Source organism: Larimichthys crocea, chromosome XVIII (assembly GCF_000972845.2).
Source record: "Larimichthys crocea isolate SSNF chromosome XVIII, L_crocea_2.0, whole genome shotgun sequence".
NCBI classification, from domain to species: Eukaryota; Metazoa; Chordata; class Actinopteri; family Sciaenidae; genus Larimichthys; species Larimichthys crocea.
In genome coordinates, this window is record NC_040028.1 from 67,006 (window position 1) to 198,799 (window position 131,794).

At 40.2% G+C, this 131,794-nt stretch overlaps 8 protein-coding genes and 1 long non-coding RNA gene across 25 annotated transcripts in view; 5 read left to right on the forward strand and 4 right to left on the reverse strand.

Annotated features, from left to right (window-relative positions):
• LOC104932497 (interferon alpha/beta receptor 1a) overlaps positions 1 to 3,033 on the forward strand; it is a 6,878-nt gene extending 3,845 nt beyond the window's left edge. For 4 of the 6 annotated variants that reach the window (XM_010747728.3, XM_019257554.2, XM_010747729.3 and 1 more), the window contains 3 exons: positions 391 to 550; positions 1,325 to 1,452; positions 1,689 to 3,033. In XM_010747728.3, coding sequence (XP_010746030.3) covers positions 391 to 550; positions 1,325 to 1,452; positions 1,689 to 2,489 — 1,089 coding nt within the window. In that variant the 3' untranslated portion in view covers positions 2,490 to 3,033. The remainder of the gene's footprint in view (positions 1 to 390; positions 551 to 1,324; positions 1,453 to 1,688) is intronic. The other 2 variants (XM_027290751.1, XM_027290752.1) reach the window with 2 other exon arrangements.
• Positions 3,034 to 5,407: 2,374 nt separating this feature from the next.
• On the forward strand, positions 5,408 to 20,479 carry LOC104932498 (uncharacterized). The gene is made up of 8 exons (XM_027290754.1): positions 5,408 to 5,541; positions 5,882 to 6,031; positions 7,042 to 7,171; positions 7,556 to 7,728; positions 8,311 to 8,462; positions 10,324 to 10,474; positions 12,958 to 13,076; positions 18,715 to 20,479. The coding sequence occupies exons 2-8, from the start codon at positions 5,983 to 5,985 to the stop codon at positions 19,456 to 19,458; spliced, it is 1,518 nt and encodes a 505-aa protein (XP_027146555.1). The 5' UTR covers positions 5,408 to 5,541; positions 5,882 to 5,982; the 3' UTR covers positions 19,459 to 20,479.
• LOC113748119 (uncharacterized) lies at positions 19,604 to 22,970 on the reverse strand. Its single transcript, XR_003464136.1, has 2 exons — positions 20,589 to 22,970; positions 19,604 to 20,546 (listed from the first exon to the last, which is right to left on the reverse strand). It is a non-coding gene; the product is annotated as an uncharacterized LOC113748119 (long non-coding RNA).
• A 138-nt stretch (positions 22,971 to 23,108) lies between these two features.
• On the forward strand, positions 23,109 to 35,929 carry LOC104932499 (interferon alpha/beta receptor 2). Of its 4 annotated transcripts, XM_027290758.1 has the most exons (8): positions 23,109 to 23,353; positions 23,664 to 23,796; positions 25,359 to 25,537; positions 25,960 to 26,099; positions 29,307 to 29,472; positions 31,857 to 31,979; positions 32,486 to 32,537; positions 35,485 to 35,564. In XM_027290758.1, exons 1-7 carry the CDS (start codon positions 23,194 to 23,196, stop codon positions 32,512 to 32,514), a joined length of 930 nt encoding a protein of 309 aa, XP_027146559.1. In that variant the 5' UTR covers positions 23,109 to 23,193; the 3' UTR covers positions 32,515 to 32,537; positions 35,485 to 35,564. The 4 variants fall into 4 exon arrangements, with proteins under 4 accessions (XP_027146559.1, XP_027146556.1, XP_027146558.1 ...); XM_027290755.1 differs by lacking the exon at positions 32,486 to 32,537 and having other exon boundaries at positions 23,117 to 23,353; positions 31,857 to 31,978; positions 35,485 to 35,929; XM_027290757.1 differs by lacking the exon at positions 32,486 to 32,537 and having other exon boundaries at positions 23,121 to 23,305; positions 31,857 to 31,978; positions 35,485 to 35,929.
• A 4,322-nt stretch (positions 35,930 to 40,251) lies between these two features.
• On the forward strand, positions 40,252 to 46,216 carry crfb4 (cytokine receptor family member b4). Its single transcript, XM_027291281.1, has 7 exons — positions 40,252 to 40,654; positions 40,955 to 41,078; positions 42,492 to 42,670; positions 44,071 to 44,225; positions 44,365 to 44,512; positions 44,902 to 45,035; positions 45,471 to 46,216. Exons 1-7 carry the CDS (start codon positions 40,597 to 40,599, stop codon positions 45,645 to 45,647), a joined length of 975 nt encoding a protein of 324 aa, XP_027147082.1. The 5' UTR covers positions 40,252 to 40,596; the 3' UTR covers positions 45,648 to 46,216.
• A 3,492-nt stretch (positions 46,217 to 49,708) lies between these two features.
• Positions 49,709 to 58,809, forward strand: si:ch211-67e16.4 (hypothetical protein). 3 transcript variants are annotated; one of them, XM_010747738.3, is made up of 11 exons: positions 49,709 to 49,773; positions 49,939 to 50,001; positions 53,351 to 53,834; positions 53,916 to 54,065; positions 54,201 to 54,442; positions 55,303 to 55,425; positions 55,526 to 55,613; positions 55,798 to 56,003; positions 56,124 to 56,210; positions 56,635 to 56,713; positions 57,629 to 58,809. In XM_010747738.3, exons 3-11 carry the CDS (start codon positions 53,396 to 53,398, stop codon positions 57,901 to 57,903), a joined length of 1,689 nt encoding a protein of 562 aa, XP_010746040.3. In that variant the 5' UTR covers positions 49,709 to 49,773; positions 49,939 to 50,001; positions 53,351 to 53,395; the 3' UTR covers positions 57,904 to 58,809. The 3 variants fall into 3 exon arrangements, with proteins under 3 accessions (XP_010746040.3, XP_019113111.2, XP_027146907.1); XM_019257566.2 differs by having other exon boundaries at positions 55,306 to 55,425; XM_027291106.1 differs by lacking the exon at positions 49,709 to 49,773 and having other exon boundaries at positions 49,819 to 50,001.
• Positions 58,810 to 58,932: 123 nt separating this feature from the next.
• fer1l6 (fer-1 like family member 6) lies at positions 58,933 to 85,880 on the reverse strand. Of its 3 annotated transcripts, none has more exons than XM_019257564.2 (46): positions 85,766 to 85,880; positions 81,668 to 81,753; positions 80,876 to 80,987; positions 79,899 to 79,953; positions 79,334 to 79,465; positions 79,140 to 79,202; positions 78,815 to 78,893; positions 78,491 to 78,647; positions 77,675 to 77,861; positions 77,293 to 77,394; positions 77,078 to 77,168; positions 76,740 to 76,857; positions 76,416 to 76,641; positions 75,507 to 75,612; positions 74,915 to 75,155; positions 74,181 to 74,301; positions 73,738 to 73,838; positions 72,491 to 72,593; positions 71,849 to 71,968; positions 71,603 to 71,755; positions 71,337 to 71,511; positions 70,418 to 70,542; positions 69,407 to 69,541; positions 69,127 to 69,276; positions 68,937 to 69,044; positions 68,616 to 68,678; positions 67,964 to 68,062; positions 67,175 to 67,400; positions 66,889 to 67,019; positions 66,564 to 66,698; positions 66,438 to 66,483; positions 65,535 to 65,579; positions 64,880 to 64,974; positions 64,146 to 64,274; positions 63,914 to 64,042; positions 63,051 to 63,178; positions 62,782 to 62,952; positions 62,439 to 62,593; positions 61,341 to 61,483; positions 61,058 to 61,146; positions 60,848 to 60,946; positions 60,604 to 60,724; positions 60,388 to 60,508; positions 60,146 to 60,303; positions 59,961 to 60,061; positions 58,933 to 59,689 (listed from the first exon to the last, which is right to left on the reverse strand). In XM_019257564.2, the coding sequence occupies exons 1-46, from the start codon at positions 85,780 to 85,782 to the stop codon at positions 59,509 to 59,511; spliced, it is 5,628 nt and encodes a 1,875-aa protein (XP_019113109.2). In that variant the 5' UTR covers positions 85,783 to 85,880; the 3' UTR covers positions 58,933 to 59,508. The 3 variants fall into 3 exon arrangements, with proteins under 3 accessions (XP_019113109.2, XP_019113107.2, XP_019113110.2); XM_019257562.2 differs by lacking the exon at positions 85,766 to 85,880 and adding an exon at positions 82,974 to 83,258; XM_019257565.2 differs by lacking the exons at positions 65,535 to 65,579; positions 85,766 to 85,880 and adding an exon at positions 82,974 to 83,258.
• A 1,288-nt stretch (positions 85,881 to 87,168) lies between these two features.
• On the reverse strand, positions 87,169 to 99,033 carry prkag3b (protein kinase, AMP-activated, gamma 3b non-catalytic subunit). 4 transcript variants are annotated; one of them, XR_002041841.2, is made up of 14 exons: positions 98,199 to 99,031; positions 94,744 to 94,810; positions 94,417 to 94,565; positions 94,231 to 94,312; positions 93,618 to 93,676; positions 92,872 to 92,917; positions 92,694 to 92,748; positions 91,870 to 91,996; positions 91,449 to 91,614; positions 91,229 to 91,266; positions 90,738 to 90,884; positions 89,976 to 90,069; positions 89,401 to 89,865; positions 87,173 to 87,709 (listed from the first exon to the last, which is right to left on the reverse strand). XR_002041841.2 is itself a non-coding variant. In XM_010747743.3 (13 exons), exons 1-13 carry the CDS (start codon positions 98,214 to 98,216, stop codon positions 87,678 to 87,680), a joined length of 1,080 nt encoding a protein of 359 aa, XP_010746045.2. In that variant the 5' UTR covers positions 98,217 to 99,033; the 3' UTR covers positions 87,169 to 87,677. The 4 variants fall into 4 exon arrangements, 1 of the variants encoding a protein (XP_010746045.2); XM_010747743.3 differs by lacking the exon at positions 89,401 to 89,865 and having other exon boundaries at positions 87,169 to 87,709; positions 98,199 to 99,033; XR_003464131.1 differs by lacking the exons at positions 94,231 to 94,312; positions 94,744 to 94,810; positions 98,199 to 99,031 and having other exon boundaries at positions 94,417 to 94,451.
• Positions 99,034 to 102,338: 3,305 nt separating this feature from the next.
• On the reverse strand, positions 102,339 to 117,801 carry ttll4 (tubulin tyrosine ligase-like family, member 4). Of its 2 annotated transcripts, none has more exons than XM_019257560.2 (21): positions 117,654 to 117,801; positions 114,989 to 116,237; positions 114,402 to 114,870; positions 113,829 to 113,994; positions 113,660 to 113,736; positions 113,495 to 113,546; positions 110,406 to 110,524; positions 109,719 to 109,829; positions 109,380 to 109,456; positions 109,047 to 109,241; positions 108,611 to 108,693; positions 108,349 to 108,477; positions 108,042 to 108,164; positions 106,614 to 106,712; positions 105,763 to 105,897; positions 105,547 to 105,684; positions 105,289 to 105,385; positions 104,926 to 105,136; positions 104,639 to 104,706; positions 104,443 to 104,513; positions 102,339 to 104,291 (listed from the first exon to the last, which is right to left on the reverse strand). In XM_019257560.2, the coding sequence occupies exons 2-21, from the start codon at positions 115,580 to 115,582 to the stop codon at positions 104,108 to 104,110; spliced, it is 3,198 nt and encodes a 1,065-aa protein (XP_019113105.2). In that variant the 5' UTR covers positions 115,583 to 116,237; positions 117,654 to 117,801; the 3' UTR covers positions 102,339 to 104,107. The 2 variants fall into 2 exon arrangements, with proteins under 2 accessions (XP_019113105.2, XP_019113106.2); XM_019257561.2 differs by lacking the exon at positions 117,654 to 117,801 and adding an exon at positions 117,494 to 117,633.
• Positions 117,802 to 131,794: the final 13,993 nt, after the last annotated feature.

A 131,794-nucleotide genomic window follows, 5' to 3' on the forward strand; every position in this document is an offset into this window, starting at 1 on the left:
TGATCTGTGATTAATTGTGCTTTGCCTGCTCAGACAGGCCAAAATGTCTTCCATTAAAGGGTCCATTAACTGTATTGCTTCTCTCTCTAACCTTTTGGATTCATCACAACACAGTGATCAATTCCAAGAGTTGAAATAGTGGCATCAGCTCTCTGTATGTTACTCGGTGATCCAGTCACATAGTTTTCCATGCAGACCTTAAGGGACTAATTATTATTTCAGCTATTAGCAGGTGATATCTTTAAAGGTATTTTCTGTGTGTTGTACAGGTTATTGTTGGCAACCTGACTAGCTTAGTTTCTTGAAGACGTTTTCACCTCTTCAGTTGAAGATGAAGTGTGCTGGGTCCAGTGGAACTAATCAAGTTATTTCTCTATATTTGACCTGCAGGAGGGAGCATACCTCACTGAAGACAAGAGGTTTACTCTTCCCAGCTTACAGAATGGCACAGAGTACTGCATACAGGTTAACACAATCACTCGTCAGAACAAAAACACTGAGCCGTCTGCCTGGGTGTGCACCTACACGAGCACTGCAGAACCAAACAGAGGTGAGCTGACCTTTTGGAGCTGATGTTTATGCTTATTAGGATGTTGAGCTGAAATCAGAAGATTACGGGCTTGATTTCAAATATGAATACAGCAGCTTAAATATGTTGCATGAGCGATGGCAATCCAATAGTCACTGTGTTTCATGTTGCGTAATATGGTGTAGTTTAATTTGGCAGGACAGTGAGCCATACAATAGCCATCTGGAAGTCAGTTCCACCCTAATGTAGGTAAAAATCTGTAATATTCCTATAGTTTATTAGACAGTTGGCTCCAGGATACTATCTAGCTTGCAGTTTGCAAATCACCCCATCAACCAATGCCTCAGAGCAATCATTGCCAGTCCCATGACACACAGCCAAGCCACTGCTTAGCTTTAGTTACAGTTAGCTGTAACTGCCTTGCATCACTCTTGGTAACCGGCACGTGCAGGGGGCTATGGGTAGGGGATAGGAGTGGGTATTTTCTAGGTTACATCACGACCCGTTCACAAATTGGCTGTAAAAAGTGCTACAATTTATATGTAAATGCTTCAGAGTCTCACCGTAACTTCAGTTTAACAAAATAAATAAATAAAGCTTGCATTATGTCACATCAGGTGATACTCTGGCCAGACTTGTTAAAAGACTCCCATAAGATGTTCAACTCACAGTTTACCAGTTCATGAAAATAAAGGCCTATATCTATAACTTTTTATTACATGGTCCAGAGAAATAGGCAGAGCAAGACACTAGCACGTTCAGACATAAAGTATTTATCACTGTGTGTTTCTTCAGTCCCTGTTATTCTAGGTACAGTTGTTGCTCTTCTGATTCTCGCTTTCGGTGGCCTGATGACCTTCGTGCTTTGCCTCCACTACACTGGATTCATCTGTAAACTGAAGGCAACTCTTCCCAGAGCGCTTGTACGAAACTTCTTTATTTCTCTGTGTGTCTGTCTGTGTTTTTACATTCTGTTATTTTGTATAGATTTCGGGAATGATGTAACACATTTCTCAGTTTTAGAGATGCTGGTACTGTAGCTAGAATTTGTTACCTATAGACAGAGCAGACTAGTTTTTTTTGGTTGTTTTTTTTTTTGTTTAGTTTTTTTTTTGTAAAAAAATCTATCTATCTCATTTCCACCTCGTTGTCACTCTAGGCGGCTCTGAGCCAAGGCTACACCCTGACACCAGAGAGGACAATCCCTGACCAGATCTCCATTAGCCCTGAGATGGAGAAACCGAGGAGGCACAACAATCCTACAATGCAACACAGGGCAGTTAACTCTGAGGACGAGGACGAAGAGGATGAAGAGGAAGGGATGAACATATACATGGAAAGAGATGCAGAGCTTTCATGTAGTGAGAGTTCCTGCCAGAACTCTGGTAATGTGACGGGTAACAGAACGCTAGCTGCGTCAGGGGACTCTGGGACAGTCGAGGTGGAAGAACCAGAGTTTGAGGTTTTAGATGAGGAGCTCGGTCAAGACGAGGGTAAAGCTGATGTAGCAGAGCTTTCTTTCATCTCTGGTGGGGGTCAAACTGGAGTCCAGGGACATGTCACAGGTGTGGGTGAGGAGGAGGAAGAGGAGGAGGTGTTTGACAGCTCAGGCAATGTTGATCTGTTTTCAGTCAAACTGGCATCACTGCCTGTATGTGAGGAGGAGGAGGCGCAGAAGACAAGAGACTCTCTCACAGACTTATTAAAGCTGTCCGATCTGGAGCCTTTGCTGCTCACAGTCTCACAACCTGAGTCAGATGATCAGACAGCTGCGGCACTGATGCTGCCTACACAAGAAGACTGCGCTGGCAGACGTGCAGACACTTTGTCGGTCTACCTCAAAACCTGTGATGATGAGACACAGCATGAAAAGACACAAGAGGAGGAGGAGGAGGACGAGGAAGAGGAGGAGGAGGAGGAGGAGGAGGAAGAATTCTCCGGATATATGAAGCACACATGATATTTTGCTGTCAAGTGTGTATCATTAATTAATTTCTTCCCAGCAGGTGCATTCCTTTTTATTAAAAGAAAAGACCAACTCAGATATTTACATGTAGTTAGGCGGGTTGATTTAATCTATTTTCCTGTTCTAAAGGAAACACAAGGACCCAACATGGCAATACATTTCACCTGCAATTCCAACACCTTTGTAGCCAGCGTATCATTTTCGAGTGACCAAACATTCCAGTTCGGAGCCAGATAAATTAAGAAAAGCTAAATGTTTTATCAGAAACAACTTATTTTTGATACACATTTTTAAGTAAACTGAAATTTTTTTTCAAATGCGTAAAAATATATGCTGAGATTCCTCAATATTAATCTGAGGTAGTTTTTTACTTAAATGTACGTCCTTCTTGAGCCCTAATTTCTTGTGACTCTTGACTCTTCTTGTTGTTTTGTTTACTTCTTTGTTGTCCTGGCTCACAGCACGCTATATTTGCACGTCTGTATATCTAATGCAAATTAAAACTGGTGCTCACACACCACATTTGTGTTATATCAGAGCTGTTTGAGTTAGCCTGTTTCTGACATTGTTTGATTGATTGATTGATTGATTGATTGATTGATTGATTGATTGTTCATGTTAACATCCAAGTCATAACTGAGACTTTTGAAAGAAATTTTAGGATGGCCTATTGGCAGAAATTGAAGATAATATGCAGAACTAGGTCTTCAGCCCATAATAGATAAAGGGCTCTACAGACCATGTTTTGCCACTGTGTTGCCAAAGTAGTAGAAGACATAGACATAGAAGAAGAAGAATTGTTTACTCTTACATCACTAATATTAAGTTTGCATGCAGAACAGCTAGCTGAAGTCAACAAATACACCAAAACAATGCAGAACAAGTTACAATGACATTTGCTATGGCCTATAGCTTTACAGAATATAAAAATACAATCTCTAAATATATGTATCGAAAGGACCCTCAATAGCCTCCCCGAGCGACTCTTACAGTTGTGAAGATGACCTTTTTTGGTACGTGAAGGCCACTGTAGATTCCCCTAAACACTTGGAAAGGGAGCGGTAAGCAGGCAATGATTAAGTTGACTACAATCTGAAATCCCACCTCTAGATGCCAATTAATCTGTACCTTTAATTATGTGGAACAAAGAAGCCAAACCAATAAAGATACCTCATGTTAAGTCTTAAGTTGCTGTTCGGCGTAATGACACCCAAATTTAACAGATCTAATTATTTTTTTAACAGCAGATATTTTGACTTGTGAGAGTAGGAAAAGCACTGGTGTCATTACAGTGGCTCTTCTTCTGTCAGTGTGACAGTGAGGCAGCATGCACAAAACAAGAACCTGGAAATTGAAGCAGCTAAATAGAATTCAGTCAACGGTTTTATTAATTACAACTATGCACTTTTGTTAAATCCCTCATTAAAACTCAACTTTGCAATCATACAAGTATCTTATTGAATCCTATAAATGGGAATATTTTATTTTCCATTTCCATCACAACATTCCTTAAAGTGTAATGTGGATGTACACCAGTGGTTCTCTCTCTTTCTTTTCTTTTTTTTTGTCTCGCACCCTTTCAGAAGGTGAAAAAAGTTCATACCTCCCCTCTCCACACAGATTATCATTATCACGATGGTGTCATTTTCACTTTGTTATAGTGACAGTGCATGCTGCCTGCCCCCCAAAACGTTGTATAAGTTCACATTAATAAAGATAAAATATTCATTTTAATGCATTGATTCAACATCCCATGTGTATGTAAGCGGTGTGAACAGAAATGTGACAAGAAGCAGAAGTCCTGGTTGAGTGACCGCTTCACTGGGTCATGTTCAGAGTGACTCATTGAGGTCCTCGTTTGAGGCAATAATTCCTGCTCATTCATTGGTTATTGGTATAGAACTAGACACATGAGCCCAGATGTCTCAATTTATAATGGAAAATTGGAAACAAGGCTGAACAGCGACGCCATATCCAAATTCTACAATACGTCCATGATCAGGCAGCATGAGCAGAACTTTTATGGAAGCTGCTCAGTGGTGCGTGAAGCCAAACAAGTTGGTTTAGCCCTCGAGTTACTCTGAGGGTGAAGTGAGTCATTTTGCAGGGATTGTGACACTCAAAAATATGTATCCACCATTTTACAGCCACTTGTTGTTCAGTGTAAACTCATGAGCCAGTGTGCATCTCATGACAGACATCATTACAGTCATCACACAGTGGCTGCTGTGTTAAATTGACTTGAAAGCTTGACACTGTTCCTGGGGGCTTCCCAGTACCCTGTGATAACAACAGTATGAGTAGTGAGCACTCACTAACCCAAAGTTGAAGTATGCACATACTGCATGTCCTGTTATATAGTATATAACGTTAGTGTTTCTATATGTAGGCTATAGTATACAGTGTATACAGAACTATTTTATGTGTTGACAGTGAGAGGAGGTCCAATAATAACAGGTCTCTGCTGTGACGTCACGTGAAGAAACGGGTGCAACCCCAGCTGAAGAACTTTACAGTACGTGGTCACGTGATTTCCTATCAACCGCTCGTGTCGATGCTGCCTTCAGGAACCGCCGGACAAATTTCCCGTTACCTTAGGTTGGAAAGATGATATTTGCAATTGCATTATACAATTGAGTTAGCGTTAAAAAAAAAACGTGAATTTTATTTTATTAGGTGTAAAAGCGGAGTAGTGTTTTCAACACTTGATTTGTGGCGAATGTGTGCTCTTTATTAAATTGTGTATATATTTTTGTATTTGTTTGCACGTGTAACATTACACACTATAACAATAGCTTGCTTTATCACCTGTTTTTTTTTTATATGTACATAATACTGTGTTTATTTTTTACACATCTTTGTCATGTCGCAGCTTTGTTCGCTGTGTGTCTGACGGAAAAATCAAACTCCTTTTAATGTGTGAAAATGTAACTGGAGTTCCGTGAAGGCATCAGGAGCAGTCGCGTTGTGTTCAGTCGCCTCCGGACTGTTGCTGCTGCTGGGACTCCGACCGGGTGAAGAAACATGAACACGCTTCCCAGGACAGGTACCTGAGCTTTAATATCAAACATTTTTTACATCTTTTGACTTCTTATAGAGGTTCTGGCCTGCTGCTTAGCTTACAGTGCTAGCCAGCGGACAGTTAGTGAGCTAACGGTGTGTAGGTTTCCGGTGGGTGGGCGTAAACACAACATTTGTCTGTTACAGACATTTTCTGATTAATTTCTCTTTTAAGCCGGACAAACAGACAAAGTGAAAGTGTGTTGTGGATATTGTAATATAAAAAGCTGATCAGATTTAATAGATTGTTTCAAATAGTCCATATTTAAGAGTGTTATCATAATCACAATGACTGTACTGAATCAGTAAATGTTGTCTAACTGCAGATTTAAACAGTGTCCATATGGAAAGTGAAAGCAGGGTCCAGAGAAGTGTGGTGGCTGCTTGAGGAGGCTGATGGCACAGGAACAGAGATGGTCTGGCTGTCATGACTGCTCTCATCTGGATGCTCGCATGGCTGCTTCAGGTCCTGCCAGGTGAGTCAACGCTGTCAGGTGAGGATGTGTTGTCAGTCTCACCTGAACCACTGCTGACACATGGAGGCGCCTCCCTTGAAGACAACACATGTTGTTGTTTAAAGGAGTTGTCTGGACGTGGAGTCCTGATGACAGTCATGTTAAGTCATCCAGCACTGTGAAAGTGGATTTCAAGACAGTTGACATCATAGCAGGTAGCCCTCGCTCACTGAAAAGTATACACTGTCAACTTTAAATATTTTTATAAAGCACACGGCTCAAACTCTGATCTGTGTGTCAGATCTACGGGGCTCTGTTTACAGAATATGGCAGAAAGAGTGTATAATCACTTAAATAGAGAATAGTCCATCATGTTGAGCCACCATGTTTCTACAGTAGTCCAGAACAGATAAATTAAAAACTGGCTCTAGGTCAGCGATGGCGACCATAGTTTCTCTTTTACACTAGGAAGGAAAGGGTGAGGCAGGAGCGTTTGGGCAGTCAGCGACCGAAACACTAGACTACACTACTGACGACATATTATATTCAGTTTCTGCCATATTCAGTGAAACAGAGCCCCCTAAATCTGAGACACTGGACCTTTTAATACACAATATTTGGGATGAAGACCCATTTGGAGAATCCAAATGTTTTTTTGTGTTTACATAAAATCAAAGAAATCTTAAAAGGATACCGTGCTTATTTAACATTGCACTCCAATAACTGTAGTAGTAATAATAATAATAATAATAATGCACAATGGACAGTTGGTGCAGCAGTACCAGAGAGTCTCTTTTATTCTCATTATTGTTCTTCATAATCAAAACCATGGGGCCTACATTACCCACAATTCAATCTCGCAGATTTATGATGGTGTGTCATGACTGTTTGCTAAACTAATGTAACCTGGAGCCTCTACCATTCTAACTCCATACCGACTTTCTTTATTCATTATTTAAGTCTTTAAAAAATCAGATAGTAATCTACTGCACATACATTTCCATTTAATGTCCTGTTTGTTTGTATTCCAGCTATGAGTGAACTCCCCAAGCCGGTCAACCTATCCCTGACCTCAGTCTATTTTAGTCATATGTTGAAATGGGAACCTGGACCAGGCACACCCACAGGAGTCCACTACGTGGTCACCGTGATAACAGAAAGGTAAGCCTCATCTGCATTTGCATTGTGTGCATGTGTCCTTTTACACAATCAGCCTGTTGTCTGGCACTTTTCTTGTCAGAGTTTGTACAAAGACAAAGTGTACTAAGTTGTGGTATTTAGAACAAATGTTTATTGATGAACCAACGTCTTATGATACAGACTTTATCAAGTGGGTTGGATATTCTGTTTTAAACACTTGTGGTCAGCTAACACTGCCAAAGACGTACTCCTCTGATCTAGCTAAAAAAAATCTATAAAAAAAGACATTTAGTTTAGTTTTTTTTTCACTCAAGTTAATAATAATAATTTATTTACTGATTCACCGAATTGAGAACATTATGCCAGTGCCGTCTGTGTAAAATGTTGTCCTTTCTGGTCCTGAAGGGGAGTGGACTGGGTGCCAGTGGCTGGCTGCGAGCATGTCCAGCATCCACTGGTTTGCAACCTGACAGAAAAGGCCTTCTCCGACCCAGACGACAACTACTTCATCAAGGTTACAGCAATGCTGGAAGGACAGCAATCCTCAGACAGCCTGAGATTTTCTCCCAGAGAAAACAGTAAGTGTCTTTGCGTTGAAACTGTGTCGATGTAGGTGGATTCTTTGTCTCTCACGCCATGCCTCCATGTTATTCATTGTCTCCTTGGTTGTTGATGTCTGTGGATTATCCCTGGCCTGAAAATATTGAATTTCAATTCAGTTCTTAAAAAAAAAAAAAAACTGGTTTAACCATCAACCAGGCGACATCATAGCGTTTGTTGTGAGCTTTAGTTCTCGTCTGTTGAGTTGGAACAAGTTCAAACCTGCTATAGCTCCAGTCACAAAGTGGTCTGAGCGATTTTGACATTGACTTACACAAAGCATAAAAAAAACTCAGTGAGCTCAGTTAGCTCCCACTGAGGTCAAGTGCGGCACACTAATCCTTTGTAATGTAATCCTTTACACCAGCCATGTAAATAATAATGGTCATTAAATTGTAAAATATGGTCACACACAGTTTACAGCTCTGGATTTTTAATTTAAAGTTATTGCGCTGAAGTTATCATGCAAAACCTGAACTTGTTTACTGACAGACTTCTTTTGAACCAGGAAATTGCAGTGCATCAAATGGCCGTTTCTCTCTTGTCCTTGTGTCCTCCAGCTCACCTGGACATGCCGCTGCTCACTGTGACGCCCTGCAACAGAAATCTGTGCGTGCACCTTCAGCCGCCCAGAGAGGACCTTAGGGAGATCTACGAGACTTTCAGTTATAAACTCAGGATCAAGTGCAACAATGCAGACAACATAGAGCAGGTACTGTACAGAGACATTGTGTCATCATGATTAACAAGTTTAACCCTTTGAACTGAAATAGAAATGGCCCGCTAGTACCTTTTAGTATTTGGGCTTATCATCTTGTATTCTGCTATTTGGATATTTGTTTTCTGAGCAGGCATTGGTTTTCAGGCAGTGAATGAACGTGCTAGGATTTTGGTGGAGCATTCATGTTGGGCGCTTAGATTGTTTGTTTTCTGTGCTCTCAGTTTGGATTTGAGTGGATGTGTTTGCTCAAAAGATGTTCTGTGTTCTGTCTCTGTTGAAGTCAGACATACTTAAATCTCTCTGGTCATAACATCCAGTAATGACAGTGCTTCGTGGGTACCTTGGCCACTAACCTAGTGCGGTAAAGCTTGTCACAGAAAGCTACAAACATTTGCTGTTGATTACAACCGAAGCTGGGGAGCCCAAAGAGAGCTGGTATATTTAAATACTACACATCCCAAGAGTCCAAGAACTGTTCATCCCTCCAGTAGAACTCCTGTGCACGTGGTAGCCAAACACCTTTGTAAAACACTATGTTGGTTATTCCTTTAATAGGTCACCCGTGTGTACATCGGTATTTTGGTGATGTCATTTCCCAGATTATCTGAAAATGCTTCATATTACTAAAATCTAAAATCTGTACAATTTTAAGCTCAATGACAATGAATTAAACTGTCTGAAATAATTTTTAAAAATCTGGCATGTTTTTCATATACATTTATATAAATAAACATAGTTATGAATAAAATAATTTCTTGACGCAACTAACATTATTTGCTCAAAATTCCTGACTCAGTCGTCGACTCTCTCAGCCTAAACTGTGAACTCGATCTGCTTCTCTGCTCCTCTGGCACCGCTTCACCATAACATAAAGTAATGACACCACGAACTAACAACACAAATGTACAACTCAAAAAGCAGAAGATTTAAAATTTTTAGATTTAAAAAAATGTTTTTTTTATTTTATTTTAAATCACTTCAAACAAGATTATGCAAACCAGTTTGTTGCCGGTAGGAGGTTGAGTATCATCAGTCTATCAGACACGCAAGTGTTTTGTAAAAATTCTCATGCATATTACTAATTTCTACTAATAACAATATCTTATAGTAAAGATTAAATTGTTGAAATTGTGTATTTAATTATGTTTCTTATGTTAATTAAAATAAAATAAAAAGTAGGATAGTCTTCTGTAAACCCAGAGAAAAAGTCCAGAGATCAGGCCAAGATGCCTCGATGGTGACTCCAGTATTCAAGAGTACTCTTAAAATGGACTAACGGGGCGTTACTCGCTGGAGGTCTACTACCTCACCTGATGAGCTGACCCATTTATTTATGAGGCAAAAGTTGGGTACGTATAAGGAGCGATACTGGAGGACTGAAGAGTAGTAGAGAAAGAGGACAGAAGGGAGAAAGCAGCCGTTTTTCTGGAGCCTGCTCGAGTTTATTGCTGTTATTTGTATGCGCACAATAAACTCTTTCACATCAGATCTGAATCAAGCCTTTCTTAAAAGATTCTCCTGCTTCCTAAGATATGTCCAAATATTCAGACTTTTCTAATTTTTTGATCCAACAAACGGCTAAAAAACAAAACAAAAAAACTCCCCGATTTAACTAAAGTGCCCCAAGTGTCATAAATCAGATGGCTTGAAACTTAACTGTGAACTGTGTTGAGTTATCACCTGTGTTCACTTATTGTCAGATAAAACTGGAATTTAATGCACCCAGACTGCACCTATTGCATTATATTACTATAATAGTCTGGAACATGCTGCAGCTTCCTGTGTTTGTCATGTCTCTCAGTACTAATCTAACGGTTTGTGGTCTCTCTCTCTTTCTGTGTATTTCCTAAAGGACACCAAGTTACTGAGAAGTCAGATTTTGAAGAATATGATCCCCGGCAGACATTGCTGTGTCTCAGTCCGCTTCTCAGTCTCTGTGGTACACAGGATGTCCAACTACAGCCAACCTGTATGTGCTGACACCCCTGGCAACTATACTGCAGGTACAGCTCAAAGCACTTCATCATTTTAAAGACTTTTACATTTACCCCAGCTCACTAGGCCTTTAGTCAAGTGGAGGTTGGTTGGAGCTAATGGAGCTACCTCCACCCTATTCTGCAAATTACAGTTGAGATCACCTACAGTTGAACCGATCATAACCATGATGGTGATTTGTAAAAAGTTTGATTTCATACTATTCATACAACACGCCAAGCAAACAACTTGAAATGCTTGTTATCTCTGTGTAAATATGAATGAATATAATCACTGATCCAGATGGGTTGATGGGGTGAGAGTGAGGACAAATCCACTTTTTAATCCAGTAAGTTTTGAAATATAAATTCTGAGCTCTCCTCCCTCACGTGGGTCAAATGCTTCAGATCAGATCAAAACCTGGCATGACTCTGGGTGTTCCTCCAGCTCTGCCTTCGGGTCTTTCCTCTACAGCTCCCCCGGGCTGCTGAGGCTGAGGTCGGGTATCAGCAGCTCTGTCTCTCCACTCTGCCCAGTTCTGCCCAGCTGCGGCAGATGTTTGCAGTGTTGCATGCCTAGTTCAGCAGATATCTCTGCAACACATACAAAGACATTTCTGTTACCTCTTCACGTTCTGTTGAGGTTTTATCTCTTGAATGTTTAAGCATTCACTCATACATATTGCCATTTAAGCCTGCAGTGATCTCCACACACACCATGTCATGTCACGCTGATTTTTGTAATAATTTCTGTAATTACGTGAATTCAAAAAAGCAGTTTTATCACACATAAGACAAAAGACTAAGAAATAAGGCACAGTCAAAATTTTCAGTGGATTGTCTTTCGTACCCAGCAGTGACATAAAAAAAAAGTTTCCTGGTCTGTCAGTAAGTAGGTTCAGGCGGTACAGCAGGTTTTGCATGGCGATGTACCACAAGTTGGTTTTGAGCCTATGCAGGAAAAAAATGTGGTCCTGCCTCCGCACAAATGTTCTCGTGTTCCAGCTGAACAGAAACTGATATCTGTGAAAACATTTGAGGAGAGTAGAATTGATACTTTATTCATCACTGAAGGGGAAGTTTTTACTTTACATATGGGCCCAAAATACAACCACAGACACACAAAGGGTTCATTGACATAAACATGTGGAGAGTTGGTGGAGTGATGGGAGAGAAATAGGTAATGCAATAACAGAATCTGGTTTCAGCCTGATTTGACAGTTTGATCTGAGTTTGATGAGCCCGGTGTGTTGAGCTGGACGGGCTCGCTGAAAATGACTTGTCAATCACAAGGTAGCCATGCTACTCTAAACTGGACCAGAGTTGATTAAATAAACATCACGCTGTCCGGAAGAAGACTTGGAACTAGAGAATGAGACCATAAACTGTTTACTGAGGTCATAGATCAAGTGAAAGTAGGATCATTTTCACATAAGACTCTACGGTCAGATTTCTTTTTGCAGCCATTAAAACTGCCCCCTGCTGGCTATTAGAAAGAATGCAGGTTTGAGACCCCGAAGCTGTCCACTTATTATTCTGGTGTTAACATTGTGCAGCTATTATTTTTCTGTCCTATGACTTGTGTTGCTGAAAGGTTTTGTCATTTTATTCTTGCAAGAGGAACAGTTCTACAAATGCACAAGCAGACAGTCTGCAGAAAATGTTCAGGGTGGGGGGGGCGGTCGGTAGCGTAGTGGGTTGCGCGGCTGCCCCATGTGTAGAGGCCACAGTCCTCGCCGCAGCTGGCCCCGGCTCGAATCCCGCATCGCACGGCCCCTTGCTGCGTGTCATTCACCCTCTCTCTGCCCCCTGCTTCCTGTCTATCTCCGGCTGTCCTATCATTAAAAAAAAAAAGGCATAAAGGTCAAAAAAATATTTTAAAAAAAGAAAATGTTCAGGGTGGGACAGTCCTACGCTGATTCCTATATACTTCTAAGGACTATTCATCATTATTGTGATTTACTTATCTAACTGTAGCAGGTGGCTACAATAGAACGTGCTCATCACTATCAAACCTCACTAACAAGCTCTGCTGGGCCGTGTGAACCAAGGTCAAGTTTATACATCAAACAACTACTTCTACAAACAACTTTCATAAATGAGAGAAAGATTTCTAAGTGCAAGGTACTGAGGAAAACCAAACAAGACTATAAGGCACACAGTTTTATACTTAAAAACTTTTTTCAATATTACTGAGATCAAACATGGCTATATATGGTTATAAAAGAACACACAATCATGTAATATAAATTTTCCATTACACTTGTGTCCAGCTTTGGTCGGTCTCTGCACAAATCACCTTGTGTGGTGACTTTATTTTGAAAATCTTAGTTTGTTTTTGTTTATTTCTTTAGTTAACTTTCCCCTTAATAACTTCAGGCTTTGAAACTGACAGTGAACCCTAGTTTACTAAATATGAAACATGGAGATTTATCCCTCCATTTGATCCCTCCAGTAATGTTGATGATGAATAAAGTGTGAATATGTCCCATGACCTCCTCTCCTCTCCGCAGACCCGTGGATCTCAGTTGTGCCATGTTTGTTCGTGATATTTTGTTTGGTCACTGGGGCCCTGCTGTTTTCTGCTGGCTTCTTCCGCTGTCTGATCAAGAACCCACTGCCACTGGTGCTGGTAAGTAATATAACTGTAGTGTTGAAGGTAGCCCATGAAGTTGATGAATGAATTGACTTGTGGGTTTTCATTTTTTTCTTAATTGTCTTCTTATGAAAAACAAGCAGTTCGTCAGCAGTCATTACTGGAAAATGATCCGCACCTCAAACATAACAACAAACAGTGCTTTTATTATGAAGATAAAAACAAACTAAAGAAAAGAGTTTCTAAAGATCAGATCACGCACACTGACAACTCTGTTCCTCAGCTGTACACAGATGCAGCGATGTTTCAAACTAAATGTTAATGTTAGTATACTCAAAAGTCAGGGAAACACTAGACAGGGTTTCCACAAGTTCTTAAGAAGTCTTAAAAAGTCTAAAGTCCAATAAATACATGGTCAGTTTTAAGATTTCTGGCTCTTTTTCTTCCATAACATGTTGTCTTTCAGACTAATGGAAAGAAAAGGTCACTTCACTTTGTCTGTGTGTTGTCACCTAAAGTTGCATTTGAATATTCTATTTGAATATTCAAATATATCTCATTTGAATATTTAAACATTACATTTCAGAAAACGCGTGATTCAAAAAATAATTGTCTTAATGTGAGTAATCAACTGAAGACGTGTCATGGTGATATCTATGAGTTCACATTTTTATTATTATTCTCTTATTATTCTTTTTATTATTAGTATTATCTTTAGGTTTAAGTGTTGCTGCTAACAAGCTCATATTGTTTCTGATAAGCGTTCAGCAGGTTCTGGTGTGACAACAACACATTTAGTTTTTGGTTGAAGTCTATTTCACCTTGTGAAGGCAGAGAGTCCAAAAAAACAAAAGCTGCAGCAAACACCTGCCATCACTCAGTATTGTTCTGTATTTAAAAGTCTTAAATTGAGCAAAAACCCTGCTAGAGTTTTTGTAGGATTAATTATCTGAGAATCATTTTTGTCTGTACAAAATATTAAAATATGAAAAGTCTGGTCGTAAAGTAACAGATTGTTCATTCCGAGAAGAGACAAACCTGTGCATCGTCATTATTTATCGATGACTTCACAGCTAGGAGTTCAGTGGTCCTCCACACCCACTGCGTAAAGGCTGTAGTTGGATGACGCTATGCATGAAATTAGGTCAGCAAAATTCCTCCACAAAACAGTGTCAAACACAGACAGACAGCTCACACGGTCCTGAGAAGACATCATATTGGTCAAATAAGTGAAAACTGAACTGAGCTTTGTTTGTTGTGTCTTTGCTGCACAAAAAACTCTTACAATGTTTAAGTAAAATAAATAGGTTTTTCTTATTGGTCTTGCACTGAAATGTCAAGCGTCACTGTTTAAGAAGTTTTTTCACAACCATCTGCTGAATGAGGAAAGTGTCTCTGTGCTCACCGTAAATCTCTGTTTAACACACGGACGTATGAGAATTCTTTGGAAGCCTTTAGTTAAATGAGTCAGTGCTGTGATGTGGAAATTTCCAGGGTGCAGCATGAGAAATGAGCTTTCTAGTGAAGAAGAAGACACATTTTAACTTGAACAACATATATTTTGTTGTAACAAGGCAATTGGAATTTTTTTTGTTTTTAATGAGTTGATCTTTATGAAATAAGTTTAGTGCATCAGTGCTAAACGTGAAGAGGGTTAAACACTATGACCAAGTTTCTGGGGAATAAAAAAAACATTTTGGTAATCCCTGTTAATTTTACCGTCTTGAGAAATTTGGAAGAAATTCTAAAAAAGCGTTCGCGTACTGTCCCCATATTTGTAGTGGTGGTTTTATATCTCCGTCATCTCACATCATCAGATAAGTAACACTTTGAAGTAGAACCATCTGTAGTTTGAAGTGTTGAGTCAAAATGACTAAATCATACAGAACGCCAGACATTAGGTTATAAAATCAAACCATTTAAAGTAGTTCAGCATTAGCCAGCATTGACATTGTTGGTTAATACATGCAAGTGGACTGTTTTTTTGTGGTTCCACAGCAGGCTGCTCACATTTTTCTGAGTAAAGTACAGGAAAGGAACTGCAGGCGGAAAACATAGCTGATGAGACAACACATTACACATACATCTAGTGTGCCGTGGTTGTGGTTGATCTGTGGTGTAAGAAAAAAAAAAAGACAAAGGCACAAAACTGCAGGCAACCTGTTTCTTCTGCTACAGGATGGTTGATACATTAGTTTGTGTTTGTAGATAAGAGCTGATGAGATGATGTGATGAAAAGTTTAGTAAATGTGAGTCAAAAAAATTAGTGAAATTATTTGGTCTGTGGTCTCTCTAGTACAGCGGCCGATATATCACTGTCAATATTTAAAACATTTGTTATCTTCTATAGAAATACTTTTGACAAACTCTCATTGTTCTCAGTTCATACAATCCATCATGACGATCAGTTATTCCCTCACAAATCCAACAAATATCTTTTTTTTTTTTATCCAAGTAAATCAATTCTCTTCACACTAAATTATTCAGATTATTACATTTAAACTTGACACATCTGTACAAGAGCTACACAGTTGTTCTCAGAGAAAGTTCAAAGAAGTGAAAATAAAGAAAGAAAGTGAAATAAAAACCCACATCACATGAGAAATACTCTCATTTTTTTTTTTTACAATTAAACATCCATTCATTTTCTTCCGCTTGGGCTCGCAGTGGCAGCATGTTTAGCAAGCAGTTCCCAACCTCGTTCTCCCCAGCAACACGGTCCAACTCCTCCTAGGGGATCCTGAGGTGTTCCCAGGCCAGATGGGCTATATAGTCCCTCCAGTGTAACTTAAACTTCTATACAGATATTTTTTTCTGAATCAAAATTGTAATCCCCAACAGAAGCTTCAACAACAGCCTCTTATCTCCCTTTAAATTCTTTGTAATCTCTGTATACATTAAAAAGAATATTACTAAACTATGACAAGCCCACACCAGTCATATTTTTCACAAATAGTAATGGAAACCTTTTGGTGCTTAAGGACACAGGTATAAAGTATGAATGGGTATTTTTACACAGGATACTGATGAGACATGTAAAAAAGCTGATGATTTCTGAAATTAAGATGAGTAATGATTAAGATAAATTACTAAACACACAAAACATGCAAACGTGGGGAAAGAAATGGATTTGACATTTTCCAAAGTGAGACCATTACTCAGTTGGTAGTCAGTGGTAGCTTCTGAAACTGTCGGTTCATATCAGCCACTGACTTTTTTATTAGAGCATGCTGGGATAGAAGAAACTGTTTTGCGTGTGGGCGTCGGTTACAGTTAACCTTTTATTATTTGTGGTGTTTGTCTCAGGCGAGGGGGATTTGAAGGCGCTTTTTTTATGAAATAAGATGGAGTTTCGTGTTCAGTTGTCAATTGCCTCAAGTTAACCAGAATGGCAGCGAGATATAGAGGGGGGTTTCCCCTCATACAGGACTTGTATGTGGCCAATAAATTACATGTGAGATTTGGACGGGACTTGAGGCTTTTTTGGTTGCGCACAGTTTTTTTTTTTGTTTTTTTTCTTCCAAGCAGCACTTTGTGGAAACTTGTTTCCTTTCAACGTGATTTGGCAACATTTCCACTGGTGAGAAACATGTTGGTGCTGCATGACACATAGAAGTTTTACAGCTTCATGTGAATAACAGTCCGGTAAGTTAAAGGTCAGCAACTGAAGCGTCTTTGAGCACTAGACTCAGCTGCTGTTCCTGTCGGGATGCATTTTGATCCGATCGAGTGTTTAGCAGGGATTTAAAGCCTGATTCAGACCACTGAGACGAGTCGAAACTGGCATCTACTGGCAATGCGCTGATCTTTAACGTTCTGCAAACCTGCCACTTTACTCCACTTAACTCCACAGCAACGACTCTTTGTACTTCTGTTCTAACTGCAGACTTTTCAGGCTTTTTTTTTTTGTTGCTGGATATAATCTGCGGCGTCTTGACTGAGCATGGCGATGGCGAGTTAGCTGCTTCAGTTGAATTGAGTATTAATTAGCAGAGATGTATTAAGTACTGGAGTAAAGGAGTGGAGTAGAAGTGCTATATCAAAAAACTGACTTGAGTAAAAGTTGAAGTGTTCTTTAAACGCCATACTTAAGTAAAAGTACTAAAGTATTCAAATTTTTTTGTACTTAAGTATTGCAAGGAGAAGTATGTAAAAAATTGCTACTCAAGTACTGAAAGTAAAAGTACAAGTACTGTTGTTTTTAATGTTTCAAATATTTATTAAGGCACAACTTCTAATGTTACAGTGTTACAATGTTCATGGTAGAGTTCTGTGATTTCTCATGGTCTGTGAATGCGTCTGAATGAATGCGAGAGCGAGGGGGCGGGGCAGCAGGTGAGAGAGAGCGCACCTGGGTGTCAGGTGTATGACGTACGGCGCACGAGCGAGGTTGATGTGTGAGACCGGGACTGTTCTGTTGTTTTTTTGGCATGCTTACGGCCGACAGTCACCGAGTCCTGTAACCAAACCGTTCAGCAATAAATGCAGTTTGTTCAATAACGGCTTGTCATTTATCACGTGTCCGGCTGGACGCTACAATAGTAACGAGTAACGATTCAGCACATGAAAGATGTATCGGAGTAAAAGTATCAAATTCATCAAAAATATGTAGTGCAGTAAAAGTAGAAGTTGGGGAAAAAAATAATACAGATACTGCATTTTAGTACTTAAGTACAGTACTTAAGTAGTTCCACTTCGTTACTGTACATCTCTGTTAATTAGTAGTCATTTGAAGTCATATAGACAAATTGTCAACAACAACTACAACCAAGTCCAGGATTCAACCTTTCTCAAAGAAAAACGACCTGGATGACTGGGAACCTCAAGCCAAATAAATAAATAAAAAATATATGGTTACAAGTGTTCTTCAAGAAGGGCATATACGATTCCAGTCTGTCCACAGGCATTTTAAATGATGTCAAAGTTCATAACTTTCTTCCATATACAAACATAAAAGGTGCAGGTAATTTTTTCATGTCAATTTACACTTGTGATCAATAATATCTTTAATGAACTAACATTTATCATTAACAATGACAATTTTTATATTTCACGCAAACACAACAGATGGTGAATTAACAGTGTTTTCAGTCAGTGTTTGATTCAACGTGTATCTGATCCACCAACTGTTAAGCATGAAAAAGTAGTTTCAACAGTTGAGCAGTCCATACTGTTGGTTTAATAATTAATTAATAATTGTGTATTGATTACTGACGGCAGCTGATCAGGTGATCGTATTCAGTTTCTAACAGCAGTATGCAGTGAATGGTTGATCCTTGTGTGTGTTGTAGAAATATGTTCGTCTTCACGGGCAAGGTCTGTTACAATAGATGATGAACATTAACATAACTTAATGGAACATTAATGTAACAGGGTCATTAGAACAGTTGAAAAGTGGAGTGATACGTCACAGTGCTGTCAGCACTCATGGAACGACTCTTGTCCAAGCAAATGACTTGAACTAATTACCGAGTACAAGAACTGTTTTCAGTTTATAGTTGCTGTAAATGTAAAACAGAGGGGAAAAAAAACACCTCACATCCGATGAAATGTTCAGTGGTTTATTTGTTGGAGGACTTAGTCTGATTCTTTTTCTTCTGACTGTTTGTTTTCAGTCTGACTTTAATGTGTTTCTGCCTCTTCTCTGTGTTCCTTTCATGTCCGCTTCTCTCAGACATCCATCCATCATCTAGACGAGGTCCTGATCATCACACCTCGCAGCGCGTCCTTGTCCTCCCTCTTGAATCTTAAACCAACACCGCCCTCTTCAGGTGGAAAGTGGCACAGCCAGACACCGTCAGGCGACAGCAACAGTGAGACAAAGAGGACTGGCGGGAGGAGAGGAGGAGCAGAAGCACATTACAAACTTAGGGTGGGCACAACTCTCCTCTCTTCCTCTTCTTCCTCATCCTCCTCTTTGTCATCGTTGCCAGCTCCTTTATCCCCCGAGCCCGAACCAACGCCGTGCTTCTCCTCAAACCAAGCATCAGACTTTGTCAGTCCTCAGCCTGCAGCCCCAATGGAGACAGAGCAGAGTGCTTCAGATCCTCCTGCAAGCGGTTCGACTGGGGGAAGAGTCGAGCCAAATATAAAGGAGGAGGCGGTGGTGTGTGAAGAGCAGGGCAACTTGGATGTGAACCTCCTCACCTTAACCTTCGGCCCACATAAAGACGATATGGAGGAGGGGGGGAAATCTAATGCCGAGTCTTCCTCTGCTTCAGAGGTGTGCAACACAGCTCTAATTCTGCCTGCACAAACAGGGGACACTGAGGAGGTTGCCTTAGAAACAATTCCCTCCTCTGTCATTGTGGAGGAGGACGAGGATGAGGACGAGGATGAGGACGAGGATGAGGACGAGGATGAGGACTCTGGATATATAGGGCGTCCGAGTGCACAAATCTTACGGAACTTATTATAAAAATTTGGGGGGGGCATAAAGTGCTAAAACAAGGGTTACAAAGAGACTGTGAAGCTGAGGCAGCACTCATTCATTACAGGACAGGCATATCCTACCCACACATACAGTCTGAGGTGGAAATGTTTTATTTCAAATGTCAGCCTTCTTTCTGAACAATGGGCCTCATGAAAGGACAACTCGTCTTTTCGTCTTTGTTTTTTTTTTTTCTCAGACACACAAATTCCAGACATGAACAAATCTTGATGATGGTAGGTGAGGTTAAAGCAACATCACATTGGTTTTGCCGTGTAACCCCAGTGTGTTTAAATATGGACAGCTAAATGTGTATTTGTTATGATTCCATTATTTATGATCAAAAACTAGCGAGTCGACAAGACAAAGATATAGCAGCCAGCTAATATTACTTACTGGTCCTTGTACGACCCTGGCTTTGCTCCCCTTCAGATTTCCCCCACGTCCTGGGCCTGAAAACCCCCTCTCCCCCGTGGTACAAACAACCCCCCGGTACTCTGAGCTCACAGTCCGGGCAGCCCAGCTAACAAATTGAGCTAACATTAGCTAACAGCAGCTACATTTGGCAGCAGTTTACCGTCCATCAGGAAACTCTGTAAATAGAGTTGAGGCGGAGCAGTCGAGCAGGACATTAGAGGGAAAACCATAAAATATGATCCAGTTTCACCAAAATCAGTGAAATAGTAGGCGATGTCTGACTTAGTGCTGTAAAGTGAACATATTTCTACAGACCTAGAGTTACATAGTGTGAAAACAGACATACGAATGACAGAGACACCATTCACCTGATTACAATTCAGTGTAGCATCAACATGATTAAAAACAGTAGTAGTAGTTTATGAGAGAAAAGCTAGTGTTGCTTTATAACCACACCACGAAGATCCAAGTGGGATCAAAATGTCATTATTCAAACCATTTTTTGTGGCATGGAGTAAGTGATCAGTAAGTGTGATATGACCACCATATCCTTTTTGAAGTGCAATTTAGTTAACCTACAGTTGGGAACAAACTGAGCACAAAAAAAAAAGATAAGTCACTAGATGTCAGAGGAGATCCTTACAATGAGAAAAAAAAAACTACTGAGAGAATTCTGTTTTTGAAAGCCCATTTAAAAAAACTACTGAGAGAATTCTGTTTTTGAAAGCCCATTTCGAAATAAAAATCAATATCATCGCGACAGCTCGAATTAGAATACATCCAGAAATAATATTAATAATTCATAAATAAAGAGAAAAAAAATCTTCCAGTAATCCAAAAATTGGAATCCAACACCCCCATAGCAATAAAAACAGGTAAATACAAACACACACTTCATCTTTGGTGTCTCTGTCTCCCCTCCAAAAACTCTTTTTTTAACTAGTTATGAAACAGTCTCAGTTTATTACTGACGCTTCTCGATAAGACACATGAACAAAGTTTTTCAAGGACAATGCCACTACCTGCCACAGGGTCAGATTCAGTGTGATTCCCCTGAGATCAAACAATACGAGGCAGTGGAATCATTTTTAGTCTGCAGAGGGCGCCAGAATCAACACACAAAGAAAGTTCCTGCTTTAAGAAAATCATGATGCTTTTAGTTGAAACTAAATCTAAAATCAACGCAAGTCACTTATTATTAATGCTTTTATTAACATCCTGGCACTTCACAGGCTTACAATTCAGCATTTCTTCCACTGACAGCTTCCTCAGGGTCACTCTTAAACCCTGTAGTGTGACGACTATGTTGTCCAGCCAAACATCTAAGGACCCGTCTTTGATTTGGAAAGACGTTCTTTAGCACCAAACTTCCTGTCATTCACTTGTTATTTCACGCTGACACATCGTCGCCATTGTTTTAAGGTTTCAAATCCTCTAACGCGACCAGCACGTGCAGCTCAGTGAGCGTCTTTGATCGAGCTGAAAAAACAATTCAGTCTGTTCAGCAGTTTTAAAAGAGGTCAAATACAAAGATATGATGTTCTTTCATGAAGCTCATTACATTTTTCCCCACATTGTGAATTATTCTTCAGCATTATATGTCGGTGCTTTCTCTGAGTTAATATTCTGTATATTTGACACCCAAAACAACAGTATCAGTGATTTGCGACCCCCGGATGTCAGATGATTTGTCCTTGCCATAATGTTTAGCACGATGCTAATAGACCTTAATATTAATATTGTTGTTGCTAAGGTCGTTAATCTGTCATAATCACATCAGAGTTCAGAAGGGGCAAAGAAAATGGAAGGTTTTTTTTTATTTTTATGTTTTGTTGCAATTATAACTAAAATATGCTATTTCTAAAAACAATTTATTGTTATTTGATTTCTGAAAATCATCTCATGACCCTCCTTGCTGCCTTGTGAACCCCACTTTGAGAGCCAGTGTACTGGAGGACGTCTGATACTGTAAGGGAACACTTGATGCAGGACCTTGACTCCTGGACTTTAAGGTTATTAGAGAATGTGAATTCTGTTTGGAAATAATATGAAAAATGCAGCTAAACACAGTATGTAGCTGTGTTTGTTGTTTGATTGAGAAACTAACAACATTTGGTTGTTTGTATTGTACTGAATATGTCTTACTGATGATGTTTAAGGGCTTCCTTCACTCACATGCACTGAAAACTGAATTTGTTTCCTTTGGCGGGAAAAGACGTCCACGTAACAAGTACTGTGCTGATTTTTTTGAAAATTATTATTAGAGGATGAACTCTCTCCGGTTCATTCTGCATATGTATTGAGGTAACTAGAACTGAAAGTACATCCAACAGAAATATAGACTTTAGTTTTTGTTCCCATTTTTCATGAGTTAAAGATTTAAGACTTCTTCTTTGCATTTCTTCATTTATTATCACTGTACTGTTACACGCAGAACTACAGATACCAATTTGTTTTGAACAAATTCGTGAACAAAATTAGAGAGAAATAAACCTCTCTGAGAAGAAGTCTTAGATCTTTTGCAGTTTATGTTTTTTGTTGAGTGTGTCAGCTGCTTCATCGATTACTTGATCGACAGCAAATGAATCATTAGCTATTTGAGACATTTTGATTAACTGTTGAATCAATTCTTTGTGAAATTTCAATGCAAGTCAATGCACGTTGCTGCTCTTACATGAAACTAAAATGAATATGTTTTGACATGTTTTATACAGTCAGTTTCACACACACTTAGGTTGTTTTTACTTCATTTAATTCTGCTACAAACCATCATGTGATAATCGTGTCTGAATTGTGACTGCATAAGGAATATTTGTGTATGAGTGTTATCATGTTTTATCGTTATCTGGATAGTATATGATTGTAGTAAATGAAGTCGATAGACTTTATTTAAACATTATAATCAAACAAATTGTGACAATTTTGTATTTTTTTTACTCACTGTGCTCAGTCAGCAGCTAATAAAGTTACATTTTGAACAGTAAGACGTTCTACAGCAGTAAAGTCTCCCATGTGTACAAACTCTTCAAGCTGAACTTCTTTTTTTTTTAAAGCAAAAGCAAACAACAGCAAATAAAACTCACACAGATGAGAAACAAGGGAAAGTCTGACTCCAGCGTGCAACGCTTTCTGTCCAGCCACGGCAATAACTCACACATTTCAACACAGTATCTGAAGGGCAATTTGCACAGGGAGGGACTTCTGGGGAAATAGAAACTCAGCCCTGAACATGATAACAAACGGTGTTCGTCTCCCAACCCCCACACACAAACCCCCAGCTCCCTCCCATCCCTCTCTATACGTTGCATGCTCAGACTCAAAAACAAGAGACTTATCATCAAGATATCTGCGAGCCATAACACAGTCCATGGAGGGAAGATGGGGTTGTGGATGCTTCTTCTCCTGCATTTACACCTTGGTAATGCTCCCTGGATTGAAGGTGGGGAGGAAGTATGGGGTTTAAATGGTGAATATGTGAGATGAATGCATGCTGTGGCTTTGTTCACATTCTTGTGAGGTTTGTGTGTGTTGTTTTTACACCTCTGGACTTTAGATTTGTATTTTTTTTTTTTGTGGTAGTAAAGTAATTCTGTTGAACAGCTGCTTGTTTATGTGAGCTATAAAATATACAGGAAATGTTTGTAAGTTGTACAGACTGTACATTTAGCCTCATGTAGTGATGCAGAGTTATGGAATAAGAAGAAAGTCCAGACAATGTTATTTAAAAGTCAAATCAATTTCAGGGTTCATGTTGTTATTTTGTTCCCCCTCTGCAGTGGTGTGTGTTTCCCTCCCTGCACCCTCAAACGTCTCCATTTCTTCCTTCAACATGGAGCATACTCTCAGCTTCCTGCCTGGCCCAGAGACCCCCACCAGCACCAACTTCACCGTTGAAATCCTCCGCTTAAGGTATTCAGCCGCAGGTTTGGAAAAATTGGAAACAGAACACAGTGAGGCAGACTCAGGACCCCTTTCTACTTAAGAGCAAGGTTTGAAAGAGAAGCACTGATGTTTTTTGGGAAGATGATTAAAAGAAAAACACAAAATGAGACTTAAAATTATTAAAATCTTACACGAACTTTAAACATTTGCAGCCTCACAAAGATTGACTCACTGTGGTTTGGCATCACTCCAGAGAATTTACTTGTAGTGATTTTCGTTTCATGTCTGCTGTGAAACAGATGACTGACATGTGCTGAGCCATCCTGCACCTGACGTAAAACAAATGCACCTCTGGCTGTTTTCTAAACTCAAACCTCAAACTGAACTTTTACTCTACTTTTTTTACTGAGCAACAGTCTACAATTAAAAAAAAAATAACTTCAAAAAATGATTTTTGGCATTTCTGTTAATCATCACGTGTGTCGGTATATCCATAACTAATATGAATCATCCCAGACTATTTATGACTCTGCTTCTAATAAAAGAGGTTTATTTTTTAATAGTTAATTATAGATATTTATTGATATCTGGACTACGAGTGAAATACATGACAACACATAAACACACAGATCAAACAGAATAAACATAAAAGACATAAATCTTAACAAACAGCTGAACGTTCAGGTGTATATATTGATCAAATCTTTTAACTTGTTTTGATATTATAAGCATTTTACCAGGTTTTTCTTTATTTTGTCTTCAAACAAAGACTTACGTTAAAAAGAAAGTGGGCTGTTGTGAGAGCGAGAAAGAAAAGAAACTAAACTAAAACTTAATTTTAGTTCAGAGACCGACACTTGACCACAGGATATTATGTGAATATGCTGTTAGTAGTTCAGGTAGAATTTTTTTTTGAAAAGGGTTAAATCTGGGACAACTATTTATTGGATCTACAACCAAGTCTAGTTGCCCCAGATTGAACGCTTCTCGAATAAAGATGATCCGGATGACTTCACAGACCACATGTATTATGTTAGTTTAGTATGTTTACATGCTGTTATTTGTGAAACTAGTACAGATGCTGATAGAAAAGGTATTTGATCATAAACCTGTTGCTGGTGCTAAAAAAACAAGTAAAACAAGTAATCCTCTGATGACCATGAATGCCTGTACGAAATCGATGTGTGATTGTGATTAGCTCATTTCTGAAGAATACAGTCCGTTTACCATCAATCTACAAACCAGATGTGAACTTAGTTTAAGCTCAAAAGACTAAAAACACTTACAGTTGTATTGTATTTGTGCACTAGTGAACTACCTCTTGTTGCACAGCATGTTGCATGTCATATGTTTCATTTTTGTTTCTGAACCACCTCTAAACCATCTGAGTGAGCACTTTCCTTTTTGAGTAAGTGTGAATTGGATCATAACAGGATGACGCCTACAGCTCATTGAGTTGCCTTTTTATTCAGCTGTGATCGATCAGCATGTTGCTGGTTGCGTTTTCACCTTCCTCCCTCTCTGCTTTGACCTTCACCTCCTGTGATTCTTTGCAGTTCATCAGTCTTTTTCTTTCTTTCTTTCATAAGGAGGAATAGATCGTGGAAACCAGTGGCTGGTTGTTCAGAGCTGACGGCTGGACAGACATGTAATCTAACACAAGCCTTCAAAGACCCGTTCGATCACTATCAAGCTCGTGTCCAGGCCTTTACACCCAACCGGACCTCCAACTGGACGATGTCTGGGTGGTTTCAGCCTCTGACAGACAGTGAGACGCCACAAACACACACACACACACACACACTGTTCATATGGCAGATTTAAAACACTTTCTCAGAGAGGTAGGTAACTCTTCATTCACAACAAATGTGAAATCATCAACATTATAACTCACTTATTCACGTATAAGTGAGTTATACGGTGGGTGGAACCAAAAATCCAGTTTTAATTATATCTGTTATGTTCAACAAATGACAGTACAGATATGATTGGTCCCTATGCAGTGTACTTAATACACATTACTTTTCTATTGGAACATTGGATGTTGGAAATGGAGTGAACATGGATGTGTTACTCATCATCTCCTCAATGATCTCCTCTATGTTTCCTAGGTTTTTCTTTTTTTCTTTTTTAAATTATGAATATTTTGTCTTGCAATGAATCTCTTCTGAAAGAGTGTTTAATTTGTAGCTATGTTGGGACCTCCTGATGTGTCCGTGTCCGGCTGTGGGAACTGTTTGATCCTGAAGGTCAGAGTTCCTCCAACAAGGGGGCTTCAGCTCCATGAAGAACTTGTTTTCCATGTGCAAAGGACCAGGGATGGTGCACAGGTACGTGCTAGGCTTAACGCTGCACTAAACAATGTCTTTATATTTGAAATGGATCTAAAACTGTGTGTAATGTCAGAGAGAGACTTCAGTATTTTTCAACTCGGTTCTCATTTTTCCATGTCGTCACATGTTGAAAGCTACCAGCCCTAAAGAATTAGAACAATAGTTTCAAACACTGTCGCCATCCAATTTCCAATCATTTTGACCCACAGCTAATTATCATCCAACACATACAATGAGCACAAAGCTGCAAACTGTGAAAAGTGAAGTAACTACGTCAAGTAAAAAGTACTGTGAGGAGATCACTTAGGTTGGAGGTGAAGGTTACTGTAGAGTTAACAGGAAGCGGAACACACATGCAGCCCTCCTCGCATTGTGGCTTCTCATGTGGTTGTTTTTGTTTTGGTTCTACTCAGGGATACAAGTTATTTTCCTGAAATATTGTTGTCACAGGAAGTGAACACTTTATTTTGAAGTGGTATCAGGTAGTGAATCATGTGTTCATCTTTGAACAATATTTTATTATTATTATATATATATATGATTTAATATATATATTATATATATATATATATTATATATAATATATATATATATATATATAAATATATATAAGGATTGACAAAAATACTGTTGACATATGAGGTCCTTTATCTTGTGCTTCTCAAGTGATGTGTTGCTAAGGACACATAAGAAATTGTTAAAATGTCCTATATTTTAAGGGAGTTTGGTGTAATATTTGCAACAGACAAATGACAGCATCTCACTGTCTGCGTAGCTTCTGTCATTGTTGTGTTTCAGCAGGAACACACTGCCCTTCAAGCTGTGATTAAAATCTAAAATGTAAACAAATAGGCTAAAAAACACAGCGGTGTAGATAGGGTTAGGTGTAAGTGGGCGCAATGCTTATGCTTAGGGTTAGGATTAGGGTTAATGATCCACTACAGAAGCCTGGTACTGACTTTGTTTTGTCAGCAGCTTCTCATTTTATTCTGAACTTAAACAACTTTATTTTCATCCTCCCACTATACACAAAACTTCTATGTCTTTAAGGTAAATCGTGCAATAAGGGCTCAAACCCTCTCCTGTTCTGTTCATTGAACATGATCCATTTCCATCGTGACACAGCTTTCATTACCTCCACCAGGGCGAATGACGTTTGATTGTTTCTCTGTCAGCAGGATTACAGAAAAACATATTATTTATTTGTTGTTTACTTATTACTGGATTGCCACGTTGCCAAGCAACACACAAACACATCTCCTGCTTGTTGACAAGTGTTATACTTGTCTTGACGCTCTGATGAAATCAAACATGTTTAATGTTATCAGAAGGGCGGCACTCTCTTCAGCACTAAGTAAGAAGCAGGAAAGGGTCGTTCCTCTGGTAATGTTTGAAAAAACTAAAATACCGCCTCACACAACAGACGGTGAATTAACAGTGTTTAGAAAAAGTGTGTTTGATTCAACGTGTATCTGATCCACCAACCAGCTCTTATTTTAGTGAGAGACGTTTCGTCTCATTCCTACAGTCCTCTACCACTAACAATGCTGGGAGTGAGTTCTTGAGTTGCTGAGGTGAAAAAATCCAAAATGTAAAGTTTTTACAGAAACTTATGTATGGATTATATTGATGCTAAATTGACAAGAAAACTGTCGACATATGACGTCCTTTATGTTGTGTTTCTAGGGAGTTTCTTCAAGTTCAAGGGAGTTTGGTGTGATATTTTATACTTTGACGGTGGCTGATCAGGTTTTTTATCAGTTAATCGTCTTCAGTTTCTTACTTACGGAGATCAATATATAATAGAAGATGTTCCATGTATTATTATCATCCCAATATGATTCACTCAGAAGATAAGAGTGAATTCCTGCAGGTTGTCATCTTTCTTTCAGAGTGTTTTATTTGGTTTGCATGTGTTTAGACAACATGAAACTCAGAGCAGTGTGGAATACCGAGAAATCAAAACTGCAAACCCACAAAGCAGCTTTTCTTTATCTCATGAAAGGTTGATCAAAATATCCAGTATGTGTATATCTGTGCTTATCTGTGTTTCACAGAGGCGTCAGGTTCCTTCAGGGCTCAATGTTTTTCAGATTGTGTGGTTTAACCCACGTCTTCCTCTCACCGGCTCATTTCGACTTGGGTTTTGACTGTGACATTCAGGAAACATGGGGAGCCTTTAAAAAAATAGTGTGTGTAAAGCTACACTTCAGTTTTTCGGCCTGTATCTTGACATTTAACACCTAAATATTGTGCTTTGACACAGGAAGTGAAACACATCAGCTTTACTTCAGAAACTGCAACAATTCCTTTAAGATTTGAAGAAACTGGAAGTTACTGTGAGCAGCAACAGCTTAACAGAAAAACCCACATGTTGTTGTTGTTGTTTTTTTCCCAACACATACAGTCAAGTCCAAAAAAACATATTAGTCGAGTCCAGTTGAGACCATGTTGAAAATCTTTAATATTTTCACGTAAACATGGAAAATATTCAGGAGGTGTGAGGTTTCATAAACGAAGTGAAAGTATCAGAAGTTAGATTCTAAGCAAAGAGGGGCTTTCTCATCATCAAATCATAACTAGACTCAAGGTTTCTAAGACCTCTCTTTAGCACTAAACAGAATGTAAAGCTTGTACAGTTTATTTTTTTATGGATAATTATATTGAATTGACAAGAAGTCTGTTGACATACTACTAACAAAGACCAAAGAAAGGTCTAGACTTTCCTCCACAGTCACCTAAAGCTCAACTCCATTTATTGAAACAATTAAATACTGAGAAAGCGCTCTGGGACATTTGTCAAGTCATACTGGGACAACACACATCATCAGGTTTCCATCAGTCCATGCCAGCACAAGTGCATGATGTCATCAGAACAGAAGAGGGGCGAACCAAATTCTGAAACAATCTGAATTCCATCCACATTTTTCCAAAGATTCGACTTGTCACTCAAATGGTGAAGTTGATATGATCATTTGTAATGAAAACAAATGCAAAATCCAAAAACTCAAAGCAGTTAAATTGAAACTTTTTGTTCATTTGTTCATTTCAGTTTGTTTTGTTGTCCATTTAGCAGTTTTTTTTAAACATAGAAACAACTCAGGAAACATCCTCATGGGATCATTTGTTCCGTACCAAGTGGAGAAATGACACACAAAGTGATGAGGTTTGATGTTTAACCCCTGTTTTTCTGTTGTTTTGCAGTTCAAACTGAATCTGCATTACCAGGAGGAGATCACGATCTCGTACCTGCAGCCAGGTGTGGAGTACTGTGTGACCGTCACTGTGAAAGCACGTTTAAACTCCAACGCTGTCCCCAGTAAATCTCACTGTGCCTTCACCAGCCCTCCTCAACCCTCCTCAAGCTCACGTACGTCACTGTTGTTTAACTGTTAATGCTCAGCAAACATAAAAGACATTCCAAGACGTTCCAATATTCAGTTTTAACCAGCATTGTAGTACTCGAGATTGGTCTTGGTCTTTAGACCGTTCCCAAGACCACTTTTTGAAGGTCTCGGTCTTGTCTCAGAATTGACAGCATTTTTACTCTGCCTTATTTTGGTCTCAGGCAAAGAGAACTCAGGACTTTATTTCAAGACCACAGCTGTGAGGATATTTCCATATCATTCACTTAATAATGTCTAGTTTGTCCTGCCACAGTTTCATAATTAACTGAAAATACGTTTACACTTTAAAAAGTTGTTCCACAGTTTGTAGTTAAAGAGCAAAAACCTGCGTGACGCGTGTCCAAAAAGAGGACAGGAGAGGTCAGGTAAAGGTTAAGTTCAAGACCACAAGCCAACAGCTGTACTTAAGTTAAGTACTTAACTCAGTATTTTATGAAGCAGGTCATTTAAAAAAAGAAATGAATATGAACTTCCTGCTTCAAATGACATTAATAACTTGACCCATTTCTCATTTAAAATTCTTGTCACTGGTAATGGCTGTTAGCCTTTGCTGCCCTCCTTCACACTCACTGCTAGAAAGTGATCGTCATCCAAACCTTCTGTAATAAAATTTGACTTCCTACAGGATATCTGCAAAATAACATCCACAGCAGCAGTCTGTAAATCCTGCAATACGCTTACTGAGAAGGCTGTGAGGTATGTGCCTCACCTAAAGAGAGATGGCGAATATTAACCACATGTTAGCTACCTAAGTACACTATACTGTACATGTCTTGGTCTTGGTCTTGACTTGGACTTGACCCCTCAAAGTCTTGGTCTTTTCTCGGTCTTGATACACTCTGGTCTTGGTCTTGACTTGGCCTCAGTTTAGCTGGTCTTGACTACAACACTGGTTTTAACAACAGTCAACAACAACAACAACAGCAAAAAATGCTCTATAACGTAAAATCAAATATATATTTTTTGCCATCGTGGCAGTAATAGAGGTAGTGTGATTAAGTCAGAACTACAGCGGTAACATTTCTCTAACAACCTACTACGGGGAACTAGTGTTAATTAAAGTCGTTAAACAAGGTTCATTATGCCATCCAAGAACTGTCAAAGAACTTCGTCATAATGATCACCTTACGGGTACAAAGAAAATAAAACAAATTGAATCTGCTGACAGGTTTCCATGCTTGCATTGTTTATAGACAGATCAGAGTGACTGATTTTTACGAAACAGTGTATTAAAGGCAATGGAGACTTGTTTACTGCCAGTCTCCTGTTGGCATTGTTACACCTGTTAGGTAACTTTACTGTTTTTCACAGCGCATGGCTTTAGTGACCCTTAGGTAAGAAAACACCTGTGTGGGTGTGCCGGTCCGTTAACAGACAGAATGTCACGTATCTAATGTCTGACAAGGGCTTAAAGGGTTAATTTGATTTTTCATCTCCTCATGTTTTCATGTCAAATTGACTGATGGAACAACAAATATAGCTTGCAGCATGCAGCCATGAAACCGGCAGCACTGTGATATATGTCCACTAATGGGGTTTTTTTTGCCACAGATAGGCTTAGATTGTTATTATAAGATCCTATAGAAACAGACCTCTGCATTAAAATTAAAGAGCAGGATCCCTTTTGTAATATCACTGTGTCAAAGATACCAGTAATATTGTCATTCAAACTCGACAGAAACAAAATAATATTCATCAAAACCTTAAACCAGAATATCTGGAGAGGAGTGGGAGGGAGGTCGAGTATCAGAGAGGCAGCAGGGAGAATTAATTTTGAGTGTTATTTTGTTTGTGTTGAGTTAGGATTAAGTGTTACGATTTTACAAGGTAAAATTACTGCTTTTTTAAATGGAGTCCGGGCTGTGAACAAATCAATGTAACTGCTATTTATAGTTAACGAAAAAGGATCTTACTCTTTAATATAAAGCTCTATCTTTTGTCTAAAATGTTGTCACACACAAACTGACTCTTAGACACAACAACCTGAGAAAAGTTTGTGATCAAAATAAAGTTCCCCTTTATTATCTAAAGCTCCATGCTGCTGCTTCTGTCTCTGTGCAGATTTAAACTCAGCTGCCAGTGAAGTACGCAAACTGAACATGAATTTATTCAAACTGGAAATGTGTTTGTTGCCCCTGGCTTAAAGGCTGAAAGGGGAACTTCATTTGAATTTTAACAGTTCTTCTCAGAGATGTAAATATGAAAGAAACTTGGAATAACACAACACCTGGTGGATAGAAAAGTTCTGAGGCTCTTCGATTTTTCTGTCTTTCCACATGTAAAGGGATATCTGATATAATGAGAGGTTTGTGAATCTGATATTTGTTGCTCTCTTCCTGTTTCACAGTGCACGTAGTCTTCGGCCTGCTGGGTGCGTTCTGTGCACTGGGCTTTCTCCTCATTGGATTGGTTGTCTACGGCAGTCAGCTCAGCTTCAAATTACGACGACGACTCTTCCCCAGAACTCTGGTAACAGATCCAATTGTGTGTGCTGGGACTTAAAGAATCAAATGTTAGCCCTCTCCTTAAATTTTCAGGTGTCCATAAATAAATCAACTTGATTACTTTGTTTAATTAGTTGGTTTCTGGAATTATTAAGATAATAATGATCACACTTTGATTACTATAAAACAGATGAAACATAAACTAAAGATGGAATGATTAGTAGATTATTCAATATGTCAACCAACCAAATATTAATCATTTGTTTTTAATCAATTATTTAAGTCACTGATCATGTAACAAGACTACAGCCATGCAAATGGCTCTGGGAGGCTGTAGGCATAGTGGTGCATTGAGCTAAATACTAACATGTTAAATGCAAAATGAATCTCTGTACAAATATGATGGAGTTCATCCAGTAGTTGAGATTATCACCATAAATTCAATATCTGTTTGTTTTGTACTGTCGGATGAAGAAAACAACCAATAAGTATAAGTCTGATGATATTGTATATTTTTCTACTTTTCCACAAATCCCAAGCGCAGACCCAAACCAACAATGAATGTATCAACTAACAAGTACTGTGTGTGTATCAAGGCCTGATAAATTTTAATTGTCTGTGCCATAGAACTCCATTGTCGTCAACAACTACCAATGGGTCTGCAGAACCCTTCAGGGTACATGGGCCCTGAAAACCAAAACAAATCTTTATGTTCACAGAAACAGGTAGCTTCAGCTACTCAGGATGTCCCCATGCCCACCAGAAACTTAAAGATTTTTCTCAGAGCCCCTTGGTTGTCCAAGAATCAGTTGGTCACAATGACCAAAGTAACATGTTCCTTCATTACCATGAACACACACACACACAGTGATTTATTTTGACTTAATCCTGCGCACACCATCTTGCTGCTACAAGCAATACATGTCGATTAATCCCCTGCTTAGGGATGGGAATTGATTCCCATCCAGATTTTTACGATTCCGATTCCATTATCGATTCTGCTTAACGATTCGATTCTTTAGCGATTCTCTTATCGATTCTTATTTGGGAAAAAAAGGAAAACAGACAGTTTGATCAGCATCATCTAGAGAAGGTAGTGAACTGGAACAAGTACTAGTATAGCTGCCCACCTCTGAGCCAGCCAGACTCTTTCTCTCATCATGGTCATCTTCTAAATGTAATGCAGAAGGCATTCGTTTAATGTTAACTGTTATAGCATGTTTTACAAAGAAGCACATCGCGTTAACATGGTAGGCAGTGTGTTATTTACCTTCCGTACCTTCCATAGTAACCGCAGAGGTGGTCATAGCCTGGCTGCTGCCACTGCTGCTAGGTTCAGATTCATCTCCAGTCTGAAGCGTGTCAAAAACACGACATTCATGTAAAAATATTGCATGTTGTGTGCGCAAATGTTTCTGCATGTTCGTCGTGTTCCCTCCCAACGCTGTTATCTCCACTTTGCAAAGGTTGCAAGTCAAGCTGTTGCCATTTGTTTTGGTAAAATGCAGCCAAACTTTGGGGCGTTTGAACCGAGTGGGTGACATTGTTTACTACTGACTGCACTGCACGTGTGAAACCTGCGTAAGTTACGTGCCGTAATTTGTCGTGCTTGCTGGAATCGAGAGTGCAGAAGTTACGTGACGTAATTCGTGCTTTCTGGAATCGATAAGAGATCGTTAGATAAACTGCCAAACGATTCCATGGAATTGAAATACACAGAACCGGTTCTTGTTGAGAAAATTCCCATCCCTACCCCTGCTACCAAAGAACTGCACTATGTCCTCCTGAGCAGCTGGTATAGGAAATTAAACTATACATTTGTGAAGTTTTTTAATAATTTATGTCTTCATAAGGAACCAATAAGCTTAAGAGCCACAGGCAGTAGGTAAGACATTTGTTGGTTTTGGTCTTTTCATGAGATTTGTTGACAATAAGAAAAATATAAAATAACACCAGAGTTATCCTATAGCCTCTAAATTTCAGTCCTATATCAAAGGTCAGAGAATTTGAAAGAAATTGATTATAATATGCTTCATAAAGGTGAATCTGTCATGTTGAACCACCATGTTTCTACAGTAGCCCAGAACAGACAAACTTAACACTAGCTCTAGATGAGATTTTGCAACCACTGTCGTTTCACTCTACAAAGAAGATGGTTGTAATCAGCAACAACACCCCTAGATGCCACTAAATGCTTCACATTGGTCCTTTAAAGGGGAAATATTATACCCCTTTTCCACATGTTCACACAGTTCCCAGGTCTGTGAAATTCTTTGGTCAAAATTCCTCACAGATCAAGCATACCAGCCTGTACCCTGTCTGTAATGCTCAGTGCTCAGACGGCAGATTTCAGCGTCTGTCGCTTTAAATGCAAATGAACATGTACCGTTGCAACCTTCAATGTCCGAACAAGAGTCAGACCCTTAAAACAAAAAGGCCACAGACAGATATTTAACTAACAAAGTACTGCTGTTATGTTAGTGTGCTTCACACAGCAAATAATGGAATATGTTCATGAGCCTGTTAGTGATGTCACTAGGGGCTCAAAATCTGAACCACATGTTTTAAAGACAAGCCACAAGATACAGTGTGGCTGCAGCAGCTCACGCAAAATGGAGGCAGTTGTTGTTTTTCAAATATTTCCAAAATATTAGTGTAGAAGAGCTGAAAAAGTGATTTTTTTTTCATAATATGTCCCATTTAAACCACACAAACAGATTGTTCTACCCGTGGTAAGGAATATTGTGTTAAATGTGTATTGTAAATCACCCTGACAAGTGGAGTATTATCAGCATGTTGGAGATAGGAAGTCCAGCCGGATCCTAAATCTGGACCTTGTTTCCAACATGTGCCAACAGCAAAGGTGAAGAGCTACAGAAAGGTCCAAAAAATTATTCAAAAAGTTCTCTGAGAGGAGTTCAGGCATTAGAGCTTATATTTTCATAAAAATAAACCCTAGTTGGCCCCAGAGCTGAACTGAAGACAATCTATGACCACTCTGAAAAATAAGGCTCTCAGCACTTTTCACTCTTGGTTTGTCTATTGTTCTTCCATATTTGGATTTTCTGATTGCCCTTTTTGCACATCCTGATGCCATAAAAGTCCATTCCGGCGTTATAATTTAATACCTCAGGCCCAGCCTCCAAACGGGGTAGTTCGATCTGCCACTATGACGTCAACGCCATGGGGCCTGATTCAGAGCTTTCCACAAGCTCTCAGTGCTATGGGACCATGCTTTAAAGCCTGATGCCACTACTTTGGTTCAGAGGACCTTTTTGAGGATTTTCATTCCTCCAGCACAATTATTTAGTTTTCCGAGTACATTTATTGTTCCCCAGTTACATTGCTATAGTAAATGTTTTTTTTTTTTTTTACAACAATACTGATTATATGTAATAATACAATTATTCTAACTAAGGCTAAACATTGCATTTGTGTATGAAATATAAACAAGTTGTTTTTTAATATATTCTAATATTGTCACACTTGATATCCTTTTCCACAACGTTTGACTGTCTCCTTTATCTCCAGTCCTACTTCCTCCTCCAAAGCCACAATCATGGAAATGCATCGCCTGAATGCTCAGGTCACATCTCAGCCATGCAGCTACACAAGGAAGGCTCTGCAGACTCCCTTCTGACTGTCCATAGGCATGTTGAACCACTGAGGAGCAGCTCCGAGGAGGGGGAGGAAAACTTCCTTTAACTCTTCCGACTCTTTCATTACATTCTGTTAAAATAACTTTTATAACCCACAGAATAATGGATAAAATAGGAAATAAATTGACTGAACTAGGTTTCATGCATCAGTCCATGCATAGTTCATGCAATAATTTGAGTATTATAACTGAATATAGTTTGTGTTTTATTACTGTAAGTGTCCATTCTGTTATCTGTTGTGGAGAAATTGCTGAAGTCAAAGGTCAATGGTGAGGTCATGAAGGATGAAAGTGTTCAGGAGCCTCTGATGTCTTATGCTGTAGTATTTATTGACGCTTGGCCAAGGAGAAATGGAGACACTCTCAAAGTACATCAGAAGTGCCTGAGTCGGTCTCACATTCTCCCATCAGACTTTAAACCCCTACAGATAACACCACAAATACTTTACTCCCAGAAATATTCAAAGCGAATGTATTTACCCATGTTTGTGTTACCGTCAGCACATTTTAGTCTGAAGCCACTGTTGTCTATTTATGTTAATGGAACGTCAACGGCAAGCTATCCATCATGTTTAGGAAGACAACATTAGGTTCCTTCGACCCTGACCACAGTGTTGAGATAGGCACTGCCTATGACCTCAAGGCCCACACTTGACCCCGTGTAACCTAAGGATAGAAAATTCCATAACATTATCCAAATGAGCAAAGTGAAGTTTTGCTATGATTATTTACTCTTGTCGTTAAGCTGTGATGTGTGGTTGTCTTGTTCTAATGAGCCTGCTGATGCTTGTTGTGTGATTTATCTCTAACGTGGACTTTTCAGAAAAATGTTGATGTGTTGCTTGGCAACAGTTTCAGTCCCAGTCCAGCTGCAGAACTATTTATGTTGGTGGTGCCAAATAAATGATTAAATAAACAAACAAATCATAATCTGTTATCACTTATGACTGTTACTAAATAATGCTTGTAGAACTGTACTTTATTAATAAAATTATACAAGCTCTTGTACAGAGAAGCCCCTCACTGCAGCATATGTTGCGCAATGTGGATTCCATCCACATTGAGCAACTCTCTGAGGCTTTCCTTCCCAATTTTTTTTTTGGTCCATCTGAGGTTGACAATGAACAAAACAAATGTAAACAGAAGCACATGTTGGATGCAAAGTTATCTAAGTTGTCTTATCTAGTTTCAAAGATCTTAACTAAATACCTGCTTGGTTGACTGTTATCGTGCATAATGTACGTTCTTCAAAAGAGACTGGCGGCTGCAGTTTGGTTATGTTATGTGTTATGTCCAAGTAGGGAGGGCTTTAAGTATCTGCTCATGTAACTTCCATACTTTGTTCTTGAAATTGACAAAATTGTGCAAAACATCAATCAATCAACAAATCTACAACACAAAAACAAAAATACAAACTCAGGTCCAACCTCTGGCTTTTCCTCTAGTGCCATCATCTGGTCAGTATGTCCAACACTAATGACTAACATCCACACCTGCACTTTAGTGTTTAGTGCTAATATGCAAATGCTAGCGTGCTAACATGCTAAATCAGTATCAGCATCAACATCAATGTGTTGGCAATGAGAATGTTAGCATGCTGATGGTTTGAGCATTAAGCTCAAACCACTATTACGACTACAGCCTAGTAGAGATAGGAATTGATAAGATTTTTACGATTCCGATTCCATTATCGATTCTGCTTAACGATTCGATTCTCTTATCGATTCTCATTTGGGAAAAAAAAGGAGAACAAACAGTTTGATCAGCATCATCTAGAGGAAGTAGTGAACTGGAGCGAGTACTAGTACAGCTGCCAGCCTCTGAGCCAGCCAGACTTTCTCTCTCGTCATGGTCATTAGGGCCCGAGCACGCGGTGCGAGGCCCTATTGAATTGCAAGTGTTTATTTTAGGGCCTGTGCACGGCACGCTGGGCGAGGCCCTATTGGATTTCTAACGCTTAACAACGTTTCAGAGTAAATCGCATTTTCGACGGCCTATATGTACTCGAAAACTCACGAAAATTTGCCTATCCCCCCGAAGTCGGGTGTAAAATTACGTATTTTGGGGGTCTCGCACATGGACGTACGCATATGGCTCTACAGCGCCACCTAGATGTGTGTTTTCGGAGGTGCCCCTCGTCACAGTTTCATCCACGTGTACGAAATTTGGAGGGAGTATGTAACGCCGAGATACACAAAAAAGTCTCTTGGTGACATGGGCTACAGTGAAGCGTACGGCGTCCAGTTTTGGTCAAATTTGGACTTTTCGTGTTTTTGGGGTCATTTCCAGCGGTCGCATTTGAACGGACTCCTCCTAGGGATTTTATCCGATGTGTTTGAAACTCGGCGTGTGTGTTCTTAAGGCATCGACAATAAAAAAGTTAGCAAAATCACAACTTTTCATCAGAGGGCGTGGCCATGATGGCACGTCAACGGTACAATGAGACTCCATTGACTTTTTGGCTGATTTTCAGGCAAGTGTTGGGCTATCATATACTTTCTCAGCCGAATTGTAGAACATGGCAAAACCTACAAGACCTAAAAAGTCTCTTGGACCAATGGGCTACAGTGAACAGGAAGCGAGATATTTGAGAATGAAAATCACCATTTTTGCTGTTTCGGCCTGGTTGAGAAGGGGTCATGTTTGAACTCCTCCTCCTAGGGATTTCATCCCATTGCCTTTAAACTTGGTAGGTGTGTTCACATAGACTTCCTGAGTAAAAGTTATCAAAATTCTGAATTTTGGGGAAACTGTGCGGGTGTGGCGATCTATGCACATTTCGACGTGTGCACATTTCGACGTGCGCACATGTGCGAGGGCCCGACCATCGCTGCTTGCAGATTTAATCTTCTAAATGTAATGCAGAAGGCATTCGTTTAATGTTAACTGTTATAGCATGTTTTACAAAGAAGCACATTGCGCTAACATGGTAGGCAGTGTGTTATTTACCTTCCGTACCTTCCGTAGTAAGGCCAGAGGTGGTCATAGCCTGGCTGCTGCTAGGTTCAGATTCATCTCCAGTCCGAAGCGTGTCAAAAACACGACATTCATTTAAAAATATTGCATGTTGTGTGCGCAAATGTTTCTGCATGTTCGACGTGTTCCCTCCCGACGCTGTTATCTCCACTTTGCAAAGGTTGCAAGTCCAGCTGTTGCCATCTGTTTTAGTAAAATGCAGCCAAACTTTGGAGCGTTTGAACCAAGTGGGTGACATTGTTTACTACTGACTGCACTGCACGTGTGAAACCACGTGCCGTAATTTGTCGTGCTCGCTGGAATCGATAAGAGAATCTTTAGATAAACTGCCAAACGATTCCATGGAATTGAAACACGATTCCCATCATACAGCCTAGCATAGCTGTAATCTTGATTCATCATCGGTAGCTTCATTATTAAAACTTGACTGTTATAATCATGTCCAGAGCCCAGAGTTACATAGTGTGAGAACAGCCGGAAGAGTGACAGACAAGACAATTCACCTGATTACAAGTCAGTCAAGCATCAGCATGATATAAAATCTGTTAGTTTGTGGTAAAGGCATCACTATTTTGTCCCCGGGCTCCCCTTTTTGGTGCGCAACAACAAAAACTTGACATACTGGAGTCAACATAACCGAGCAGCACCCTCTGTGGCTATGAAGTGCAGTCAATGTTTAAGTGACAGAAACTGCAGTTCCTCAAATGGTCACTTGAGTTTGGTTACAGAACGAGTCAGTCTCCATAAGTCCCCATGTTCAAATGTCCAACTTCACAGCAGAAATAAACATGTTTACAGCCTGGTACAAAAAACTGTTTTGGTCTCTATAGCTAATTTGCCTGTTCATGACAACTGTACTGAGGGTGAATCATTAATTTTGTATGTATTAATTAGTATTTATGAACACAACATTCAAGTGGAACACAGGAGTGATGGTTGCTGATAATGGGGCTCTGTACACCTATGTAGATATTCCATTACAAATCAGTCATTTATACTATTTACAATGTCTACACTGTATTTTTGATCAATCTGAGGTTATTTTTATGAACAAAAAAACCCAATGCTTTTCTTTTAAAAACATGGGCCCCAAACTTTTGAACAGTAGTGTGTGTGTTATGGTACAAAGTGGTAATAATGTGTTCTCAGCTCATATTTATCAAATCTGTAATACCAGCATTGTGTTTTGTCTACAGCACCCCAGTCACACAATCCAAATTGGGCTGTGTAGACATCTCCGCTCTTAAATGTGACTTCACCAGCCTCAACCTTTCCATCAGTGAACATGGAAAGTATACCGGCAGAGTGCGAGTCAACATAACCGAGCAGCAACCTCTGTGGCTATGAAGTGCAGTCAATGTTTAAGTGACAGAAACTGCAGTTCCTCAAATGTTCACTTGAGTCTGGTTACAGAACAAGTCAGTCTCCATAAGTCCCCATGTTCAAATGTCCAACTTCACAGCAGAAATAAACATGTTTACAGCCTGGTACAAAAACCTGTTCTGGTCTCTATAACTAATTTGCCCGTTCATGACAACTGTACTGAGGGTGAATTTTTTATAGAACTCACTGCTCAAATTATATTAAGACTTAAAGTTAGGCTTTGATTGACAGGTGAGCGTCGTCACAGGTGGCCGGGCTTCAGTCAGCTCCGCCTCAAGCCGGAAGGTGGCGCTGGGCTCTGGGCACCGTGCCACCACCACACCGACCTCCACACACCGGCTCTTCAGCAACCTGCGGGTGATGTCACGGACACAACATCCAGGTGTTATACAGTCTGTAATGACAGCTTGTTTAAAAGGACTAAATGAACGTGAGCGCCACTTCTCTCCGCGGTCGGCTGATTCCTTGAAGCACCGAAGTTTCTGTGTAGGAAGGAGTTTCGTTTCCGCGGACTTCCCCAGCTCTCAAGCTACCAGGAAATACAAGTGAAACAGATCCTCTCTCTCACACACACACACACACTACTCAGCTGGACTACGGTGTAAACTGACAACGTCCCGGATAACATGTCAGCTACTATTTGTGCTTTTATCCTGACGTTTTCAACACTATGTGGATCCAGAGGTAATTATTTGTCTTCGTTAATCATTAAACTGCGTGTGCACCGGTTATTATTGTCGTCCAAGTCTAAAAGACTGAACGACTGAACTGAAAGCAAATTTTTTTTTTTTTTTTTTTTTTTTTTACTTATGTGTGTGTGTGTGTGTGTGTGTGTGTGTGGAAGACATACAACATCCAGATCACAGATTTCAGTAAAGAGTGCCCAGATCATGACATTGCATAATTATATGATCAGAATATGAGTGTATCTGTGATAATTCAATAACTTCATGCATCTTTTTTATTTGGGTTTGGACTGTGCAGTGGTGTCAGGAGTCCTCAGTGGACCCACAAATGTCAGCCTGACCTCCTGTAACATGGATCTGGTGTTGAGGTGGGATCCACCTGAAGGGGCACCCAGCGGCCTGCTTTACACAACTGAGTACTAGTGAGTCAACACTAACCTGAGCACCAATAACCCTCTCTGCTTCACCAAACACTCCTTTGTCAGCAGGTTTTATTGCCGCACAGCCATAAAAGACCGTTTTGTGTTCAGGCTACAGTTGATCTCTAGAGCTGCAGGTGTGGATTATTTTCATTATCAGTCATTCGATTAATCAGATTTTCTGTTGAATATTAGAAAATAATGAAAACATTGTAGTTTTTAAATTCACGTCGGTTTCTTTTTTGTCCAGCCTGACAAATTTACTGTCAAAGTTACCAAAGTTAGTCTATAAATCTTTTACTTACAGGAACGTGGTGGCTTCAGGGCTGTTTTGCATATGAGTCGAGTATCATTGTACACCGTTGTACACTGTGATTCTCTTAAGTGCTGTGATCAGACAGGCAAAACGATCTCAGTGATTGGAAATGTGGTCAATGTGGCTGAGAGAGGTTGGCTGCGTTTGCCTTGTGTTTGGATTTTTAACAGCTAGATTTTTATCAGGAGCACAATTTAACTAACTGCCAAAGTCGGAGGATAAACAAGCTGTGGAGCTTGCCCCTCTGACGCTCCAGCACAGAAAGTGTGACTGCATTCCTCTTATCAGCAACGACGTGTACTGTACAGAAGTAGCTTCTCTTCTGGGAAAGAAAGAGGAATGATACACATGAGTACATGAGTAGTGACTCATGGTTAATGAGCAAACACTTTGTTGTGTCCTGAAATGCACATTTTGCTGACCTACACACACACATAAAAATGGCAGACAAAGAGAGATAGCAGAGTGCATATTGGTGAATTTGCATACACAGCCGGTTTACAGCTATCTGCTAGATAGCATTCTGAGGCAGGAAAAAAAAAAGTTTTTAGCACTACTAACTTACCACGTAACATGGAACAGCCGTCATTTCTCAAAACAAGAACAGACTGATGAGTTTCAGAAGATAGTTCTTTGTTTCTGGCCATTTTGAGTCTGTAATGGAACCCACAGTCTAATGAAGGACAGTTTTATTGCTTCTTTAATCAACAGTTTTCAGCTATACTACCGTGATTGCAAAAGGGGTTTATAATGATGAATTAGCCATTTAATAATCATTAATTTTGTATGTATTAATTAGTATTTATGAACACAACATTCAAGTGGAACATAGGAGTGATGGTTGCTGATAATGAGGCTCTGTACACCTATGTAGATATTCCATTACAAATCAGTCGTTTATACTATTTACAATGTCTACACTGTATTTTTGATCAATCTGGGGTTATTTTTATGAACAAAAAAACCTAATGCTTTTCTTTTAAAAACATGGGCCCAAACTTTTGAACAGTATTGTGTGTGTTATGGTACAAAGTGGTAATAATGTGTTCTCAGCTCATATTTATCAAATCTGTAATACCAGCATTGTGTTTTGTCTACAGCACCCCAGTCACACAATCCAAATTGGGCTGTGTAGACATCTCCGCTCTTAAATGTGACTTCACCAGCCTCAACCTTTCCATCAGTGAACATGGAAAGTATACCGGTAGAGTGTGGGCACAGCTGGGGCAAGAGAGATCTGCCTGGGTGGAAAGTAACGAGGTTACCTTGGACAAAGAGAGTGAGTAGAGATTGTCCGAGCTTTCGTGGCTTTTCGCTGCACATACAAGTGTTCAAAACTGCACAGCAAATACTGTAGATGTTTTCACAAAAATATTATCTTGTAATCAATTATCTTGAAGTGGACTTTTAGTGCTTAACGGTCCAGTGTGTAAGACTTAGGGGAATTTGCATAACTATGTTTTCAATTTTTTAAAATCACCTTGTTACTTTGAAATTATATTCCATGTCGGGGGTGTAGCCAAGGATTGTGGTGGAGTCTGTCTTGCTGAACCACAAGCTTAATAGAGCAGACAAATTTAACTCTAATGCTAGCTGCCTTTCGGATTATTCACATTATTCAGTTTTGTGGCCACCTCCTTGACATTTGTAAGGGGAGTAAAAGGCGAGAAGGTAGCAATCTGCAACTGAACTAAATGTCACGAAATCCTACACACTTGTCCATTAAACGTTTCCTTAGTTAGTTGACAATGTTCACTCACCAGAAACTGAAGATGGCATTAGCCTTTGTTATATTCAAATAACAACAATAAAAAACAGAACAATTAAAGCTGCACTAATCAGTACTTTTTATATGAATAATGGGTCAATTGATCAACCCATTAACCCATCTCTGCAGTCCCCCCTGCATTTTAGCATCTTTCAGCTCAATGTTTTGTCTTAATCCCACAACTTTTTAGTTTTGGTTTGGCCTTATAGTTATTTTATTTTATTTCTTGTTTATAGTCGCAGCAGAAAAGTTGAGATAAGCTGGTTTACATAGTGGAACATTTAGCAGCTAAAGAGGCTATTTCCTTCCGGAGATGGCGGACACTGAAAACCAGACAGAGAACATTTATCTGGTGACACAAACACAACTCTACATTAATATTGGTGTTGCTCTGTGACTGGCTGCTGGTGGTTAGCTCATTAACCACAACTTTTTTATGATGTGTATGTCAACCATGTGTGTGAAACGTAACAATCAGAAAATAGCTTTACATTTCCTTAATTCAATGGCTTTCTTGATACTGGTGATAACTCTCTCCAGCTGTAGCAGTACTTTTTATGGTTCTGTTTCAGATAACAAGTCCAAAATGCTTGAATGTTTGTGAATGTGAAGGAAAGAAACCATGCAAACTAACTCACTAATTTAAAACATAAAAACATTCCAACAGAGTGTCGTAACAGTAACCGTGATCCATCTCAAACTACCACATTGGGTCCTTGAATTTAAAAGGAATTGGTCCCCAGAAAATCCCTTGAAATCCTTGATGTTTAAGAACGTGTGGGAACCGTGATGATACAGGCATGCTGAGCTTCAAGGACTCAAGTCAGTAAACTAAAGCTGCAATGATGAATTGATAATTTGTCACACCAACTATTTCTCTCTCTCTCTCTCTCTCTCTCTCTCTTCCTCAGCCATCATTGGTTCGCCCAACGTCACTCTTTTCTCCAATGGGGCTACTATCGAAGTCAGCATTAAGGATCCAGTGTTCAAGATCTCAGCATTCAGAAATATTTTCAAATTCGCCACCTACAGCATTACCTACTGGAAGGACGGCCAGAATGGAAAGGTAGGATGAATTGGTTTAAGTGCTGTCTGTTTCATATTTTTGTGGTTCCTGTGTAGTATGCTGGAAAGAGGGAGACTTTAGACTTGGAGGTTTAACCCAGACTGCGCACACCTTACCACATCTCTGTTGCTTCCCACAGGCCAAAACTATCAAAGACATACTCCAAAACCGGGTAGTTCTGACTGACCTGGACCTCTGGACCACATACTGTGTCCAAGTCCAAATTGAGACAGTCAGGAACCTCAACAACAAGCCCAGCAGAGCTGTCTGTGAGAGAACCACCAAGAGTAAGCATGTTTAGCTCTCAGCAAAGGCAGGATTTTTAAAATCAATTTGTAGAAGGTTGTCTGTCGTGAATCCTCAAATCCACCATTGTAAACAAAGCTCAGTGGATTGCTCTGGAAAATGTGTTTTTATCATGTTGCATCAGAGCTTTGTGAATGTATAATTTCAACTTTTTGTTGACTCTTTTTCAATTTTAAGCACTTTTTGGAAGCATACTTACTAGGTGTTTCTAATAATCTAATATATATATATATATATATTATATATTTTGAATATTTTTTTTTTTTTTTTTTTTTTTTTTGTTTTTTTTTCTAATATATTGCTGGACAATGTTGAGTTATATAAAATCATACTGATACTTAATCTTGATCTTGGTCTCATTATTTCGCAGAAGAAGAGGCTCCGTGGGTGGCAGCCTTGGTGACATTTGTGTTCCTGGCAGTGGTGGTGACTCTGGTGGTGGTTGCGGTGGTGTATCGAAAAAGTATATCACACTTTCTCTGTCCAAAAGATGCGCTGCCTCAGGTGTGTATGCTTATGTGCATTTGTGTGTGTTTGAGTTTGTTTGTAACTGCTCCAAAAGACTGTCGTCTGTCTGTGTGTGTGTGTGTGTGTGTGTGTGTGTGTGTGTGTGGATGTTCCCAGTTCCCAGTTACTCAGTTACTAAATTCTCATTATCAGTGTATGAATGTGTGTGTATGAATGGGTAAATGTGATGTATACTGTAAAAAGCACCTTGATTGGTCAGAGACTAGACAGACACTTTATGCATTCAGTCCATCTACCATTTATACACTCTAAACTTTTAATATTTGAATAAACAAAACAAAAGTCAAATTAATGTTCAGGTTCCAGCTTTCAGTTGATGTAAACCACTTCTATGTGATTTATACTTTTGGAGTGGAAGAGGTTAATGAGCTTGACGCAAACCTGAATCTTTGGCTCTTTCCTTCCCCACAGTATCTGGTGGCGCCCCCCAACTCATCCGTCTACACAGCCATACGGAACTCCCACCCACCTGAAGAATTCTACGACCAAGTCTGCATTGTTGCAGACGACCAGACTGTGGAGGAAGGGTGCCCTCCAGAGGCAGCAGGGACTAACCGCAGCAAAGAGACTGACATCTCAGTCGGGTAGAGATAGAGGAGAAAGAGGAGAGAGGCACAGAAAAGCACAGGGGCGATGAAGAAGAGCCGATCTGCATCCTGCAGGGACTTCTGGGGATTTTCAGCAGGGCCAACTTTAAAGACACTGAGAAACGGTGAAAGAGGCCATTCTTGCTCGAGTTTTAATTCTGCAGCAGTCCGTAAAATTCCTCGGGAGCAGCTGTTACTTTGAAGTGATTGTGTGGCAAATCCACAGAGACGTTTAGATACAGGATTGATACCTCATCCAGGTGAACTTGTTGTGCTGTGCAGTCAAAATACAGTACTTAACTGAAGAAGCATGGCACGCCCAGAGGAGCTGCCCACACTAAAGTATTTAAGGTGCCATTGTGCTAGAAGATGTATGATTCTATATGATGAATGTGGACTAAACTGCATAATCAATAAGTTATTCATCAGGCACATACATGAAGCTGTTTCAAATGCCTCATTGCGGCAATATGAAGGTTCAGAATTCAAAGGTGATAAAAGTGTTTTTTTAGCTCAAAGGTTTACACATTAATGTTCAACTTCAATAAAATAATTATTTTAAACATCTGCTGCAAGTTGCGTTTATTATGTGTATTTTTAATTGCACAAAGTATGTCTCAATCAATGAGACTTTATTTCTTTTGTTTACTTCGTAACAAAAAATGTTGCACTAACAGCTCAGTGCCAAAGGTTTTAGCTGACATGAGAAGCTGGGACTCGTGACACTAGGAGATGAATGAACCTGGTGTCACAACTAAAGCTGACTGTTTCTGGTGCCAGGAATCCTTCCTAGAACAACCTGCTGCAGTTGCTTGAAGATGATGGTTGTGTGTGCTTGTACTCCGGTGCCAGAAGCCCAGGTAAGAGCAAGCTTCTGTATTCAGTGGAAGTAGATAGCTAAAGGGGCTGGCATCCCAGTGCCAGGAGGCCCTGCTAGAGTGAACTCTTGTAAAATAGTAATTGGTAAATGGACACTACTTATATAGCGCCTTTCTTGTCTTCCGACCACTCAAAGCACTTTTACATACATATCTCATTCATCCATTCACACACATTCATACACTGATGGCATTAGCTGCCATACAAGGTGCCAACTGCTCATCAGTTTTAGGACCATTCATACACTTTCACACCCCAATGGCGCAGCCTTCGGAAGCAATTTGGGGTTCAGCATCTTGCCTGCTATACCTCCAAGCCACAGCTGCTTTCTGTGGTTGCTGGAGGGAGGTACTGGCATGCCGGTACCAGGAGCCCCTACTAGAACTACCTACTGCTGTTGCTTGAAGTGGATGGCTGTGGGCATTCCAGTGATGAAGACCCCACACCTGTTCTCCATGACTCTGAAGATCTCATCAGCAGTGTTGTCATATCATGCACAACCCAACACTGATTACATGTTTAGTTATAAAACTAACTAACTAACTAACTAACTAACTAACTAACTAACTAACTAACTAACTAACTAACTAAAACCTAACTAAATAAATTTTGTTTAGTAAAGTAGCATTAAATTGACTACTTGGGAAAAGTAACACAGTACCTCAAAATTGTATTAAAGTACAGTACTTGAGTAAATTTACTTGTTGACTGTTCACCAGTGGAAATAATAAAAAAAAAAAGATGGTGGTTAAATATTTTACTACAACAGTTTTCCAGCTTTAAAGCTCAGGGGAAATATAAGGAGAAAATTGGATTTGAAGAGGTTAATAAAATGTCAAACTTCCTGTTTCAGCAGCTGAACTTAATATTTATGTTGATGTCTTTTAGCTGTGTCCATATCACAGGTTTGACCCCAACTTATCTCCCTGTGTGCTGTCTGTCTGAGTACTTATTGTTGAAGCAGCAGTACCACCTGTTGTCCAAACCAGCAACTAGCAGCTGAGGTCTGTTGTTAAATCACCTCACAGACATCTTTCCATGTTCTTCAAAGTCACAGTTGTGATATTTGCTCATTTCTGTTTAAATTAGTATTAGCATTAGTATTTATACCTAAAGTATTAACAACAAGATGTATTGTGCAGATGTAGGCTGTATTTTAATACTGTAGTTGATTCAGATCATTAAAATACTTCACATTACTGAGTTGTGTAATCTATAAAAATGCTTTATATTTTTTTTGTTGATGTGTTTGTAAAATCAAAACCTGCAGAGTAACTGGTAAGATAACAGCTGTCAGGTTCATGTAGGGCAGTAAAAAGTCCAATACTTCAAAAGTAGTGGAGTAAAGGTAACTACAAAATGTACATCAGTGGGAACGAGATGATTCAACTTCCAGGTTAATGGGATATGTGTACAGTTTTGGAGTGGTTCTGTCGAGTGTGCAGTGAATACAGATTCTTACGGTGCAATTAGTATGGCTACTGTGGCCCGGAGAAATCTTCGTCTATGTGTAGACTGCAGTTGAAATAAGACAGCGTTACATTGCTACCCAGCTTAGACCACTAATATGCTAGTGTAACTACTCAGCCAAATGGAAAGATTTGGAATTAATGCAATCTGAAGCACCATGACCCTTACCTGTATAAACTAAACCACTGGACCAGGACTCCCCTTAAGGTGTGGTTCAAAACATGTAAAAAACTTCAACTTGAGAAATATGCAAAAATATTGAAATGTGTGGCTTATGATTCAGAGTTTATACCATTGGGTCAAGTTATGTGATTCAGGCAGTGGGCATGCACTGGTATAACCGCCTACTGCACTAGAGCTGGTAAGTATGGCCTAGAGTCTTTCATTCACATCTCAGAACCTTACAGACTGGGAAGAGAAGATAGGTTCAGATATTTCCAGGTCAGAGACTACTTCAACAAGGAAATCAAACAAATAAACAATAATGACTTCAATTTGATCAGTAATCAAATGCATATAAGGCCAAAGATGGTAAACATTCAATATCACAAATTTATAAAAGACCACAAAATCCAGGAACCATTCTACCTCCCAGGTTAAGCAGAAATGGGGGAGAGAGTCTGGCCTGGAGATAACTGAAGATGAGTGTATTTGAGATATTTGGGAGGGTCAGGCTAAGACCACCAACTTGAGAGCCTGGTGAGAATTTTGTTTAAAGAGCATAATAAGATTTTTTGTGACTCCAAAATTAAAATTCAAGCAGCAAGGTTTCCAGGGACAGGATAAATGCTGGAGACAGTGCGGGCAGTCAATGACAGACCATTTCCATATATTCTGGGCCTGCCCCCTTATTTAATCATATTGCCAAGAATTTGCTGGAGAAATACAGACAATCTTTGGACTAGAAGTTGATTTTTCTTTTGTCACCCAGTACCTGGGTAAAATCCCAGTTGGATTTATGGCCCAGGACAACTATCTTTATAAAGTGGTCTTGGCTGCGAACAAGAAGGCCATTACACAGAAATGGCTGCAGACAAACCTACCATCAAGGAACAACTGGATGATGAAATACAATATACAGAAAAACTGACCTTCTCCTCAAGACTACAGGTTGAGTAATATACAAAATACTGGGAAAGTTGGACTTCTAAGGGATTTGTTGTCTGTACATCAAGTACATTTAATTTTGCACTAATGTATAGCCCATGTCAACCTGTCTGTTAATATTCTTTGTTTATTTATTGTTAAAAACCCTGAAAACTTCAATAAAAAGAAAGTATGCACTAGAAAAATAAAAAGGTATCGTTATAAGGTGATCATTTATATTGTTAAAACTTGAAAGGTTTATTGTAATAACCTTACACTCTTTGTTTGAATGAGGAAAGATGTGCTGAGAGCGGACAGACTGAGGAATATGGCTCCTTTACATGATTTGAGACCTGGCGAGATCCTATTGTTACAGAGCACTGTGCATGACATTGTAAGTATGCGTACATTAAGAATGAGAGGCGGTTTCCAACCTTGGTCCAACCTTTCAGGTTTTAACAGTATAAATGATCGCGTTTCAGACATTCATGATAGAGTCGCTCAGACAAATCAGTGTTTGTAGTCGGAAGCGAACTGAGAAGAGAACAGAAGTAGAGGCAGTCATCTCACCACAGAGGGATCATCTTTGTAATAGACGAGCTTTGCTCGCCGGTTTTCTTCAATGACCTTTGACCCCGGAAACACTTTCTGTAACGTCACTGTTGTGATAGCAAACACACGCTGCTGTTCAGGTAGCTCTCAAATATATATACTGAAAGAAGCCTTTTTTCAGAATGAAATCATCTTATTGTTATTAGCTTTTTAATAAACGCAGTCTAGCTATGCAATAGAAACATGATGTGTAGCAGTAGTTAGAGAAAGCTCGCTGATGTTATGAATGTTGTGATCTGTTACAGAAGCTAGCGTGACGTTAGCAGCTGAGCTAACGGACTAAACAAGATCATAAAGGAGCACACACGGTGAGTAAACATGTCTCTGTCATGATTTTACTTTAATTTACTTTAATATGTGTCTGTTAGCCTGGGAGGCCTGTTTCTGTCCGTGCTGGTTCACTGTCACTGTTACCAGGACACTAAATGGGACTGAGCCCTCGTTAATGTTGTTATGTCAGATGTCCACGTCACAGCAGTCAAACGACTTCCTACGTCCTTTCCTAAACACTTCGCTGACCTCGATGGAAAACGTAACGAGGTCAAGGAAAGATGTGAAGGAGAATTCATGCAGGAATCCTGAGCTTCAGTTTAATACCATTTAATACCTTTTTAAAGCCTCAACGCATATTGCCTTTTCAGTATTCAGTGATGTAGCTTCACACTGAGCACAAACTTCTTATTGAGACTCGTTACAACGTTTCAGGGCGTTCCCGTAACCATGGTAACTCACAGTACCGGAGGAGAGGGAGCGATGCTGAGTGAAGTCCGGACATGAAGCAGCGACAGGAGACTAAACCTGACTAAACCTGACATAACCTGACATAACCTGACATAACCTGACATAACCTGATCAAACCTGACAAACCGAGTCTCAACATGAGAACTTTTAACAAACAAACTCACGTGCTATTCTATTCCATAAAAATAATACCTCTCAATCAGACATGAAATACTTTTTAATTCCTTTTTAATCCCCTGCATAAGGAGCTGGGAGTGGCTGAAGCTCCCTGAACATTTAGAGCAGGGGTCTTCAACCTGTTTCAGCTCAAGGACCCCTTGGACGAGAGACAAACAGAACACGTGTCACATTTTAAGCTTGGCTTATAACAACTTTTATATTTACTTTATTCACCTTTTATTTCACCTCATTAACCTGTTTATATGCTGGGTTATCAGCCTATATGTGTTTATGATTGATGAAACATTCAGGCGTAAATGGAATCATTTATACATAATATATAAATAGTAATAGTTTTTGTCAAAAGTAGCTTTTTATTGCATATTAATGCTTGCAGTTTACTCATTATCAGTTTTGTTATATTTTTTTAATTCTCACAAATTACTTTACTGTGAAAAATTGTCAGTTATTACAAATATTGCTGGACCCCCTGCAGTACCTCTGCGGACCCCCTAGGGGTCACGGACCCCTGATTGAAGACCCCTGATTTACTTAATTAGAACAGCTCTTATCATGGCTGCTGCGTAAATACTTCTGGGTAAGGATGGGCAAGTGAAGCTTTTGTGAAGCACTGAACCAGCTGAGCCAGCTGTTTGGAAAATGAGAAGTGCCAGGCTGCAGTGAAGTTAGGCAGGCTAGTTGGTGGACACACAGACTGATTATTATGTTTGACTGACGAATAAAGATGAGTGAGAGAGATGAGAGGATTGTGTATTGTGTTATTGAGGAGAGTGCTGGGAAAATATGTAATAGGTTTAGGTGGTAAAGCTATGACAATAGGTGTGCTTGTGTAACCATGACAGAGGGTGATTATGTAATAGGATGGGGGACAAGATTTTTACTGATACATTATTTTTGGATTAAGTTGGTTTCTTTTTTTTGCTCAATTTCTCCATATTTTGAAAACACTCGCTCACAAGGAACTGATGAGGCTGGTGTGCATAAAAATGGTTTTCTCATTTTAAAGATGTGTCTCAACCTGTCACCTGTCAGAACCGAGACGAGGCAGTGCCAGCGAATCACCTGATTTGACCGCAAACCAGTCAGGTGATTCATCCCAGCAAGTCATATGTCACGTGTTTTTGTTTTCGCACCAGGCAGTGGTTCTGTGAAATTGTAGTTCAGGGTTTGAATGTGTATCGAAGCTTCAGTGTCGTGCTGCCATCACCACTTCTGGGTCATTTCACTCAGTTAAGAATCTTCCTGAGCAAAAATAAAAATACTATTTGACCAGAGTCCAGGTTTGTCTTACACTCTCTTACATGTTTTATATTTGGATGGGTGGAGATTGGTGGAGATACACTATGTTTAATTTTTACTTGATGTCACCCTGCAGGGAAAAAAAAACAAACATTTAAGAAACTTTCTAACAATCCAAATACGTGTGTGTATGAACGAATGCAGAGTTCTGATCTATTTGTTGTCATTCATGCTGTTGTGTGTACAGGGTGTCCGCCAGGTATTCAAAAGTATTAAAAGGTAGAAAATCAACTTAGGGAAAATGAAGGCCCTTAAAGAGTATTAAAAGGTATTTATTGTCTGATTGAGAGGCGTTCCCCGAAGACCAGGATTGAAAAACACTGATTCAGAGTTCACAGAGGCCATTTATGAGATCAGTGTATATCCAAGGAGGGGGGTGATGTTTTCATTGGCAGATTGTCACACAGCCAGTGGTGTTTAAAGTGTACATGTGACCCACACTAGGCCGGGATCTAAACACGGAGCATCGGTTGTCACAGAGCTGTGACGTCATTTTAAAAAACTCGTCTGACACCGAGAGTTTCCTGTTGTTGCTTCATGTGTGAAACAACGACTCTTCTCTGGACTTTGTCCTGACATTATCGTGTAAAAACGGCATTCAGCGTCGCTCCCTCTCCTTCGGCACTGTGAGTTACCATGGTTACAGGAACGCTCTGAAACTTTGTAATTAGTCTCAAGACGTTTGGGCTTAGTGTGAGGCTACAACATCACTGAATACTGAAAAGTTCTGTACATGGTTAATTGCTGGAGTAAAACTTGAAACAAAAGTTTGATTTCATAGACTGAAAATTAGATTGAAAAGACAAAAAAGAAAAGTGTGAATAGAACAGCTGTTCACAAGCATCCTCCTGTAAAACACTCGATGTCTTCATTACAGATCATGGTTATGTGTGGAGTGTTGTTTAACTCTTATGCATTGTGTCATTTCTTTAGCAGATGTCAAGTAGCGTAACTCAAATGATGTAGTTGGATCTCTCTACAGTGTTCACTTGACTGACAGCTTGATGGGAGAGCAGCCATTAATATCAAATTTCTGTGCTGCTGGTATGCCAACCGAGTCAAACCACCAGTCAAACTTCTACTGCAGCCATCGCATCTTCTCTGAAAGTCACTAAATGACTAAATATGAATGTAAATAACTAAGGGATTGACAGTAACAGTGTGTGTGCCCTCCCATTTATCGATCCTGTTTTTGCGTTGACTTGTGTTGAGGTTTTAAATATTTAGAAGGTATTAAAAATGTATTAAATGGTATTAAATTTAACCTCAGGATTCCTGCATAAACCCAGGTATAACATATCATGAAATGAAGATGATGAATGTGATCATGGTCATGAAAGGTTAGATATCCTCTTCCTCTCCCTGCTGTGCTGTTTGTTTGTTTTCTGCACATTACTGAATGACAACAATGTAACCGTGATGTGACTGTGTGAGCAGGTAAAACATCTCCAGCCATTTTGGGTCAGTGGTCTTTCTTCAAAAATGGACGTCAGCATCGCCGTGTCACTGATTCGAGGCCAGATGGGCGCCGTGGTCGAGCGAGCGGTGAATGGAGCCGTGGAGACGGTGCTGGCTGAGATGCTCAAAGTGGTCGGAGTCAAATTCGAGGAGTTGAAAGCCCAAGTGGTGCTGATGAAGAGGGACATCATGGCACTGCAGAGGGAAAAGGCCCTGAAAGAGAAGGAGAACGACAACATCCGAGCTAAGCTGCGCTACACCGAGCTGAAGCTGAAGTACTACAGACAGGGAGTGGAGGAGGAGCTACAGCAGAGGGCCTCTGCCTCCAATCTGGTCCGCATCCACCCGTCCTCCTTCCACCAAGCGCAGAGAAGCAGTGTGGGTGTTTCCTGCACTGAGTCCTCTCCATTGTGCTCCACGCAGACCAGCTCCTCCGAGGGACCACTAACGAGAATCAATCAAGGTAACGACTACGAAAATGACTGGCTTCTACTTCTCCATCCACTGCAACGACTCTCACTCCTTCCTGTGTTTGTCCTCCCAGAATGCACCTCTCCACAGAGTACAAGCAGACATGTGATCAGAGTGCACTGTCACTCAGATGTGGGAGTTGCCAGCTCCGACCCATCTGACTTGCTGCTGCCTGTCTCACTCTCAGTGAACACACCGGTAGACTCTGTGGACAGCAGCACAGGTACAGAGCTGTGTGTGTGTGTGTGTGTGTGTGTGTGTGTGTGTGTGTGTGTGTGCGCTACTCTTCCACTGCCCTCAGCAAAATACCATAGCTGCACAGATTTAGTAGACTGAACACGTGTCTATGTCTGTGCAGTTTTGTTCTGTCCCACAGAGCAAGACACAGCTCAGAGCAGCAAGGATGACAGTCAGGAGGAGGACGACTGTGAATGGACCATTAGCGTGCAGCCGCATGCAGAAGACGTGGATGCTGTCGTGACCTCTCCTCCTGTCAAGGCCCCAACTGTGGATCCAGGCCAGCAGCCGCTCGCTGACTCGTTGTCCCCAGATGGTTCCCCCCAGGCCGATAGCTCCACTCTGCCCTCTTCTGCTTCACAGGTGACAACGCATACAGAACACACGCTGTGGGGTCACTGCTTTGTGCTCTGACCTGAGAACAGAGAAAACGACTACAAGCAACATTTGATTATTATTTACTTTTAACTCCAAATTGTTGAGATTCAAAGTTCGATGCATGTCGAAGATAGATAGATGACTTTATTAATCTCTGAAGGGAAATTAGGTCGTCATAGCAGTCCAGTATATTTGAATACAATACAAATACAATAGAATAAAATACTGAGGTAGAAAAATAAAAACACAGAATGGGACAAGGACACAAGATAAATAGGTAGATAAGGTGCAGTGGCAAGATGATGGTAATAGTACTGATGATATGATGGTAGTGTTATTGTTAATAACAGTATATATAATAATAACAGTTAGGGTTGCACATCTCTATGTGATAAACGATTTGATACACATCTAGATACACAGGTTACGATACGATTCAAAAACGATATACTTTTATCACAGACTGATTCAATACGAATCGATACAGTGTAAGAACAATACGATTTGATTTTATTCTATGGTTAATATTTATTGTAGATACTTTATAAAATAAAGAAAGACTATCTTACAGTACAATATTTTCTTTTCAAATATGTAAAAGCCCACAAATCCCCAAGCATTGTTGCTTTATGGCACTGGCAATCATAAAATAAAAATAAAGAACAACAATAAAATCACATGTCAATGTATTTATTTTTAGACATGGACCAAATAAAGTCTGGCTGAATCAACATCATTTGTTGGAGAGAATCTGGTGGATTTTCAAAATAAAATACCTCGTTAAAACTGCTGACAGACAGAAGCAAACTGGTGGAGGTATTATACTTTGTTGTCTCCTCATAAAGCAGGTGAAGCAGGAGGCAGAGGAGGTGATCTGTATCAAAGAGGAGCCAGAGGACGAGCAGGAGGTGATGGCCACCCTGCTGCTGGACTGCCAGGCGCAGCAGGGTCATCTTCCAGAGTCTGAGGTGAGGCTTGAGTTACAGCCTGAGAACGGTGTTCTCTCCAAAGTTGTGCCAAACAGTCTGTGTTAGAGATTAAAGTTTTTTTTTTTTTCTGTTCTTGCAGGCTCAAAGTTCAGCAGTGGAGTGGCCAGGACTTCAAGCAAGCCAGAGAAATCACATGATAGCCTTCAGCTCAGCCGGACCAAGCAGCTGTGAGTAGATCAGTGAGCATGGTCAGATCTAAGAGCTGAGCACAATACCTTGCATTTGCAGTGTTGATTGCATGCATATGATTCCGCTTTAAAAGCAGTATTAATCACTGCATCAATAACTGAAGACCAACGATGTCACCTGATATGTCGATCTATGTACTAAACATTTCGTGTGTGCTCTCAGATGCAACAACTCAGCCTGTAGCCTCCCTGATGTCGATGGTTTCCTTGCCACCCTGCATTCCACCCCGCCAGGCAGTGCGGCCCTGGACTAAAGACCTCAGCCTCTACGAAGAATATAAACTGCGTAGGAACGAGCTCCGCCGGAGAAACCTCAGCAGGCGCAGGGAGCTGGAGAAAACGCTGCCTCAGCCTCTGCTGGCAGACATGGTTAGTTAACTTCGGTCTTCAGGGCCTCCAATTCTAATAATCTGTGTGCAAAGGGACATTTCCTCTTACTTCTTCTTGCCTATTTTTAATGTAAAATATACTGATGTTGTTGTGTTGAAGGTGCGAGAGCGTCGAGAAAAGACCAGACTGAGGGTGGCGAGGTGGAGGGCAAAAAGGAAACTCCAGGCCTGCCTGAACCAGGCTCAGGTCAGTAATGCCTTCTTATCACAAAAATGGGTAAATGATCAGTAAGACAATGGCTTATAGCCATGACGCAGAAAAAAAAAGTATTCCTTTGTAGGAAAATTTGAGGTCTTGCTCTTGTTGACTTCCAGATTTCTATTCATTTTAGTTGTTTAGAGATGTTGATATGGACATAAGCAACTTCATTTTGAGCAGTGTCAGTGACTCAAGCTTGTAAGTGATAGCTGTACTAACATTACAGCAGCAGGTCCTACTTAAGATTTTATGGTCTAATTACACAGTATCCACTACATGGTTTTAAATAATTAATAAGCTGTGACCTCGATGCCTCACGATTACTCACTTAGGATTCCCTCGGACTCAAGTATCACTTATCCTTCCCTCCCGATAACAAAAGGGATCTTATTTTTGTCTTGTTGACTCTTAGGCCCTAGGCGGCGCTGCAGGTCTCTCTCAAACTGGCTTTCCCATCAGCAGCCAGCATCAGCAGCCCAGAATGCCTTGTGGTAAGATGAGTCACTGTTTTGTTTGTTGAACTGTCCCAGTTGTCCCATGCCTGTGTCACTCCTGACTTACATAGTTTTCCTCACTTATGCTTCCATTTCTAAACACCCATTCATGACAGTAGATGTGTGCGTGTGTGTGTGTGTGTGTGTGCAGTGAGAATATGTTTGAAGTAGTTAAGTAGTAGGTAAGTCATTTTTTCTAGGTTCATTTGTCATCTCCATAATCAATAAAGTGATGAAGTGATATTTAGTATCAACCTCTGTGTTTCTGAAGTCAAGCAGTTCTCCATGTTAAAATGTTCAACGTCACAGCAGAAATAAACATGTTTACAGCCTGGTACAAAAAACTGGTTTGGTCTCTGTAGCTCATTTCCTCGTTCACGACAACTGTACTGAGGGTGAATTTCAATTTAACTCAACTGCTCGAATTATGTTTTCACTGATCATCGATCATCTGATTAGTGGACGACCCACTCTACCTCATGAGCCACTTCATTATGCAGCTGGACTGTGATCTCAGTGTCAGTAGTAGTGACTGTGATCAGAGCTGTTTTTCAAACCATTAGTGTCCACAGTGGAAATTTATAATTTCCCTTACAGCACTTGAAGTACTGGCGAAGGCTAACCAAAGTTTCCACAGAAATTTTTCAAATCGAACAGTTTTTCTTGGGGTTGCTTTTTGTTTTTCCAGAAAACGTGTAGAACAACAGATCGGGATTTTCTGAGGCTGGCTACAGTAGAAAACATTCTGTGACTGAAAGATTTTTGATGGGTGTAAATGATTGAGTATGAAATGTTTAAGTTGAATAAATATGATAATAATAATAATAATAATAAATATGTTTCCTCAGGAATGTGAGGCTCTTTAATGACTCGCTACTTGTTTAACAACAGAATTGGCATGTTGTGTTTCAGCTGCCACCTCCAGCAGTCAGCAGAGACAGAGCTCAGCACTGCCTCAGTCCGACAGCTTCCTCAACATGTCAGCAGCAAACAGCATCTCTGCCACTCTGGCCTTCTTACCTCCCACCTCCTCCTCCTCCTCTCCTCTGCTCCTGAAAGGCCCCGACATGGCTACACATCAGCACACAGTGACATCATCATCGTCATCATCATCGTCCTCTTCCTACCCCCAGGTCAACCTGTCGCACCAGAGTATCTCTTTGACAGACGCAGACATCTTGCTGTGAGGTGTTGTAAATCGGAGCCATGCACACAGATATTTCGATATGTCGTTGTTATTTAAGAACTCATCTTCAGAGTGTCTTGAGTGGCGTCACAGCCCATCAAACACATTGTGCATTTGCAGACACTGAACTGAACTTACAGTTCGCGACACAATAAAAAAGCAGAGACTGCACGCTGAAACTGAATTCACTTTTTTAGATGAGGATAGATGACAGTGTTTCCCTCCATGGTGAATCTTCATGAGCCCAAACTTGCAAGCACTTTAGCCTGACTCGTATGTACAGACAATAATCAGAGCACCTGATCATCTTTGCTTTTATATGTCATAGGAAATCTTTTACCCACATTTTACATCAGTTACACATAATATCAGGAGACCAGCACTGTAAACTAATACATAAAATCTAATGCGTTCAAATCAAATCAAAACATTCAAAATGTTATAAACTAATCTTCCTATACACAGGAAACAATGTTACAAACAAGTTATTTATATTTAATGTCTAAGTGTGTTATATATAAGTTCACTCTGTACATGTTTATGTATTTTAATGTGAAATTGTTTGATCTGATTGAAATTTATTTTTTAGTATGCATGTACCTGACAGGTTCAGTTTTGCATTGTGTGGGTGATTATTGTGTAATTGGTGCACTTTGTTGTGGAGTTGAAATGTGTAGGTAACACACACCTTTACTAATGTGGGCAAAGAAATGTTCTCTGACAATCTGTCTTTGACAGACACTGACTTGTAGAGTTGTTTACTAGAAACCTGTCAAGGCTGCTGCTACTGAGAAAAATACTTTTCATTTTGTACTTTGTCCAACTCACAGAACAGAAGAATAACTTTATATAAAAAGAATGAGAAGCCTAGCGCCTTGTTTGGTTCCAATAAATGCATCTGGAATAATCAGTGTGTTGAACATTTATTTGAACAGAGCTTGACTCTTCCTTAACTGATAATATGTATATGGAGATAAGCTTAATAGGTTCAGATTTAAACAGTTCCTTCATAGCATGACTAAACAGTAAGAGAAAACAGTTCTCATTCTGTATAAAAATGTAGTTCAGCTGAAGCCAAACAAAATCAGCATTTTCATGGCAGTAGGCTTTTTTGTCCTGGCTGCCTGCCTGGCTGACACCTCGCAGACAAACACTGTCAAGAGGAAATTTCTGTCAAACAGTTAAAGAGATCCTAAATTTGGAAAATAGCCACTCAGTTTGTCAGCTCAGACCCCTGAAGTCTCATGATAGCTTCGGCTGAACAGAAGGCACTTTTGTAGTTGTACTGGCGCACCAATGGGATCTCTTTATGAAAGGTATTGAGAGGACAAGCCTTTCACCATTAACTCTTGGTTGTTATGATGTAAGTTGTCATAAGCTCTGTCAGGGTGCTGCTGTGATGCATCTTGGCTCACTGGAAAGTCTCTGCTGAAATAAATGGAACTGAATCTTGGACACCTGCGTTTTCCTACTATTTCATGTCAACATGTCCGCTGAGAAAAAGGTCTATTGCCAGGCACAGTGGGGGAGTCACATCATGTAAAAATAATACAATATATTGAATAGATAAGAACTACAGTGTGAACATAGTGTAGGTGTGTGTGTGTTATCCATTGACTATCTTCTGAGAAATGGCTCCTGGTAGTGTGTAGAACAGCAGGGCGAGGAACAGCATTGTGATGAGCACGACTAGGGCGATGATGATGTACTTCTTGTAGCTTCGCCACACCAAGTGGAAGAAACATTTGAATGGATTGACAAACCATGAGAAGGAGGTGTCTGGACGACTTGGGGAAGGAGAGAAGGAAAGAAAAGAGAATAAAGTTTTTTTTTTCAGTAGTACATTTCACAGCATTGGTATTTTTTTAACAGCTTTATTAAAAGCCCAGTTTGTAACATTTAGGATGGTTAGGGTTAGAAGAAAACCCTAAATCTAATTGGCAGAAACTGAATTAAAAATAATGCTCAGTGCCTCATAGGATCCTACCTCTGAATGTTATACCATTAAAGGAATTAAAGGTTAGATTTTACTTGGAGAAAATGGAACCCGACTCTTACTTTGGTTTTGGGAGCGGCTCTGGCTCCTTGCGGGCTCGGCCAACAGGATTTTTCTCTGCCTCCTCAGCTGTCACAAGATGAAACTCTGCCTCCACTTTTCCCTGAAGCAAAGCACACGACACACAATCTGTATGACTTGTTTTGTTTATGTCGGTTTGTGCAGCATGCAGTGTCCCTGAGCGTACCGTCAACTCTCCAGACTTGCTGAAGGGCCACCATCCTCTCGCTCTCTTCTGCTGGAAGATGGAGATTTTCTCTGTCCCGTCTGTCATCATGTCCACCTTACATGACTTTGCCGTCTTCGCTCCCCGAGGGAAACCATGAAGATCTAACTCCACAGTGCCTACACACACACACACACAATCAGTCAAATATACAAATATAGAAATACAAACATACATGTTGGAGCAGTCACACACATGCCCACCTAGGAAGTCATCAGAGGAGAGTGTCTCAAAGTCCCAGACCTGCAACATGAGGATGGCAGGAAGCTTCTGCTCTGTTTTATCCAGAGAGAAAATACTCTCTCTCTTCCGCACCACGATGATCTGAGAGAGAGAGAGATGGGACAATGTGTTGTCAATGGGATATTGTTTTGCAGTCAATCTTCATAAGGTGTGACCCTGCTTCTGTCTGTCAGTACCTTCTCAGCAGGAAGGTAGCTGAAGGGGAACACAAAGCGCCAATTGAAGTTTCCTTCTCCAGTCAGAGAGTTATAGTGGACATCTGTCTCCTGTCTGTCATCCTCTAAACCTTTCAGCCACCTACAGACAGTTTGACAGTTGCAGTGTTTACATAGAGACTTCTTTGGACATACAGTTTGGATATAAAAAGGGAGGGGAAAGTAGACATAAAAATGTGTGTATGCAATTCCTTGTAGTTGTTACCCCTTGATGTAGATATCACTGGACTGTTGACCGGTCAGGAAGTTGCTGTCCTCCAGAATCACATCTTCTGTGTTCCAAATGACGATACGCAGCTCGTACCTAAACAAACACACGTACACACATCAGGGGTGTTAGCTGCACTAACAAATATTGTTCTGTCGTAACTGTAAGGAGATAATGGCTTCAGGTGCTAAAAGAGAAAGCTCTCACCCTTTTGGTTTTCGAGGTGAAATGTCCACTGAGGGTCCCGGATGAGGCAAGTCCATGGGAAACATGTCTATCCACATCTGGACCTGACCCTACACACACACAGAAGAAGAATCTTGTATTAGTGCTGAAAGGATGCTGCCTTCTTCAAAGATATGCATCGTTGATGCCCTCTGTGGCTGCCATGAATGGGGAAAGCTGTGATGCAGAGAGAAAAACTGACAAAAATGACGATTATCCATAAAACATTAAGTTGTCTGTGGGGCATGTTAACATGAAAATGTACCTGGTCCATGCCAGGCCGAGCTTTGCTGTACAAGGTTCTGGTCTCGATGTGTTCTGGCACAAGCTTGCATCCCACAACTGGGATCTCCGCCCAGCGGTGCAGGATCTTCAGGGACAGGTTTTCATAGCACTCCACCGGCTCGTCTGAGACATGTTCACACATCATAATCTTTTATTTATCTTTCTTAAGTGGACAACTGGCAAGACAAATCATCATGACAGAGTCTGTTCCAGATCTATTACAAGTTAGATTAAATCTGCAGGGTTAGTGGTAACATTAGAGTAGTAACATAAACATAAAGCGATAGAGGAGTGCTTGATAGCTGTTTGTGTGTGTCAGTGTTGTTTACTTAAATCAACATTATGTAACTTTATTATGTAGCTACCATAAAATGATATCAAACCATTTTAAACCATTTTAATGCTACACTGACTTGTAATCAGATAAATGGTGCCTCTGCTCCCACATTTGTTCTTGCAGTACATGTTACATTACTTATTACATGTAACTTGTGCTTCAGATACAATCTCCCACAAGAAGTATGTAGTGTTTTAGGAGTGAGTATTTCACTGATTTTGGTGAAACTGGATCATATTTTATGGAGAAAACGTTTTCTTGTTGTCTCTCTGATGTCTTCCAGCTGCTCTGTATCAACTCTCTGTGAATTACAGAGTTTCCTGATGGACAGTGAAGTAAACTGCTGTGAACTGTAGCTGATATATGGACAATGTAACCGGGTTCAGCAGTTTCTACAAACATAATGGCAGAGGCAAAGAGACCGAAAAGGATTTTGACAAAGAGGAAACTAAGAGAAAATAGAGATGGTAACCATACAAAAAGCCGCCGGACAAGAGTAAATCTGGGACTGACTTTTAGTCGTTGACGAGAGCTTTGTGAAATAAAAGGCTGAAAGATAGATGTGGAGATGAGGACCGAGGTTCTATTAATTGACATATACTGTACATTAATAAACACCTAAAATGTCCTAGTAGCTGGTAATAACTGCATTTTAGTGTGTTGTGAACATTTATTTACTGTTTATATAGTGCTTATAAATGCTAAATGGTAGACCAAGAGCAGTGTGTGTCCAGTCTTGACCTTCATTCATGAAGAGGGTCTTGCCAGTAAAAACTTTTTCAGCCACAGTGATGCGTCCTGGACTGAAAAGAGGATCTTCCAGACCGTTATCTCTGCACAGCTTAGACAGCAGCTCTGATGGCTTCAGACAGTCTCTCCAGGCATTATAACCATCACTAACAGAAAGATAGAGAGGGGCAAACTTGTTTTAGTATCATTATTATACAAATTAAAGGTTTTAATGAAACCTTCTGAAAGGTTTCTCCTAACATGGCCTTCGGCTTTTAATTTCATTTGTAATTTAAACTCAGTTTCTTCCTTCTGGTTCACAAAAACAAGCAGCTAAAGGAAGGTGAAGACTTACATGCTGTACTCAGTAGGGAGTCCACAGGAGGCTCTGTGTCGGCTGTAGAATCGGTTCTCCAGGTCAATGCGAGTCTCTCCAATCAGGTCATCCCCTCCCACCAAGTCAAAGTCATAGATCAGCACTGACAGCAAAGACTCTTGAGGAAATGTTGCATGCATCTCAAAAGATCTAGAAGAAGGAACGAAGAAGTTGCGTTCCAGGCTTAAAACATGAAACTGTTAGACTTTAAAACACAGAGGTAAGTTGCAGTCAGCGCAGGGATGTACCTCCCAAACACAGGATTCAGCTGTTTGGGGATGTAGTTGTCTCTATCTTTGATTTCATTCTTGCCAAGCCGAAGAACAATGTATGGGTCCGCCTTCCCATCCGGGTCAGCTGGGTGCAGGTTAGAAGCCTGGGAAGACATAATGTAACACCGTGGTATAGATTAGTCTCATACATAAATGTTCAGAATTTGAACCCTGGATTTGTGTAGAAATTTGTTCGCATGAATTATCCCTGGCTTTCCTAATATTCATAGACCTAAATGTTACAGTAGGTATTACATTGTCACTGGCCTTCAGTAAGGCCTCTGAATGGTATGGGGTGTTTGGAATGTCATTCTACTGTACATGCAAAAATTATAGAATGACAGGTAGTGACAGGTAGTAATAGGCAAAGTAACATCCACATTAATAGTAGGACCCAAGGTTTCCCAGCAGAACATTGCACAAAGCATCCCACCACCTCTGCTGGCTTGTCTTCCTGTAATGCATCTTGGGCATGGGCACCCTGACTGGTCTGCAGTTACACAGCCCTGCATATCAAACGGTGATGCACTGTGTGTTCTGACACCTTTATATCAGAACCAGCGTTAACTCTTTCAGCAATTTGAGCTACTGTAGCTTGTCTGCTACACAACAGCTGCAGTTTTAGAGATGCTCTGACCCAGTCGTCTTGCTGTCACAATTTGTCAGAATCAATTAAAAGTAAGTAAATTAGATAATCGTTATTTTTCCGGAGAGCTGAGATGCTCCCAACAGCTGTGCAGACACAGTCACTCTAAATGCAATTTAGGGATTGTGACATTTAACAACATTCATATTTAACACTTTAAACTTTAAAATGATCCTTAGAAATGAGAACGCACAGAGACGATGTAAATCCTTATAATAACTTGGACCGGGCTGTTAGGTGGGATTCCTCTGTTGACTTTGAAGTGCCCGCCGTCTGCAACTCCGTCCAGGTCCTCATCCTGTTTATACAGGCAGAATCGTCCCTGCAGAGAATCATTTGCAAATTTTGGATTAGACCAATAGCGAAGATATGTCAGTGGTTCCTGAGGTAGCCCCCATAGATGACATTCAGCTTTATTGTCTCACCTTAAATTTACCAACGAATCTCTCCTCAGTCGGCCCGTCTTCCTCAGTGGCTTTCCCCCTGAACAGCTCATATGTGTTCACCCAGTCGTCAAAAGGCCCAAACTCTACCTCCAGCTCCTTGCTGTACAGCTGCAGAGAGATTGTCAGCATCACTCCACTGAACATTTTTATCCCTGACATATATCAATACCAATGATTTGAAAAAGTAAATATAAATGGCACAGATTTCTTTTGAAAACAAAAAATGTTGACAGCTCATACAGGGTGGACAATCACCACTAGAACAAATGCAGTGTGAATTTGTAACATACTGGGTTTGTTCAAAAAATTTGCTATGACCTATATTTATAGGTTTTTCAGGTTTTTAACAAATGCCCTGAAAATTAGATAGATGGCAAAGTCATGGCAATATTTATGTGAAATTCATAAAGAGAGAGAATGGAGCTGTAATTCTGAGTCTGAATTCTAGTTTTATTCTCTGAGAATTTTTTTCTTTTTCTTGTTTTTTTGTTTAAATGTAGAACTAAAACAAAAATTTGGAAGGAGTTTACTTGTCCCAGGCTAACAGCCTAACAGATGCAGCGAGTACTCTGCAAAAACTGTGTTACCAAAAACACCTTTTGAAGCATTAGTGAACTTATTGTCTGTTGTGTTCACTGCTATTTTTAACATGCAACTGATTGATTGTAGAGCTGTCTAACTTAGTGGATTTGCAGTGTTTGTGAACTGAGTACCTGGAGTGCGGCTAATTTAGTAGGTAGACTAATGTTTGCTTCCAAGATTCCTTTTCCTTTTTGTTTTTTCTTTTTGTCTCCATCCGAGGGGCTTACTGATGAAATAAACAAGACATATTTTCAGTGGTAAAGTGACACAAAGCACTGTGGTATGGGGAGAAAGCAAAAACATTATTTGCATTGTGATGACATCGGTTCACCAAATTCACGTTTTTGAAACTCTGTGAAGTGTTGACGCATGAGGTGAGGTCTGTGAGATAATGTTCCCGTCATCAACCAGAAAATACTCAAAAAATGAAAACATTCTCTGTATTTGTATAAAAAGCACCTTCGGTCATTTCCATTTCATGTTGTCTTACCAATGCTTCTAGAATAAAATCATATGCCACCGCTGCTTAAAGTATGCAAAAAAGCAGAAGCTGGAGGGTAAACGTGGTAGCTGCAGGGCAGATCATGCAGTGACAAAGCCAAACGGTGCAACACCCTAAACTAGCTAAACACATAGCTGCCTACCACAGAAACCAGATGCAGTCAGTGCATCTAGTTAATGTCAGTGAACAAGTTACCAAGCAGAAGTTGGAATTAGCAGAGTCCAGAAACACACATGCTGTCCCTGAATGACACAACTCTCTCAGCTGCATGTCTTTATCCTTACCCAAGGAGTCTATTCCATCGCTGAGCAAACTCTGGTATGGCAAAGCTGCAACACACAACAGTATGTGTGTGTGGATCAGGGGGGAAATAAGGGGTAACCTTTTTGCAAAGATTTCTCTGATCACAGTTACTTGTGAGGTCGTGCTGAAATGCCTATAACAAAGCTGCGCACCACAGACAACATCTAGTAAGGAGAGGGAGCTATACTGGAAGTTCACTTATTAATACTGGTTGTGCAATAAAAAAAATAAAAAATAAATAAAAAAGACCTCAACATACTGACATATCATATTGCCTCTGAGTAGAGCAACATCATCTTTCATTTAGAAGTATGTTTATGACACTTAGTGAATATAAGTCCAATATTCATTCTCCTTTAAGCTCCGTTTTTAGTCTCTACCAACTCCTGAGGGAAATATCTCTAACTGAGATGTTATGTTTGCAAACTCATCTGACAAAATACACATAAATACAGGTTAATGACAACTGTAGTGGCATTTAAATGATTTTCAAGCAAACACAGTTTATTCTTTATCTTAAGACACTTTTTAAGAAATATTCATCTCTCTTACTATGGGCACAGGTCAAGAGGGAGAAAACATGAGAAGTCTTCAGGTTTACACGATTTAGTATGGATGTCCTTTTAGATACATACAGTTAAATGCTCACTGTAAATGTGCCACCGTGCTCACATTCCTCTCTAGCGTGTATGCAAAAAATAAGTATTGTAGCGTCACAATATGGTACACACAAAAACATTTCAGAATTCATAATGTGTTAAATATTATTGTAGATCTGTGTCTTTCAGATTTTAGTGACATCCCAAAGGTAGATAGACAGAGAATCAATTGATTAATATGGACCTTTGACATTGAATTAAATGAAATGCAACCAGAGTTCTTACCTTTTTCGATGGATTGTGAGAAAGGAGTGCTCTCCCTCTGTTTGGCCTGAAACACAAACACATGTTCACGTTTTGTTTTTTAAAATCTTTTAAAATCTTTTGCCTTTAAACAGCAATCACAGATACCTGTTTCTCTACAGATGCATAGTATTTGGACCACCAGTCAATGACACTCGCTGCTGACTCGTCAGCGATGGTCCGTCTTCTCCGCTTGGTGGAGCGACTACGAACGGTCTTTGTACTGCTGTCCTGTGCTTTGTCCTTTTATACACACACATGAACATGCAAAGAATATTTAGAGAGTGATACATATTATTCATAAGAACAATTATTTATGCAGTTTTAAATATATATATTATATATATTATATATCTATTATATATATATCTATATCATATATATATATATATATATTCACATGTGCATGTATTATATGTATTATAACATTCACCCTTTTCTTCTTGGGTTCTTTCTTAGGGGTTTTCGGGGCAGGAGGTGGGGGTTCATCGTCCACAGTGATCAGGAAATCCTGATTTGTTAGTGCTACAGTTGAACTGGTCTCTCCGGGGTGCTGGGACAGTCCTATTGGATGAGAGACAAAGAAAAAGAACGAGATCAATCAAGTCTTCTGGAGGATCAATCAGTCATAACTGTATCCTGTGTCCCAACCATCAGTGTTACCAATAACACCAGCACACAGTTAGCAATTATGTGTTAGCCACACACACATTTATTACCCTCAGTGCTTTGTGGCTCTGGTGTCAGGGCAAGTCCAGGGGTGTCTGTGACTGTGGGAGGTTTTTGTCTCTGTAAGGTAGTAGGCAGGACTGGCGGTGGAGTATATTTGAAGCCCTTAAGATTGTTGATAATGTGGTTTCCAACCAATGTGCTACGACCAAATGCCCGCCAATCGACAACAGTGATACTGAGAGGAGGATGGAGGTGTTCATTCTCTGGTAACTCCTAAAGGAAAGTAGAGAAGAACTCTTATGTTATAATAGAAAATACATCATACATCAAATTTCCAATGAATGTACCGATTCCCCAGCCAGACCGATGCAGGGATACTGTGGTTACATAGTCATAACACACTACATTACCAAAAGTATGTGGACCTGAACATTACACTCATTTGTGATTGTGTTAAACATCTCAAAACCAAGGACATTCATTTGCTTATTATCCTAAAGGTGTTGGACGGGGTTCAGGTCAGAGTTCTGTCCGGGTCAGTCAAGCTCTTCCACGCCAAACTAGAAATAATTTCTTTGTGGATCTGGCTTTGTGCACAGGGAATTGTCATGGTGGAACAAAAAAGGGCCTTCCCCAACTTGCTTTCACAAAATTGGAAGCGCAGTATTGTCGAAATATCATTATATGTTGATAGGAATGGGTCCACATACATTTGGCTGTATAGTAGATGCAGACTCACACAATAGGCTCACCAAAAGTACAATTTGCTGGACTGAGACAGTTTTGCCATGCTTTACTTCATTTATAATTCACTATGAATGCTTCATTGGTCTTACCAGCTCTATGACATCAACCAGCGTGGTGAAGTTCGGGCTGGACTTGTACTTCTGAATGACAGAGGAACGCAATGTTTTACCTGCACACTCTATGAACACCTAGAGAAAGAGAGAACAAACTGGATATTAGATTGTGTTTCCCAACTGTTCCCACTGATCCCACCTCTGTTGCTCCACCTAATATTTCTTACATTTCTGGGTGATGAGTTTTTCCTTATTCAGATCAGGGATGTTGTACAGGTCATAAAGACCTTTGAGGCAAATTTGTAATTGGTGATATTGGGCCATATAAATAAAACTTTCATGAAACACAACACACAGGTAAACACAAATACAAAGACGCTGTACCACTAGGTAACCAAAATTCTCCAAAAGCAGCAAGTCTTGTGATAATAAATATCATCAACTGCTGTGTTGTTCAAACAGACCAAAGTGAAAAGAATGGCATGGATTGTAAATTCTAAACTGGCTTCACCTCAGTCTGCAGTGAAACCCAGATGAAATGCTCATTCAGTAGACACAGTGGTCGATTCAGTCACATCTTTTTATTATTTATTTTTTTATGGACTCTCAAGGAAGACAAAGAGCCATTAATTCAGACAAAGCTTGTTCATGTCACATTTGTGTGTGGTTTGTATGTGTGTGTGTGTACCTGTGGGCGATCAACAGACAGGAACTGAACCTTCTTCAGCTCCCTCAGACCCCAGAATAACACCTGGAGGAGACACAAAAGGTTTGGAGGTAAAGTTAAAAAACAAATTTTCCATTTCACTACAGTGCAGCTGGGTAATTTTTTTCTACCTCTAACCTTCAGCTTCTTAAGAGAACGAAATAAAAGCAAAAAACATGTTGCTCCCAAAATTATGTAGTAGTGTCATGCTGAGAGTCATCCAGTGACTCAGTCATCCAAGTTTCAATTTTTAAAAACCCTATTTAATGCCTGAACACACAAACACACACACAGACTCCAAACCTCCAGCCTGTAGGTGCTGAGCACAGGTCTGATGTTGGCAGGGACCCTGTAGATGCCTCCATACTGTTCCTCTAACGGCAGAAGGTTCTGCTCTCCAGACTCTGGGATCTACACAAAAAACAATCGCAATGATGCCTTTTCATCATTAGTGCTTCAGTTCACATCCAGCATCATTATGGTGAAAACTGACCTGCAGAAGTTCAAATGCAGCTAGCAGGTCTCCGCCTGACTGGCTGCCACAGTGCAACGGACTGTACTGCAGAGTTGGAGGTGAGTAGGGCTCAGAGGACAAGCGAACTTCAGGCACAGCCACTGTGGTTCCAAGATACTCTGCCTTACCCTGTGCACGGCAAGGAACAGGGTGACAACAGAGAGAAGAGGTCATGAGTTCAATCAGCAGCTAGCAGCAAACTATCTGAAACACTGATTAAACCATTAGTTGATGAATCCGTCTAGCTCCGCTGTATTACCAGTGCGTCATCGTCGTACACCTCAATGAGAATGCGTGGTGGCTCCTGCTGGATGTGCTGTAGATCTCCGCTCAGTAGGAGCCTGCTCATTAGTAAACACTGATTCCATGTTGGACTGAGGGTCTGACTGATCACCTGACAGCAACAAACACACACACACACACACCATGAACACACTATTACAGATTCTAGCATGCCAGGCATAGGGGTTACACATGGTCAAGCATATGTCTTGCTATGTCTGGCCGTTCTGATCACTATTATGGTAACCGAGGTCAGAGGATAGGACTGTCTTTAGAGGACAGCTTCTTCAGATCTGAGGTAGCAGAATCAGCCATTCTCCTTGTTCAAGATTTAATAAACCTTTCAGCAGAAGACATCTTGGACTCCTGTGCACTTTCTGAGCACTCACTGAACTGACCACCAATAAAAAGAATTCTCCACAACACAAACGATTAGCACACCGTGAACAAGAATACTTCTAAACATTTAATCACAAATATTAACCCTGCATCAGCTGATTGGCTACTAGCTGACTAACAACATCCAATCATATTTGGACAGATGCCAAGATGTAATGTTCCACTTTATCAAGTACGCCCGTACAATCTACTACATTATATTTAAGCTTTCAGTATAATGCAGTGCACGACAACAACACCACATCTATGGAAGCAAACATGCATGTATAGGTGAAAACACTTTGACAGTGTCAACAAAAACTTGCTTTAACTTGAATTATAATAAACTTTGTAAAGGTGTTGTTCATGTCAGAGCCATCCGGCATTAGAGTGTATAGGTGATGTAGTTTGTTACCTTTTAGTTATCATTAGCTCAACTAACAACTAACTCAAACTAAACTCAAGAATGATTGCAGATTAATCATTTTCAATTGACTGTCTTTTTTTGTAACTATGAATGGAAGCACCACTTATGTCAAACGTTTTATTATCTCTGAGAAACATGACTAGTAAACTAGTAATACACACTCACACAAACACACACACTTACATTGGTGGTTTGGCTGTGTGACAGACAGGTGACTCGAGCAAAAGGGTCAGACAGGCCTGTGTTATCTGCAGCGATCAGACCACGAGCCTGATACATGTGGCACCTCAACTGGAACTGATGCTGCTCTACAGACACAAACACACACAACGTTGCATGTAGTTTACATCAGGCACCTACATCACAAAAACATATAATATATATATTTAACTTTAGCATTAGTGGAATGTAGTGTAACTTGGTGTATTTATGTATGTATGTATTTAAAACCTAAATTGTAAAGCCCTATTTGTAAAGGACTGGTATTTCCTGGGAACCACTAGTCGAGTTCATCAGTGATCTTAATCCAGCAGAATCCACCATGTAAATAATTTGTAAAGTAAAACTGTTTACTGTAAATTAGTGCTATGCAAAGTGCTGCATCAATCTGGGGTTGTATTTTCTTTTGGGAGAATTGTGGAGGCTGCATTGTTAATTCTAAATGAGAGCTTTGAAAGTATTTGGGGAATTTCACCCTTGCTGATCTCACAGAAGGAGCAAGGTCAAATCCATCAGAAGAGAGAAGTTTCAAAAGATTATGAGATGAGTTACATGCTTTCAACAGGATCAGTGGATATTATGTGGTAGTTTATATTATACAGCCTTGCATCATATCCTGGGGTTAATGTCTTTAACTTTGACTTTGTTTATCCTATGCAAACACACCACACAAAACATAGACATGGGTGGGCTAATTTCTAAATCATGTGAGGTCCCCTGGTAATACTAATCCTGTGTAAATAAGGCTTTAGTTCAGTAATGTTTCTGATCAGTGGTCAAAACAAAGCCAACAACAGTGAATTGTCATCTGCAAGGTGTGAGTTTGAATAAGAAAATTGGCAGAAATAATGACAGGAATTGTGATAATGTGTCTGTCTCTCACCTATGCCATTCAGGTATGTTGGAGGGTTGTTTGCATCAGCGCCCCCTGTGGCGGGAAAAAAACCTTCAGGTATGTTGTCCAGCATGTGGTTGGAGTCTGAACTGATTCCAAACCACAGATACACATCCAGCTTTGCTTGGACTGACAAGTCTGCAGCAACACGCTTGCCTGGAGGCTGCACACAAACAAACACACGCAAGGTTTCTCTGTCAGCTTTTGTACACTGAAAAATACTTCAGTTTTAGGTTCTGTGTATGTGTGTTTACCCTCAGATACAGCGTTATTATCTTGCCACAGTGGATTCCTTTGGCCTCCTGGTCATTGGAGAATAACAGGTCTCTGGTTCGGACCCGAGCGCACGCAACACGCTTGTTGTTGCTTAGCAACCACACAAAGACATCGGGCACCGTGTGCTGAGGCTGTAGTGTAAAGGTGCACATGTGTGTATAAGAAAGGTTAAGATGCACAAGTTGACACGATTTCGATACACAAACACAGGGTGAGTGCCGTACCTCCTCCACAAGAAAGCGCAGTTTGTGCGTGAGTTTTGTTGCCGTCTGCAGCATTTCTTTCACACCACCAACTTTTCCCTTCCTTTCTACCATGGACTGGGCCTCTCCTATCATACTCTCCTGAAACACACAAACACATTTTAGGATTCATCTTTCCTCTACAGTTTTAATGCAAGTGGTGTATGTTAAGCTTGATGTAACACATTAGAGCTGCTGTCTTGTGCCACTATAAACCAATCCATCGATGTCTGCAGCAAAAACCAATCCATAAATCTACTGCACTGTAAATGGATGAAGTAAAAAATGGAAAATGTTTTTTTGTGTTATATTATGCATGTAACACCAATCAGTGAAATCTTTTATTCTAATGTATGGCTCATACATTAAAAAAGCCCAAACTTTTGGCTTGTCATATCACACTTTTAATGAAATGGACACACTAATGTTGACGTACAAGTGCTCTTCTATATTATTTAACTGATGTTCATGCATCGTGAGGTAGGTGATATTCACCTACAGCCTTAAGACAGAATTCTGACAAGTCTGAGCAGCCTGAGCACTTTTTACATTTAGGAATCATTATTTGTGTGTGTGTGTGTGTGTGTGTGTGTGTGTCTGTGTATGAGTTTTATATTTTCTGACCAGTTCCTGTTTACACATTGTGAGGCGTTTCTTGTCCAGCTGTGTCAGGTAGCTCGATTTTAGCCCCGCTTTTAACTTGGCCTCTGCTACTGCTATGAAACCCCTGCAGAAGAACACAACACACATGTAACACAGACAGAACAAGATCCCACTGGGCTCTTGTACAGATATGTGAAACTGTCTTCAGCTGTTTTCACAGTTTGCAGACTTGTCTGTGATTACAGCAAGAGGTCGCGTGTTCGGAAAACTTCAGTAAGCTTTATGTCCTTTTGCGTGTTTAAAGTGACAGTCAGTAATGTTGTTATTTTGGTGAAGACATTTGCTGTAAACTGCCATCCCAGTGAAGTTCATTATCAGCAGGTGTAAAGAAGCAACTGGTGACACCATGTATCATGTCTGTCTACACTGTTGAGTCATGGTGGAATTAATAGTTGCGTGTTGTAGTGTACAAGGCTCCTGCTGATTTATTGTTCAGCGTCAGATTTCACCCCTGGAAGATGAAATAAGTGTGTCATATATTATCAGGCTGTATCACGGTGTAACTATAAACTGCAGAGTAACTGATTACAGCCTTTCCTTCAATTTAAGATAGAGAGCAATGACCGTAGCATGGATTGCAGTGGAGATGAGTTTAGATGTGTTCTAAGACAACATGAATATATATACAACATGTTTTAAAATGACAAGAGATGTACAGTCTTACTTAAATTGCATGTTAGCTGGTGTACATAGCCTTCAGTGCTGCATGCTAAATCAGAACTATACAGTTAATATGACTTTAGCAGAGACGAGGTGCACAGTTGGAAATTCCACACTAGGTGAGAAAGGAATTTTAAAAAACATACATTATCAAATGTCTCTCAACAGTGCACCTCCGTGTCAGACGTTTGAAGGTGGGGAATGCAAAAACCATAATTATTAGCTCATTAGGTTTTATTCATCAATACTGATACAGTGTTTAAGTGGACAAACAGACACATCCCAGGTGAGCTCTACATTGGGTATGACAGAGTATTGACACATTATATATTTCCTCAATGGAGCAATGAGAAGTTCATTGTCTCCTTTAATTGACCACACTGCTATGAAACACTTTTCTATCAAACATTATCACAGATGTTTATCATTTGTCTTATACATTTGATGTTTATAGAGAAGCAGTTTGTAAAGCATTGTTGTCTGACTTTCCCGCCAATGTTGGGATGAGACACAAAGAGTCTTATTGTGCTCTGATTACACTGACTGACCTGGCATCCATACAGAATTCTCTGAGAACAGTTTTGAGCATATTCTCCGTCCCTGGATCAGATTTCTTGTGTAGCTCAGCTGCACTGGATACACCCTCCTCCTAAAAGACAAGAGGATATATAAGAGGATATATATATAGCGCATATAGGTATAGGTATAGGATATATAGATATATATATATATATATATATATATAGTATAATTATATTCTATATATATATATATTATATATATATATATATATATAATATATATATATATAGTTGTCTACGATGGTGTAGAAACTGCCACCCCTTTTCACATCAGGTGAGCCACTGTAATATTACAAATTCCTGAACACACTTTAAAGATGCACAGCTCCCTAGTGTCAAATCAGACCCTCTCAGGATCAGCTGATTCTTGAACATATTGTGTGTGTCCATGTGTGTGAGTGTGTACATACAAACAGAACAGCTATATTCTCCAGCATATTAGAGTTGTAGAGTCTGTAGGTCCGGTCCTCCCAGTGACTCAGCACATTAATGCATGGCTTTTGCTTCTCCAGGGGCAGATACATGAAGTACCTAAATGTACACACATATGTACAAAGACACAGAAAACAATGATGAGCAATACACTGTGCTAGAAAACACTTCTCTTCGTAGAAAGTAAAAGGCACAGCTGAGAAACCCTAGACTGACCTTTGACCTCTGACTGGTAAGAACCAAATGTAAGATCGATTCAATATTTACTTTTTTTCCCCTTTATTTGAATAGACTTTTGAAAGACAAAATAAAACAGCCTGTAAATTAAAAATAGTCTACAGTGGTGGTTAGTGAGTGACCCAAATGATGTAAAGTCCAGTGGCCTTTTTCTCTTTTGCCCAGTTTCCAAATGGAAATGTTACATTGTCTCGCTTTAAGGCCCTATTTTTATGCAAGTGCAAAGGCAGCTATGGCACAAATAATAAATTACAATGCAATCTACATAATGCGGTGGTACATTGATCAGCCAAAGGTGGTACAGTTTATAATCCAAGCAAAGACCTATCACAACATTAATGTAAAACCAATATAATATAAAATGAGGCACATCCTCTTAGCAGTGTCTTGGACAGTGAACAGAATTTGTACACAAGACAACACAAAGTGAAAAACGTCTTTCATAGCGTCAAGAATAACAAGAATGAGACTCAACCTGTTTCCTTCGACAGTAAGCGGTTTTTCTGGAGGTGTGACAGACTTAGGGGTCGAGATGGGCTCCTGAGGTTCTCTAGGTAGTAAGGGGGAAGCCGGGGAGGTAGGGGAGGTGCTGAGAGGGGAGGAGCCAAACGCGTCGCTGTCTGAGACGTCCAGTGCTTTTCTCCTCCGACTGAGAGAAGGACTAGGAGGGATGATGCCGGGCTGGCCTGTAGGCTCCAAGACATTACCATAATTACCTAAGGGAGGAAACAAAAGTAGAAGAGGGTTTCTTTATGTGTCACCAATTACAAATCAGTACAAGGAAATAATATAACTAAATAAGTAGTATGTTAAAATGAGAATAATACAGAAAGAGAAGTGGAACAAGACTGGAAAAGAAACCAGTGCCATTAAATGTCATTACTCAACTGGGATTTTATGTTTTTTAGCTTCAATAACAAATCCTCAAATCTAACAGCACAAACTACTGTAGATTAAAATGAAGCTTTTGTATTCGATTACTTTCATGTGTGAGGTATTGTCATCAAAAGAAAAAGTTGTAAAGACCAGGAGAGAAAAATGTGATCACAGTGGATTTTGTGGCTCACCGAGGGAAAACTCGAAGCTGATGGGCTTGTCTCCGATCTTCCTGTCAATCATAGTGGCTTCAAACAATGTCCCAAACAGCAGAAATCTCTCCTTGTCTGCACTCAGCTGGACACAGATAGAGAAACTGCTGCTGTCAGCATATCGGCATATTTGGCAACACTTTGCTGCAACGTTAATTTCCAAATCAATCAAATTACAACTTAGAGCATGCCAAACACCACAACATCATCAATATCAGAATATATCCAAGAAGCATTGTGATAAGAAATCCAATCCAATCCAATCACAGAGCTTATTTGTTACAGATTACACTGATAAAATAGTCAGCGGTTTAAATCCAAATTGTTTAATCCATCTACTGTTGATTAATTTAGAAAATATGCTGTAGTGTTCTGATATTGATCACAACTTAAAAACATTGTGAAATAACTCTGGTTTTACGTGTCATGGCACTGAGTCTTCTCTAGACTTGAAATAGCTGCTACTGTATGACATGACCAATGAAAGTGACCAGCTTGTTAAGGTCCTTTGACTTCCATTAAGGTCTATTTTATAGACAACACTACTTATTATTGTCATTAATATTTATGAAGGCAAATGGTACTAAACAAGAGCAAAAAAACAACAGTTCATTCAGATCAGAAGGTAATGATCCCCCAGGGACAAATCCTTCTAGTGTACATGTACCTGGCCACTAAAGGTCAGTTCTTAATTCTCACACAAATCAAACTAATGAATGAGCTTCCAACTCTGTTGAAAACACCTTGTAGGGGAAGTACTGTATGAAGCTGCAGTCCTTCTCTGGCTACCTCTGTGACTCTCAACTTGTTGTTCTTGTTAATGTTGTTGTATTTTGCAGTTATCTCTTGAGAGTTGAAAAACCATACGTTGAGGATCTTTGCTCTTACCGCAGGAGGAGATTCCACAGGCAGGACCTCTGCTGCTGCTTTGTCATCATCAGCAGCTCCTCCTGCAGCTGCACCTGCTCCTCCTCCTGCAGGAGTCTTGCCATCCTTCCCTCCAGCTTTTCCTGCCTTGGCATCCTTCACAGGCTTGATCTTTTTTGCGAGTTTAGACTCTGAACCCGTCCCTCCTGATAGGATCTCCACTGCCAGTTCCATGTAGACCCGACCCCTAGACACCAGCAAGAATTGGACAACTTGTTGTTGTTTTATTTTCTTCTTCTTCAAATTTTGTCGTAATAAAACATATTTGAAGAATCATCAATTGACCTGTAGGACACGCCCTCTCCGATGCCCTCATTAAGCTCCGCCGTATCATCACCTAATGTAAAGTTTCGGGCAGAGCCATACAGGTTAATCCAAGCAGGACCAAAAGTTGGTAAAAACCCTGGAGAAAGAGAGATACGATGGAGAGGATGTTTAAGACAAGTCACCATTAACCAACCAACTATTCCCACATTGATTCTTTAACTATTGTCTTTCCTCACTTCCTTCTTCAGCCCCCACCTCACATTTTCCTTTCCCTAAACCCTTCCTTCTTTCTCCTCACCTCCCCTTCCTTCATCACTTTATCTCCGCTTCCATCCCTCCCTTCATCCTCTCCTCACCTCTGTCACCATCCTGTTCATTGGAGATGCGTCTCAAGTCAAAGTAATGTGTTCCGATGGCAACATCATTCATGCTTCCCTCATCCCAGACCTATGAGATGAGAGAAATCAGACACCTGTGACAATTACACGTGTGTTATGCTGAATGTGTTTTAACCTGTGTAAATCATGATGGAATTTGCAGTTTCTGCCCTCCCACATAATAACATTCAGACCTGGATCTTCAATCTCTGACACAGAGGGGGAAACATCTCCGTGAAGACAATCTGCTCATTCCACACTGGGTCTGCTGTGGACTTCTGAGTGGATGTCCGACCCTGAGAGGTGAGGTGAGAAGTTTAAAAGGTGATTTAGACTTACATGAATTAACATACACTGCATTCCAAACATGAGATTAAAGCTACACATGACTGATTCAAAGTAATCATTGACAGTATACTGTATATTAATGGACAGAATTTCTGGGTCTGAAAAGTAGACAAGTGTTGACCACTAAAGTATGATATATTCTTTAAATTGTTCTATTTGGGCATTGAGCAAATAAAGGGTTTAAATGAAATCACTGTCTTGTTCAGAAATACTTGATATTCAGCCCACCACTCGTTTGAAGAAGCTGACCACCACATATGGGTCTATGAGTGCTGTGTTGTCTCCTATGAAGGCCTTGGTGACATTGGCCATGATGCTGGAGTTATTTCGTGGAAGGCCTTCTGCTTGATAGACCTTCACACTGAAACGAGCCCAAGGTCGCTCGGCGGGAAAACCTTCTGGTATCAGCAGGTTCCTGAGGAAAAGGACAATACAGCAACACACAAATATATCTCAACCAAAACTGATTAATTTTTAACAACCAGATTCTATGAGCAACAACTCACAACTTGCAAGCTATCTTGTGCAAACTTGGTATGCTGACCAAGATGAGAGCTCAAAGTAGAGAGTTCATCCTCTAAACGCCCACAGGAATTTAAAATATACTAAATGCAAAGAGTAAATGTCATGGGTTGATTAGTCAAATGTTATCTTAAAAAAGCAGAATGTCGTCTGCATAAAAAGAGATCAAATGATGATGGCTATGCACTGAAATTAGGGAGGGGAAGGCAAGTATGAAGCTAGTGGAAGGTGTAGAGAAAAAACAATGTGTACAAGTGTACAAGTGAAAAATATTTAACCTTGTATTGTATGTTATTATGTACTTCTTTTGAAATTTCAGCCAGACATGTTTAGCATTTTGAAGGTTTTTTAAAATTGAGGTCTTTACAGTTTAAAATGAAAGTATTTATATATCAAATGAAGGTTTTATACCCCTGCCGGACGGTTACAGCCTCACTTGTAGTACCTCTACTATAGTGACTCTGTCTAGTGACTTTCATATAAAGCAGGAATGCTACAAAGAAACAAACACTGGTGTCATACTTGTCTATTTGCTCATCGGCGTCACTCGCTTTTGGTCCTGGCTGCATGGCATCGCCCTTAGCTGACACACTGATGTCACACTTGACATAACCTTTGACCCCAGTGCTAATGTCACCAGGATTGGTCAGCATTGCCCACTTATTGACAAACTGGTGACCTGTGGGAGCAATAGACAGAAGGTTGATCACTGGGTGGAACAATTAATTTAAAAGTGAGGTTATCATTGATGTGTCAACACAAAGTGATCAGTGACAGCTAGTAGAGGACTCCTCTATTGGCAGATGCATTAAAACAAAGAGGTAAAACTTGGTTAGGACTTGCTACCTGGCTGTTTGTAGACAGTCCACACATCTAGCTTAAAGGACCCAACACAGAAACTCCTCAGCATTTTAGAGTGCATAACCTGGATAGAGAAAGAGACAGGGTGAGCTTCAAAATGGCAACCCTGAAAGTGACATGAAGCATGAAAGCAAACAAAATACAATCATGACCAATGTAAGACAGAATAAAATAACTTGATATTTAAATAAAACTAACATCTAAATGACACATTTATACATATTAGGAAATATTATGTATTTCACCTCATTATTTCTCTTTCCAAGTATAAACATTATTTCCACACCAGAAAATAAGTCTTTTTACTCACTGTCAGCTTGATGACTTTGTCAAAGAAGACTTCTTTGAGGGCAAAGAAGTCAAAGACAAAATACTGATGAAAAGAAAAGAGGAGGAGAATAATCAACATTAAAAAATTAACCACTGACTGAGACACAGAAGATTTTTAAAAAAGGCTCCCTCAGATATGCAAATCGGTGAGTTTTTCAGGTTGTTTATTCTTACCTCATTATAAAAGGGTGCATTAGTTCCTTCTTTGACTGAAGTCTGTTTCTTCTCATCTCCGATCTCAATCACAATACTGGGGTCAATATTTTCTCCCACCAACTGTCTGGCCTCTGTGATGTTAATGGCGATCTATGAGACAGACAAACAGTAACATATTACTGCATAAATGACAAAGATTTTGTCAGGATTTATTCCCAACCAGGCCTTAAAAAGGAATAAATATATTACTGATATTTGTCTTATACTGTAACGCACATCCTTTCTTTTGCATTGTTATTCTTATATTGTGCATGTTTCCTTCATATCAAGGATATTTAAATGTATTTCTTCAACTTTGTACTTCATAAATGTGTTTATAAATTTGTATGTTGCAGGTTTTTTGTATTTTTGCATAAATGATGTGTCATTTTGTGTTTTATTATTCCTTACCTATAAATTTTTCTCCTCTGCTGACTACTGTTACTACTCCATGTTCCCCTGGGAATTACTTTAGTTTAATCTAATAAATAACCAAAATATAGTCCATAATGTGTCTCTGTCTGTGTGCTCTGTATGTTGTTACCTGAAAGCTCTGTGGCTTCCCTTCACTTCTCTGGATGCGAGTTTTCAGCTTGGCCCTGTGAAAGTTTCACAGATACTCATGATCAGTTTATAGTAAACTGTCACCCAGAGCGATCATCATTGCACAGTTAAGCACAAACAGACAGATGAAAGAAAACTGGACCCATGGCATGGTGACATGATCCAAACATCATATTTAGTTTGGGAAGTTTGGTAATAAATTCTGATGTGATGTGTCTGAGCATCACTACAGCAGATGTTGCAATTTCATGAAGACACAGACCATATAGGACCCTCCTAGGAGGCCACATTCTTTCAAAGGAAAGCATCTGTCCAGGTCACTGTAGGGACAGTGTTAAAACTTTGATTAGACGCTGACATCTGTCCTTGAGATACAGAGCAGTCGTATGTTTGTGTTTTGGAAAGCAGGTGCCATTACTATTGTAACCGAGGTTAGAGGATACTCCGTAGACAGGCCTCTACAGAGTGAGATAATAATGTTGGACCACTAAGGGTAAACATGTTTCCTTGGTTGGAAACCGATGACCAATCAGAAAATACTCTATACTGTAGATACATTAAGTATGACTATTTCTGGACATAGGGGAGTTGTGTCACTATGTTAAGAGCATATAACTGAGCCAGAGACGACAGCTTCTTCAGAATTACGTCAGCATGAAGTGTATTGATAAGTCCAGCATTATCCTTGATCGAGCTTCAATAAACCTTTCAGCATAAGACATCTTGGACTCCTGTGTCCTTGATCAATAGAATAATCCACAACAATATATTGGGACGGAGGGCACTAAATCGCGACCTTGCCTAGGGTGCATCTTGGCTAGCCAGTCCTAGAATAGCCAGTCCTGAACAAGGAGTGCTTTGGGAGAGATTTCTAACTCTACTTTTGCCTCTTGAATACTTTCACTATCTGCTTCCAAATGGTGGATAAAACTGTTATGTAGTGTAAAAATGCCATACCTCTTATTGTTTGGTATTATTCTGGTTTTGATAGCAGATGGTCCTGGTTGATCGTCAATGCTTTCTCCTTCCACCAGGATGGACACTTCAGAAGTCACCTCCACCTCACTCTCTGCACACACACACACACACACACACTTGATTTTGCAAAACCAACCTCAATGAAACCAGATATGAATGAGCTCAAATACCTTCATATAACTATCTGTATTTACTGTCAGCTTCCTGTTCGTGGGAAAGCTAATTATTGAGGTTGTTCTATGCATGATTTCAAATCAGGCAAACAAACAGCGTAAAGTGTTGTCAGCCATCTTTTAAACTAACCAGCATTAGCAGTAACACAAAAGAGGTGGTTTTTGGTGTCTGGGAGTAAAGTTCTATTTTAAAAGTGTTGTGTAGCTCTGAAATGACTTTGAAATATTTATTAATATACAGATGTCCATGTCAGGTTCAGTCATGAAATCCCACATCCTGTTGGCTACATAAACATTTCAAACCACAGAAGAGAATGACCATCTAAAACAAGCACACTAGATTAAGAAAGACAACACCATCCTGTGAATAACGATGTTCTGTGTTGTCTTTGAAAACCTAAATTGCCCATAATTGCTGTTACTGTGTATTCCAGTACTCAACATGTGTTTGACTGAATTGTTTGACAAAGGTTAGTCTCACCAACAATGATGTGATAGGAATATTGACTCGCAGCCAAGATGATGAGATGGTGTGTGTGTGTGTGTGTGTGTGTGTGTGTGTGTGTGTGTGAGTGTATGTTTGTTTTCCAGGCCTTACCCAAAGCTCCCTTGTTTGCCATGACCAGGTCTGTGTTGACTTTCTTTTTCTTCTTCACTTTCAGGCCAAACATATGCTTGGCCTTTCTGCTCATAAAGAAGGAAGACATTCAATCACTCAAATCTTATTTTCAAATGTATCTAATTTACCTTCATAACTACAGTTCACTTAAATGAAACAATGGAAAGTAATATTATTTCTATCTCAATTCATCACTTTGATCACTTTTTCTGGGTTGTACTTGATATAAACAGGTAAGAGACCACACTTAGATCCATGTGATGTAACTCCAGACACCAGATAACTGATTATGTTTCTAGTTCAGATTTTTCCTCAGAAATGGGTTAGAGCATAGCTAAAACCGGCCCTGACTCATAGAAACATCTCTGCATATTATCAATAAAACCATGAACATGTGGTTATGACTCTTTGTTGTGGAAACAAAATATAATATAAATGATATGAATATAATTGTCCAAAATGTCTGACCTTATCCCAAGAAAATAATTTGAAAAATGATGACATCATTTTTACAAAGTCAATACAAGTAGTTTTCATGCTCTCTCTTTCTGAGTCAGATACTTTTTGCCATTCACACCTTTGGTACAACTACAACTCTGTTCTAAATGTGGGGATTGGGTAGAAAAAGCAAACAAGGAGCAGCTCTACTGCAGGTTCTGGATCACCTGTCCTTTGACCACCACTACCACAGTGATGACAGAGCAAAACCCAAAACAAGAGGTGGCTTCAAGCATGAAATTCTGGTCACAATATTAATAAAATCTAAAAAGTAATTTTCTGACCTCCACAAGTACATTGGAGTAAGTTGTTTGTGAAAGTTTACTTAGCAAGTTTATGTACGCACTGTTAATCTGTGATGATAATGACATGAACTTATCTTGTAGCTAGTGGTATCTTGTGCTTTTTAAATTGGTGTGCTTCAATAATGCCAACTTCAGCATTAACATGGCTTTCATAATTGCAGTAGTAATGACACCCTAAAAAATATTCGAATAAAAAGAAGTTTGAACGTTGAGTCAAGATACAAACGTTTTATGTTTACTCAAGTAGTTCTCTGAATTCTTCTGCTTTTACTTGAGTTTTTGGGAGTAAATGTACTTTTATTTGAGTACACATTTTCAGCACTCTATCCACCACTCACCATCAGTTTTCGAAACAAGAAAAATATATATTTGACTGAAATCAGACGAGAAGTGCCAAATATAACACAGAAGTCATTGTGAATAGTCAAAAAAACAAAAAACAACAACTAAGACTAAAAATACTTTAAAGCCAAACTGCTCACCGCTGCTTGGTTGCAGGACTGTCTGAGTTATCCATTCCACTGAAGTCTTGTTGCTTTTCTGTCGTCTGAGTGCTGAGTTTAGGCTTAAGTCATTGTTCCTCTCATGCACAAAGCTAAATGTTACTGTAGAGCATGATAATATTACCTAGTTTCAGGATTACTGGACCTGGCTTAGTGCATAAATATACTGTCAGCTCTCTCCGCTGCATATTAACTCAGCCCTTCCTTCACTAGATGTGTCCTTATGATTTGGCACGACTGCACTGTAAATATCGACTTACAGAAACATCCTTAACTCATCCTCACGGAAAAGCCTGCTCAGGCTCCACACCTGCCTGTATACTCAAATAAAGAAACTAAGCAGAGTCTGCACTGCCCTTCCTCCCTGCTCTGAACAACAACAACAAAGAAGTTTGTAGTTTAGGTAAAGGAACCTGCCTTCCTCGGTGCATTTAAGAGTTATTCACATCCTAGAAAGTAGTATACATGACTGTTTTCTAATGCAGCCAGTTCTCATAACAGGATTTCAACTTATTCTCCTTCAGCTCAGCTTGTACAGAGCACAATGATATTCACCAAAGAACAAGGTAAACACATCTGAAAATGTTTTACTACTTTAACAAGAAAACATAAGCTTTATGGTTGAATTTGAACATGTTTGGCATAGTTGGTAGAACAAAGAGTGCACTGTCGCTTATATTCAGATATTCTTTGATGTGCGTCAGACAAGACTAAAACCAACAATGCATTCATCCGTCTCTCAATAATTTACAACTTCTTGTGCCTGCTTTTGGCCCGCTGGTTCTTAGCGAAGACATCAATCTTTAAAAACAGATTATAAATCCGTAGTTTCAATTTTTAAAAAGGCTCAGAGATTTTCTGAAAACTGTAGTTTTGAGAATACTGTACACCACTCAAACAGCAGGAAATAGTGCATTTGTTGGGGACTATTTTCAGTCATGGATTAATATGGGTTTGATAGTGAGTATTTCCTGCAGTATGTGGGACTGACACAAAATAAACTTTGCTTTGGTTATACAGACAATATAGATTCATTTATTGTTGGTTTTGGTCTATTTAACGGAAATTTTTGATAATCAGACACATCACTAGTGGAACGTTAAATGAAATTTGAATAGATTACATGGAAGTTTGGATATTTGATATGAACTTGTTTTCTTCTTTTAGGCTTTGTGCTGACTTATTACACTGATTAAAAGTTGTAATCATGAAGTTGAGTGGACTGATAGCTAGTTTGTTTATCTGTTCTGTTATCCTGAGGTGTCCTGAAGAAAATCTAAATTTAAACACAGAGCATCCGAATACTTAAAGTCACATAGCACTGCTGTACTTCAAGGCTCTATTAGTGTCCTCTGGTGATCAAATAAGAAGAGTTACTGAATGTGAAGAATGTGAATGATTGTGTCCCAGAACATGCTGGAAACATCTGCTTCCATAATACGATGACGTGAAAACATTTGTCTAATACCAGACAATTATTTTCACACAGTCCAAATCTCATAAGCATAAAACAGAAGAAAAAGACTAAAAAGACATGAATGCAACATGAGTCCTGAAGTGTGTAGAGTATTGATTAAACTGTTTTCGGTGAGATGGATGATGGCAAAACAGGATGCTTTGTTGACCCACTCATTCACACCGACATCCTTCGTAAGTGGTTTGTGGTTCCATAGAACAATTACTTCAGTACGTTTGACTTTGTTCTGGCCATCGTCATTACTTACACAACCAGTGGGTGTTATTTGCCAAAAAACTGTAAACATAAGTCACAGTTGTGGTTTCTGTATGTAAACATATGGTTTACCACAAAAAAAACAATTTTTTAATTAGTCTGCTTGGTGAAGCTCATACGAAGTGACAATTAGCAACATTCATCTTTGATCTCTACATCTCTAATCTATTAATCCAATTTATGAAATCTTTCATTTTTCAAGTGAAGACAGTTAAAAACAAAACTTGGCCAAACTAAACCCTGGACTGTTGTATCTTCAGAGAAAGTGACTGACTGACCATAGAGACATGGCTTTCACACAGCTTCTCACAAGTTCATTATATATGTGGGGTATTTTTGTCTATTTAAACTTAAAACGCTTTAAGCAGTCAAAGCGTGGGTCATACTGGTTTCGGGTGCATTGTCAAATCACTGCAAGCACATCGTTTAACATTTCTAAGCACTATTCGAAACATGTGATGTTTAGTATCTAAAGAATGTCTGTGTAGATTTTGGTAGCATTTGAATGAAGACTTGCGGAGCTAGATGGTTTTATATATTTTGAAAAAAAAAATAGAGTGACAGGCTTCTGAATTGACCATACGTGGATGAGTGCTGAGAAAATGTTTTTAAACCAATCCCCATTTCAGCAATACCAACTTTCTAACAGAAGAACTTTCCATGCAGGTAACTGAGATATAAACTTTTCGCATTTGTGGCACCCTCTAATGGAAGAATATTCCAGGACTAGCATTGGAACATGTGCACCAAGTTTGGATACAGTAGCTGATTATGATTTATCATTTATGTAAAATTGAACTTAAAGACAGTGGCTTAAAAATGTAGAATTTCAAAATCAGACATATAAAAAAAAATCCAACTGAATTGAATAAAGGCAATAGTTTTTGACACTGCTATCGTCGATCTGAACAAACACCCTTTGAAAGAAAGATATTTTTCGGTTTGGCTCAAACTAAACCAAACTACATGTCTGAACACACACTTAAGACTCCTCTCCACACACCACCGCTATAAACAAAGGGAAGAGCTGGCCTCCTACCTCAGTGTGGGATCCATTGTTGCAGTGTGAAGTCAGTCACTCATCAGTTCAAGAAGCTGGACATGCACCGCTGCATCCTGTCTGTGTGTGTTGGTTCAGACACAGTCAGATGTTGAATAGCAGCCGGACCAAGCAATTGGTCGTTGAATTGTTTGTTCAGAGGATGAAGTTGGTAAGCAGAGGAAGTGTGCAACTGTTGCATGACCAGCTCCTTATTGAGTCTTCCTTGATTACCAGCTGGAAAGTTCAAAAGCTGGAGAGTCTCCAAAAATAGCACACTTTGAATTTCATTCCCATTTTCACTTTTAAATATCTAATTTTATTGTTTTACTGATCTTTATTTTAGATTATATTAGACTATTATGGAAGTAACACTGGCAGTTGTAGCACTAGTGGCATTGCCATAATAGTAGAAGCAGTATTAGTAGTATTATGAATACGGTTAATAGTAGCAGTAGTGTTGATTGTACTAGTGTCTGTATTATTTCTTATAATTGCTCTGATGATTCTGTGGCACTGCATCACATTACATGATGCTACCTCTAGTTACTATTAACAATAACAACAATATTCAAACGGTGTCATCTCTGTTCATCTTAGATAATCTATTAAAGGACACAAGTACAAGCAGAAGCAGATCTGTTTATCTAATATGTGCATGTACTGTATACTGGAAATCATGTGACCAGGATGTATGAAACTGGCAGAGTTAACAAATCCACCCCTGGTAAACAGAGCAGTCACACCCTGTCAGTCAGAGAGGATCAACAGACACTTTGACGCTGTCTGATCGGCTGACACAGTGGACTTCATGTACTGTCATATGTTAGCCGGACCACACATTTGATTTCATGTCAGACCCAACTTAATACTAATTCAGTATATTTTGATTTTATTCTGACTCCTCAACATTAAGTCAGTGGTGATTTAAGTGCTTTGAAGTAACTGACGCTCAAATCAGAACTTTAAAATAAAAGAAGTGGGCTTGCTTTTATTAAAATACATTTCAGCCATGATTTATGTCTGCTACACTGAAACTATATTTGTTTCCAGGTGTTTAATTAGCGTTCAGTTGCAGCTGAAGGAGGGAGGTCGGCTCAGGAGAGCAGTACCAGGTGAGGTGATTTACACTGCAGTTTGTTGTCGGATCAGGCTCTGTCCTTTTAATGCAGTGGTGCACTGGATCTATCCTAAAAATGTTATCACTATTACCAACATAGGCCAAGATTATTGAATAATGACCATGGTATTACCCCACTATTATACTGTTCATACAATTTAAACCCCTTCATACTTTGTTATTATTTAACTGTAAAGTGCTTGTATGATCCAGCACCTGTCCTACATCACTACTGCACCATATCAAAATTAAATGACCTTATTGCAAAACAAAACCATAGTGTAAGCGCAGTATTGTAATTACCAGTGCACTTCAAGGGGATATATTTATTTATCTTTCACAATGACAAGTGTATTTACAAAAATATGCTCATAATTGTATGATCTAATATTTTCAATATATGAATGAGTCATTTGTAATCCTTCTAAGACCAGAAAGGTTAATTACAAACCATTAAACATCACTTTTTTAAAAATCTCAATTCCAAAGTAACCCAACTTGCAAAATAACCTCAGATTTAATGCTTTAGTTCAGTTTAAAAGTCTCTGGATGTGCATCATCAGTTCGATGCTGTGTTCCAGCCATATGATATGTACATCAACATTGGTAGCTTCCCAGCACAACCACAGTTGTTTATTGGCGACCACTGAGCTGCTTCGCTTCACAGAAGCGTGAAAGTGTTTCCTTTTTCACTTTCTATTTGTCCTCTGGGGTCATTACCCTGCTCTGCTAATCTCCAATTTTGCCATCTCACAGTCATGTTTTATGTGATCAGTCTCCATCTTGTTTTCTTCAGTCTTGACGGCATGATCTCTCAAAGATATCTAGAAGGATTAAATGAAAAAAATTAACAAAAATAAAGGAAAACGTTTTAACTTATTTAAGTTTTCATTCTGATTATTCTGATAAGTTTAACTTATGTGACTTCAGTGTGACTAAAACCTTTAGTTTTTAAAACTTTTTTTTCTTTCTCTTTTTTTTGTGTGGCCAAGAGTCAGACAATTTGTGTTGTTGCTACAACTGAGAAACACAATCTTTTACAATTTTCAGCACATTCTCAACACAGAATCTTAAATATATAATGTATAGAAGACAAGCACTCGAGCACACAGTATAATGCTATGGACTGTTTCATCAAGGCTGAAACCCAAAGCCATATTCACATCATATCAGAAGAACCAAAGAAACTGATATGATGATATTCTATTAATACTATGCAGCCTGAGCGGATTAATGTGTTTACCTTGTCTTTTTGGTCATAACATGTCCTTTGAAAGATTAATGAAATGACTTCCCACTTGTACTAGTAGTTCTTCCAAGATGGCTGCTTGTATTTGGGGTCAGTCTGGTATGATGTAAATGTATCATACATTAATGATATGCCGACAGAAGTGAAGAATGAATATGCAAATTTCGTTCCTGAGGTCTTCAGCATCCATGCCGATTGACTTTTGTATCGGAGAAGACATTCAGGCCAATTTAGGTCAGTTTTCTAAAACATTTTTTCTCAGACTTTGAGCCAGAATTCTTCACTTCAGTTGCACAAACATTAAACAAACCTTTCAGTTTTATTGCTATTTCTATACTCTGAAGGTTTTTACAGAGGGCTTTGTTCATATGTAGAGCCTGATTTATAGAAGATTTTATTTTTAAAAACATGGAGAATATTTGTATGGCTGCTGACAACATTACTAATTCATGGAGTGAGGTCCCTCTGTAAAAACCTTTGACTCTAATATGTCAACAAAATGAAACACATGATGAATACATTTGAACCTGGCTTTATCCAGTGTTTAGATACCTGTTCAGGAAATGTATACAAATGGACACATATTTAATTCGCTAATGGCTAATTTGCATACTTAAACATCAAATGTCAGAAAACTTGTGATACAAAAAAACACATTGTTTTAATGTCCGTGATAACCTGGGAAATTTCATGGCGATATCTCAAATTTCACCTTCTTTCACCTAAAACACAAACCTCCTCATCGATGACTTTTGAGATTTAGTTTCATTCTGACTCATCAGATGACTAAGGAGTGTCTCAGGTAATGAATCAGACCTTTCTCACATGCTCACTATTAAACTAAAGGTTTACCATCATATTAGTTGTATTTGTTCAGACAGTTTGTCTCCACTTATATCATTAATGTTATGCTCTGATAGCAGATGCATTAACCAATGATGGGTGGGAATAGTAGGACACTCATGGTGTATGATTTGAAATTAACTGCCTGTATATATAAGTATATATATCGTACAACTGTAAATAATATATAGAAATGTATGTTAAATTGAGAAGAACGCTACACAGGTGTGTAGATAAGTGTGTTTCCTTTAATTTAATTTGAAACAGGTTAAGATATATGCCATAACTACATAGGTACCAATTCCACCTCGTTTTATCCTTTTGGAGAATTTACAGAACAAACACAACAGGCAGCAATGAGCCCTCGTAAGTGATGCAAGCTCAAACAGGCAGCTACCAGCAGCAACTCACTGTGCTTCCTACCTGGGATGTGTTGGCTAAGAGGTGATGGTGGTTTCATAGAAGAAACTGCATCATGAAGACGGCAGCTGATTGACGAAAGAGTTATGTTTGGGAGAAGGAGTGGAGGTCTGGTGACAACGTAGACGATAAGGGTCAAGGGATTTTGGTAGAGGCAACAGAACTGGTTTGGAAGTTGTTTTCGAAGATTGATTAGGCTATTCAATAGTGTCTAGTTGGCTGGGTAGAGGGTTTTCAAATAGGATTTCAATAGGAGAGGCTGATCTTGGTAGGAATACAAGATGGGTAGCTGAAAGGATCCGAAGATTTTGGAACTTTGATGGTGAGAATATCTTACAGGAAGAGAAGAAAGAGCTCCATTGTCTTCAGGAGGATGAAAATTTGGATGACGAAGAGTTTGTTCAGTAGGAACATGAGTGTTCACAGGAGCAGAAGGAGATACAGTAGGTTGCCAGAAGGAGCGTGAAGCTTTCGTGGATTTGAAGACAGATAGGTAGATTGATGGGTAATCAGGGGACTGAGAGAAAGAGCAGGGGATGAATGGAAGGGGTGGAGTTAGAAGTGCAGTGCATCAATACCTGCAGGAGTAAGAACCAGGGCTTGTAGGAGGTCAGATAGAGAGACAATCCCTCTCACCACATCATCACTGTCAACCAACACCAGTCGATGTACCTGGCAGAAAAACCCAACAGGATTTGGTTATTATGTTTCTTGATTGGCTAATCTAGACAGAGTGAATCATCATTAACAGCTTGCACCACACAAAAACTATAATGACAAATTTGGGGGCGGTTACACAATCAAATTTGGGTCACCTACTTAATCTCACTCATCATTTAACACTTGACCATTAACTTGCGGGTTGCAGTAGCTGGCAGAGCCATATCAGAGTAGTTTGGAGCTGATGGGTGACATACTGCAAGCTGGTGTGTGACTGGTTTTGATTGAAAAAATGGTGGCCTACCTGTTCACGTTCTCGTATTACACTTCATGGTTGGCTTCAGTTCACAGACCTGGAAGGTCTGTCCACTAACTGTATCACCTGTCAATGTTTCTCCCATTTTCTCTTTCTTCTTTTTCCTGGTCTAACAACACAGTGAAGGAGGCAGCTTGGTTCGTCTCCACTGAGCCATGCAACTTTTGATGGGCGGTCCAATCAAATCAGTTTAAATCCTTCTTGCAAATATACACTAATTCTTTTTGACTTCACTAAAATTAAGGATGCTCAACCTGCCACTCCACTATAACTACATTCCCATAACTATATCAATCCATATGAGAACATCGTTCATTCTACATTTAATAAAGATACTTCAGTCGGACTGTTGCGTGTGTGTTACCTCAGCCTTTGCGATGCGATCAATGATGGTCTCCAGTGTTTCGTAAGGGTAACACTTGAGGACTCCCTCCATACAGCATGCTCTAGAGGCGATGGCCTCCTGCATCGTCATGTTGAGATTGTTGTAGTTTTTCTGGGCTGCAAGGTTCTGAATGTTAAAAAAAAGAGAAGACAGTATTGTTCTGCCACCAGCAGTTAATTATATTATAGCTAAAACCTAAAACCAGGCCTTCAAAAACTGAGCTGAGTTGACCTATACTTTAATTCTTGTGGAGTCTAAGTAAATGTAAATGTAAACACTAATTGCTGTGGTGTGCAGTAATCCATTCTAAATTATTTTTGATTTTCTTTCTGGATTGTACTTATGCATTATGTGATTGTTAAGCAGTTACATTATGTTTTCTTTTCTTTTTCTTCTTCTTCTTTTTTTATTGAGCATACTTGTCTCGACTAAAAGGTTTCAGTAATGCAGAATGTGTAAAATGAACTCACAATGACATCAAACCTGGAGTACAGGGCCACCACTTTACCTACAGAGGAGACAGAGACATGTACAAAATATATACACAGCTTGAAAAACACAAGAAATAACTTCTTCTGAAGTGCATCCAAAGTGTTCTGAAAACTCATCTGTTTTTCATTTGATACATGAAACAGTATGATTTACTATTTGGTTACTAAACCTCCAAGTGTCAGTTTAATGTTAGACTACCTTGCTCGTTGACTACAGGCAGAGCGGACACTCTTCTCTCTACAAAAATGGTGAGAGCATCATATACGGAGGCTGTTTCCTGGACTGTCGCAATCTGTTTAAAGGTACCGATCGCCACTTCATGGATCCGCTTTTGAAGAAACCTGGGTTTAGGAATCATGGATCCCTGGAAGGGAGGAAAGAGAACTAGTATGCAATATCTGAAAAAATAAATCATACAAAGCATCTCAGTTTTTCAGTTCTTAATTTCTGTTTCTTTCTATCCAATCAGAGTAATAGGAAACATTAAGAAATTGAGAGCCTTTTCCGGGCCAGAGAATGAGCCTTTCTCAATGAATTTAGGGAATTCATTGAGAAATTAATCTGATTCAGCAATGGTTTGTTCTCTTCAGAGAAGCATCACAAAGAGAAGAAGTCTTACAAAGATGTGGAGGAACTTGAGGATGCGTTTGTGAGTGAGGATGTGGAGGACATTTCCTGATACTGGGTCGATGACCGGCAGCCGATGTATCTTATTCTTCAACAAGGAGTAGATGGCATCAAACAAACTGAGGAACACATTATGGATTATTTTGTTTACATTGTATTAAAGCCCAAATGTTTAGGACAATATACAAATATACCACAAATGTGAGACATTCATTGTAACACGCATTTTAATTTTATGTAGGTTTTTTAAATTTTAATACTTTACGATACTAAGTCACACACTACCAACTGTTTCACTGAACTTGATCATATTTTATGGAGGAAATGTTTTCTGGTTTTGTTGCTAATGTCCTCTGGCTGTTCTGCGTCAACTCTTTAGTCAACTTTAGAGCACCAGGGAGAGTTAGTGTTTGTACCACAGGCATTTTAGACCACCGGGAAGAAGAGATTTCTAGGTAAATGACAGGTAGCAGTGCCGATCTTGTGCCAGAACTCTAACTAGGCAAGTAGGCAATGTAACAGGTTTAGCAGCGTCTATGGACATAATGACAAAGAAGAAGAGACCAAAGGGGACGCTGACAGAAGAAGCTAAAGAGAGAAAAGGAGAGAGGGACTAAGCAAGAAGCCTGCCTAATGCTGCTGGAAGAGTAAATTTGCGGATGGCTTTGGCGAGAACTTTGTGAAATAAATGGCTGAAAGACAGATGCTAGTTTTTGTTAAGTAATATAATTTCTCTAATATAGTAGATTACATTTGAAATGGTGAAGCGTAACTATAACACTGAGTTGAATTAACTTTTCCAAAGGCTGTTTTCACCTGCAGTCAGGAGTGATGCTGATCAGTCTGTTGATAGAGTACTGTAGATAAATCTCTGCAAACGGAGAGAAACACAAACATTAGCTTTAACACAAATTACTATAACCTTACTTCTAAAATGTTTTATTCATTAACACTTGCAGTACAATATGATGGTATTTTCTGTTGTTGTACAGACCTCTCCATGTTTCTATTTTGTGTTCTTCAAGCTCATAGATCTGAACCTGCAGACAAATAAAAACATCATGTCAGATCGGACAGTGATGGTCTGCAGTGGGTTTTATTTGCAGTTTCCTGCTTCATAATTTGACTTGTGACAAAACAAATTTCAACAGATGTACAACAGACATACATCTTCTTGTGGAGAAATTGCTGAAGTCAAAGGTCAATGGTGAGGTCAGGAAGGAAGAAAGTGTTCAGGAGCCTCTGATGTCTTATGCTGTAATATCTATTGAAGTTTGTCCATGGAGAATTAGAGACACCCTCAAAGAACATCAGAAGTGCCTGAGTCGGTCTCACATTCTGCCCCAACTCATCCTGGTGGATAGACTTTAAACCCCAAGATAACACCACAAATACTATACGCCCAGAATTAGCCAAAGAGAATGTTTTTATTCATGCAGGTGTTATTGTCAGCATATTCTAGTCTTTAGACACAGATGTCTGTTTACGCAGATTGGAACGTCAATGGCAAACTTTCTATTATGTCTAAGAAGGCAGCAATAGGTCTCTTCGACCCTGGACACCACAGTGTTGAGATAGACTGGCACCTACTGTTCCCAACCAAAGCCAAACACTTAATACTGCCGAGGACCTCAAGGCCCACACCTGACCTCATGTAACCTAAGGATAGAAAATTCCATAACACATCTTTATTTGCGATGAATGTTTAATATGAAGATACCATTTCGAAGCACAGCTCACCAGAGGAGACTTGTAATAACGATGGAGAATGTTGATGAAATCAGTGATGGTCAGCATACCTGCGAGCACACAGACAAAGGTGAAGAAATGTTTTCAAGCTTGAAATGCTGTATATCTAATGAACCAAAGTTGGTCTTAAATAGTTAAATTCTTCAATGCAATGAATATAATAATTTATAGTTACAGTTTTTGGACTTTGAAGATAGATAACTTTGTTTTCTGTGTGTAAGAAGTTTACCCATGCAGCAGGCTGATGCAGTTGACACATACTGTACGTTTAAGACTGTTGCCGTTTCAGTTACAGGCAGAAAGGTAACACCCATGGACCGCTTTAAAGTGTCACAGTGATCACCTCTGTATTCAGTGAGTCGACGGTGTTTGTAATGTAACACAAATGTCTTAGTTGTTGTTGACCTGCTTTCCTCTAAATGTTAACACATAAACTGGGCCTGGATCATTTGAAACCACCTGTCCACAGAAGGGAAACCTGAATCCACAGCCTAGGAGGAACCCAATGTAGGTCACACGTACATATAATAAATATATACGCATATTTAAGATGCTTCATGAAACAGACTCTGATTGAGAGATTTAGAGATGTTTTATGGCTCACCCACAAAACACTTAAGCTTGTTGTCCCACAGTGGTGCTGCCCTCACACCATTAGCCACCAGTGCAAAGAAGGCCTTCTTCACCTGACAACAACAAAAGCTTTTCAAGAACTGCAACCCCAAATTGTCATGTAGTTTTTGCAAACAGTCATTTTGCTGTCAAAATGGGGGAATTTGTAAAAACAAACCTGTAGCGTTGTGTCAAAAATGACCAGTTTGGAGCTGGTAGGAATGGCGTCATAGCAGCAGTGACTCTTCATGAAGTTCGTGTATATAAATGTGTCATGCTCTGTGCTTGCAGGGGGCACAAGATCATGTCTTGCATGTGTACAGTCGCCTACAAACAAACAATTGAAAACACAAGATGAACTAAGAGGCTGTAACAACTTGGTCAAACCTGGACTATTTACAATCAATTTCCTTTCCTATGCAACATACTCTGCAGAATAGTGGTGCATGAATTAGGAGCTATTATCAAATAATAAACACACGAAGTTTTAAAATCTTCTCTTTACCTCTGCTCTTCATTGAGAGAACATCCTCCTCCTCATCCTCGTCTTGGTCCATCTCAAATAACGGCACCTAGAACGGGAAGCATATCAACAGTTTATGCTCTCAAGGCTGAGCTATACACAGCTCTGCAGTGATTCCCCTGTCCATGTTTGGCAGCTTTTGCTCCACGGCAGCTTCACACAGCTATCTGAGATTTGAGCTGTTATGATTCATTTCTGTTTCTGAGTGATAACTCATTTCCTCACTGATCTATTTATACTGTGGTTAGATAATGTCAGATTGTATCTTGTTACAAGCTAATCACATCCAAGAGTTTTGACTTGTGGGAGGTTGCAGGCAGTCTCTTCAGCTGTTGTTGGTCAAGAAATAGCTTCAAAGTGTAAACTTACTTCCACAGAGTCTTGTTTTTATTTGGACATGTTGAATACTCATATCACATGAAAACTAGAAGCTTTGGAGTGACTGTAATGCATCTTTGATGGAGGTAGGCAAGCAGCTTTTCCTAGCTCACAGTCTATGTGCTCTGCTAGGCTAAACCTTAACAAAGCTTAACATTGTGTAGAACACATATACTGATATTGTCGCATGCTTTACTTATCAGTAAGACTTTTAGTATATAAAGTCAAAATATCAAACTATTCCTTAATTTGGGATTTGATCATGCAACATCGAAAGCAATTGTTGTAGAAGTAGCAGCAGTGTCTGCAGCTTGTCTGATGCATGTCATTGCAGCATGCCAAGAACCCTTTGGTGAACGTCAACACTGAGTGAAGAAAGGTTATTTTGTCCAAAGAATCAGTGAACTGTTACTGATCGCATTTGAAAGCAACTTTGAAAAATCTACTTTTTAACTCAATTACAACCTTAGACTGGACATTTTTACGTCTAGTTCACTCCTGTTGTCATCACTTTGGTCCAGATAACTATTAGATGGATTGCCATGAATCCTAATTAGCCAGACTTCTTCTAGCACCTCCATGGCTGCCATTATCTCCCAACATTTTATCTAGCTCCTTTTCATTTCATTTGTCCAGTACTTTTGACAATGACCTGCAAAAATGCACTATGATATTCCCATCATCCTCAACTGCACTTTGACTTGATTGCTTTGACTAAGATGGTGAACACAAACATCTTATCTGTTTGACATCAGCAGATGAGCGTTGTCATTACTGTAAGAGCACGAGCAAAAGAGATAAAGGTCTGTTAAGGCTGCTACAAAACAAATGTTCAGGAAGGACTACAAATTCCAGCATGCATGAGAGCAAATATTCAAACGAGAACTTTGAAGGCCCAAGTTGAGAAGGGTCCCATGTAGAGTTGTCACGATACTAAAATGAGTAACCCCGATACTATACCAGACAAAGTATCGCGGTTCTGGTATTATCGCGTACGCACCTTTTTTATTATTATTATTTTTATAAACTGCACATGTATTTGAAGTTAGTTTGAAACAACGACGTTTGTTTTTTAAGCAAAATTAGTGTTGCCACTGACGAAGACGCCACGGCAGACTCGCTGCTCGGGCCCGGTGCTTCTGCCATGGTGAGTGTGTTGTCTCGTGTCTGGGGAGACAGAACTTTAGCTTGTTGTTTGTTTTGAAGCGATTTTCTATCGAAGCGGAGCTGTCTTCCTGGAGTTCGTTCTTGCCGGCAGAAACACACGAACAGCCAATCAGCTAACAGACGGGCGGACCCAGCGTGCGGAAACAGCCTATCATGTCCCTGGACGTCACCAGTAACAGGCAAACAGCCAATATTCAGCAGCTGTTAGTTCGGTTGCGGTTCCAAGTTGGTTTGTTTACAAAGGAGTAGCATGCAGTGAGAAGCCGGGAGGAGGCGGCCGCTATGTAGCGGAGACTGGCACCGATAGTATAGTAATCCACGGTAGTACCGTCGTGTAAAATTTCTAGTATAGTAGCGACGGATATGATTTGGCACCGCGGGGTACCGTGTGTACCGTGGGTATCGTGAAACTCTAGTCCCATGTCAACAGCGGTAGAACTTGGCTCAAGGAAATCAAAGCAGCTGTGTTGCACTGTTGTCATGGTGAACTTGAGGCGTGATTGATTTAGGTAAAGGGGTCAGATAGAGGGACTGTCTTATGCCAGTGTATGCATCCATTGAAATTTTTCTTTATCCATATGTTGACAAGTCTAACCCTCTGTTTGTACAGCTTCAATGCAAACAGAATCATTTTTTTCTATACTTAGTTGGCAATTAAATGTCTCAAATGGTAATTGAGAGATACAGTTTCAAGCCGTGAAGCCAGGGCTGAGTCTTTCAGCTGCAGGAGAGAGAGGCGAGCAGTGCCAGGTGAGTTCATTTACACAGCTGTTGCTTGTTGTCTCATCAGACTCTTTCCTTTCAATGCTGTAGCATGCTGAACCTCAAGATACAGCAACGCTCACACAGAGAGGGGACAAACAGATGCTCCAGTCTGTAATTTATGAGTTGCAAGTCATAGAGAAAGTAAAATAATTATCTGTAACTGACTGTTGTGACTGTGCTGAGGAACCCACGGTGGCGTCGCGCTCTGCTACGCAATCATTCACAAGATAAACACGCGAGACGAAATGGGAAATAGGAGGAAAAAGAGGACAGAACACTAAAGACAGATGAAACAAACAATGAAATCAAGGTTTCAGGAGGCTCTGTTGACATCTCACAGCTTAACACTTACAAACATAGCATCATGCACACAGACATCCAAGCAACGCAGCAGACCAAGAAAGGGTTGATTTCCATCATGTTAATGACGACTATTTATACACTGCAGAAGGTTCCGATCAATTACGAACGGTTCGTTGTGAATCAAGAAATGGTCTTAACGTTTGCTGAGGGACAACATAACAGCATCAAAAGCATTCCTAGCAGTATTTTTTTTTATTATTATCTGCTTTTAACTTGCATGTTGCACACCTTTAGGTCCTGCTCATTTGATTAAAGGACCAGTGTGTACAGTAGTTGCTGATTGTAGCCCTCCTCACCTTACTCACTTTCTCCTAGTAACTGTAGTTTCTCCAACCTATCCAAAGCCAGTGTTTTGTTTGTCCCTTCTGGGCTGCCGTAGCAACACAAACATGGCATGCTCCGTGGAAGAGGACCCACAGCATCCGTTGATATGATAGGCTCATTCTAAGGTAAAACATAATGATTCTTATTTTTAGGTCATTATATACTAAAAAAATAGTTATGAATATATTAAATGTCTGCTATATTCTGTAAATGGGGCCTCCTAAATAAAGGTATTGATGTACAAAAGCATACAGATAATACGTAAACATAAACAGGTGGTGCAAGTGAAATAAAAAAGAAGTAGGTGTCAAGACCAGCAGTGTAAAAGTAGCCGTGGTGGTCAGCCAAGTCATGTCCATACGCACACCGACACAGACAGACACCCATGTGAAGCGGAGAGATCAGATGGAGGATGGGGGTGAGTTAGCAGTGTGTCTTACCTCTGCAAAAGGCTCCATGGCTGGAAAAGAGAAGCAGAAGGTCTCCCTCTTTGGGAGCAGACCAACTGCCAAAACCCTGGACTTACAACCCTCGCCCTGCAGTCCAACCCAGACATCTGGCAGGCTCTGCTACCATGTCAAATAAAGAAGTGATGAAAGAGAGCAGGCATGGCGAAGAAGGGTGGATAAAGGGAGGAAGGAAAGATGAAGGTACTGGACACAGAAGACGAGGGAACCTGTGCACCACCGGACAGGCTTCAGCCAGCAGGGTCTAAATGTCTGGGAAAGACTGAGGTCTAAATCTGGACTGAGGGGCGACAGGCCTGTGGCACAGACAGAGAGAGAGAGGGAGGGGAGGGAGAGTGGGAGGGGAAATGTGTACAGAGAGAGAGTGAGTGAGGGGGAATAAATAAAAAACAAAAACACCACATGGTCCTTTAAAACTCATCAATAACTGAGAAGAATGACAAAGCTCACAGAAGAAGTGAGCACAGTGCAGATGGGTTAATTCCTGATAAATGTCAGCACAATATTTGCTTTGCCTTTAAGTTCTGCTTTTGAAACACAATTTAATTTTGGTCTTAAATGCCAGAAATGTTCAGCCTAGAGTAGCTAACTTGGTCATGGTGTTGGGCGGATGGCGTACAGTGGCAGAGTTTTTTTGCAGAAAAAGAAAAAAGAAGAAAGTTGTGGGCCGTAAAACCAAAACAATGAGGCGACAGACAATAAATAACTCTGTATTGCCGACAGTGATGAATCTCTGTGGGTTTGTCACAGTGAGTAACAACTTTCACATTACTCATCTGACCCACTGTTAACAGAGAAAACAAAAGAAAGTGCATGTAGGCTGGTGCAGCTTTAAGGCTTTGACAGTCTGACTGTAGATGTTCAGGTTTCATTTGGACTGTTACATGTCAAACTATTTATAGATGCACTGAACCACTCCAGTAGACGGATCCATTCATTTTCAGAGCCTTAAAATTTGAATAAAAAAATGTATTTAAAGACATCGTTTAAAATGATTTAAAAACACAATGCAGTTGTAAATGTAATAAATGTACTCTGCTATCACCTGTTTACCTGTTCACCACTTCAAACATTCCAGCAGATATAACTTCGAGAACTTTGAAAGTTCTGCGAGTTGTATTTGTGACATACAGCAATCCTTACTAATAATAAATGGGATACTCCAAACAGGACTGTTGCTGCTGGTTAGAGAGAGGGGCGCAGATATTAATAGTTTACAACTGCTTGGAGTCCTGACATACATGCAGAATACCACTGGCAGTTTTCTGTCTTCACTCCCACGGCACATTTAACAATTCTCTCCATAGGGAATGTGTCACGGTGCGTGCGTGTGTGTTTCAAACACATGCTGTTGCAGCTGTAAACAGGGTCACTGTTGGCTAACTGCTTTATGAAGTCATATGAATGAACTGTTTTGCTTACACTACAAGGCATGCTGTACATTTGTAATGTAATAATGCAATACTATTGGACTAATATTAGTCTTGTATTGTGGGTTTCTCTTTATAAGAGATAACCAAAGATATCCATAGATTTAATAATTCCAACATTTTAAGAGAATGTAAGGTAAAGCAAATAAGATAACACTAGTTGGCAAACACACACACAAAAAAATATATATATATAATTTGGGATTTTTCATTTTCCTATATACAGAAAGGCCACAAACAAAAAACAAGTCAGAATTCTGTTTTTTAATTTGAAATATTGTTTTTTTTTTCTTTTTTCAATTTTTCTTTAAACAGAACTTATATAAACACGCATGTAGTGTTCCACTGGGACAGGTTGTAATTTTCATGCCCTTTTTCTGTCCTGACCACACTGGATGAAAACTTTCAGAGGCTCAACATCCTACAAAAAGCCAAAGTGGAAAATGCATTCATAATTGATGAAAAGTAAGTTCATCCACAGAAAAATTCTATTGCATTACTATTGTCTTTGACATTTATTTCTGTGCAGAGGAGTAGTCAGGAACAGACTACACAGGCTCGGTTAGTGAGGCTCGAAAACAAAATGCATGAAGAAGATATTTATATAAAAAAAAGGAAACTTCTGTTATTAGAGCACACATATGAAAGGTTAGGGCAAGAGGGTCACTCTCACTCGAAAGTGCACTCTTAAAGGTCACAAGTGTAGAAGTTCTTCAACGGAAAATTATTGCTCCATTTTGATACACTTTGTACAAACATTTTTTGCGAACAAATGCGGAATTTACATAATTACGTGGTATAGGTTTCCTTGCTGCTGTCCAGACGGCCAGTGGATCACAGCATAAACAGGTTCTAATTTATTTTCATAAACTGTCTAGACAGTCAAATAATCAAAAAGTCATTCACTGGAGAATTCCATCACACACTCTTGTGAGCTTCACCAGACTTTACACTGTAAAGTAAACTTTAAATATGTTTTTTTTAAATCACCCAGATAAAGACCGAATCATGAGATTTGTACCACAGATAACTTTTATTTTTAAATCGTCAACCTGAGCACTTCATACAGCCCTTTAACACATTTTACAAGTTTTTGTAAGTTAGTAAATATATTATTGCCACATATTTCTGTTCAGTTAAAAACAACTTCAAATAGTGTTAATATATCAGCTCTGAATTGCAGCCAATGAACATGACGGCGGAGAGGTCAAGTGTCAAGTGGAATCTGCCAAATGTGTCAGAGCAGACTGTAACAGTCATTTAGAAACTAAATATTTCCACACCTCCTGGGCCCCTGAAACGCCTTAGTGTTATTATTTAAGAGCATCTTACAGATTTTGTTTTAATATATGTAACATCATTCATATGTCATGTTGTGAACAACCAAAAACATCAGTAACCAAAACGTTACGGCCTGTTCATGCCGACGTGGTGTTCCTCACAATGGATCCAAGATGTTAGACTGATACTGTGTGAAGCGCAGTATTCAGACAGAAAAATGTCAGCTGAGGTGAAGATATCTAACGTGTCACGGGAGGCAGAGACGAGAAGAAGGTGACATGAATTAAAAAGCATGATTACAGATACGCTTTTCTGAAGCTCTTCATGTCCTCTTAAACAAACAGCTGGGTTTATTGACAAATTTAATCAACAAAAACATTGACCAGCTAATTGTTTAGGTCATTTATGTTTAATGGCATTATGTATTTCTGTTAATAGGGCAACAGGCACTTTAAAAGACCCTCCTTGGGTTATTAAAGGTCTAGTGTGTATATGCAGGATTCAGTGTCATCTAGTGGTGAGACAGCAAATTGCAACCAACTGAATACAAGTTCCTTTCTAAGCATTTGGCATTTGGCAAAACTCGCAAATACCCCACATGTTGAGTCAGTGTTTGGTTTGTCCATTCTGGGAAATGACACATGGCAGACTGTGTGAAAGATGACCTGCTTGCTTTAAATAAACATTTATATTCTTATGTCTCACTATTTCATGCATAATCAAAGCATCGAGTGTGAATATAAGCTTGCATGAAGATATAAATGCTACATACTGACACTGCACAGCAGTTTGGCATCTGTTAATAAATTGCATAATAAAACTCATCTGTAAACAACTTAGCTTCCACATTGTCTTAACTTCTCACAAAAGGAATGAAAAAAATAAGACTTTTTAGATAATGGAATATAAAACAAGTCATAGTGAAACACCAGTTCTGCCTCTCTGTTACAATACATGTTGGCAAGTGTTAGTGAACATTGTCAACTTCAAGTAGTTTTATGTTACTTTTCTAACATAGGATATATAAGAAATCTTAAACTGGTTCCTCTCAAACAGCAAGCTCTGAACACCAGACCACTCACAGTGTTAATGAGTTTAAGTGGTACTTTCTATGTTTGTGTTCATAAACATACACTGTTGTGGTCTGCAGGGTTAAATTCTAGTGTTGGACTCGCATTTGGCAACTTTCAAAGAAATTCTACATACTATCATTGTCTATTGTCACACTGAAAAACAGAAGCCCTTTTTTATGTTGTTGGTAGTAACAGTTTGTTACTTTGTGTCAAAGACTAAGAGTTTCAACTTCAAGTATCTCTAAAATACTGTGCGTCAATATCATTAATGAAAATTAACTTTAGGTGAAACACGCCAGCAACACTATCAAGTAAAATCAAGTACTGACTTTTGATGTTTGAAATAAGCTGCACAAATCTCGACACAGCTTGGAATGCAACTTTTCCGCAGCGCTCCTCTTCTTTAACTCCCCACCCCTCCCTTCATTCACAACCCCACATCACACTATAGTGACCAATGCAGCAATCAACTGATTAACCCACTCCAGCCTGAAATATCACTGAAATTGATTTAGTGTTTGTTTTAGAGGGAGAGAGACAGTGGTGGTTAAGCAACAAGAACACTGAATGAGGAGAGGGAGCACCAGTGAATAAGACAAATAAAATATTATTTTCTAATTGTTTTCAGAGCAGTTATGTTAAGCACAAACACAAGTGTTGCACAATCCTGTGCTAATCTCAGCAACGCCTGATTTGGTCTAAATGGATTTAAGATATTAGAGAAATCACAGTATTGTGTCACTATCATCACCTGTTTGGACCATGGTATCCTGTAAGGTAGTGTTAGCTTTGCAGTTTTGTCCTTGCTAGCATGAGTTCAGAAAAAAACACATGCTAACGCTGCAGTCATAGTTTCAAGTTTAGTACCAAAAGACAAGTTATGAACATGTGCAGGCTGATGGGACACAGTGTTTAAAAGAAACAGTGTAATATTTGCAAGGGGTTGATGATATACCCGAGAGTTAAAGACTTGTCTGAAACCAAACACTGCACAGCAGATTATATTAAAAAAGTTATCACATCAACACATTTCATTCTCTGTCAGGAGATTCATGAGGTAAACAGAACAAGAGAATGATGCAGTTCTTGTTATTAAGTATCTAGCAGGTATGTAGCTAACTCAGACTTGAATGATAACATTGCATTGAGGCAAAGTTGTTCATATTCACATGCTAATAATGTTAAATAGATTAAGGTAATACTTTGATATAGTGCTGACATTATGGTCACACCTGTCTCATGTCTTTTATAAATTGTATAGATTCATGAAATCTTATTTAAATTCAGGATTTTCTTTTTTTAAAATCTCTTTACATTTATCTGAACTGAAAATAGGAATGTTTATGAATTAATATCGAATGATATTATGATGGAGCGTTCTTTTCAAACTAAAGGATGTATATTTATAAAATGACTGTTAAACTGTCAATTGGTTGCCTCTTCACGATGCTCCTACCCCCTGCCTGCAGTAGAAATAAGCCTCTGGGATTCATTGTGTTTTTATCTTTTGATGATTTGTGTTAGGATGGGTCACTTTTATATTATGTAGATTTGACAACTTAAGCAGACAAATGAATCTCACTGTGATTGATTACAAATCTTCAGCATGTTTCAAGTCTCTGCAGGATGATTTTAATGAATGCAAAGTCACTGCTCAAAAGTTGAGAATACATTTCACCTGAACTTGGCATGAATATGAAACAGAACAAAAACACTGGCATGGTCCTTTAAGTGTTATGTATTATCACCGGGGTTGCAGTAATGGAGGTTTATCTCAAGATAAGAAAGAACTGAAAACTGAAAAGCCAATGTTTAAATGGTTCCCCAATTTTCTGCAGAAATCCAGCTGGAACATTATGATGACTGCTGTTGTAAGTACTTTCTCCTGATGACCAACTACAATTCTTAGAACATCTACAGAACAGAATCCACTTCCTTCTACAGTGTTTGTTAAGACTGGGCTTCAAGAAACAGTACCCATCAATTTAAACATGAAAAATCAATAGAAGGATGTTTGCAGAGAGGGTTAGGGTTAAGACCCTGAGCTTTGTGGCTGTTCTGGGTTCTGAACATCAGATGAATGTTAGTAAACTGGGTCTCAAAGTGAGGCAAACTGTTGGAGCAGCAGGCTCTGGGAGAAGCCGGGCTGAGGGCTTGCACAGGCACTGCTGGCGACACTAGATCCGGGACTTGGCGAAACAGGCAGGCTGGAGGGCAAAGCGGCGTCCCTGTCGTCGGCATTGTCTTTTTGGGAGCGCTGCTGCTGTTGGCTGACCACCACCCTGCAGGACACAAAAGGAGAGGGCAGCAAAGACATACATTACACCCACAAGATGATCTCAAGAGGATATAATTAAGTTCTGTACTCTGTTTAATATTTTGTTCTCTGTATCAGTTAAGGATAGGAAAGCAGCATCAATGCGTTGTGTGTACCTGGATCTGGATGGGCTGACGAGGACTTGTCTGTGGTGTTCGAACCTTGAAGTGTAGGTACACTGGGACCACTACAGACAGCCACAGAGAAACAGACTGGTTCAAATCAAATCAAATCACTGATGTTCTGATTAAATGACATACACGTTTGTTGTTCTTTCAGACAAATTTATGTCGTCTTTCCACGGTTCCTCACCATGTGAGCAGGGTCGTCCGTTCCCAGATGGATTCCTTTCTCACAGAGACTCCTCAGCAGACGGATACCTGAATGCAAGACAGACAATTTACATACACGATTTATAAAATCTGGATTCAGTCTGCCGACAGTTTCATTGTTTCCTCTGCACTCATTCTCCGTTTGGACCCTGACATCGCCAAACTGCAGATGGTTTCTGAGTGAAGCTGCAAATCTATAATAAACCAACGCTTCTGAGAGTAACATTACTACTGTGAAAATGCTGTGTATTGATAAAACACTCATACCTCTTTGCCTGTTGTTCCAATATTTCCGCTCCCACTGGTCCAGCAGGATGTTGAGGTATCTCGGGGACTCAAAAAAACGGAGGTAGCGAGATGATAACGCCGAAGGGAAAATTCGCTCAAACTCTCCGAGGCGTTCCAGCTCGTCTTCGCTCGCTGCCAGCATGCGGACGTCATCTGGAGTTAAGACATCCAGCACTGTGGAGAAGAAGTCCTGACAAGAGACAAAGATACACTTTATGGTTTTGATTAATTAACAATAAAAATAGCACCAGCATCACAGCACCAGCGGAAGCTCATGAGAGTAGTTCAGTGTTTTTTTTCTCCCCTAGAATCCAGAACCTTAGTGTGTTTGTTTTCATTTACCTGGTCGGGGTAGCGCTGTGTGAGGTAGAAAGCCCGTTTCACCTTTTCATCAACAGACAGATCTGGCTTGGCCTTCTCCCTGGTCCCGCCACACAGACTATAAACATATGCAAAGACAGATGTTGACTCAACAATAACATCTTTTATGAGGCTTTTATCACGTTAAAAGTTGTTTTTTAAATTATGAGCAAATTTGACTAGTTTTGCCTCAGTCTCCGGAGGCCTTGGTGTATAGTACCACAAGTACCTCCTCCATACCTGGTGCTGGAGCTGGAGGGGCTGCTGCAGGGGGCGGTCGCATCTTCCTTCTGGGGAATACGGAAGCCAGCCAGGTTCAGGAGGTCTCTGATCATCTGTCCTTTGATGGAAGCATCCAGCGCTGTGTTGGAATGGAGGCTAGACCAGAAACACAAAAGTTACAAGATGTACACGGAGAACTTTTTTTCCGTATGTTTTTGTGTGTGTATGCGTTACCTTGGTGATATGTTGACCTCAAGGAGCCAGGGTTTCAGGTTCTCATCCAGCATGATGTCAAAGCCGAACAGCTCGTGGCAGCTATAAGGTGTCCGTACGTTCATCTTGAGCAGGCTGTTAACGTACGGTTCTGAGCTGTTGACCAACACCGCAGGGAGGTTAGATTCTTTCAGAATCAGTCATTCACCACTACAGCGTCAACATGTCACGAATGTTTCTGAGACTCTACCTACTCCTCTACAACCAGGGTAAAAGATTTCATTTCAGCTTTAATTTTTTCCCCATCAGTGACCACACTGACTGCACAGTCTTAGCCCGAAACCCCACCAGGCATGCCTGTGTCACATCGCGAGCGGGACTGTTGCAGAAGCGGAGCATTTAGCCCGCCAGACTTTGGGGTTTGAGACATTGACTAAGGTGGTGACCGCAGCGTCTGCGCCCGGTTGATTTTGAGGGTTATGTAACAGACTGTGAATCTAGAGAGTTTCAATTACGAGGAGGTTGCGCTGCTTCAAAACACACTTCTTGTTAAGACAGAAGCGCTCATTCTATCACCAACGACAAATCTGCAGTGATAGAAGATGCTCCTGTTTTTTTTTTCCTTTTATGTTGTTCATGGTTTCTTTATTTACAGTCAAGTAGCTACATTCAAGCAGCAGTATGTTAAATGACTGAACTTGGATATTTTTCAACCACAGTATGTTTTCAGGTCAAACAAAGTGCTTCATTAGCTTGTGATGCTAACACTTAAAAAAGTGTCAGCATCACAAAACTAAAAAAATAAATAAACAACAACAACAACAACAAAACTCTCTAAAGCCGCAGTTCTGCAGTCGAATGGAAAAACTTACGCAATGACGGTTTTGATCACAATGTCTTTAATCTTCTCCCAGATCTGAGTGGTGTTGACTCCCCGAGCACTGAGGTACTGCCACAAGGCCTTTAAAGCCCTGAAAACACACATAAACACACACACTTAGTTGGAGTTGGGGAACATGTGCCCAGACACTGTTTGTATGACAGTAGCAGATGTGTTGCACATTTGACAACCCGCATTGGAGGCAAAGTTATAGTTTACATAATGGTTTACTGAAATTATTTGGAAGATGTCAAATGCAGTAATTATTCATTCATTCATTCATTCATTCATTCATTCATTCTTCTCTTACTCCATGTTTTAAAGTTTTATTCTGTTCTTGTGTCAAACATTGGCTTGGCTACATTCAGTCAGGTCAAACCATTAACCCTCCCTTCCCACCTGTCACATATTACTTCCTTTCACGCCCTCATTTTTTTTCCTATTCCTTTCCTTCGGATCTCTGGGAGCCATGTCGGCACCCGTCACACCCGTGACCAGCTGGCCCTGAGGCACACCACCCTCTTGGCCTGCGAGAGACCCTCCATACCGGAGGCACTAAAGAGGAGACGACGAGGCTGCAGAGCAGGAGGTGAAACGGAGGATGGAGTAGAAGAAGTTTAAGCCCTACATCCCTGCAGTCATCACTTGAAACGTGAGATCGTTTGCAAATAAAGTGGAAAAACTGGAAGCGCTCGCCAGGACACAGAGGGAGTACAGAGAGTCCAGTATCGTGTTTCACAGAAACGTGGCTGCACAAGCAGACACCGGAGTCCAACATCACCATTCCTGGCTTCCAGACGGTTCAAGGCGACAGAGACACCACCACAACCAGCAAGAAGAAAGGAGGGGGGGCCTTGCCGTGCTCGTGAACAACAGGTGGTGTCACCCCGGGCACTTCTCTGTTAAAGTGGGTCTGCAGCCCGGACATCGAGCTTGTTGCTGTTGGACTTCGTCCATATTATTAGCTGAGGGAGTTTACCAGTGTCATCGCCATCAGGGTTTACATTCCTCCCTCTGGAAACGCAGAAGCAGTGTGTAATGCCATCCAAACACCCTGGGGCCTCTGACATCATCACAGGTGACTTCAACCATGTTTCTCTCTCATCCACACTCCCAACCTACTTCCAGTTTGTCAAATGTGCTACTTGCGAAAATAACACTTTGGACCAGCTGTACGCAAATATTAAGGATGCGTCGCTGCCCTGCCCTGCAGGTCAGGCCACAACCTGGCCCTGCTCTCACCATCATACAAGCCCGTGGTTCAGCAGCATTTTTGTTTTTATACCTGACTGCTATGACAACCTAATTTCCCATCCATCCATCCATCCATCTTCCTCCCTCATCCCCTGCTTTCACTTCAAATAAACCAACATTCCTTCCTCCATCATTCTTCGACTTGAGCATGAATCTTTTCTGTTACCATTTGTGTCCCTGGCACGCCTTATCATCGCTGTTTGTCTGGTACTCAGAGTTTTTCTTGTTGACGCTGTAGTTGGTCAGGTGCATAAACTTGTTGCTCAGAGTCTTCATGGAAGACGAATACCTACAGAGAAGAAACACAAATGCGGAATTTCCAACAAACAAAATCAGCTTTTTGCAAGTCTCTGACAACTTCTTCAAAATGTTTTGAGTTTTAGATCACACACTTTATCATCATTTACATCGTCTTATTCTACATGAACTAATCTACAGCATTTATAACTGTGGTGGATGATATGAAAACTGACTTGCAGCTGGCGAATCGAACAAGTCCGTCAGAGAAGATGTAGATTCTGAGCGGTTCGAAGGACGTCACATAGACGTAGATCCGCAGGTCAAACTTGTTGCCGCTGATGAGGTAGGGCTTGTGAAGGTACCTGCAAAACACAACCAGAATAAAAATGCTTTATCCTAAAGACTTATGGGTAATGTAGTGTCCAGTACTGGAAATTGGTCTCTGGGTAACTAACTTCTAAACCATTACCCTATTATATATTCTGGTCTACTTACTTCTGGACCAGGAGCGGTCTCCTGCGAGGCATCTGGCTCCATCTGTGGATGACCTGGATTCCTATCCCTCTGGCTGACGCAGGCTGGGACAGATGAGGACGAAGAGAGAATGTAAGAACATACAAAATAAGCAAATAAGTTTCTTTAATGTGCTTTCCAATAAGCATCCATATCTGGATGAATACTTTGGAATGTTAATCAATTGCCAAATAGCTTGTTTCCCCTTTTACGACAACTAAATAATCATCCTCATCATTAGACAGCACAACTAATTATCACAGCAACTGAAACCTAAATGACAAATTTAAAACATTAATAAAGAAAGAGGCATCCAGAAAAATCATAAATCTGCCTTTGTGTCAAGGTCATAATTCCTTACGGATGTTTACTTAAAGCCACAAAACTGACAAAATGATCATGTAGTGGCATGACGTACAGGTTTGACGATCCATTTCTGCCTGGAGCCACTGTCCTCCCAGGCCTTACGAAGCAGCTTGATGTCGTGAGGAAGGATGAAGGTCCGGGGGAAAAAGCTGAACTCTTGTTTGCCAAAGCGAACTTGCATCTTAGACAGGTTCCTCCACAGCCGGTCCTTCCGGCCAATCTGAAACGTCCCGGGGAAGTGGTTCAACTGGGACAAAAGAAAGACAAAAAAACAAAAGCACAGCCAAGTGTGAGTGGAATTCTGGACAGAAGGACATTTGATAATTTCACCTTTTGCTTAAAGTGAAGACTTCCTGGAACAAACGGAATATCTACAGTTGCTCACCTTCTGGTGCTCTCCGAGGGTCTTGAAACAAGTAGACCTCATGTGGTGTCCCCAACTGCCCATCCAGTCATGACTTTCTACATGAGCAACAGAAAACTAAAATTTTGATCCAAATAATTTTCACAGTTAATTTAAATTTCAGCTTGTGCAGCTTTTGATCTTACACACACTACAAATATTACCAGCTGAACGATTCTTTGTTTTCAAAATCACTTTTATACACTTTGACTAGAAATATGTCCGTTTATGATGTCAGTCACTATGTCACTAGACACCGAGTTGTACACAACTGATTCAGTGAATCACAACAGGGACAGTTTTATGTGTATTATAACTTACTCTTGGTGGCTTTGAAGTGTGATCTGGCGATGGTGTGTTTGACAACATTTGGCGTGACCGTGCTCATCTTCCATTTTAACAGTCGTCTTTGCTCTACAGGCAGCAGTTCCACTGCAGAGCACAGTACAAGAGTGTTTTACAGCCATGCCTTAAACTGCATACATGAAAAAAAAAAAATCACAGTAATATAAACATATACTGTACAGTCGTCCCTCGCTATACCGCGGTTCACTTTTCGCGGACTCGCTGTTTCGCGGATTTTTATCAGTGTAATTTTGCATGCTTTTTTTTACTGCGTACTGTACAGTATGAGCGCGCATTGTGTTCTGCGTCCTAAATTGGCTAAGGGAGAACCGCACTGCGTCCTGATTAAGGAAGTACTGTACATATGCGTGTAAAAAGGTGTAGAAAAGTGTGTGGTTAGGGGTTTTACGGCCTTAAAGCATGTATAATAATTGTAAAACTTACTTCGCGGATTTCGTTTATTGCGGGCTATTTTTAGAACGTATCCCCCGCGATAAACGAGGGACCACTGTACATTGATATAAGATGATGATGTTAGTTAATCTGCCTGGGCTTGCCATCGTCTAACATGCCTAACAGAACTGGCTGGTTAACTCTCTGGGCCTGGGTTAACTACTATTCGAGCCATTGTCCATTTCACACAACAGATGTGCGTGTCCTGACCTCTCTCATTGGCGGTGCTGAAGTAGAGCGTTGGAGGGATGTGGGGGAACAAACTGGGAACCAAAGCTGGTTTCTCCTCTCGATTATCTTCTGCCCCCAATGACATTGGCTCGTCGACACTGAGGGAAAGAGAGCAAAGACAAATATGTTAGTTGACATCCAAACACATCGCAGGAGTGCCATCTATACTTTGCCGTTGAAAATCAAAAATTTCTGGTGGAGGATGCGCTGCCATCGGCTACACTGATTAACCGGTTGACCTCTATTATTGAACAATCACGTATGAGCAGGCTTTGGTTGTCCGTGTGGAAACCAAAAGAGGCAGAGAGTGAAAACAATTTATCTGCATTCATATGCATGTATTGGTTTATAGAAATGAGTCTCTCTCATCATTCTTGTTTATCAAGTTGCTTATTTGACTACAGAAGAAGTCTCGGCTACAGCAGAGGCCGAACCGTCATCAGACAACAGCCAATAGATTATGAGATTGATGAGAAATGGTAAATCGTTGTAATCCCTGATGTAGTACACTTAACATCCATCTCACACACACACACACACACCAGTTATTAGTTGACACGTCCTACCACCTGAGCCACAAGATGAAGCACAAACTCTATACCGACTTTCAAATATCAAACCTGTGAACCATCAACTATCTACAATGATTGTTCCAGTTCTCTGCTGAGGGCTGTGTGATTCCTGGCGTGCCAGCACTGCGGCTCTTCTTACCTTGTTACTATTAAACAAGCAAATTGTGGTCACACAACAAAATTAAAGAGTAATGCAGCTAGAGTTACGTTCCCTGACTTCTAACTAACAGAAGCTGGCATCCAATCACCGCTCTGCTTTGTAACACAAGTCGACCGTGGGCCAGATGATGCCCTGTGTGCTCGTAACACGATGCTGTGTGTGAATTTGAAGTTAGAGACATCACACGAGAGTACAAATACATTTTGACACCGAGGGTCGGGATGCAATCTAGACGACTTCCTGATCTACCTAAAATTAAAGTTTCCACATTTTCAATTCAGAGTCAGGAACTTTGCCAGCGGAGATCCAACAATGGTTCAACATTAACCAGTTGTATCAGTGACATGTACTTTTACGCAGCCGTGAAAAGTTCTTCTCAAACGCTCTCTCGACTGATCTCATCAGGTGAACACAATATAGTAACAATTTACACTCACGTGACCGTCATATAGAAAGGAAAGATGAATAAGCAGGTGGATGAAGGCGTAGAAGAGGTTCCAAACCAAAATCTTTTCTCTTAAACAAAATCTCTCCACCAAAGACAGGTGGCATTACAGCTGGAGCAGGTCAACTTCTGAAGCTACAGCTGTCAGGGAAGGGTGGGGGTGTAAATGAACACATCAACAGATCAGCTGGTTGTGGGGGAAAAAAAAAAGAAGGTAACAATAGGTTGTTTTAGCAAAGAATCAGCTCCGAGTCTTTGGTAGGGAGTTCTACCGTTGAGGCCGTCACAGAAGAGAACAATATGACACACAACACAGCAGACCTTTCCACCACGCTCTGCTGCCTTCAGCCTCTTTTAACAATGTGGCGAGAGAATGAAAGAGAGAGAGAGAGAGAGAAAGAGTCCACAGGATCTGATGGATATACGTTTTATGTCATTTTAGGAGAGGCCGACTGGAAACCAGGCGTGGATGTTTGGCAGTCCAAGGAACAGACACTGGCTTTTTGAACTGGACTGTAAGTTCAGAAACTTTTATATACTACATAATGAATGTTTTTTTAAATTTTTTTTATTTCATGTGCCCACTGGTTAGTTATAAAACCATAGTGAAACCTCAGAGGGGTGTGAGTCTAAGTATGTAATAAGATTGATTTGTGGTGGAAGTGTGGATTTAGACATTTGTAGAATTAGAAAGTTATCTGCTCCGTGAGACAGAAAAAAAACAAAAGTTTCATTCAAGCTGTGATTGAGACGTCCCGTGTGAAACTCGAGAGGACAACATTGTGTCAGACTGTTTATCATGTTCTTATTATAGGTTATTTTATAGATATGATATGTGACATGTTGCCATGGTGCTGTGTGGCTGGCCTTTCTTCTGTACAGACTACTTCATGATACATCAGGTGACTCGTTCAAAAAAAAAGCCATGGCTCTCTTGTTTACCCTCTACAATAGTTGTTAGCACTGGGCAGCCCCAGCATGCTCTCTGTGGAAAGACGAGTGATCCCTGCTGAAGTGAGGAGAGGAAGACGGGGATGCAGAACTGGATCTAAGCACCGGCAGTGAAAAGGAGGGGACAAACCATGGGCACCGCCTGTTAAGATGGGGATCCTAAGATCTCTCCCCAATAAGACGGAGGAGCTAACGGCGCTAACCAGACTACAGAGGGAGTATTGAGTGCAGCATCGCAGAGACGTGGCTGAATGAACTCGCTTTCGGACTTGCTGGTAACTTTGGATCGTATCCGCTTGTGCGAGCGGACAGCTGAAGACAGACAGGAGAGCAGGGAGAAAGAGAGCAAAGGAAACATCCGTGGTCCACAGACCGGAGTCATAACCGGGTTGTTACAGGAAGGAGTCTGCTTTTCAGTCGCGTGGAGCCCACGAGTATTTTTCTGATCCACCTTGTATATTGTGAGTCGCTGTAACAAGTTTTTTTTCCCCTCGGTGTGGGATTAATAAACTCTATTTTATAGATTAGAAAGGACTGCATCATACTGAGGGGTGTTTCTAATATTTTATTTACACACATGAATACGACCTCAATAATAAACCCAAGTGGAATTATTACTTTTCTGATAGTGTTGATAAAAAAACTGAAACAATAAGCTTAATAAAGTAAGATTTATGGCAGAACAGTTCGTATTAGAGTGCATTAGATTGTAAGTGTATAGAGTTGAGTTGTGTACCCTAAAAGTCCTAATCAGTCATTATATTCAGTCAACGGTGCTTTTCCTTGCTTACGATAATGTACGCATTGTGGACGTCTGATAAGTTGGAATGACGAAGAACGCGACTAAACATAACATGAATAAAACAACCTCGTCTGTCACATCAGATTGCATGTTTAGATGTCAACATTAATAAGTGTGTGTGTGGTTATTGAGTCTTACCCAGAAAGGAGAGCGATGGATCCTGTGGATGAGGATGCACAGTCTGAATCATCTGAAGACAACAGAGGACAACTAAAGTCAGCCGTTTACATCAATAGAGCAGACTGCCAGCTGAAAAAAGGCAGAGTGTGTGTGTGTGTGTGTGTGTGTGTTTTAACATCTTACCATCATCACTACAGACATTTTCCAGCTCATCAGGCAGCTCCTCCTCAGCTCCATCCATCTGCATTACACACTCCGGGCTGGACACAATGAATATGAGGCCAAATGTTCAGAGTTAGATTCAGAAGGCTGACATAAAAAAACTGCACAGACGCATTTAGACACGGCTTACCCAGACAGCTGAGTCTCTCCAGACAGACACTCTTCTGTCATGGTTGAGGGAGGCGGTTCAGATGAAGATGACATGGGCGCAGGTTGTCCCTGCTGGGTTAGGTGGATCGTGGAGATCTGGGTGGTCACGGAGCCCACCAAAGATCCTGCAGGACAGGAGGCCAGATCTACGAGAGCAAAAGAAAAACATTCAAACATTCATAGAGTTTGTAATGGTTGTTATGACTGTGGTCATATTTTTGGAGTCTGCTGTGTGTTTGCTTTGGGTTTTTGTTTTGGCTTTGCTCCACCCTGAAGCTGATACCTTAGTTATAGTTGTTTGATCTCTGTGAGTTTTGTGAATAAATCATTTTCTTTTCATTCAAAATCTAAAACTTGGTGTACGTGGCTACTTGGGACTCAGGGGAAGATGGGGCCCTTTCTATTTCTGCCCTAGGCACCCCTAGACTTGGGCGTAACATGGTCCATTTATGGCTTCATGCTAGCTATTTACTAGCTGAAGTATTCTTCACTCAGAAACTCTTTTAAATCAAGCAATTAACAGCTACAGTACATCACCACTCATTGTGATTACCTGTGATGGCATCCAGCGGTGTGTGCAGCTTCTCCTGAGTGGCACTCACACTGGCACTGAGCACATTTGGCATGTGGTCATTTGGAAAGGGACTGGCTGATGCAGGGCTGCTTTTTTTGCATGTGGACGAGGTGCTGCCCAAAGCACACTGACTTTCCGGAGCCAGCTCTTTCAGGCCTGGTGACGCTGTTGTTTGGGGCTTGCCAGTTATAGTTTCTACCGCCACTGCTGCTGGAGGACCACCTCTTATGAGCAACTGATTGTTTGAAGCAGTTATTGTTGTGCGGCTGCATTTTGTTGCCGGCGTCGCTGAATGGCTGCTCCTCGTAGCGGTTGCTGTGCTTCTTGTTTCTACTTTTGTGCTGTCCAGGCCGGAGGCTTCTTTCCCCGAAGCTACCCCTTGATGTTCACAAACAGTAAGGCGTAGAGGAGGCACTGATGGCGAGGAGGAACGGTCTGCAGCTTCAAGCTAAGAAGACAAAACAAGGAAAGGTCAGCAGTGGAGGAGGAGGCAGTAAGTGGACTAAAGTTTATGGGTAAGCTTAAATATGATTTACCGACTGAATCTTTGTGGTATCAACACTCACCATCAACTTGTCGGTTTGCTGCAGAGAGCGCTGTCCTCTGATGATTAGGTCTTGATGACAAAGCGGCTCTGGTCCCATCAGTGCATCGCCTGTGGCAGCCTGATGTCTGCTCATTGCTAAACCACTGGTACCGTTCAGCCGGACATTAAACCCATTATGGTGTACCTTCTTGGGGATGGAGGAAGGGGCACTGGTCTTGGTGAGGATGCTACCCGCCTCCTTCAGTCCTGTCGCCAGTATCTGGTTTGAGCTTTGAATGCCGTTAAGATGTTGCGGATGGTTTGGTGACCCATTTGGCACAGCGGTGAATTGGCTCTGTGTGTTGGTATTATTTCCATCCCCGCTCTCCCACGTGGAGAGCATGGGTGGGGCCGCTGTTGTCTGCTTCAATGGGAAACCAGATGAGGCAACATTAGAGGAGAGTGGTTTGGCTTGATCCTTCCTCCTGGGTACCTCTAGGGAAGTCTGACTTAAAGGCACTTTAGTGGCCGCACCGGCCTGTGTACTGACAGAGCTTGCAGCATTGGGACTTTCTGCATTGGAGCAAGTCTGAAGATTCTCCCCACCCCATGGGGAGGACTGGTTGGTGGGCATGGCACAGCCGAAAGATGATGTGGGTACTTCTGAGGAGCTTATGGGCAAAGTCTTGGGTGGATAGGAATTAACAGTCAAGGTGATACTCAAGCCTGAGGTGGAGGAACGTTCCTGTCCGATCTCCTCGTTCCCCTCTCAGTGAGCAGTTCTCCTGTAGGAATGACTTCTGAGATGTCAGCTCCAGCTGAACGGAGCTGGAAAATTCCTCTTGGTCGCTGTAGGTTGACTGCGAGTTCTTGAGGAATCCTGACCAACAGCAAACATAACTGCTGCCACAGACGCAGAGACAATACTGCAACACCTGGACTGAGCACCTGTGCTGCGAGTCAGCAGGACGCTGTTAGCTCCAGGTGATGATGCAGGGTTGTAGGCTCAGGAAGGCAGGCACGAAAGGTTTTTGTTTCCTGAGGCAGAGAGCTTCCCGCGGAGACCAGTAGCCCCAAGAACATTAGCTGATGGAGATAAGAGCCGGACACAGTTTCTCCTCTTTCTTTAATCTGGGGATTAAAATCTAAGCCTCAGCCTGTCTCAGATCACGTACTTGGCTCACACTACAGGTATCAGGTCTTTGATGAGAAAGTGGTGTCCTTAGGTCTTTCTTATCTTCCTCGGGTGATTGACAGGATGCATAAACCAACAGCTTTCATCAATGAAGCTAGACAAGAGGGAAGAAGAGAATCAGAGTTGGACCGAGAGAATACGATCATCTGACAATCAAAGTCCTGACGTATTCATTCTTGATCTGGCATCCCTTTAGCTAATTCAAAAAGCACAAATTTCCACAGATCTCGAGAAAAGGAGCGTCATCTCGGGAAAACAAAGTTTCGTTATCTTAAGAGTGTGAGAAAATTATCCCGTTAAAGCAAAGTTTTGTATCTCAGTCTCGAGAAAATGATCCTGTTACCTCAGAAGAACTGTTTTGTTATCTCGAGATCTCAAGAAATGACCCCGTCATCTCGGGAAAACAAAGTTTTGTTATCTGAAGATCTCAAGAAATGACCACCTTATTTCGGGAAAAAAATAATTTTTCATTATCTCAATTATCCCGTCATTTCGGGATAACATTTGTTACTTCAAGATAATAAATAACTCAATCTTGAGAAAACAAATGAAACTAACCTATCATGATGAACGTAGGGGAAAAAAAAGTAGTTAGCCTACTGTTAAGACAACATCATTTTATTTATTTACTTATATTTAAACTGCAAGGCATTATCTCGAGTTAACTTTCGGTAAATTCTGGTCAAGTGAATTAAAATAGACATTAGAGCAGGGGGTCTTCAACCAAGGGTCCGTGACTCCTAAGGGGTCCACAGAGGTGTCAGCCAATTTTTGTCATAATAATTGACAATTACCAAAATAATTTGTGAGAATTAAAATAACAAATGATAATGAGTAAACTGCATGCATTAATATTCAATAAAAAGTTAATTTTGACAAAAAAAAGTGTTACTATTTCTATATTATTTAGAAATGATTCCATTATGCCTGAATGTTTCATCAATCATAAACACATACAGGCTGATAACCCAGCATGTAGGCAGGTTAATGAGGTGAATGGGAGGTCAGTGTCAGGAAGTTTGGGACCTTCACTGCTGCGATGACTCAAAGTTACACTGACTCATGTCTGTGAGACACATGCTAACACGGATTACTAAAGCGAGTTTATCAAGCGAACATTTAAATCTGTCATTTTCCTGAACATGTGTCCTTTGAACTGACTTCGCGCCGCGTGTCGGGACCAGTGTCAGATTCACGTGTGTGCTCGCCGCTCCGCGCTTAGCTCCGCGTTAGCTCACTAAACATGTGAGCCGCAGTCGTAAAAACACAAACAGGCCACACTTACCTGAAGACTAACGCTTTCCTGAAAACTAATAAGACGAGCCTGGCCGCTGACTAGTCACCACTTACCTCACACTGAAGCCTGTGCGCGTTTCTGTCTGCGCGGTCCAGACAGCGTTAGCTTAGCAACAGCCCGCACAACATCAACTGTCGCCGCGTTTCAAACACCCGCCGCGTGTCAACAATGAAAACACGGCCTCGCTGTCACCTGAGAAACACGTGCTCATACCTGCTTCGTCCCCCGCGGTGTCACTAACATGTTGAGCCAAAGGTCCGAAGAGAGAGGAGGCTAGAGTTGCTCCACTCGCTCACATTGCAGTAGCCAGCTGAGAGGTCCGAGTGAAGCATCATGGCCGGAGATCGTCTATTTGAACCGGAGCCGCTCACTGCTGGATCTGAGTCAGAGCTCCCTCTGCTGGTCAGCAGCGGCAACATGCAGCGACTCTCCTTGTGATTCTAGTAGTTCATATGTATTTATTATTGATTAATAAAAGGTGATTAAATTATATATTTGTGTCTTAAATGTGGTCATTTTTCTTACTCTTTGTACTGATGCTCTTTATTGTTGTGTTCATCATCTGCTGCTTTCTCTGTCAAGCTTGTATAATGTTAAATAAAAAATATGAATGTAAAAAATACTTTCAGTTATGTTACCTTCTTCCACGGTGTGGCGTTGTGCACATTGTATCATTACAAAACTGTAATTTTGGGGCCGTATCAAATCAAACTTTTTAATGTTTTAAATCAATCATCATTTGTGTGTTCCAAAATATTATCGGATGTAATGCCATGAAATCTAATAAAGAGCACGCTGATTGCAAAGTTATGATATAGTGATAATGTGTAGGAAACGCCATCTGTAAGTAATGTTTTATATTGTGTATTATGACATCATCAGTATCGATATATTTTTTCAGTAAATAACATTTTAAAGAGTCAAATTAAGTTGAATAAAAAGTGAATAATTCTGCTACCAGCTGTTTTAAAAAAAAGTTTTTAATCTCCTTGAATGGGAAGAGTGAGAAGCATCAGTGAGAGTGATAATCTATTCATATATATTTATATATATTATATTTCATACTGAAACAATATATCTTAGCTTAATTATCCCACACTGTATAATCACACAAATAATTACCGGTACGTTTAAACTGCAATTGCTTCTGTGTATTTGTTGTAACAACTGCATATTTATAGCTGCACTATTATTTATATATCCATGTTCATATGTACATATTCTGCACTTTACTGAAGTCATCATGTGGTTTTCATTGACTCTGCAAAGGCCTTCAATGTGTCTTATAAAGAGTCGATGAGCTGATAGAGGTATTCGTGGAGGAGTCCTACAACCAAGACAGATAAGACTGGAAGGCCGGGTTGTGTGTGTGTCAGAGACCCATCACCCTTGTATCACAGGCAGCAGTGGGTGAACATACAGTCAGAGCTAGCTTTAGAAGTGAGGTGTAGTTGGACTGGACAGGACTTTTAGAAAGAAACAATGTTTTAGACTTCTCAACAGGATTAATTTCAAAGATATAAAGATTTCAGTCGAAATGTTTAGTTTATGTTGAGAAGATGAATGTTTGGTGCATGAAGTGTAATAACATATGTGCTGTTGGACATTTTTCAAGTCATCCTTTTGATTTCTGCTGATCGTGTTTGTAGGTATTTCTGTTATGAGTTGTAGAGGATTCTCGCAAAATATATTGCATGAGCCATCCACCCATACATTAACCCAACAAGTCTTCACCATGAGCACAATGAGCTGGTTGCACAGCAGAAGTTTCGACTTGTCAAAGCAGGACAAACACAGGTGGACTTAATAACAACATTGATGTCTCAGTTTCATTGATTGTCCCAGTAACAGTGACAGTGAACCAGCATGAACAATAGCAGGACCTCCCCTGTGTCAAATGCAGCTATCATTATTCTGTTGCCAGTACTACCAGTACTATATAGCTTGTACACACAGACACACAGTTATTATAGATGAATCAAAATGTACTTTACTTAGCACAAACAATGATATGACACTGCTTGGACTGTTATGGCACACTATGAGCTCTTACTGCAGTTGATTGTTGAGGTGTGTGTACACAGCCAGCCCTCTTAATCAGTTTATTAAGTGCACACCTAAGTATTTATAGTCCTCCACCACCTTCACCTCCACACCCTGGATGGAAACTGTGCTCAGGTCAGTCTTGGTTCTCCTAAAGTCCACGACCATCTCTTTTGTTTTGGCCACATTCAAGATACGGTGGTTGACCCCACACCATGCCACACCACACACCATGGGGCGGTAGGCAACAGCGGGTCTAGTGAGATGGTTACCTGAGGTCCAAGATGTACCAAAACCAGACTTTTACAATGTAGGACATCAAGGCAACAGGTCTATAGTCATTGAGCACAGAAGGATGAGACTTCTTGGGTACACTGGGCAGGATTTCCATCCATTAAAATTATGTAGCCCCAACTTGAACTAAATTGTAGTTCCTAAATAAGTACATTAACTGGCCTAAACTGACTTACATTTGTACAACTCAAACTCATATAGTTGGTCTAAAATAAAATTATTTCATTACTTCATTTGACCCCCATTTCAGACACACATAACACAAAATTAGGTTCATGTGTTTTTATTTAAAATAAATAAAACAGCCCAAACAGCATGATGAACCCCATGATGACACTGCCAACATTGTTGAGGACTTTAATGCCCTCAATCACAACTCCCACGTCCTCTGGCTCCTCATGCCCATCTCTCCCCATGACTGTGGTGGTGATGTCCCTCTCTGCATCCTCAGCTGCAGAGGACTGAACAACAACACAGAAAAAAATCTAAGTAAAACACTAAAGAACAAACATCAGAAAAATCATATACAAAATGCACAGTTACTACATATAGCAGTTTAGAGCAGGTGCTAATTTGGCTGTAGCCTTCGATATTTGACCTAAGATATCTGGCCATGGTTAGTGATGGTGGTGTGCTTTCACAGAATCTTCTGATGCACACATCAGTGTTGTTTCCTGAAGTCATTGGCTGTTTCATAGTATTTCTCATAAATGAAGTTATAGTTAAAGTTATAATGTAACTAACCCTTGCGATCAGAGCCTAACCTGCTGCATCATTTTGAAAAATGCTTAAAAAGTGGGCAGACACTGACTGAACTGAGGAGAAAGGAGGAGCTGAGACAGGGTGGAGCGTAGATGTGTGACAAATACCTGATATGACAAAGAGAAATGGACAGCGACAGGGACTCTCAGGTCACCTATTCCACAGACTGCTCCTCAGAGGTGAATCTGAGGCACACAACATGGATGACAGTGGACTGAGCCCGATCAGCTTCAGCTCCATCAGTGCCTGAAACTGGAGCTGTCATAGCCAAAGCTATAGCAGTACAAGAGAGCTGAGTAGCAACATAATGTTAGCAGTTTTATGGATTTAACATTTCAGTTTTAAAGCTATGCAATTGCAGTGATCGTTTCTGAATCTACCACAGAAAATATTCAGCAAAACTCAGGAGTGAGAAACCAAATCCATCCCCACCAAGGAAGGATGTGCCTGTGTGTATCTTTGCATGATAATTTACAGTGTATGCAGTGACTACCACGTGTCACCAGGTTGCAGTAATGTAAAAGTAAAATAGTAAAATGGAGGTGCCAGAAGTCAGGAAATGCAGGAAAAATAAAATAAAAGATGAATTACAGTATTTTTTATGTTGCATGTTTACATTATACTACACAAGAAAGAACTGTAATAAAGTTACAGATCTGGGTCTTCACTGACATAGATAACAAGGCTTCTCAGGATGCACTCCCTCCTTATGTTGATGTCATCGCGCTAAAACATGGGTGACAAATAAAGACATCTGGTTGTGATGGTGGTGCAGGGATTAGAGCAGTCTGAAGATCAGTGGGGTTTTGTGAAAAAAATAATTATATAATCAAATTGTGAAAGAAAGTAGACATTAAATTGGGAAAATTATGGCTGCACTAGGTAGATTTGAGACTTTAGTAAGAGAATGCAAGGTTTTCAAACATTGACCTCCTACCTTCAGGCCTCTGTCTCGCTGATATTTAAAGAATAAATCAAATCAAATCTTAGTTGTATAGCCCAAAGTCACAGTACAAAGTACATTTGCCTCGGAGGGCTTTACAATCTGTACAGGGAGTGACACCCTCTGTCCTTAGACCCTCGGTTAAAGTGAGGAAAAACCTGCCCACAAAAAACCCTTTAACAGGGAAAAAGGTGGAAGAAACCTCAGGAAGAGCCACAGAGGAGGGATCCCTCTCCCAGGATGGACAGAGGTGCAATAGATGCCACGTGTACATTACCAATCAACATATGGTATGGTCATATGGTAGCAATAATAACAGTAATAATATGTGTAGTGGACGTCGTGCAGGACCACAGCAGCAGCCACGATCCATGAAAACCTGCTGGATGACAGAACACAGAAACTCCAGGGAAGAAGTTTAGTTAGTAACATGCATTAATGAGACATGTATGTTTACAGATGGTGATGGTCTACTCTTAAAAATGTTGACCGTGTCTGCCTCCCGAACCCAGAATGGTAGTTTGTTCCAAAGAAGAGGAGCCTGATAGCTGAAACCTCTGGCTCCCAATCTACTTTTGGAAACTAAAGAAACCACAAGGAACCCAGCGTCCTGAGAGCTCAGTGTTCTAGAGGGGTAGTAAGGTAGTATGAGCTCTTTTAGATATGATGGTGCCTGATCATGAAGAGCTTTGTAAGTAAGGAGAAGAATTTAAAATTATATTCTAGATTTAACAGGTAGCCAATGCAAGGCAGCCAAAATGGTAGAGATGTGATCTCTGATCTTGCTTCCTGTCAGAACACATGCAGCAGCATTCTGAATTAGCTGCAAAGTCCTAAGAGACTTATTGGAACAGCATGTGTCAAATGCAGCACTAAGATCTAACAGGACGAGTACAGAGATGAGTCCTTTGTCTGATGCCATTAGACATCTTTACTGCAGACATACTGTGTGTGTGTGTGCAGTAAATATCTGTACTGCTCGGGATACACAAACAGTAACTAGAGCAATGACATCTTTACTGCAGACTACTGTCTGTGTTGTCCTGCAGTAATAATGTCTCGTACTCAGTATGATGTGTGCGTGGGTGTGCGGTAAAAATATCTGTACTGCTCGGGATACACAAACAGTACATGAGCAATAGACATCTTTACTGCAGACATACTTTCTGTGTGGTCTGCAGTAAAGTGTGTAGTACTCAGTATAAGTGTTGTGTGTTGTGGTGTGTGTGTGGTGGTAAAATATCTGTACTGCTCGGATACACAACCGGTATACTGAGCAATAGACATCTTTACTGCAGACATACTGTCTGTGTGTCTGCAGTAAATATGTGTAGTACTCAGTATAATGTGTGTGTGCGGTAAATATATGTACTGCTCGGGATACACAAACGGTATACTGAGCAATAGACATCTTTACTGCAGACATACTGTCTGTGTGTCTGCAGCAAATATGTGAGTACTCAGTAACTGTGTGTGTGTGTGTGTGTGCTGATAAATATTGTACTACTTGGGACACACAAACAGTATACTGAGCAATAGAAATCTTTACTGCAGACATACTGGTGTGTGTGTGTGTGCAGTAAATACTTTACTGGCTCGGGATACACAAACGGTATACTGAGCAATACATCTTGCTGCAGACAGACTGTCTGTGTCTTTGCAGTAAATATGGTAGTACTCAGAAATGTGTGGTGTTGCGGTAAATATCTGTACTCTCGGGATACACAAACAGTATACTGAGGAATAGACATCTTTACTGCAGACATACTGTCTGTGTGTCTTCAGTAAATATGTCTAGTACTCAATATACTCTGTGTGTGTGTGCAGTAAATATCTGTACTGCTCGGGATACACAAACAGTATACTGAGCAATAAACATCTTTAATGCAGACATACTGTCTGTGTCTTTGCAGTAAATATGTCTAGTACTCAGTATAATGTGTGTGTGTGCGGTAAATATGTGTACTGCTCGGGATACATCAACAGTATACTGAGCAATAGACATCTTTACTGCAGAACATACTGTCTTGTGTCTGCAGTAAAGATGTCTGGACTCATATATGTGTGTGTGTGTGTTGTGTTGTGTGCGGTAAATATCTCGACTTCTGGATACCAAAACGGTATACTGAGCAATAGACATCGTTTACTGCAGACATACTGTCAGTGTTTTGCAGTAAATGTTAGTACTCAGTATATGTTTGTGTGTGTGTGGTGTGTGCGGTAAATATCTGTACGCTGCTGGGATACACAACGTAATACTGAGCAATAGACATCTTTACTGCAGACATACTGTCTGTGTGTCTGCAGTAAATATGTGTAGTACTCAGTATAATGTGTGTGTGCGGTAAATATCTGTACTGCTCGGGGATACACAAACACTATACTGAGCAAATAGACAATCTTACTGCAGACATACTGTCTTGTGTCTGGCATAAATATGTGTAGTACTCAGTATATGTGTGTGTGTGCGGTAATATCTGTACTGCTTCGGGATACACAAACAGTATACTGAGCAATAGAACATTTACTGCAGACATACTGTTGTGTGTGTCAGTAATATGTCTAGTACTCAGTATACTGTGTGTGTGTGCAGTGTAAATATCTGTACTGCTCGGGATACACAAACAGTATACTGAGGAATAGACATCTTTACTGCAGACATACTGTCTGTGTGTGTTCAGTAAATATGTCTAGTACTCAGTATACTGTGTGTGTGTGTGCAGTAAATATCTGTACTGCTCGGGATACACAAACGGTATACTGAGCAATAGACATCTTTACTGCAGACATACTGTCCATGTCTTTGCAGTAAATATGTCTAGTACTCAGTATAATGTGTGTGTGTGTGTGTGTGCGGTAAATATCTGTACTGCTCGGGATACACAAACGGTATACTGAGGCAATAGACATCTTTACGTGCAGACATACTGTCGGTGTGTCTGCAGTAAATATGTGTAGTACTCTCAGTATAATGTTGGTGGCGGGTAAACAGCTGTACTGCTCGATACACAACAGTATACTGAGCAATAGACATCTTACTGCAGACATCCTGTCTGTGTGTTGCAGTAAATATGTGTATACATAGTGTGTGTGGGTAGTGCAGTAATATCCTGTATGCTCTGGATACATAAACAGTATACTGCAATAGACTCTTTACTGCAACATACTTGTGTGTGTGTGGTTGCGTAAATATCGTACTGCTCGGGATACACAAACCGGTATACTGAGCAAGAGACATCGTGCCTGCGACAGACGGTCTGTGTTTTGCAGTAATAGTGTGTAGTACTCAGTATAAAATGTGTGTGTGTGTGCGGTAAATTCTGTACTCGCGGGATACACAAACAGTAACTGAGCAATAAACATCTTTACTGCAGACATACTGTCTGTGTGTGTTCAGTAAATAGTCGTAAACTCAGTATAACTCTGTGTGGTGTGTGTCGGTAAATATCTGCTGCTCGGGATACACAAACATATACTGAGGACTAGACATCTTTACTGCAGACATACTGTCTGTGTGTCTTCAGTAAATATGTCTAGTACTCAGTATACTCTGTGTGTGTGTGCAGTAAATATCTGTACTGCTCGGGATACACAAACAGTATACTGAGCAACAGACATCTTTACTGCAGACATACTTTACGTTGTCTTCGCAATAAATATCTAGCTCAGATACTGTGTTGTGGTGTGCTGCGGTAAATATCTGTACTTCATGGATACACAAACAGTATACTGACCAGTAGACATTTTACGCAGACATACTGTCTGTGTGTCTCGCAGTAAATAGTCTGTACTCATTAACTGTGTGTGGTGTGTGTGGTGTGGGCAATAAATATTTGTACGCTCGGGACACACAAACAGTATACGAGCAATAGACATCTTTACTACTGCCAGACATACTGTCTGCGTCTTGCAGTAAATATGTCTAGTACTCAGTATACTGGGTGTGTGTGGTGTGTGTGTGTGTGTGTTGTGGTGTGGCGCGCGCGGTAAATATCGTACTGCTCGGAAAACAAAACATATACTGTTCAGTATACATATTTTACTGCAGACACTGTCCTGTGTGTCTGCAGTAAATATGTGTAGTACCCTAGTATACTGTGTGTGTGGGTGGGTGTGTGTGTGCGGTAAATATCTGTACTGCTCAGGAACACAAACAGAATACTAAGCAATTAAACAATATGTCTAGTAGGTCAGTAACTGTGTGTCTGTTGTGGGTGTGTTGTGTGCAGTAAATAGATGTACTGCTCGGGATACACAAACATATACTGAGCAATAGACATCTACTGCAGCCATACTGTCTGTGTCTTTGCAGTAATATGTCAGTACTCAGTATAACTGTGGTGGTGTGTGCAGTAAAATCGGTATTGCTCGGATACATAACAGTATACGAGCAACAGACATATTTACGTGCAGAACATACTGTCTGTGTGTCCGCAGTAAAGATGTCTCGTACTCAGTAGTGATGTGTGTGTGGGTGTGTGTGGTAAATCTGGTACTGCTGCTGGGATACACAACAGTACACTGAGCAAAAGACATCTTTACTGCAGACATACTGTCTGTGTGTCTGTAGTAAATATGTCTAGTACTCAGTATACTGTGTGTGTGTGTGTGCGGTAAATATCTGTACTGCTCGAAAAACACAAACAGTATACTCATCAGTAGACATATTTACAGCAGACATACTGTCTGTGTGTCTGCTGTAAATATGTGTAGTATTCAGTATACTGTGTGTGTGTGTTGTGTGTGTGTGTGGTTGGGTGGGCAGTAAATATCTGTACTGCTCGGATACACAACAGTATACTGAGCAATAAACATCTTTAATGCAGACATACTGTCTTTGTGTCTGCAGTAAAGATGTCTCGTACTCAGTAGGATGTGTGTGTGTGTGCGGTAATATCTGTAGCTCGGGGTACACAAACACAGATACTGAGCAAAGACACTTACTGCAGACATACTGTCTCATGTCTTGCAATAATATGTCTAGTATCAGCATACTGTGTGTGTGCGTGTGCACAAATATTGTGTACTGCTCGGGATACACAAACAGTAACTGGAACAATAACACCTTTACTGCAGACATACTGTCTGTGGTCTTCAGTAAATATGACCAGTACTCAGTAATACTCTGTGTGTGTGTGTGTGTGTGTGTGTGTGTGCGTGCGTAATATCTGTACTGCTCGGGAAAAACAAACAGTATACTGTTCAGTATACATATTTACTGCAGACATACTGTCTGTGTGTCTGCAGTAAATATGTGTAGTACTCAGTATACTGTGTGTGTGTGTGTGGTGCGGTAAATATCTGTACTGCTCAGGATACACAAACAGAATACTGCAATAACAAATAGTCTAGTAGTCAGTATACTGTGTGTGTGTGTGGGGGTGTGTGTGTGCGCAGTAAATATCTGTACTGCTCGGGAATACATAACAGTATACTGAGCAATAGACATCTACTGCAGACATACTGTCGTGTTGTCTGCAGTAAATATGTGGTAGTACGTCAGTAACTGTGTTTGTGTTTGTGTGGCGGTAATATCGGTACTCCTCAGGATACACAAACAGAATACTAAGCAATAGACAAATAGGTCTAGTAGTCAGTATACTGGTTGTGTGTGTTGGTGTGTGTGTGCAGTAAATATCTGTACTGCTCGGGATACACAAACAGTAATAACGAACAAGACATCTTACTGCAGACATACTGTCGTGGTCTGCAGTAAATAGTGTAGTATCAGATAAAATGTGTGGGTGCGGTAAATATCTGTACTGCTCGGGATACACAAACATATACTGAGCAAGACATCTTACTGCAGACATACTGTCTGTGTGTCTGAATAAATAGGTCTCGACTCAGTATGATGTGGGTGGTGTGGTGGGGGGTAAATATCTGTACTGCGCTGCTCGGGATACACAAACAGTACACTGAGCAATAGACATCTTTACTGCAGACATACGGTCTGTGTGTCGGTAGTAAATAGTGCTAGTATCAGATAGACTGGTGTGTGTGTGGGTGTGTGTGTGTGGTGTGTGTTGTGTGTGTTGTGTTGTGGTGTGGAAAATATCTATCATCGACTTCTCGGGATACACAAACGGTACACGCGAGCAATAGACATCTTTACTGCAGACATACTGGTCTTGTGTGCTAAGTAAAATAGGTCTAGTACTCAGTATACTCTGTGGTGTGTGCAGTAAAATCTGTACTGCTCGGGATACACAAACAGTATACTGAGCAATAAACATCTTTAATGCAGACATACTGTCTGTGTCTTTGCAGTAAATATGTCTAGTACTCAGTATACTGTGTGTGTGTGTGTGCGGTAAATATCTGTACTGCTCGGGATACATAACAGTATAATGAACAATAGACATCTTTACTGCAGACATACCGTCTGTGTGTCTGCAGTGAATATGTGTAGTACTCAGTATACTGTGTGTGTGTGTGTGTGTGCGGTAAATATCTGTACTGCTGAGGATACACAAACAGAATACTAAGCAATAGACAAATATGTCTAGTAGTCAGTATACTGTGTGTGTGTGTGGGTGTGTGTGTGCAGTAAATATCTGTACTGCTCGGGATACACAAACAGTATACTGAGCAATAGACATCTTTACTGCAGACATACTGTCTCTGTGTCTGCAGCAAAGATGTGTAGTACCAGTATATGTGTGGGTGTGTTGTATGTGCATTAAATATCTGTACTGCCTGGATACATAAACAGTACTGAGCAATAGACATCTTTACTGCAGACATACTGTCTGTGTGTCTGCAGAAATAGGTGAGTATCAGTATACTGTGAGTGTATGAGTGTTCTGCGATAATATTTTGTACTGCTTGGGACACACAAAACGATATACTGAGCAATAGACATCTTTTACTGCAGACATACTGTGTGGGTGTGGGTGCAGTAAATATTGTACTGCGTGGATACACAAACGGTATACTGAGCAATAGACATCTTTGCTGCAGACAGACTGTCTGTGTCTTTGCAGTAAATATGTGTAGTACTCAGTATAATGTGTGTGTGTGCGGTAAATATCTGTACTGCGAGGAACACAAACGAATACTAAGCAATAGACAAATATGTCTAGTAGTCAGTATACTGTGTGTGTGTGTGGGTGTGTGTGTGCAGTAAATATCTGTACTGCTCGGGAAACATAACAGTATACTGAGTAATAGACATCTTTACTGCAGACATACTGTCTGTGTGTCTGCAGTAAATATGTCTCGTACTCAGTATGATGTGTGTGTGTGTGTGTGGTAAATATCTGTACTGCTCGGGATACACAAACGGTATACTGACAAGACATCTTTACTGCCAGACATACTGCTGTGTGTCGTAGTAAATATGTCTAGTACTCAGTATATGTGTGTGTGTGTGGTGGGTGTGTTTGTGTGTAAATATCGCGATTGCTCGGGATACCACAAACGGTAACTGAGCAATAGACATTTACTGCAGACATACTGTCTGTGTGTCTCAGTAAATATGTTACTAGTATCTCAGTATACTCTGTTGTGTGTGCAGTAATATCTGTACTGCTCGGGATACAACAACAGTATACTGAGCAATACCTCTTTATGCAGACATACTGTCTGTGTCTTGCAGTAAATATGGTCTAGTACTCAGTATACTGTGTGTGTGTGTGTGCGGTAAATATCTGTACTGCTCGGGATACATAACAGTATAATGAACAATAGACATCTTTACTGCAGACATACTGTCTGTGTGTCTTGCAGTAAATATGTTAGTACTCAGTTACTGTGTGTGTGTGTGTGTGCGTGAAATATCTGTACTGCTCGGGATACACAAACAGTATACTGACAATAACAATAGACAGACATATGTCTGTGCCGTAAAGTAGTCTAGTATACTGTGTGTGTGTGTGTGTGTGGTCAGTAAATATCTGTACTGCTCGGGATACATAACAGTAATACTGAGAATAACATCTTTACTGCAGACATACTGTCTGTTGTGTCTGCAGTAAATATGTCTACGTACTCATAGGTTTGTGTGTGTGTGTGTGTGTGTGTGTGTGTGTGTGTGTGGAAATATTCTGATTCTCGGATACACAAACGGTATCACGAGCAAAGACATCTTTACTGCAGACATTACTGTCTGTGTGTCTGCAGTAAAATGTCCGTACTCAGTATGATGTGTGTGTGGGTGTGCGGTAAATATCTGTACTGCTCGGGATACACAAACAGTATACTGAACAATAGACATCTTTACTGCAGACATACTGTCTGTGTGTCTGCAGTAAATATGTGTAGTACTCAGTATAATGTGTGTGTGCGGTAAATATCTGTACTGCTCGGGATACACAAACAGTATACTGAGCAATAGACATCTTTACTGCAGACATACTGTCTGTGTGTCTGCAGTAAATATGTCCAGTACTCAGTATACATGTGTGTGTGTGTCTAGGTAAATATGCTGTACTGCCGGAAAAACAACAGCATACGCATATACATATTTATGCAGACATACTGTCTGTGTGTCTGCAGTAATATGTCTAGTACTCAGTATACTGTGTGTTTGGGTGTGTGGTGTGCGTAAATATCTGTACTGCTCGGGATACACAAACAGAATACTAACAATCTTAGACAGAATAGTGTCTATAGTCAGTATACTCGTGTGTGTGTGGTGGGTGTGGCGGTAAATATCTGTACTGCTCGGGATACAAACAGTATACTGAGCAATAGACATCTTTACTGCAGACATACTGTCTGTGTGTCTGCAGTAAATATGTCTAGTACTCAGTATACTTGTGTTTGTGTGTGTGTGCGCGTAAATATCTGTACTGCTCGGGATACACAAACAGTATACTGAGCAATAGACATCTTTACTGCAGACATACTGTCTGTGTGTCTGCAGTAAATATGTCTCGTACTCAGTATACTGTGTGTGTGTGTGTGTGTGTGTGGTGTAATAAATATCTGTACTCTCGGGAATACACAAAAGTACTGAGCAATAGACATCTTTACTGCAGACATACTGTCTGTGTGTCTGCAGTAAATATGTCTAGTACTCAGGATGTGTTGTGTGTGTGGTGTGCGGTAAATATCTGTACTGCTCGGATACAAAACAGTATACTGAACATAGACACTTTACTGCAGACATACTGTCTGTGTGTCTGCAGTAAATATGTCAAAGTACTCAGTATAAGGTGTGTTGTGTGTTGTGTGTGTGTGTGCGGTAAATATCTGTACTGCTCGGGATACACAAACGTAACTGAGCAATAGACATCTTTACTGCAGACATATGTCTGTGTGGTCTGCAGTAAATGTGTAGTACTCAGTATAACTGTTGTGTATGCGGAATAATATTGTACTGCTCGGGACACACAAACAGTTATCTGCAGCAATCAGACATCTTTACTGCAGACATACTGTCTGCTGTGTCTGCAGCAAAATATGTGTAGTACTCAGTATATTGTGTGGTGTGTGTATGTGCAGTAATATCTGTACTGGCTCTGGATACATAACAGTATTATGAGCAAAAAACATCTTTACTGCAGACATCTGTCGTGTGTCTTTGCAGTAAATATGTGTAGTACTCAGCATACTGTGAGTGTATGTGTTCTGCGTAAATATTTGTACTGCTTGGGATCACACAAACAGTATACTGAGTGCAATAGACATTTTAATGCAGACTTACTGTGTGTGTGTGTGGTTGTCAGTAAATATTGTACTGCTCGGGATACACAAACAGTATACTGAGCAATAAATCTTTAATGCAGACATACTGTCTGTGTCTGGCAAGTAAATATGTCTAGTACTCAGTATACTGTGTGTTGTTGGTGTGTGTGTGTGGGTGTGTGGTGTGTGTGTGTGGTGCGCGGTAATATATGTACTGCTCGGGAAAACAAGCAGTATACTGTCAGTATACATATTTATGCAGACATACCGTCTGTGTGTCTGCAGTAACTATGTGTAGTATCATTATACTGTGTGTGTGTGTGTGTGTGCGGTAAATTCTGTACTGCTCAGGATACACAAACAGAATACTAAAGCAAAAACAAATATGTACTAGTTAAGTCAGTATACTGTTTGTCTGTGTGGGTGTGGGTGTGTGCAGTAAATATATGTAACTGCTCGGGATACAACAAACAGTAATGAGGCAATAGACATCTTTACTGCAGCCATTACTGTCGGTCCTTTGGGCAGGAAATATGTCTCGTACTCAGTATACTGTGTGTGTATGTGGCAGTAAATATCTGGGTATGCTCGGGATACAATACAGTATACGGAGCAAAGAAATCTTTACTGCAGACAGACTGTTCTTTGGTGTCCCTGCAGTAAAGATGGCTCGTACGCA

Bases quoted from the DNA above. Each gene is read 5' to 3' on its own strand.
- prkag3b (XM_010747743.3), bottom strand. The intron at 92,918-93,617 runs GTGAGCTGTGCT...ATTTGTCTGCAG, and splicing joins GTTATTACAAGTCTCCTCTG to GTTCAGATCTATGAGCTTGA. The intron at 91,267-91,448 runs GTAGTCTAACAT...TCTCCTCTGTAG, and splicing joins GCCTGTAGTCAACGAGCAAG to GTAAAGTGGTGGCCCTGTAC.
- crfb4 (XM_027291281.1), top strand. From the start codon at position 40,597: ATGTCAGCTACTATTTGTGCTTTTATCCTGACGTTTTCAACACTATGT. The intron at 40,655-40,954 runs GTAATTATTTGT...TGGACTGTGCAG, and splicing joins AACACTATGTGGATCCAGAG to TGGTGTCAGGAGTCCTCAGT. The intron at 44,513-44,901 runs GTAAGCATGTTT...ATTATTTCGCAG, and splicing joins CTGTGAGAGAACCACCAAGA to AAGAAGAGGCTCCGTGGGTG.
- LOC104932498 (XM_027290754.1), top strand. From the start codon at position 5,983: ATGACTGCTCTCATCTGGATGCTCGCATGGCTGCTTCAGGTCCTGCCA. The intron at 6,032-7,041 runs GTGAGTCAACGC...TTTGTATTCCAG, and splicing joins GCTGCTTCAGGTCCTGCCAG to CTATGAGTGAACTCCCCAAG. The intron at 7,729-8,310 runs GTAAGTGTCTTT...TGTGTCCTCCAG, and splicing joins ATTTTCTCCCAGAGAAAACA to CTCACCTGGACATGCCGCTG.
- ttll4 (XM_019257560.2), bottom strand. From the start codon at position 115,582: ATGCCCACCAACCAGTCCTCCCCATGGGGTGGGGAGAATCTTCAGACT. The intron at 105,386-105,546 runs GTATGGAGGAGG...ATATGTTTATAG, and splicing joins CCCTCCAGCTCCAGCACCAG to TCTGTGTGGCGGGACCAGGG. The intron at 105,137-105,288 runs GTAAATGAAAAC...GTCTCTTGTCAG, and splicing joins CACAGCGCTACCCCGACCAG to GACTTCTTCTCCACAGTGCT.
- si:ch211-67e16.4 (XM_010747738.3), top strand. From the start codon at position 53,396: ATGGACGTCAGCATCGCCGTGTCACTGATTCGAGGCCAGATGGGCGCC. The intron at 55,426-55,525 runs GTGAGGCTTGAG...CTGTTCTTGCAG, and splicing joins GTCATCTTCCAGAGTCTGAG to GCTCAAAGTTCAGCAGTGGA. The intron at 55,614-55,797 runs GTGAGTAGATCA...GTGTGCTCTCAG, and splicing joins CTCAGCCGGACCAAGCAGCT to ATGCAACAACTCAGCCTGTA.
- fer1l6 (XM_019257562.2), bottom strand. From the start codon at position 83,008: ATGGATAACTCAGACAGTCCTGCAACCAAGCAGCG. The intron at 81,754-82,973 runs GTGAGCAGTTTG...CTTTATGAGCAG, and splicing joins AGTCCTGCAACCAAGCAGCG to AAAGGCCAAGCATATGTTTG. The intron at 61,147-61,340 runs GTACATTTTCAT...GTGTGTGTGTAG, and splicing joins CTCGGCCTGGCATGGACCAG to GGTCAGGTCCAGATGTGGAT.
- LOC104932499 (XM_027290755.1), top strand. From the start codon at position 23,194: ATGCTCAGACTCAAAAACAAGAGACTTATCATCAAGATATCTGCGAGC. The intron at 23,797-25,358 runs GTATTCAGCCGC...TTCTTTCATAAG, and splicing joins GTTGAAATCCTCCGCTTAAG to GAGGAATAGATCGTGGAAAC. The intron at 31,979-35,484 runs GTAACAGATCCA...CTTTATCTCCAG, and splicing joins GACTCTTCCCCAGAACTCTG to TCCTACTTCCTCCTCCAAAG.